General features: G+C 45.1%; 2 protein-coding genes across 2 annotated transcripts; one reads left to right on the top strand and one right to left on the bottom strand.

Moving 5' to 3' along the window:
• Window positions 1-33,368: 33,368 nt before the first annotated feature.
• LOC128709181 (uncharacterized) lies at window positions 33,369-35,610 on the top strand. The gene is made up of 3 exons (XM_053804165.1): window positions 33,369-33,468; window positions 34,708-35,101; window positions 35,355-35,610. Exons 1-3 carry the CDS (start codon window positions 33,369-33,371, stop codon window positions 35,608-35,610), a joined length of 750 nt encoding a protein of 249 aa, XP_053660140.1.
• A 3,475-nt stretch (window positions 35,611-39,085) lies between these two features.
• Window positions 39,086-83,955, bottom strand: LOC128709180 (uncharacterized). The gene is made up of 11 exons (XM_053804164.1): window positions 82,288-83,955; window positions 81,604-81,928; window positions 81,200-81,507; window positions 81,002-81,124; window positions 71,715-71,754; window positions 53,223-53,356; window positions 45,392-45,440; window positions 40,383-40,673; window positions 40,112-40,290; window positions 39,835-40,038; window positions 39,086-39,766 (listed from the first exon to the last, which is right to left on the bottom strand). Exons 1-11 carry the CDS (start codon window positions 83,953-83,955, stop codon window positions 39,086-39,088), a joined length of 4,002 nt encoding a protein of 1,333 aa, XP_053660139.1.
• Between the last annotated feature and the right edge of the window lie 24,361 nt (window positions 83,956-108,316).

Genomic DNA, 108,316 nt, shown 5'->3' with positions numbered 1-108,316 from the left:
TGATAATCGCGGACCGTAAAAAAACCAAAATCCTAGTTCAACACTCACACACACACACGCATACATTCACCTGTGGTTGTTTGCTGCTGTAGGCATATCCGCACAAATGCATTCTCAGGGGAAAACACAAAATGGCAGCAGATTTTAAAAGTGTGGAGGGTTTTCAAAATAAAACTCACCGCCAGAGTAGATCCAAAAGTGTGTGAAAAGAGCAGTTGTCGAGCGAATTCGTGGAAAGATGATACCTAGAAGGTATGGAAAGTGTGGGTTCATTCGTGAAAGCAGCATCTGAACCGTTGGACACGGATGCACAGTGAAGATTGACTTCCGTTGTGTCTCGTTCGTCTTGCTGTGATACCGCACTGGAAATGTTTCACAAACAAACAAACGAAAAAAAAAAAAATACTCCGACGGTTCGTGTACGGTTTATTGCAACTAATGGCATCGTTCGTCGCGAGAAAAGGCACGCGCGTCCGACTACCGACCGAGTGATGAAAAGTGAAATGTGAAACTCCTACACTCACACGCAGAGCGAAATCTACGAGTTAACGAGTTAATGTAACCTGTCATCATGTCACCGTGCTTCGTACCGGGCTCGGCGCGTCATCACGATGGCTTCATCTTCCAGAATCGTCCTTTAGACGCACAGTCATCTCCATTTCGCGTCACCGGAAATGGATGTGTGTAATGCCATGTAAGTAGATAATGTAGTCGTTTTGAAAAATGCTTTTAAATTTCTCCGTGACACGCACACACACACGCACATCTTGCGTCGCAGATTGTTCTAATGCGCGCGCTTTCTCATTAATGTGCTACGCGGAGAGATGATTAATGTTCAAAAGGATTTATCACCAGATAGGATGATGTACCGCTCTTTTCACACTTCTTTCGGGAAGAGTTTGCTAAAAACATACACGAACATAAATTAATGGATTCTTCTTTTTATTTTAGTTGCTGACTATCAGAAATGCAACTTTTGCCGCTAGTCCTCGCTAGACGGTTGTTTGGAGAAGGTATAATGAAATGACGATTTTCGCCGCAACATTCTCCCCAACACTCGGAATCGAACACGAAATTAATGGGATGTGACCTAAACATTCGATTGCGATCGGTTCGAAGCGAAGCAACCGTTGCTTCTATTATGCACAAGGACAAGAGTGTGGCTATCGTTCGCTTGTTCATCGCTTCAATCCGTTTCCGTTTGGCCGTTGCGGTTTCGATGGCGGTCACGCTATTTTGTGCCACGAGAACCAGTAATCCAATAAGGGAGAATCCATTCCATTTTGTTTGGCACCGGACGCGAACACTCGCCCGCCCTCACCGGCGAAAGGGCACGTTTCATCGGTTCCCATTATGAAATGTCCACGATACGCTGCGGAAAACGATTCTCGCGTCTGTTCTTTCCGCCTCGGCGGACAAGGACCTATCGATAGTGAAAGTAACGGCGGGAGGGCGTGTGGCGCGTGTGTGCGTCTCACGAACGCACGGTCATTTCAGATATCCCTGGAGGTCTTCGGTAGATGATGAGCTGACGAGAATTAGGTTAGGGAGTTTGGAATAACCAATTCGATCGGTTATGGGATGAACTGTACGGTTGGCCACCGGCTCGGCCGGGGTACGAGATCATCGCCAGAAATAGCGTACGCTAGCATGCGTGAGTGCAGAAACGAGGAAGAAACGTAATCAGCCTCTCGTTCGTTGCGAACCGTGGTGGCGTAGGCCCGGACCCGCGTTCCTAATTCCCATCACACATCTTCGCAAATGGTATTTCGTATAAATCGAACCCTCTCCCCTCCTCTCCTGTTAGACCTCCTTTCCTTCAGCATCCGCAACAACGCGCAAAGGAAGCGATAAAACATTCATTTGGGGGCTTGGCGTATCGTGTGCGTGCTAAAGCCTACTATTGATGGCCCAAACTGAAAGGACGCACTACATCTCGGATACCCATGAAATTGTTGGAGATGCTTTGAAAAGGGAGAGTAAGCAAACGATAAAAACTCATGTCCATTCGTTCATCTGTCGTTGTGGCAATACGTCTAGGCTGGCTCTATGGCGCTAGTCGCTTGCAGACACCGAAGGATGGTTGGATGATGAACCCCGAAGTTGACGGTATCATGTCCTGCACGATTAGCTCGCGTCCATCCCTCGAACACTGCGTACACCGCACGGTTGAGGCGGTGTTTCTGCGTCGAGTAACTTAATTTGCTATTGACACCAGTGTTTGTCTCTGGCCGCTTTCCACGGATCCTTTCCATTCCCAGCAATTCTACCGCACCCGGAATATTTGTGACGAGATAATTTTTTATCATCTTCCCATTCGCTTTTCTGGGAACCGGTGCAATGATTCGCATTGCATTCCAGCTGGACGTTCATTGAGTGCCTGAAACCCCCACGGTTGAAACACAGCGCACACTAGACAAACGTCCCGGGTTGTGTCAATTATTTCTCATTTTGCACGCCTCTACATCTACATGGAGACAGCACTCGCTGTACAGTCGCAGCGCTTGGAAGATGTTAGCGTCGGTCGCTTCCGGCAACAGCTAAAACCAACGATCGTCAACAAGCTCCGACGCCAGCACAGTCGGTTGCTCCGGGTGCTGCGTCGCTTCTGTTGATTGGTCGCCACTAAATGGTCGTCTGCTATCACTATAAAGCTTACATGCAGGTCTGGGCGCCGGTGTTTTGGGAGCGACTGGGGACGCGCCGTAGATAGAAATAAAACCACACAGCAGACATAAAACCATAAATTCATTAATTTAACTACCCGCCCGCTATTGAGCGCGCACCAGCTTGGGGAAGTACGCACACCATCCAGGGTTCCGTTTTGATGGATGCCGTATTAGAGAAACGATCCGGGACACTCGGCAGGCAGATGAATTAATTCGCAGCGTGCGAGCGCGCGACGTGTTGCGCACGTATTGTGTTCTTGCGCAATTCTAGTCAAGTAATGCAATAGAACTGCTTTACGTCAATTTATATTCAAGTATTTCCCGGAACACAACCCCGCTTTCGTTAGGGCATTTAATAGTCGTGCGACCTCTTGAGCAGGGGATGGCGGTGGAAGTATTGTCGCATCAGCGTTAATTGCAAGCGGTTCATGTTATGATAATCATTCGACGTCCATCGTTGTTGATTGCAAACGGCGAATCCAAGATGTCCATAAAGGTGTGAGACATGGCAGTAGAGCGTCGTTTGCGTTTTACTTGAGAACAAGTGTAAGTTTTGAGTGTTTTTTTTGTTGTTGTTAGTTGACAAAGTTAGAGCAAATACTTTGATTTGAAAATCAGCACACGAACGCCTTTTGAAGACTTGTGCACATATTTGCACTGCACTGAAGGAAAAGATCAATTAGATGTGCAACTACGTGAGAATACCATGGAATTGCAATGTAGTACGAATACGAATCTTCGATACAACTCCATGTCGTGACAAGCTCACTGGAGTTGGTTTCGAAGAAATCAGCGATTGTCTATTAAATATTATTCGAGAGCTGCCGCCCAATGGGTGAGTGATGTCCTATTTACGTCCAGTTTCCTCAGATTTCCGCTTGCGAGTGTGATAAGACCCTCCTTAGAATTTGGACCGATAGAAAACGCTTTTTCGTAGTGCAAAATTATAAGAGCTTCAGGGAGTTTTGAGAGTCCTCCGCAAACCTTTAGCTGACATGATAATGTATGGTGCCCTAGTACACCGTGGGTTAAAAGGAGTTCATTTTTTCGTAGAACTTTCATTTAGGTATGCTCTTATCAAATGGGCATTACGAATCAAATTCTTATTATTATATTTTTTTTATTTACCAAAAACGGTCAAGTCGTATTACTGACAACTAAAGGTAGCTTAGTCCAAGACACAATTCACATTCACAAACAGTTCCTTCTCCAAACAGTGAAAGGACACCTTATCCCGGGTGTACTCGGCTGTGTTGCTGCGTAATATTCCGTCATCCAATAGAGCTGACATCCCTTGGAGCCGACCTGTCCTATATGCTGGAGATGTGCGCCCAATGCGCAATGGTTAGACCTGTTCCTAGACATCATTCGAATGAACGTTCGGATCACCAGAGATGCCAGAGAACCAAGGCGTCAAGGAAACACAAGGAGTGATGGAATACAAAATATGAGAAGGCAGCCAAACAAATGGCATACGAAAAGATTTTTCAAACAACGAGCTTAAAACTTTCAATAATTCTTTCACAAAATAGTCTGAGCTCTTCATAGCCTTCACGCGGACTTCAACGCTCTAAAATTCTTATTGTGTCATTAATAAATCTGTGTGGGACATATCAAACATCACTGTTTCCCCCTCCACGTATCGAAGCTTGCCTGGATACTCGGTGAAATTCTCTTTTATAAGAAGTTTCTGGAGTTCGATGTGTGTTCTACGTGGAGAAGAGTTGATCTAGGTTCGAATTAACAATCAAACCTACCACAATGAGAAGCGCATGATGATGTTGCTGAAACTGAACTGAAACAGAAACAGAGTCTAATCAACTACTCGCCAAAAAGCTTGCTAACCGGGATTCCTTTGTTAGTCCTGGTTTGACTAACGTACCAAGAAGTGGAGCATGGAAATAACGAAACCATTATTGGAATGGCTTAATCTGTGTTTCGTTTCGTAATGCCCTGGAATTGTTATTAATAACTTGATCGTCTTGCATTTGCATTGATTGGATGTCCCCATCAGCACAGGTTGTTTGCCTTTTTTGGGTTCGGAACACACTGCAGCTTCATGTAGCGTGGCCCGTCATAATACCTCCCTCCAACGATGCTATGCGATCGTTTGCTGTTGTAATGTAATACAATTTTAATTTCATTAAAAGCAAAAACCATCATTCTAGCGCTATACCCCCTTTTGTCGTATACGAAAATCGCTTCGATGCATCAACACGTTCTCGCTCTCTCTCTATCTTTCTTTCTTGTTGGTGCCTTACAACCCGCGGGTTCGCGCGCAGTAAAAGCTCACAATCGGCGATGACATTATTTGCATAATTTATTCCGATATATAAATTTCTTCGATGTGTTCTGCTGATTTCGCTTTTGATGGCACGAATCACTTATACCGGCGGGGCGCAATCGTACGACCCGGTCCAACCTCGGTGACCATCTCGCTTGGAATCAATCATTTTGGGTGTGTGTGTGTGATACTCTTCCGCTGTCCCAAGGACCACCCCTGGAGTGATGGGGTTTTTATGGATCTTCCAAATATCTGTGCTCTCCGTCAGATGTTCAATGGCCACTCATTAACTACTGGCATCGTTTACCGCACGCGGCGGGTTCGGAGTTGCGCTGTTGTCTGTCGTGGTTTGCAAATGAGCATAAATAAATCGTCCTGAACTAGGATAGATGGGTGAGCAACAAATCGAATGGCCGAGTGATGGAATGTGGGTCGGAGTCGCCACTCCGATTGTGGACATTACCTTGTCCGGGCTAATACGGCATGACCTTCCCAAGGCCCTTCCCGTCAGGGCAGGTCGGAAGAGACGGGGCTCCATAAAAGTCACTCATTTCCATTTCCTCAATTACTTCATCCACGGGGCGGGCGGGACATGTGGGAAACGGTGTTCGGGGTTTATTGACGATCAACCGGACCGACGCCGGTAACATATGGTCGCGGGGGAATATCGGACTGACAGTCCGAAGCGAAACCGATCTCGATTGGCGTTTCGGCGTGTGTTGGCATTTTCCGATCTTCCCCGGGGTTCGTGCGTTGGTGGTCGCACCGCCTCGAACTTAGCTATGGGCTGTGACAGATGGATGGATCTTGTCAGCCAACGGAAAAAGGTTGCTTTTTTTTCGTTTTGTTCAGGACCAAACCCATCATTACGGGCTAGTGAACATGTGTGCACCGTATGGGAGAACCGGGCGCATTAGTTTTGTTGACCGGCAAAAAAAAAAACCCCCCGAGGGTTGGAAATTCCGTACCGTAGTAGAGGTTCTACCAAACGAACCGTGTCAAATCATGTGCTGAGGGATTATGTGGCCGAGCTAAATAAACTTTGCCATTCATCCCAGCCCAGCCCATATGGACATGCGAGTCCTGGACGAATCATTTGTTTATGCGAGATCCTTTGCTCGGAAATTAATGCTCTTCGTTCGTCAAACCAACAAAACAATATTGTAGATGCTCAACTTTCGACATGAACCAAACCCGATGTGTGTGTGCAGCCAACCGTGTAAGCGTATCGGGCTCGTAAAAGTCAACATCAAAAGCTTCCAAACGGAGCTGGCCCTTTGCTGCACAACTTCCTTGGGTGATGAGTTCGTGTTGTATCGAAAACATTCTACTCGGTCGTTACCCCGTGGTGAAATTAGGTGAAAATCACTATGTCCAAGACGTGCAATGGAGGACCCGATGTGTTCGTCCCTAAAATCGAATATGATGACGATTCGGTCACCCCGTTTTGGTGTTCCGTCGGGCGTTGTGCTTCCGTTCATGGTTCATGCCGATGTCCTTTCTGTTGTTTTTTCGTTTTTCGCTTCTCTTAACAGCTTTCTTTTTTCCCCCCCCCCCCCAGCCTCCCATCGGACATCCATCCACACCACACCTCCCGAAAACCACCCGGAAATGCTCGCTCTGTATCGCAGCCACGGCGGATCGAAGCATCGCTGTTTCTTCCTCTTTATTAGATCGATCCACCCTTGGGTTGGTGGTGTATATATAGTGCTTTGTCCCGGTGGTGTGGCACACGTCTGTCGCGGCACCGGCATCGGCACGAAAACGACGAGATAACGATTCCGGAATGGCCATCATCGTAATGTCATTATCGGTTTTATGCTAGCAATTAGTGAAATTGGAAGAAAGGGATGAGATGAGCTGGGAAGTTGCATGCGGAATTGAAACGAATTGGATTCGAACCGGAGCACACACACACACACCAGCGAGAGTGCCACTGGTCGCTATGCTCGCGTGGTTCTTGGTGGCCGTTATTCGAACCTATAAAACCAGCCCAACCGTGGAAGAAAGAAAAAACGCTCACACACGGAGCCACCACGTCGTGTTTGGTTTTGGAACTGCGGTGGATCATCGTGTAAGCGGTCATGTTCCGCATATGGAAATGGGATTTTTGTTGTCACAATCGCATCGTGTGTGTGTGTGTGTGTAGAGCCCGCGATTCTTCGTTCTTCAATTTCCAGCACGTGGTGGTTACGTGTCACTCGCGACATAAACGTTGCAATCAGCGCGAATAACATTATTTTTTACGGATAATTTCTTCGCGTGTGTTTCATGGTTTTATGTGACCCCGGCATTGCTTCTTTTTTTGTTTTGTTTTGGCAGGCCCTTTTTTCTTGCCTCTCCTTCTGGTGCATAATATTTGGGGTTCTGGTTGCGGGTTGCATGAAATAGTAAAATGATTGAATATTGTGTATGTGTGCAATAGTAAAATGTGTCATATTATTACGGCTGTAACTTTGAACGATCGTCAAATCGGCGATGGCGGTGTGCCTCCTTCTTGTTGCACTATGGCGCCGGTAGTTGTGCAACGCCATTTTGTCATCAATGCCAACAAAAAAAATGGCCCGGTGTGCGATGGAAATATTTCTTTGTGTTTCCTGCACTTCAGAAAGGTAGATACTCCGAGAAACTTTGAGAATTATTACCACCGTCCCATTCACGGTGGCAATGGAAATGCTTTTATGTGTCGGCTGTATTGGTGGTGAATCACGATCATGATAATATTGCCCAAGGGATGACAATAATTCGGTCTAGCATCATTGCACCTTTTTTCTTTTTGTTGGCCATCTTTTATTATTATTATGGTGAGATTTGTCCAATGCTCTTCCTACTGTAAGTGTACAGTGTGCCCAGCATGATTTTTCACACGAATGGAGGTAGGAAAAATGGACGATTTTCAAAGCTCCAATTAATTGTTTATTATCTGTTTCTTACCTTTTAAATTGAAATATTTTACATTATTAAAGTTTGTGAAATATTTTTAAAGTAAATACCCCGTAAAAACCGATGTTTTTTTAAAAGGGAAAAAGGGTTATTATGTTCTATATATGTGATTAAAATAATGAAAGTTTAAAAAAAAACATTGCAGATGAAGCTGAAAATGATACAAAGAGCTTGTTCTGGACATTTGTTTACATAATTTAACGGAAGAATTCGATTGAGTTTAAACTCAATTCTAAAATAATGAAAGTCCTTCTTTCTTCGAAGGAACATTGCTCCTGGAAGGACTGGCATTAATAGTACATTTCAATCTAAAATATACAATTTTTTAACAAAAAGTAAATCTTCATTTTCTTCTTCTTTATTGACACAACAACCGCAAGAGTTCTAGAACTGCCATTACTGGCTATCTTTGACTTTATTTACCCGTTGCGGGATAATCCGTCCGACGTACATGGGGTTTGGTGGGGATGGGATTTTGGACCGATCCTGTCGTGTGAAAACCGGTGTCGCTACCAATAAACCGCTTCGCAAAAATAAATACACCTGTCAAATTGAAATGTACCCAACAGTCACATGGCTGGTTGTACATGTTCCTGTTGAACACACTGTTACGGTTCAATCCCCCATGTCACGTCTGAGCCGGCTGCTAGTAATATGCGTGCTGACCGAAGTCACACGGAGAAGACAACATGGGCCGCCGGCTATTGCTGTACTTATGGGCGGTTGTTCGCTTAAATTAGATTTCCCCAGTCAGCGGCAAAAGCTACTAACGGCACCGGGGTTGCTGGCGTTCCTGTTTAACGGCTCATCTCTTCCGGCTCTACCGAAGGACAACGCGTCACAGACGGGAAGGAAGGCTCTGTTATGGCTGTACATAGCGATTGCTTTGGACGTCCGACTATAACGGTGATCTTTACACCGCTGGTAGTAAGCAAAGCTCTGACCTCTGATTAGTGACCATCGTTAATTCTTTGAGAGTCCAATTCCTTTCCACACGACACAAGGCTACAAGGATAAAACCATTTCCAGCGAGATCGGACGTGTAGGCGCTGGCAGTAATGTAAGGTTATACCATCCAGCCGGTGCTTTCCGGAACCCTACGTGGCCAAAACCGCCATCAACATTGGCGGCGTTGCTTGAAGATTTCACGACGTTCCTGGAAGCTGTGGCGACGTCTAATGGCCGTTGAGGGACAAAGTTTACCGGCACGCATCCTAGATCATCCTTTATCGGGTCTATGGTCTTTCTTCGAAGGATGTGGCCGCTGTATTTTCTTAATAACCAATTCCATGTCCCAACTGATGACATTTATGCTTGAAACGCGTGAGCGCTACGAGGCTGGGCCCACGTACCAATAGCTGCGGGCGGCTAAAGCCCTTCAAATATTGGAGAGCGACAACATGTCGGTCTTTGTTTGTTTTGGGTCTCGAAAATAAATATACAGCGACTCGATTAAGCTGCATGGGCCGATACGGTTGCATGCGTGTCTTTGTTTTGCGAATTTTTCACGAGACCGTTGTATAAATGTGAAAGAAGATAAATCTAGAATAGATGGGGCCGTTTTTCTTTCATCTCTTCTCCAGCTGTGTTTGCAAAAGGACAACCCGAAGATGAAGATCCCCAAGGAGATCCCCTGGTTGGTCGATTTACCACGAACCGGTCTTATTGTCATTAGCGTTTAAAAAACGTAAGATGCACACGCTCTGTATTGTGTTCCAAGTTCCATGAATAGGTCTCAAGTGCTGTGTCAACATCACCCAGCGCGTGCCCCCCCCCCCCCCCCCCCCCCCCCCAAAACTGGCGATTGTTGTTGTCTTCTGAAAAATTGTGCCTCCATTGTTGATGATGATAACAGTCGTACCCGCGCCGTAATAAGTGGCTGTTGGTTATTCGTTTCCTGGAGGGTGTCCTAACTCCAAAAGTCACTCTTTCCCCGGGTTGCCCTCCCCTCCAAAACATTGCCACCATTACCGTGTTGCGACTTTCGCATTTTTGCTGGCCAAGGAACCTGGTAAACAATGTGATTATTAAAGCGGAGGTGGATGGAGCAAAAACAAGAAAAAAAGCCTCACAGCAAAGCGTGGAAACCCGAACGGCAAATTTAGTCGATGAACGTTTTGGTCGACCTGCAAATGGGGAAGACCTAGGGGAAGAACGGTGGATTACGAGGGAAAGGATGTATGTCTGCACGTGTCAGAATCGTAAACTTTTCCCCAAACGAAACGTGTCCTGTGTTATCCAAGAGGAAAGATGGAGCTTCAAGTGGAGCAAACTCTACCTCCTATCGAGCCAGCTGCCATGTCGCCAAGCCTTCCTTGGGCGCCGTCTTCGAACCGAACTCCGGCGAAAGAAGCGTTCGGAATGGGAAGCTAGTCACCTGATTTTTCGCGCACTTTCGCAAGTTCCCGGCTCGTTCCCCAACTAGATGGGCCTGTTTATGCAGGAAGGGTCGGTGGGGGGTGCCAGGTCGAAAGCAACTCCGAACCTTCAGTTCCAATTCCCCAAAAGCAAAAGAGTCACGATGAGTGAAGGCATGAAAATGAAGCAAAAGAAGAAAACCCCCTTGGACGGATGAAACGCGACACCGAATCCAACTGCTAGGCGAATAGCAAATTCTTCCCAAAAGCTCTGCTCTGCACCTGCTTTCAAACGGCGTGTGCAGTGCATTATCTAATGGAAACATGGTAGTGCCTAGGCCTTAGGTTTTCGACACATCACGGCAACCCCTCACCGGTCCGGGGACAAACACTCCAAACACGCCGAGGGCGGGGAAACCCGCGCTAGTGGCGGAAGAATTTTATCGGATCAAAAACATTCCACGCGCCATCGTCGTCACCGTCGTCGGTGCTCTGGCCTGTGCTGTTGTGGTGCGGGATCCACCGGAAGTTCGTTGTCTTGCGCGAGTTATTTCATCACCTGCTAAACCAATAAGTATGATAAGGGAACATGCAGCCCTACGGGAATTGTTTCTAGCGGGAAACTTTCGTTTCATAATTTATGCTCTCGGGGCCTCCTTTCCCTGCTGCCGTGCCGTGTGGTCGATGTTGATTTTGGGGAATGTATATGTTTTTGCCTTGCTCGCGCCAAACATGAGTAATCGGCAGGCCGGCAAGGGGGCAGGATTTTTAGCGTAATGTTGCATAGTTGTTGCTCCGGATGGAATGTTTTGTTGGGCGTAAAATAAACTTAATTAATATGTACCTTTTTGCGCTCGTCGTTGCGCCCCCTCCAGCAAGCGGATCCAGCTCAACAATTACACACACCCAATGCGAGGTGGTTCGTCCGCCATGAAGAAGCCGGACTTTTAGAAGTTAACATAAATTTTCCAAAAGGGGTCCAAAATCAAAAATTCCACTGCCCGTATGCGTTCCACCCTACTACCGAGAAGATCCGTGGATTAAAAAAAAAGGGACCACTTATCAAACATACCCATACCGGGTCCAAGATCCTCCGCGCTACCCTCGGAATGCGAGTAGTAGTAAAAGGACTAGCAAATATGTATAGAGAGAGAGAAAGAGGTGAAAAGTTGACCGGTTGATTAAAACATTCAAACCCTTTTTTTCTCCGCTCGTCCGCTTGCCAACTAACTCTTGGGGCCATGCCATGTTGCCCAGAGGACACACAAAGCGGCTGTGCCCTTATCACACACATAAATGTCTTCAGTTCAGTACGAAAATGGGACAAAAAGTAAAGTACGGGTGAGGCAGAACAAGAAAAGTAGGCGCTGGAAACTTTTTGAACCGTTAAACTTTTCACGAATGGAAAAATGCGGACCGGGTTACGATTTTTTTTTTTTCGTTGGTCTCTTCATTTCCAGTTAGTTGCATCAATTTCAGCACGTTTTTTCATTCTTAAATCTGTGAAAAAGTGTGTTTTTTTGTTTGTTGGTAGAAGGTACACGTTTGTCGCTGTCTCAAAATGGCAAGCCATATCCGTTGGAATTGTTGTGCGTCTGGATTTTGGATAAAGTTATTCAACGGCTTTTTTTTCGATTTCTGTTGTACTGTCGTTTTACGCGTGCATATATTTGTACAAACACAGGGGTACTTTCCAATGTTTTCCTCTCTGCACGCTGGTCTAAATACTTCCCTTTTAGCTTCACCGTATGTTCTAGAACGGTTTACCCCTTCAACGAAAAACTCCTTTTTTTAGTATTTTATATACAAAAAAGAACAGAAAATAGCAGATGCATTAAGTAGATATTTTTCCCCTAGTGCGTCTCGCTACCGCTTCACCGGGGGTTCGTTTAAGCAAAGAACGCACTTCAAGCAGAAGTCGACCCAGCATGTGTGGGTTTAGAAAACATGGCGGTTCTGGGAGCTAATTTCATTAGAATATATTTTAATTTCATCTCATTTATTCATTTCTGCTTCTTTTTTTGTTGTTGTTGTATTTGTAGGGCGCAACATCTTGAGGGCCGTCCGATGTGCATCGACCGAGATTTTAAAAGCGAACGAACAGCACGAAAGGCACAAGTCTTTTCAGACACGTCAGACCAATAAGAGTGTGCACCACCCATGTTCCAAGAACGTCACACCGGTTGTACACGGACGATATGAGCGACGGGTCCTCTGGCCTATGACCTCGTTTACGTTTTCGAGCGCTATGTATGCGGTGAGCGCAATCAAGCCTAGCATGCAGGAAGCACACACACACACAATGTTTGCCGTGTGACTGGAACCGAACGGCTAAGCAGGACGAAGGTGAGAGGAGGGCTTTTTTTCACCATTTCTGTGCTGCTGCACAGGAACTGATGTTGTGCAACGGGTTGCAACCATCACGTACCCAACCCCTCCCGTACGTTGTGGTCGCTTTCTTCAGTGATTAGTGTCCTACGGCGGGAAGGACCTCCGACGAGGTGCGGGCTCCATCTGTACAACCCCGGCAGGATAAAGCTGACGCCGCGTACAGGAATGAGTCGCTCTCGAGAGCTGAATGCATCGTACAATGTAAAACAAAAAACACCAAGGAAGCTTTTTCCCCATCAAAGCGCAAGGAGCCGACAAATGCGTCTCGGTGCCGGGTCATGACGGCGCACCCCCCCGGGGAGGGGGGTTGGTAGCAGACGAACGAAGACTTCTTGATGCTGTGGATAGTGTGGTTTCGGGGGTGAGTACACACTTGCTGTAAAGGCTCACGGTCGCGTTGTACACACACATACACGCACGGCCTGTCTGCCGGGTTGTTTCCTTTGATTTAACCTCGGAAGAATGTAATTTCACACCAACGAAAGTGTACTGCTTCGGTACCGAATAGGACGGGGCGAGAGAGGAATGTGCGCCCTCAGAGCTGCCCGGTGACTTTTGCCACTGGAGTGTTATGTTTTCCTCCGCCTGCTTCTCGACTGTGATGTGTATTGTACGACGCAGCAGAAGGACCCGGTCATTTTAACACGTACTCGGGTGGTGCAATAACTGCACGGGAATGGATGGGGCTGATCTAATCAGTTCAGTCAACAAAAGGAACCGGATTGGGGAGCACGAGAAAAAGAGTGCATAAAAGCTTTTGCTTAAGTGTTTTATAGGACTCGCGTGAAGCGTTGAAACATTTACTGCTGGTAGTATAACAATGTTCGTTATGTCTGGTAACCAACTTACATTTTTGATGTGCAAAACCTATACTCGTACAACCTAAATATCGCTGGAGAAAATCGTTACCATTAAAGCATTCTTCTTTCGTATGTTTCTTAGACGGTTTTTGTTGTGTGGTGAAATGCTTTCAATGCAACATTTTCCTTCCAATCCGTGCCCTCCTGCATGCGCTGCATGCATTCATTTCCAGTTCATTCTTCTCCAGTTCACTGCATCCGCTAGCTTCTTAGCAGCTTTTGATCTCTTTGAAACCCCACCAAGTTTTCCCGCTCGTGTGGTGAAGGACGGAGAAAAATCTCGAGCACGTATTCGGTGCTTTTCTCCCTTCGGGTTTTATAGAACGGGAAAAGGCAAACCATTGCCCAACACCAACCACCACCCTCCCGTTGCCTCCCCTTTCTTCTGGTTCATCGTTTTTTTTTTTAGGGGTTTCACCGGCGCCATGCACCATGTTGCAGTGTTCGTGCCACAGCGGTTTAGTCGTCCCCGGGGTGGTGGCCTAAACCATCGATCGGAAATCGATCGGTTGGAAGGCACAAGATGAAACTGCACAAACGCGCGCGCGCTCGAACCTCGAAACGGTAACGTGGAACCAGTTTTGGTACACGATGGGAACACACTCACCAGATGGGTGTTTAATTTGCTGTTTTTGGAGCACCACTTCTAACACACCACACCGGTCACCGTCGTTGGGCAAACGTTTGCTGGAACGGGACAGCCATAAATTTGCCTACAAAATTTCCCTTTTTCCCGGTGCTTTTGTACATCTTTTCCCCGCGGCGAAGTGGCGGTAGTTCCCAGCACACTGCATCTTGTGCGCGAGTGGTACACAAGGATTATGCGAGCTTTTCTTAAAATTTCCAATCCATGTACGGTTTCTTCTACCATCCAGCAACGATTGCATTCGGGTAGCATCATTTGCGGTTTCTACTTATGGCCCCATATAGACGGATGGGGGCTTCCTAACACCTTGCCAGTGAAAGTGCGAAATGTAAAGGAAATTGAGCTGCTGGTTCCCGCACACGTAGTAATCACCCTATTTATGTACACCAATAAACGGGTCGTGTGCTATTCCGAACCGAATCTTGCTGAAAACTATCGGGTGTGGGGAAGGTGAATAATGGAGTACGAAATTCACTAGTTAGCTCCCAAGGAAAAACCACCCCACACATAGTGTCAATGGTTGAAAATTGTTGTGTGCTTCCTAGGCGACATCTAGTGGATCCTTGCGCATCGGCCCTCGATGTCTCCGAATTTTGGCACCGGAAATGGCGCGAATAATGGCAGAGGGATGCTGCTAATTGAATGAAAGCCTATTTAATTCACCAACCCCTCCCATGCCTCTATCAACTTTCAACTTCCGCTCTTCACGCACACAGCACCCCCCGTTCAGCTCGAGCGGGTGCGATAAACAAGCGTTAGGGAGGCGCGTTACCGTGGTTCCTTGGCTTTGTTGTCGCACAGTTGTGGAGAATTTGTGGCGATGATGAAAGGTTGTTTGTAACGTCTTGCCCGCAGAGGTAAAGGTAAACCGAGTGCTGCTGCTGTGGCGGACGGGCGTTGTGCAATTATTTCGATCATCACTGATACTGTTCGTTATTGGCTTCGGCGCGTGGTGGCCAGCTTAAGGACGATGGAAATGCTTGCTTTCACACCCCTCAACAATAGCCCCACGGATGATGGTGTGATTTGTGCGCCCATTGGGAAATGCTTTTGTGTAGCGTATCGAATTTACCCGTGTTCATCGGCATCCGGGCGGTCCGGGAGTAAGTTGATTTAGAGCCATTGAACCTCGGCGCGCGTCATCGACTACGATGAAAGTTTGGTTATTAACCCCCAAGTGCCATGGGCTAAAAAGAAGTAATTTGAATGCATAATTCGTTTGAATGTTGATGGGCAATTTTCGAACTTGATGTGATGAGTTTGTGATCGGTCAGTTGGTGACGAAAGTTGCGCACTGTTTAATGTGTTTCTACGAAGCTATTTTATTAAATTATTAGAGCGTTTTAAAATTGGTTGCATAAACATGTGTTTAAGGATCTTTCAGGCATGGTTTATTTGATATTTATTTGTGCCTAATGGGATACACCTTTTATTGGAACAGTAGATAATGTTAGTAACGTATTGTACTACTCAAAACATTATAATCGATCGCTTTGATCGTTTGTCTATTCAGTGTTGAACTACTGATGTTGATTTTCTGCCAAACGATGGTTCTACACAAACGCTTATGATCACAACATTTTGAAGGAATTATTGACCACCAGATGTAACATAGTTGCCTACTTTCAGGCGTTTTTCTGCTTATGAATTGTACTAGTAAAAGCTTCCGAAAACCAATTTCCCGTTGTTTATAGTTTATTTTACTATGTTTCGTTCGGTGGAAGAATGTAGATGAGTTTTCTCGATTATGCAGTTCCCTTCGGCACTATTTTGCAGCGCAATAGGTAGCGTAAGCCTCTAGTAATAGCATGATGAAAACACACGCCCAACAGTACATCAAACCGCGTACTTGCAACGGATGGCAATATGTGCAGTTTATTCATCCAGTGAGCACCACTAAAATGATAGTTCGCGAAAATGGAATTCAATTTTGATGAGTTCACTGTTTATGCAAAACGATAAACGAACGCGATCTGTTAGTGGGGCCAGGGAGGGAGGGACCCATATCATCGGGGAGTTTAGTTTTATTTGCGAGAAAACTCATATCTTTGTGCGGCAGTGTAACACTGGCCAAAACAGAACTGCTACCTATCTGTCTGTCTCATCCATCTGTACCGAAAGTTATGTCCCCTCGTAAACTACACTAAATTATGCACCTTTCATCAAACCAGGGGGAAAACTCCACAAATTTCCACTCGCATTCATTCTCGAAATCGAACAGAGCGCCCTGTGGGTCTTGTCGGTCGGTTTAGTATTTAGTGGCCTTTAGGTTGGGCAGAAAACTATAAAATCGTCCACTTTACGCGAATACCCTTCATACAACGTTTGCCAAGTAACCTGGTGGATAAGGGGGGATGTAGTAGCGCTGGGCTGGAAAGTGCACCCGATGCATTCGCGGCCGGGTTGGGAATCCAAAGCCATCCTATCTACATCCCGCCCCGGGGATAGTGAAGAACCCCTGTCAAATTCTGCACACAAGGGTTTTGCTCCAATGAAACGAGCGCTAGTGCTAGCGAGGATGCCGAATCATCGTTCCTTTGGAAATGTGTCGGTAATATCGGTGGAAAGCCACCAAAATGTCCTAACGATATTCAATTCGCCAGCAGCATTCCATTCCCCAGCCATGATCGACGGTTAATCGCAGCGTTTCCCAGCGGTTCTATCCCTCCGAAGGATACAGACACATGCGGGACATGGTTATCCACGAATCCGTGCGGCATTTGTTTGCCAAATTTTAATTGCCCTGCCCTGGGCCACTCGCGAACCCCACCGGTTTTAGCTATATTTTAATGGGCGCACTTTTCGTACCGTGCGGGAAAGCCGTGCGGGACATTTAGAACCCCGAACCCGAAGTCACCGGTTGGATCACTTTCTTGTTTTGTTGGGGCTCAGCTGGGGAAGGTTGTGAACGTTTTCAATTAAACGATATTCGGCACATGCTGCGTAACGGGAGGTGCTGGTGTGGCTGCAACGGTGGCGAAGGAAAATACTGCTGCTGGAACATAAATTAATTTGAAAATTTTCCTCGCTGCCTCCGGCTCTCGGTACCAGCGTCGCACAAGCTAAAAGTTTAGTTACCGCCGCGCGCGTCCACAGTAGTCACGCAGAACACGTTTGAAAATGGATAACAAAATTCGTGTCCCAGCTTCGTGCTGCCAGTTGTGGACCGCAAACGTTTTGCTTCGCAATCGCGATCCGGTCGTTTCGCCACGAGTCGGAAATGGATGGGCATATTTCCGCGAGATCAATATGTAAATTACGACACAAGGCGCGCGGGTGTCGTTTTCCTCCTGTCCAACCGTTGTTTGGGAGCAGCGGACAGTATAGCGCGCGAGGTGCGTGGGGTCAATGGGGTGTGGGTCCATCGATAATGAAGTGTCAATAAAATTGTATTATAAATGTTTGATCAAGTCACTTCGCGGTTTTAACGGGAGGGGGGTGGTGCGTGTTCGAGGAAGGATGCAAAAAAGCGATTAATAACTACACATTTTGCACGTTCCTGCTTTAATTTAATCGTACATCAGCCAAGTGAGTGGCGAGCGAAAAGGGAATAAGAGCTGCACAAACAAATTGATAAATTCTGGCCCGTTCGTTTAAAAAATGGCCGACCAACCGGGATGGTACAAAATGAAGGACGGTGAACAATGCTTTATCCAGTCTAGGCAGATGATCGGCCCGTATGATCCAATTTCGCTTAAGAACTCGTAAAAGTTTAAAAGCCTAGACCGGTGGTCGCAGCTTGACACAAATTTGTTTACGGGTGTGTATTCCCGCTTAAAAAGAAATATAAATTTGTTATAACAATAAACCTTCCCCATTTTTGTTGCCAACTTGAAATGGCTGGCGGACAAATGCCACCACCCACCGTCCACCCCCTGGGAGGATGATCTGCTGTTGTGGGGGTTGTGTTTTGTGCGTCTACGATGTCGACGATGAAGCATTCTTTGTCTGCTCCGTAATTTATGCATTCGTAAACAGATCGTAAAACCTTTACTCTCGTATCCGGCTTGTGGGGTGGTGGTGGTGGCGGGCTTTCCTTTTTTTTAAGGGTCCCCTTGTTTTCGGAGTTGAGGGAGTTAGGGATATCTTTTTCCTTTTCCCTCCAACTTGCGTGCGTTGCCATTCCAAGCCGGTGACTGTGTTTTGCGCGCAATTTTGAATTGAAAGCATCAGAAACTGCTCCACTTTGTCCCAAATTGGCACATGGCTCTGTGTGGATCACTGAACCTTCTAATGATAGGGCGTGTGATGTGCCTCACCACCCGAACCCTGTCCACCCCGTCGTAGATATGCAAATAATGTGCCCTTCCTTCTTCGAGAGTGCTTCAATTGGATTTGGATCGTTTCTTTTGCACACTCGTACGGGATTTGCCGTAAGAATAACCCGCCCGATCAGCTTGTGAAGGTGAAGAACAGTCAGGTAAATTGGGGTTTCAAAGTTCACCTGGGGTGGCGGTAGAGATCGATCTGTGGATGTGTGGGCACGTGTGTTTTCCGATGATTACCGTAATCAGTTGTGGAAAGTGGGGCACTTCAGGTGACATTCCGAACGTCGTCGTGCCCGGGAAGTTAAGTAATCATTTTTTTCCATTCTTTTCCTTCATCTTCATCCGTGGTGAGTACGCTGTCTTTGGCCTCTTATCCTTGCAGTATTGGAGGAAATCTTAAGATACGATTGATTGGGTTTTCATTCGTTTCGAGGACAACAATGTCTTGTTGTTGTCATGGCAGAGTGCCAGAGCAATATGTTTCATCAAGTAATTGAAGAAACATTAAATGTTGTCTTAACTTTAAGAACTTCCTCTCTTAAACGTTCATCAAACAGCTGTTGGTCTATTGTTTTTCACTTCTTCATTCGTTGCTGGTTGAACCAAAACTTTCAAAAGATGCCCTTTTTACTTAAACATTATCAACGCTGTGTGAATAATTCTCATATTTTTAAAACAAATCGCTCCTTTTCTTTCTTTCTTTAGCTTCCCACGCACGATTGTTATGATCGCTACAGTTGAGGGGCGATGAAACACGCATATCTCATATCCTATCAATCGAAAAGTGCTTTAATCAATCCAATTGGTTTTGCAGTGTTGCGAGGAAAGTGATATATTTTCGGATCGGAACCCTCGGAGCCGTCGGTTCGTTTGATCACGCGCGGCCGGCCGACGACTTCCTGTCGGCAAACCCCGGAGGCCAGCAAATGAATTGCTACGAAGATTTGTAAACACAATCAAAAGATCCCAGAAAAAGGGCCCATCAAGAATATGCTCCCGGATGGATCGAGAAGAGTTGTGTGCGGGTCAGAGGGGCCTCTCTCGCGCTCTCCCCAACTGTTTTCGAATCGGACATAAGATACGACCCCAAAGGGTCTCGGACGTTATTGAGCTGTAAATCTTCGTTTTGTCATGTGCACGTCCAAACCAAACATTGCAGAACGGATGGGTCCTTTTATCGATTGGGCCGGGGTTCGCACTAAGCCCATATACGCACCGTCGTCCGTGTGTGCTATAATACCCTTTTTTCTTTTTTGGAGCGCAACCAGTCGAGTAAACCGAGAATTACAAGGCTGAACGATGCTTTGCCTCGATGAACTTGGCACCTTTCGCCTTTGATGGTGCGCCCACCGTAGGCATGGGAAAGCTGGGCACAATAGTACTGCTGCTCCTAGCGCTTCCGCTACTGTTGGTTGTTGCCACGGTCGATCCTTGGTTGGGATCGTGGAGGAAAAGTGGCAAAATACCGAGAACCACCGGAAGGCTGTCGCATTGTATCGTCACTCACGCGAAACCTGCTCTTCAACGTGCACACGTATCCTATCGTACGCTCTCGTTTCCGTTTGTATTCCCGTTGCCCGTTGCCCCAAAAAACCTCTGGATGAACTTCGACGTGTACTCTACATCCTGTCGCTGTATACGCTACAGGTCATTCGGTGATTTGGGTTTCCGTACGGATCAAACTTCACCCTCAAAGTGCACCGAGTGAAGCTTCCTGTCCCTGGTCGACTTTTGCTCCTACCTCCGCTGGTTTGCAGTACGCGTCGAGGGTAAAATGAGAAGAAGGACATGCGCTATTTATTCGATGCCGCCCTCGGGATGATACCGTTGACAACGGGACAAATGTATGACCGGGACCGGCCGGCAGACCCCACCCCCACTACGGTATACACTGGTTGACAGCTTGCGAATTTGAGATGCCTGCAGCCATTGTAACACGTCGTTTGAACGGTGGCCGCCTTTGCAAGTTTTGCCGGGTGCTGCTAGGTCGAAGGTTTACGACGTGTTTGGATGCGGGTACGACGGAATATCAGGCTTTCGTGCATTGAGCAATGACTTTACAGTAGTGTGCTAAACGCACCGTCGACTCGAATCAAATTGCAGTAACACTTAGGCGACGTTCAACTGTGTCGTAAAGTTGCTAGTTTACAGTGATTTTGTAGCGATCTTTTTAACGCATCGTGAATGCATACTTTTAGGCGTAAGGCAACCCAGAGCAATCAATTATATTTTCATCCAACCTTTTTGACGGGTGTTATGAACATAGAAGGAGAGTTAATAAGGCAAAATGTAGTAGAAAGGTGTTCGTAGATTGATTGATCCCCTTGGGAACAGTATTCCGTTTTACAATTAGTATACGCTTTGCAACAACAGATGGCGCTGCTGCTAGACATATCATCCTGTTGTATTTCTTTCGGTTAATTAAACAGGCTGCTGAGTTTTTTTTTGCTATTTATTTATTCGAATAGGAAACTATTCTTAGTTTATCTGTCATCTGTTATCCTAAACGTGAAACCTAGTCAGCTTAATATAACCATTCTTCTAACGTAATAATTTATAAGATTCAGTATCCCCGGTCAGTAAATTCCATGATATCCCTGCCGCCTCATAGGATGCTTATCATAATAGCAAAAGTTCGTTTATGTTACGGTAACTAACAGCTTCCAAAACTATGCCTCAAAGGTGGAAGTTCTAGCACATTCCTTTACATCATATTCCCACCACCCAATTCTTTGTAGGGGGTGGTGTGATGTCGCATCGTTTACCAGCTGCATGTGTGCGCTGTAGGCCTAATCGAGCACCATCATCAGCATCATCATTCACTCACCTCTAGCCATCGGTTCCTTTCAACCAGCTCCCATGACCTTAGGACATTCGTCGGGTCTGTGTGGGTGGTACGATAACGTGCGGTGATTGCAAGCGTTGGTTTCGTTGTAAAATTTGGCTTGAAAGACTTTCTCTGTTCTGAATGAATGCTGTCGTTCGCAGCACACTCTCTCCAAACCCGGAAGGCTAATTCCAGCAGCAGCACGGTGAGAGGTGTGCCATTTTCGTGTGGATGTTAGCTGTGTGTGTTCTGCTGTGACATTTCGACTTGATGTAATGCCTGGGTGTAGTTTGTTTGCTACCACTTCCTGGTTTTGTTGTTTTTCAGCACTGAAGAAAGAAAGAAGACGGCGAGAGGTGATGGGAAGGAATGGAAGGGCAAATGTCAAAGAGTTTTTGAAAAAACAAAATGCGTATACCACGTACGCACACAGCAGCCACATTAGAAGTTTATCTTTTCGCAGACTCCATTCGAAGGAAATGGCTGGCATGGTACGATCTCCAACTCCTAGCAAGCGACCATCCCATCGTCACCGTCAATGCATTCATACATTTTGATGCTAACATTCCGTGTCTCATATCGCTCTGCAAACATCGGGCTTTGCAGTTCTCTGCTCCCGACAAGAAGCGGCAGAACCGTTGGTGACCTTATTCTTCATTTTCTAGCATAATCATTCCAACGCATCAGAAACCATCAGCCGCTGACGGTCGTCTATTTGGCGTCTGGGGAGCGTGCGGTAGTGTGCGAGAGCGCCGATGCTGCACAAAGCCCTCGCGGCTCGCTCGGTAGAATGGAAGTCATTATACGCGGAGATGGAGAATACATCCCGACGTCGAAATTTGTCTTGTCGCAGCGAGATATGTGCGCGAAATCATCCGGTTGATCCGGTGAGGCGTTGTAAGCTGGGTAGATGAAATGTGAAATTCGGGCATGCATAAGTAGCCTACATCAGCGACATTTTCCGTATGACGATGGAGGTTTGCTCTCGTATGCACACACCAACCAGACACGCTCAAAACATATCATCAAGGGCCCGGGCGATGGCTCCTTTAGTTTAAATTCCATTCTAAATGGATGTCCTTTTCGGCGACGGTGGGAGTTGATGCTTCGGTTGAACTTTCGGTTAAATCTACTGAATATGCAATACCCGCAATGGTAGCAGATGGTGGGGCATTATAGATCGTGGGAAGGATGCGACAGAGATTGGAGGTAGCTGCCCAGCCGTCTGGAGGATGGATTTCAATGCCTGACTGAACTGTTCTCCCGGCGAAGTAACAAATGTAGCAACGAGAGAGGGAAAAAAACCCCCACTGATATGAGCAGATTTGTAGCGATGGTGGTAAGCTGTGGCGGGAAATGTAAATGGCTTTCCCTGCTAATTAGAATGGTTAATTAATGAGAGCGCTTTTTAATCGCAACGATAGGCCGGGAACAAGAAGAAACAGGGGTAAGAGTTCATGTGCGAAATACCACCCGGGCCGTGCTAGCAATTATGATTCCGGTGCGGAACGGCGATTCGTCCTTTAACGGACGATTTAACGTTGAATTGTAGCTTAGGCTTCGCGGAGAGTACCGTGGGCGAATTCTGATTGTACCACGCGGTATCAATTGAGTGGAAAATATAAGCTTTAATTGTTTGCTGCTGCCATGCTGGATGCAATCACAGTGTGTAATATTGTGTACAATTACAGCCATTTTTTTTGCTTTACGTTTAAAAACCACAGCTTAATTGTTGTTCGGTTCGCTTCGTACGCGGGGTCAATCGATTAAAGTTTGTAATGAAAAGTGGTTGCCTTTATTTAAAAAAAAGTGTCACACTGTGGCAAACATTTGTCCACATCGCACGAGAATGTCAACAGTAACACTCACTCATCCAGTTAACATTAATATTAAAAGAGCACAGTGGCTGACAATTATTTCAACATAGTGAAAGGCCCTTTTAGATCCCTAGTTTATGTTTATTTGATTCAAAACTCTATTTTGTAGTGTAAAAACTTCGTATAAAATCCAATTTCAACTAGCAATTCCCTTTTGAATATCGTTTCGCGTTATGTCAATTGCATACTTTCTGGCGTATTTTGCCAAAATTCGTATTAACTCTTGCTTATTGGTCATTAAAACCGCTTGGTGGTCCTGGTTTACTGCAAAAGTCCTCAACATGAACATGCCCCTTTTGTGCTTACAACACTTTTTGTACAACAATTACGGACATTAGTGTTATTTAAACCCCGCTGTTTGAAAAACGCCTAAATGTATGCAATTACATACGCGAAACACAATGGAGCGTTATTTGCGGTTCAAAAGTTGATACACATTCATATTTGAGCGTGGCTTTTGCTGGATGCGGTGATGTAATACTACCAGAGACCTCAATCTAACCCCAAACCGTGGTCGACCATCATCAATACTACTAAGCTAGCGAAGCGCACCAGATTGCAAGCGCGGAAGCTGTTGGCAATCGGAATCGGAATCGAACAGAGAATTGAGCCGCTAACTTGATTATCATCGTACAAAAACTCCTCACCCTGAGCGAGTGTCATTTTGTGGAGCAAACAATGAAAAAATAATCCTGTCGGTTGGAAAACGATTAAAATTACGCTCTATCAGGGCGGTGGGACGGTGGCCAGGGGGATGGATTACGTTGGTAATGAACAATTGTTCACTTGACTAGTCGTAACCCACTCCCCCCCCCGGGTGTGGTGTGGATACACAATTATGTTGCATTACATGATCCGGACAGTTCTGTGTTGATACCGTCGTAGGAACGTTGAAGCTATTGTTTGATAATGCACGCAGCGGTAAAACAGATTCACAGCACTGTAATGAAAACAATCGAACGCAATTGATGATTATTAACAGTAAATTGGTACAGTTCACGTTATATGGTGATGGGTGTTAATCGTCGTGGGTGAACATTTCCTTCCTTTCCGGATGAGATTATGGATGATTCATCTGTGCTCCGCTGGCCCAATAAGCCACGAATTAGCCACTGTGCTAGCGCACACTTCGGACACTCCTGTTTGCTTCACTATTTACGAAGTGCCTCTGTTAATGGTAGTGCCTTGTGGGCCGAAAAGGATAGCACCACACAGGGTGGAACCAACCCATCGTATCGCAGATCACAAACCGTGCAAATATTATTCCTTTCCATTCCATTGCCAGATTGCAGCGTACAGCGTAGTTTGGATACACATTTCTTCTCTCTAATCTGCCCGGACGTATTCGTGTCACGTTCTCTCCACTCGGTGATGTACGTTTGGCGAGGTTCAACATGTGAGCTGAGCTTGTGAGTGTGGAACTAAACTAAAACTTGATGTTGATGGTTCCACATATTGTACGATGGTTTGATACGTACTAAAAGCACTTTCCTTTTGCATTACTTACTTTGCGCTGCTGCATGCACGGGTAAAACCACACAAGGAATAAATTTTCCAACTCATCCATCTTCCGTGTGAGCTTTTTGCTTCACACAGGTTCATGGGGTCGAAACTCGTCCATGTGTGAGTGTGTGTGTGGTTGTATCGTTATTTTCTTCACCGACATTTCCGGCCCGTGGTTCGAAAGTTTGCCCCTTTTTAAACGCTAGCAGCCGCAACCGCTTTGCGGACTTTGGGTTTATGTTATTTATTTTTTTTTTCTAAATCCGGCATGTGTGAAATTGGTTTGTGGGGAGCAGCAGTGGGGAGATAACACAGAAATTTTGCAAAAAAAAATTAGGAATGTTTCGAATGGTTGTGGTGCGGAGGAATGTGTATGTTCCCATTTTCCTTCCTCTCAAACTCATTTGGCTTTTGAAGCCAAGCAATTCTTTGGTGTTTGGTGGTAATGCTACAATCGCCATGATAAAATTGTATCATAAACCCTTGCTGCAGGGTTTATCAAGTGTCGTTTGGTGCGCAGCAAGCACAATAGCTTATATCAAACTACTTAACCGTCACATGCTTTTTTCCCCAAATACTGTCGCAATTCTTAATGATCTGCCATTAAACCTTCAGCTGAACGCATCCTTTCCATCGCTCTATTTCAATTTTGAGCAAACCCTTCTCTTTTCTAGAACTTCTCCAATTTAAAAAGATCTCATCGTGATGACATGACTTATGACATGACGCCATGACGGGGGATCTCTCACTGCGTCGTTTAGAGAGTTCTATAAAGGTCTGACAAGAGGATCATTAAAAAATGACACAGTTCCCTGAGCTTGCTCTACACGACTTGCCAGTACCCGCTGTTATTCGTCATATTATTAAGATTATTAGTATCGCCACATTTTATTAACATATTCTACTTTTCTTTCCTCTTTCACATTGCAGAACATCCCGTCACTTCTCAAACGAGCACAGTCCGTGGTAGCAAGGAATAAACTATTAAGCGCACCACCGTTCTACAACACAGTCCTGCTTAATGCTCTGATAAAGCTCTCTTCGACAACAAACCCAATCCAGACGACAAACACAAAGAGAGAGTAAGAGAACGATCGCCCGCATAATACGCAACGCATGGTGTACAGTTTTAGTTGATAAGCCTCTAGCGTGGTAGTACATCTACGCGCAACATATAGGACATGTGAATAGGCCAGGCAGCCTTCTATCCAGGTTAGGGTTTCTTTCACACACACACACACATCTCTCTTCACTTGTATTTAAGTTTCTCCGATTTAAAGTTAAAATTTACAATTTGTTTTGTATATTATTATAATCCCCAAAATCCCGGATGTCATTGTGTGGAGGAGGACGATCGACTATCACAAAGAATGATGATTTTTTTTTGTTTTTTGTGGAAAAGTATCGAACAGTGAAGAAAGTGTTGTCCCCCGCAACGCAGTAGCAGCCAGCTAGAGGGAATTAGCGTACCAAAGATTAAAGACGTGAGCTTTTGCACTTGTTTTGCACATCCTGTCGTTGAGGGGGAAGATTTTTACGTTGTATGGCACATATATGCATATTATGTGTTACTTCCGTACAAAAGCAGTGTGTCATTGTTTTTTTTTTTATAAGTGAAGCACGCAACCCGGGGGGTGCCAGAGGAAAGTATAGTCAGGAAAAAAAGAAACAAAACATTACTAAAGCGAGAGAGACGGACCCATACGGATGCGCATCCACCGTTGTTGTAGATGAGATCTCGATGCGCGTGCATATTTGTTTGGGCGTTTTTTTTTAAAGCACAGCTTGCAAAGCTGATAACGATTTAGCAGTGTTTAGTTTTAAACTTTGTTTATATAGTGTTTTTTTTTGTTTGTTGTGGATCCTCAAACCTTTCGCGAGGGCTGTCATATTTTACACCACAGATGCACACCGTGTTGTGCTACCGTAACAGAAGGGTTCAACGGAGGAATTTTCACTGGTAAGGGTTAAAGTGGGGAAGCGTATGCGGGAGAGGGGGGAGGGGGAAACAGCATTGAACTAATGCAATATACAATTTCATAAAACCATAGTGCAATAGAGATATGATAGGCACAGATAACAGAAGCCCCAAGCACAGCAACACAGCAAAATTGTGTTACACCTCAAGTAAATAGTGGTATAAAAAAAAAGATTACACAAACCCCTCACACACACACACACATACAGTAATACAACAAAATCATATCAAAATGAAATAGAACGATAGGAGAGTAAAAACACATGCATGACAAGTAGCGCAAAGAGGGGGAAGCGAACGTAACAAACCGAGAGAGCAACAATTAAATATGCCTGAAACAGTTGAAACTACCAACCATAAAAATTAATCGTTTAAAGGGCAAAAGAAGATTTTAGAAAGTTTGCGTTTGGTGATATGGTTTTCCCCTTATAAATTGCATTTTTTCACACTCTTTTTTTCAGTTTGTAGAAGAAATTTTAACGAAAAATCACAATTTCACAATGAAGCTTACCCTATTAAAGAATTGCGAGTGAGTGTGTGAAGGAGCACACAAGGAAGCATACAAATTCCCACCGGTTTGAAATGGAACGAACGGAATAGCAAAACTGTAAGCGCAACCGCCAGCAAAAAAAAAAACCCGTGGGTTTGTCTTTATCGTGCCGTTTTTATATCACGGTTGTCCATCACACAATCCATCGAAAGCACACCGAGAGCCACACGCTAAATCAACTTCACCCGTAACAGTTACTTCCCTTTTGTTTTATTTTTTTTTTTATTGCGATTCATCCCTTTCCCTATCACACTGGAAGTAAGAGTAAAGCTACACGACAGACATATGCACCACCAATAACACCAGCCCCGGCCAGAGAACACATCGAACTTTGTGAATGAGGTTAATTTCGTTATGCTTCGTGTGCGCGCACCCGGGTGGGATGGATCTTCGGATCCCTTGTCTCTAGAAGGGACGGATTTGTTCCGGGTTAACAGAGGCAGTAGACAGGCATTAAAACCAATCCTCACAAGATCGTTAGAGAGACAGAGAGAGAGAGAAAGCTTTAGGGTCACCACCGGCCGTGGCTTTGTTTTGATGAACGGTGGATGAGAGCAAAATTATAACAATTTATCGTTTGCGATACACTTCGATAAAAACGGACTGAAAAAAAGGATAAAGCCGCCCGGGTCCGGGAAGGAAAGGGGAAAAGGGCCGGATATGGTGGTGAATGGCAGGATGCATCCATTTATTATTTGATTGCTTGTAGGGAAGAAACGTTCGTGTGATTCGCTAATTTTCGCCATAAATTTGCCGCTCCTCGGTAAACCCCTAAGCAACCGCGATGAGAAATGTTAATCCCAGCCGTTGAGCGGGCGGACGGCCCCTTTATGCGGGGGAGGGGTGGGGGGTGATCCTTTTTTGTGCGAGAAAAAGGCAGTAAATTCAAAATAGAGCGAGAGCTTTATGCGCGAAATGGGAAACCCCCCCCTCACACACAGCATGCGGTTGCCAAGGGTACAAAGGATATAACGCACCTGTTTTTTTTTTCGCAGAAGAATCGCAGTTGGCGAGCTTATTTGATTGTTTGGGAGAAGCTTTTCAAAGGTTTTGTTTATTCATTCGCTCGTTGTACAGTTTGTTTGCACCTTGTTTTATACAAAATTGTTTCTAAAATACGCAAACACGCAAAAAACTTGTGGGCAAATTTTCATAGTGTACACAAACAACAATTCTCTTTGAAACGAACAGACTTCCAACAACACCCGGTATAACCCGTGTGTGTTAGCAGTTATTCTGTAAAAATAGATTAAAAGCGAAAAGTAACAACAAATGGATACAATTAAACCAAAAACAACAACAACCAAGCAGGTACGCGCCCCCCATCTCGTTCATTTCCGCTTCTTATAGACCATCCTCCCCTCCCACCCCATTTGTATGTAGCGTTACTTGTAATGGATAAGCGCAAAAAGTGATTAAAAAAGTAGTAAATGCGTAGCAGAAGCCGCATTTTTTAGGTTGTAAGCGATAAGGATACATTTCAGGTTGAGGAACACAGGCCATTTGTACAGAACGCGGAAGGCATTTTGTTAGGCATTAGGAAAGTGCAGTTGGGAATGTAAAGGTGAACGGAGCGCGAGGGGGACACAAAAACGGAAACAACACGTAAAACACCCAACACACATAGACACGCCACGTTGTAAACGCGCGACACGAGGTGCGCGCATAACACAAAGATTATATTACGATATAAACAGAATAAAATCTTACCGAACCGAGTGAGGTGCATTTAAAAAGGGAGTTGTATTTTTTCGTTTTGTTAAAAATGAATTAAAATAAAAAAAAAGCTCAATCTTTATGATGACAAACCACTGTGCGACGAAAGTGGCTGCGTAGCACGTACGCAGCCGTTGCCGTTTTTATGGTACGCTATGGCTGCGTGCGTAACTTCAACGCGCTGGGATGAGTTGGATTGTTGCCTCCAGATTTGGATGCTCTCCTGTTACTGCGACTGGCTTTTTAAGCCTGTTGATAATTTCGTTTCGGGTGCTGCCCGGTAATCGATCAGTGTGTGCCTCCATTTTGCATGCTCTCCCGTTACCCGTGCAGGCTAATGCATCGCATTTCTCAGGTCCAGTTAGTGCGGTGACTTTTTTTCTCGGTTGTCGGTCCGTTTCGCTTTCTTTTCTTTCCGCACACGATCAAGATGGTGGATTTCGTTTTGAAGTTTTGTTTTTCCCATGGGTTGTCAAGGGGAATTTGTCATAGGGTTTTGAGTAATTTTGCAGGGATTACAAACAGTTTTTCTCCGGATTTTGGTAACTTTTTACAGGGGTTTTAAGCCCATTTTTCCTACAGGGGTTCCAACACAGAATTCTTTATTGTTAATGGCGGATTTTCTTACTGTTTTTCAACGGATTTATGGACAGTTGCGAAGACGTTTTAACAGGGAAATTTTCTATGAGCTTTAAAACGTATTTTTCGGAGTTTATCAGTCATTTCTCAAACAGATTTACCTTTTTTTAGGTGTTTTTTTTTTTAGATTTCTTATTAGTGGTCCTTGCTACGGGGCAAATTTCCACGCATTCCTAGGTAGTTTTAACGTGATTTTAAGGCAATTTTCCAGTTTTTTTCCAGTAGCTGACTACCATGAGGGGGTCACAAGTCCGTGAGTATTTGGAATAGTTATTGTCTGGTTCTTCGGATCTTTTGGTTCCGCAAGGGGGGTTTTTCAACATTTTTTCTTATAATTTTATGTGGGTTTTTTTAGAAGGATTTCCTCTCCGGAAGATGTAATCATTTATTTGTGGGTTTTCCAGAAGATGGTTTCGAACACAGCTAATAAATGCCCCTTATTTATTTCACCAAAACCATGTATTACTTTTCCATCAATTCCACTACAATTTTACATAATGCCAGGAAACATTTTCTTCCATCTACCGCATACGCGCGTGCGTGTGTGTACTGCAGCTGCCAATGGGCCGATTTTCCGATTCACTACTCAGATCTACCTGGTGGTGCAACGAAACCAACTGGCTGACTTACTGACTTACTTCATTTTCGGTGCGTACGGGACAGGGAAAGTGAGTTTTTCCGCCGTAAACACACGCGAACCAGTTTTTCTCCCCTGACGTAACATCACGGCTTATCTTCCGGCTAATGCGAACCAACCAGCCACCAGCCACAGCTTCCAGCTTACTTTCGCACTAGTAGCCCACATTTTGCCGAGCGGAACTGGTTTTTTCTGTCGATAAGGAAGTAACAGGACGGCGCGTCCGGATGATAAATGAGCCGGTTTGATTGATTGGCGCAGAAAACGAAACCGGTGCGGGAGAAGATGGCAGGAGATTAGTGCTAAATAGATACAATAAAAACCAGACTGCCATTACTGCCGATCGTTACTCGATCGTACTTATTATCGGTGCGTTCCGGTACAATGGCACATACAGCAATGCGGTTTCAAACCCCATTTCCCGGCAAGTGACATAACTGGCGCCACCCGGTGGGTTGCGCAATTCCACGAGGAAGAGTGGCAATGAAAACACAAAGAGCTATGATTGCATGTTAAACCAATGTTCTCATTATTCGATCATCGCGTTTATTTAAGGGGCAGTTCAGGGAAATGTACCGATCCGGGGATGTTTTTTTTTTTTTTTATTGTGCTTCTTCGCCTTGTTTCGCTCGACTTCTTTTTTTGTTCCCAAGTCCAAGTGCAAGTGAACTGAAGCGAACTGAACTGAACTGAAGCGAAACATTATGATGGGGATTCGCTGCTTAAAGCACCCTCCGCCCCTTTCACTATCAGCCGACGGATAGCTGTTATTATCGAACGAGGTAATAAGATGGAAGACGTTTTCATACCAATAGGAGTAAACGGTTACTTTAGGACTGTACATTATTAAGACACCACGTCGAATTACAATGTTTGTTGCACGTTGAATTGTGTCTCCACAGGTTAGGATATCCGCTTAGCGGTTGATACCACTTGTTCTCGATCCTTTTCAGCTTGAAGTGGAGCATGTAGAGAGCCTAAAAGATATAATCTTTTGCACCTTTCATAAGCATTGCACAGATGAAAACGGTTATGCCTTCCGACACGATGGATGTCAGTCAGGTGTAGCGTTATGATTAATGAATCTTTTGCAAGCCGTCATTCGTTTGACTCTTTCGCGGGGATTCGTTCAAATCATGAGTGGCTTTCCACTGTTCCACTGTTCCAAATTTCCAATAAATATTCTTCTACGTATCACTATTTCTTTAAGATCAATGAATTAATGAATCTACGATGATTTGAGGATGCATGAGGCTGAATCATACTCATCCAAGTAGTCCAACTAGTCAGTAGAGAGAAAGCACCGAATATAATCGATTTTATCAGTGTTGTGCTTAATGAATATTTTGAGAACAGTCATTCATATGAATCTTTAGTGAGGAGTCATTCGAATCATGGCTCACGAATGCTCAGAGCAGTGGCGGATCATGGCCCTTGCAGGACCCTTAACCGGAATGGTATATGGGACCCATTTTTAGACAACTGATCCGACTGGTCATAGGTAGAGGCCATTTTACAAGGGTGATGATTCTTTGCAATTTTCATTCGATTCACCCGACACTAGATTTTATCTTTGAAAAGCTGCAGGATGGTGGAAAAATTATCTTGGCTACCTCGATGCTATCCACTATAATTTCAACAGGATCTAACTCCTACTTGATCATTCGACAACTCTAGACAAGAGAAGAAGAGCTTTTTACTTAACACTTCCAGGATAACATTTTGTTTTCTCTCTGTTTTGGCTGTCTGATAACAAAACTGCCAATCATTCAACTAATTGATAGTTTAAAATGGATCCAACATAATGGTGGGATCAACACAGAGGTTGTGTACTGTGATCTGTCAAGTGTGGTAGCCCCAACAGTACGCACGAAAACAACACTAATCTCTACCTTTACTAACCTAATTCTCTTACTTGTGCTGTACGAAAAAAAAAACCCCTGAAGATAAACTCAATAGTTTGTCGTTTTTCTTCGCCATAAATTTTTACACATCTTCATACACACTCATCGCATGTAGCGTATGTAAACGCGCAGCAAAACACGTGCAATATCACGTGCCATGATGTACAACAACCGCTAGCAAGCGCATCCGAAGGCAGCAAAGGGAGTGTCGTTACCGCCTCTCTCTCTCTGTATGCGACAGGAAAGGCGCATTGCAACGCGGGACGATGTGCGAGACAGGAAGGTGGTTAATTGTAAACAGCAAATTATGCATCCGAATGAGCCAGCGGGTAGCGAGAGGCAGGTGAAGGATAGGTGGCGTTTACCACTGTTTACCATTAGGAAATCCTAATTACCACCACCCTACACACCACACACACACCCGCTGGTTGAAAAACGGGAAATGGTTTTGGTATGGTTCGCGGAAATCGGAAAAAAACCAACCAAACCCCACACGATCGTTGCCCGATAAGACGGTCGGCGGTTTGTAATCGGTTGGGGAAGTGGTTCGCCTTTTTTTTTTGTTGCTATTAAAAAAGCACCCAACAGCCCTTTTTTCCCCCCTTCGTTGAAACACCCTGCTACAAATGAAACCTGCGGTGGCATTCCATAAATGAGTGCCATTCTTCTCATTTCATCGACACACACACATTCGGTTTTCTTTCCACCCCAAGTCCACCGACCACACAAATGGCACCTGCTGCGGTGGAGTGCATATTTGTGGCAGGAAACGCATTGGCACGGGCGGCAGTTTTGCAGTTGGCCCGTGGTGGAATCCTTCCGTGCCCTATCGTGTGCGCACGTTACGTAAGCTGTAGTCACGGACTGCAATCGAACTTCCCTTTCGGTGCGGGCACGCAATGTGCACGCAGGAAGTGTCCTCTCGTCCTATTCTGCCGCTTGTGTCTGTCGGTCCGAATATGCTGGTACGCTCGAGCCGAACTTCCACGTGTTCTCCACCGACCGACCGGGCGAATGGAACGAATCGGGCGTGGAACGATCGGTCGTGACGATCTCCACCGCGCGTTTTTAGGGTGGGGGAGATAGGCGAGTGAGCAACATAATGCTCACACCACTACACGCGCTCATATATAGCGTCCGGTGCTGGACGGTTAAGTTCGTACTCAGTCAGCGAACGTCGATCGGCTAACAACAGGCAGATCGTCCAAGCAAGTGTTCGAAGCGAACGTTCCGAAAGATTCCTACGGCGAGAGAAGTTTAAGTGCTGTTAGTGAGGTGATAAAAGTTGATCGCTTTGACGTGGTACCTGCATTCAAATAATGGCCAAAAGTACGACCATTTTGCTCCAGTGTTGTCTGGTGTTGCTGCTACCATCCTATTACAGTGCGCTTGCCAAAAAGGAGGATAACAAACCCGAAGGTCAGTGCCGCCGGTGTGCTGTTGTGTGCGATCTGCAACAAAATGTTACAAAAGTTTACGTTATTGTACTGCAGTTCTTTTTTTTTTATAAGAGTAAAAGATTGTCCATCGTTTTTAAGTTCCCATTTTCCCGGCGGATGACTCACGGTTGCGGTTGAAACACACGCAACGTCAGCGCGTAACGGGTTCTCTCTCTCGCTGCACGTCATCAGTGTGGTGGAACGTCTTCAGCTTTGTGTACGCACAGGCACCGCGCTTGGGGACCCCGTCTTGTCCGTCCGGTTGTTGGTTGGTTACACCGGTGTGCGAGATGAAGAAGAGAATCATCCACCTGGAACCGGTTATACACGATTCACTTTCTCGCATGTGTTGGTGCTCGGTGTGTATTGCGATCTTAGCAGTGGCGCTGTGCATTCGGTGGTGCTGTAAAATCGATCCGCCGCCCGGGGGTTTTTGGGGAAATGTTTATGAAGATCAAAAAAGTAGCTCAGTTCAGGTGGGATCTTTTGTACTGAAATACACAAAGATGGATTTGTGATGGAATATTCGTGTGGCTTCTAAACTTTTATCCTGTTCTAACAAAACGATCCACAACTAAAGGTGACGAGACGCCAAGTTTACGATCACTTTTGCTTTCCACACTTGAAATCCAAGTGCGATAACCAACACCATCTCATACAAACGAACAATAATCTTGAAAGTGTAAGAAGTTCTAGCACTATTTGGTATTTCGTTTGGGCCTCATCTGTCCCAAACTGACTTCGAAGCACTTCGAGCTATTCTCTCTCTCAGACAGGCGATGGACCATGTAATCGATCAAGTATAAAAGTCATGATCTCACGACAGACAATTCTTCACTCTTCGGACATCCACATATCGTAGAATATCTAGCATAACAGTAGACCACTATCGACTTCCTTCGTATACCTGTTGCAGTATCTGATCTTCACACCTTCATTGTCAGTATTCTTCAGATTTTTAGCTGTAGCGTTAGTAAAAGATTTCACTAGCAAAACTGTGGAACAATTCTTTAGATATGTGTCTTTTGATCATTCTCTTTTTACCGATCCTTGATGATCCAACATAATTCTCAAGTCTAATGCGATCTCTACGGCGATCTTCTTTTTCACATTCACTCCAACGAAAGCTCGTCGATCATTCTTGGCTTCAAGAGCACCTTCTGTACTGATCTTACTCTTCCTCTAACAAACTTTACCATCATTTCCTTCCATTTTGCAGAGAGCCTTTTCGAGCAGGATTTGGGTGATCAGTTCAAGATAGACGCTTCCACGCAGGGCCTGCAGAAGGTGAACCTACGGTGCGGTGCCGACTCGATGCGCATCGAGCTGAAGACGGAGGAAGACTTCCAGGGCGTGATGTACACGCGGGGCAGCTACTACAAGCAAACGCAACCGTGCTTCGTGAAACCGGAACGGGCCGGCCGCACGCTGGAGATGAAGTTCAATCTCGACCAGTGCCAAACGGTCAACAACGGTGAGGTGTACTCGAACATCGTGGTCGTCCAGCACGATCCGGACATTGTTACGCCCGGTGATGCCGCGTTCGCGGTGGAATGTGACTTCCGCAAGCCGCGCGGTGTGACGGTCAGCTCGGAGATCCAGGCACGGGATAGGTAATTATGGGGAGGGGGATGGAGGCCGCTTAGACGGCAGACTGCAACGAGAGAAGCGGAGAGAAGGGTGGTACAGTTGTGAGGGTTTAGAAGCTAGACGCACGTTAAGACCGTAGCTGCTACGTTACATTACGGCCAATTCGTTACAACATACCCATTTTGTTTTCTGTTCCACTTTTCCAACCCACATGAACACTCCACACACGCATGCACGCAAAAACTACACGGTTAACTACACGGGTACACACCGAAGCGAGGATGCGACACCGACACCATCGTCACGCATTACACTCACCAGTCCGGATCCGTCGGCAAACACGCAAACACCGAACGAACACAACTCGGTGCACAGTGCATCCGGCACGGTCACGTTTGTGCCGGCCCGTTTCCGCAATGGGTCCTCCCAGCTACCGGAACAACGGGTCCGTGGGACGGTCGAAACGGTCGAAATGCCACGGCACACAACACAACAACACCACGAAGAGGACAATAATCACGATGAGTTGTGATGGGAAGGACGGGGGAGAGAGAATCCGATCCGAGATTAATTTATTGCATTTAATTTCATCTTTCATGCCAACACTGCTAACCATCCGTAGGAGCTAGAGGGGATCCATACTAACCTGTACATTGTCGATTTCCCTTTTACCCGCAGCCTTGAAACGGCGAAAGCTAACGCAACCGCATCCTATCCACCCACCGATTGAAGACCCCAATCGGATCTCCGCCCTACTAACACGGCTTCCTGTACTACCGTAATAAGTTCCTTCTACGTTCCAACGACCCCTATAACCACGCATCCTTACCCGTGAAAGGGAGACCCCCCATCAAATCACCCGTAGGAGATTGAGAGAAGACGATTGTTTACACCCGACCGTTACCACTTCCAGGCGTCACTGTTCTAAGTGACCGATAGGTATTTGGAAGGTGTTTTCAATGGAAGACAAATAAAATGTTATAAAAGAATCGTTATACTACACAGAAAGGTTTCGCTTTATTTGATGAAAGAAAGAAAACCATTCAAAAGAGTCGTGCTGATTCAGGATCATTGATCGGAATGAATCTTTAAGGTGATTGAATTGGATTAATTGTTCAGATAAGAGAACATTCCTAGATTCCTTCTGAAGATTTCTTCTACCATTGAAAAGCCCTCAAAGATTCATTATAATTGAAAGAATCTTCGAGCCCATCAAAGATTTATAAATCTCAAAAAAATACATAACTTTAAACATTTGTGTTTTGTATATTACTCCTTACAGGTAGCATTCAACAGTGAAGCCCTGAAGCTTTAAAAATTCATGAACCTCACTGAAGATGTAAACGAAACACGCTTCCCAAATGAATCACTAAGCGCAACACGAATAAAATTCATGCAAACCACCACCACCACCACAAAAACGTCACACAACAAGTATTAAATAACGATCGATTAACTTACCACACGCGATCGCTTGCTTCATCCATCCTTCATCATGATCATGTTACGGGAGGTTTTATCATCATGTTCAAATTCGATACCGATACACACTATGCATTTACATGAGCTATCGTGTTTTTTTTTAAATGTTTTATCGCGATTTAACGTTCCGATTAGGTTTTAGTTATCTTAGCGAAACAACGTAACTTTCTGTTCTGTGTGTGTGTGTGTGGGGGTTTTTTTTTGTTAGTATGCGCTATACACATTTTTCCTTGTTCACTTCATAATAGGTTCTCTCCTGTCCCGTCGTCTTTTGCGGGGAGTTTTCCTCATCTTCACAAACATTTCTACCTCGATCCGAGTTCACCAAACACAGCGAGATAACATCGGCGGGTGCGCCACCCGCATTTGCTTCTTCCTTTTCATCCACTATTATTTAATGCGGGGAGGAAAAAATTGGTTTCTCCCCTACGCACACTGGAAAACAAGCGCTTGAAGGTACACGAGCAGAGCGGATTGCAATTCTTATCCTTATCGGTTCCCGATGGAGTGAAGAAGCATTACTGAAGAAACGATGGGAACGTTTTCTTTGCAAAACCCTTCATATCACCCAAATGTGGCCAAAACGTTTCGCACGAATTTACCAGACCATTTGATCGTCTAACACGATCACGCCTGAGTGTGTGTGTGATTTTTTGCTTCCTCTCTGTAAATAGAGCCGAAATAAGATCGGTAGAGTAATAAAACAAAAAAAAAGAAACAACGAAACAAAACTCTACATATTCGAAAACGCATTCGCTCCTGCAGTTCATTGCAATCGGTTTTCTGTTCGCCTTCGAAAGCTAACATTTCCCCCTAAACGGATCCAACCGATCATTATTTGCCTGTGTATTGCATCAGTTCCATCATTCCATCTCATTGCTGTGTAGTGCGCGCGTTTTGTATCAACTGTTCTTGTATATATAAGCTAGCTTCTCTATAGTTTTTTTTTCATCTTCATTACTCTCTTTTCTCTTTCCTAGGTAAACCTATCTATACACAATTTTTGTGGTTGTAGTTTTTGTTTTTCTTATCTCTTTCCATTCTTACTATCATCCATCTCTTTTATCCTTTTTTTTAAACTCTGTTGCAATCCTTTCCCTTACTCAGCATAGTTTACTTGCTCTATATACTACAATTTTTTAAATTATTATCAAATAAGTTTGGTTATCGCATTCTATAACGTTTCGCTTGTTTCGTTCCTGCGTTCTTAACACTCGCTCTCTTCGCACGCATGTGAACGCGACGAGAACGCCAGTTACTGCTACACACTACACTCCAGAGTACATTAAGTCACGCATAGTGTTTGAAGCCAAGTCGCGTTTCCCTTTCCATAACATTACGAGGGGGAGAGTGTTTACGGGTCGGTACCAATTAGGCAACATAGAACTGAACTCCCTTACAACCTGAACATTCGCCAAACCTGTGGGAATGGAACGCGAAGGCGAAGGTGGCGACCGACACCTACAACTCACTGCACAATCATGATTCCTTCTGAATTTGGTTCTATTACTGTAACACACTTCCCCATTGCACATTTTATCTTTCCTTTCAATCGTTGGATTTGTAAAATGTATGAAACTATTCCCTTTTTTTTTTAATAAAGCCAAAAACAGATCAACAAAAACACATCCCAACCCTAAGGAAGGATGACTAACTTTTCGGTGTGGGCTTGTGTGAAAAGAACAACTGTTTATGAACTGTAATGAGATAATCGGTAGCTAGTGCGGCGTGTTTGCTGCTTACACCGCCGGTACGTTTCTTGCTCGATTAGTTATTCTACTATGCTTCAATCGTGTGCTCTCTCTGTCTCTCTCCCTCTCTCTACTGGATAGGAGAATATTGGTAAGGAAAAAAGTACTATAGCACATGACACCACCTCTCACTCTCTACTACAGCCGAAGCGAATGTTTGGTTTGTTTTTTGTTTGTCTGGCGTTGCAAAAATGTCAATAGTTGAATAGTGGTGGTTGCAGATTTGCTTGTTTTTAAGTTCTGCCAAAACGTATTTCTACGCATGCTTTCTAATGCTTTTTTGCGCTCACTTTCTCTACCGCACACAGCTGAAGCTTTTTTTTTTTTGATTGGGATTTGTTTGCTATTTGTTTGTACTTACAGCTATATCTTTACAACGATTTATCGTACCATCGTACAGTCTCTCTCCCGTCCTAACTAATCCGCCGACGACCAGCTTCTCACTAGTGTATCCGACCATCTTGTTTTTTCTTTCAATTTGTCCTTCGCCACCATTTCTTACGTCGGTGTCGCGCACCGGTTTTCCACTATAATTGGAAACACGCGGGGCGACCCGATATCACACACATGCAGGAAAAAAAAGGAGAAGATATAGGTAGCAAAACAAGCACGCAACTACTCCGTTTTCCGTAAAACGGAAAGCGAGAAGGGAATCCGTTCGATCCACTACTTCCGCCTTTCCCGTGTCTCAAAAAGTAAAACACACTCTCAATGGAACGTCTTCGAACGTGCGTGTGGTTGTGGTTGCACCGCACCCCGGGTGTTGCTGCCTGCTTACTCACTAACTAATCCCACCTCCCGCTGGACGGACTGCAGCGGTACGTCGGTGGCGAGCATTTCCTGCGCAACGGGAGAATCATTGGCACTGCTGCGATCGACCGGCGTCGATGCCGTATCGTCTTCCTTCGCCTCCTCCGCCAACTCTTCTGCCGCCAGCTCCGGGACGGAATCGTCACGCCGTTCCAAAGCTGCCTGCTGTTCCACCGTTTCGTCCTTTTCCGCGCTCTCGTCCGGTGGCGTGACGGTTTCAGTCTTGTGGGCAGCGTCCTCCGCTACGGCCGCATCCTCCTCGGTGGTTTCTTTCTCCTCCTCGATGCTTTCGTTGCTGCTGTCGCGTTTCGTCGCGTGCAGTTTGCCGCTGCTGCCCGGTGAGGCCGGTTTCATCAGCTTCGGATCGGTCGCACGGAGCGACTCCGAGTCGCCAATACCGTCACCGCTCGGGCGCAGCACCAGGTAGAGCAGAATGTCGGACAGTGAGATGATACCGATCACCTTCTTCAGCTCGTCCACCACCACCAACCGATGCACTTCGACGCGCACGATACGCTCCATAATGGTGTAGAGCGTCTCGTCCAACGAGCAGTGATGCACACCCTCGAACCACGCGTTTCGATGTTCGTTCGCCTTCTTCAGGGACACATCTAGATCGTTGTACGTTTTTTCCGCAGCCAAGTTCTAAAAAAACGGTGCGGTTATTAACGATTGGTTGTTCCTCACGGAGTCACACAGTAAAAACAACTCACAATGACATCAAACTTGGCGTAAATGTCCGTCAAGCGTCCCTCGGAGTCCACCATCGGCAGGGCGGATACGCGCCTATCCACGAACTTGTGCAACGCCGTTATGATGCTGGTATCTTCCGTGGCCGTTTCGATGTTATTGTAACTGCCAATGCGTATCTCTCGGAGCGTTTTCTGCATGTACGATGGCTTTGGTAGTTCGTTAATCTGCAACGAAAAACGTACCGTACAGTGTTATGTTGCATAGCCTTGGAAGCCGCTGGCAATGCACGCTACTTACATATAAAAATAGGAATCTAAGTATCCGCTTGTGAGTCAATATGTACAGCACGTTGCCGGTGACCGGATCAATCACAGGCAGCCGATGGATGCGGTTGTGCACCAGCATCTTGATGGCATCGTACAGCGACGCATCTGGACCGATGCTAACGAGCTTCTTCACGTCCTCCAGTAGCACTTCTGCAATTAGAACGCGCGAAAGCGATATGCGCAGTTAGATCATTGTGTTAAGCAGATTCAGCGATCGTACGCCGATCGCACCCGGTACGTACTTCGCCAAGTGTCCAGCTTGTGCTCCTCGAGCTCGTCCATCGATGCGTTCGGGGATTTGTAATACATTTTTAGAATCTTGATGAAATCGGTGATCGTTAGCATGCCGACAAACTCTTGGCGCTTCGAGTCCCACAACGGTGCCGCCCGGACGCCGTTGTAGACGAGCGCGTAGAACGCCTTCTTCACCAGCAGCTGCGTGTCGAACACGACCAGCTTGGCCGAGGTCGGTACCAGATCGTAGCACTTATGAAATCGGAAGAACTTGACAAATATCTGTGACTCATCTTCCTCTGCGAAGTAAAACGTAAAGCAAAATGGGGAGCAATAATTAGTACCATTGGAAAACGTTAATGCTTGATGCGAAGATATATTGACACGGGAAATGGTATGAAATACAAGGAAAATCCCCCCTTCTTATTGTCACACTCCGCGGCAAACCTTTCTTAAGCAGCTCCGCCAGATGCTGCTTCCAGGCGCTTGAGATTGCCTCAAACTCCTTTATGCTTTCCAGCGGGTACGTTTCGGTGTTGAAGAAATCGTGATAGCCGGCACCGAGAACCAGCCGGCCGGCATAGTTCGAGTAGAAATGCAACGTGGGCCATGGCTCCCGGCCGGCAAACCAGCGCCGCCTGCAGCCATAGTTGGAGCGTTTCTTATGGTTACTAATTTTCTTAAAGTTTGGATTCACATAACACACTGTAGGCACGGTCCACACGGTGGCAAAACAGGGTAGATAAAGACCAGGGTAGAGACATTAGACCAAACAGATCGCAGACTCACCGAGCAGGGTAGACGATGCTTTACTTATTGGTGTTGTGTTCGATTCGTGTGTGCAGATGGCAAGGTGAGCAGAATCAGTTCGTCACTTCCGTGTGTAAACTGCGATGAAGCAAATGCCACATATACATGCATTAGGGTGAGGAACACGCACAACAAACACACGACACAACAGTAACGGGGGGCACAGAGTTCGTGACGGTATGCGCGCGAATCATGGGCGAGGTAAAGCTCTGGGTGGTGTGTTTGTGTGTGTGTGGTGCTGAGTGTGCATAATGTGTAGATACTTTCAGATTTTGCTTCTCAAGCCTCCACCACTGTTGCCGTCCGGTTCGGAGCAGGACCCCAGACAGCAGCTGCTGTCCTGGCTGAGGCTACTCGCACTGGAGCAGGCGGAACTGGTGAGCATGGACGCATTGCTGATATTGTGCTGGCTTTGCTCGCCATCCGACAAGCTGATGCCGCTTCCAAAGCGGCTGAGACTGTTCCAGGTCCCAATGCCGGGATCCATCGCACAGGCAGTTACCAGCTGGGTTACAGATTAGTACGCACACCACCACTACTACCACTACTAGAGAAGAAGGAATTAGCCGAAACATGTGCACTGGACTGGGGCTCTGAACACGCGACACAGCGCGCAATGAGTATGTATGTACACGGTGTCTATTAGATTGTATGATCGGAAAATATCGGAACTCTAAATTGCCATTTTAGTACGCGACCAAACACTTCGATGCTCCGCTACGATGGGCACCAAACGGACACAATAGTTTGCATGCTGCTGACGGCCGTCTACCAGCCGCTAACACTGACAACAAGTTTATTTTCTGCCCACCACTACACCACAATCTGATCCACTACTGTAATGGTAGTCGGTCCTGGTGTTTGTTTCGTACAGAGCGGACGCTAATTGATGCCGTCTAATGAATGTCGGGACTCGTTTTCAATTTACCGCCACCGCCACACACATCGTGTCGCCGGTGCCAAGAAAGGAAAATGTCACAACATTTTACAACTTCTCGTGTTCCTGAGTAATGTTTGACCAGTACGTTGACAGCGGAACGGTTGGCATTTTAGCTTCCACGGACATAATAGTACCCGGTGGTCCCATCTTTAGCACAGATAATCAGCCAAGCGTTATCGAATGCTGCTTTGCGTACGAGTTGAGATCTTACGGCACTGCCTTGGCTGAGCTCGTCTAATAAGGCATGTCTCTTCTTGGGGAATTACCTCTGGGGAACTCTCCTAAAAGTACATCTCTATAAAGCGGCAGCTTCAGATCGGTACATTCAATGCTCTAAAATAAGAGCAACGACCTGCTGCCATTAAGATCGTCCTCGTAAATCACCATGAAGGTTTTTTGTTTCGGAAAGTTTCTTTCCCATTGGCCACTGTTGTACTAACCTTTCCCCCCCGCTCTACCTAAAACACATTTCCTTGATACGTATGAAAACACAGCAGAGTGTCGCACGACAATCGAATAATTAGCAATGGGCATCCACCCTAACACCCTCTCCTGCTCCAACATATGCCACAATGGCCTTGCGCCTTTTAAAAGCTGTCCGCTCATCACGAACAGCGTCTAGACAAACCCCTTTGGCCGGGTTGGGGGATGGATGGATCGACGCCACCACTTGTGGATTAAAAATATCATTCACCGTAAGGCGCCGTCGTGTGTGCTTCTCATTCTGATGCACCCGCCCGCGCGCGCCACTTTCATTAACTGGCAGCCAGCAAATCAGCTGGTAGGGACACCACCCGTTTTGCTGTTTGCGCGGACACGGAACGCTTTGTGATAATACGCAGGGGAGCGAAAATAAAACCGGATGATGCACGGGCCACACGCGGACACACAACAATACATGCCGCGATGCGTCGATTTAATTGAACGTTGATTTATCACAACGGGGTGCAGCTAACGTCTTTTGACCACCGTCCTGCTGTTAACAACGCAGCGTCCTTGCCAACCTGTCAACGGTGACGAACGTACCCTCACGAGCAAGGACGTGCCCCTTCTTTCACTGTTCGACCATATGTTTCTAGTGCGAATACTCCACGTGTGCGACCAGGGGGAGAAGAATAAAATTCGGTATGCGCCGCTTTTACTGACGCATTGCCAGCAAGCACATGACGTCATAAAAAGGTAACAAAACGATTTTAAAAAAATCGATCCTATAAACACTCGAAAACACTATCCACTATCGACGTTCCGACGGTGAAAATTGCTAATGTGTTTCGATTCCCCCATCCTGCCGTCGGATTAGCTATTGTGTTTTCTTCTATGCACTGTCCTACACAACCGCACCCACCTGACAGTGAGGCGCGCGTGTGTAGAGTGCATGATTTCCAACATTTTCGCACTATGTTATTTTTAACATCAATCCATGTGTCGTACAGAACACCGAACAAAACAAAAAAACAAAAAAGTAACCACGAAATAAGCAACAGCAAAAAGAATCCTTTCCCAATATTTGTTGTCACGTTAGCGCTAGAGACGAACGGCTGATTGAACGATTGGTACTGTGAGTGATGCAGTGTTAGAAGGTGCCGAGGAGCTACAGAACGTTGTTAGTCGCACTATTCTACAACACTGCTAGCACACCAACCAACGTTTGGATGCGGATTTGTGTAGGACCAGACCAGGGACACCACGAGTGCGTCCCTGTTTGATTTGGGGGGGGATAATATTTACACGAACGATCACCACAAATTACGCAAAAAAAACCCGAAAGAGTCTCTCGTCCAAGCCCTATATAAAGGGGAAGACACTCGCCCTTCCCCCACACCCACACGCTCGGCGCTAATTAGATTCTATATTTCCGATTGTATGAGATCACGAGCTCAACAGAGCTTTTTCTTCGATTATTGTCGAACACTACACCGACGGCGAGCGGAAACGCATTCCAGCGATGGAAGGAGATCGAATCCCGCAGATCCCGATCGCGGAAGCAGACTGGCCCCTACGGCACATACAACGGCGCCTGTTTCTTTTTTTTCTGCCGTTTTATTTCTGCTTCTTTGCTGTTCTGATTTGCGTCCACACGGCGGTACAAGCGCACCCAGCATTCACCGAACAACTGATCCGCGCACAACGGTTCCGTCCCGGCCAGCTTCAGTGTCAGCGCTTCCGCGGACAACGAGACAAACAAACGAGAGACGTGGTCGATGCTTAACTGCTTTGCCCCTTGGCCGGTGGTGGTGCGGCACCAGCCACACAACAGCATGCGCAAACAATCCTTTGCCTTGGAGCGAAATGCGTTCTGCGCAACAGACACGCGGCAGGGCGAGGAAGGGAGAAGATCGGGCTGGTGGTGGTCGATCTTGCCCCGATCTTGACCGATCTTGACCGAGAATGGTTCGTGTGGCCCGAAATTGCAAACATTCAAGGTAGGTTGGCCCGCTGTAGTAATCTACCTCCCCACCTCCTCGCCTCCCCCCTCCAACGTACGGTGCACGGATGGTTAATTGCGCATGTCTGGTGAGCTTCGGGAAATGGCTTCGCAGGGTCAAACAGTTTGGTTTGCAAAGAGAAACCGCGAAGAGCCGAAAGATGTCCGCTGATGCTACTGACGGCCTGGCGACCAGAGTCTTGGTAGAATATCTTCCCCGACGCACGCATGCTCACGGTTGCTTACGGTTGACGCTCAGTTAGGGCCGTTTGCCGAATGTTTCAGAAGGTTTGATGACGACGTCAGAAATGAATGACGTCTATGGGAGGGACATAAATCAAGCTTAATTCTACAGAATCGTCACACGACGCGCTCCCACAGCCAAGGGGAGCGAGGGCCAAAGAAGTTCGAAAACGTTCAATTAAATTCTTCCGAATCTTGCATTAAGCTCCCCACCATTTTGTCGAACGCAACTCAGCTGCGCACGTAGCCGCATCAGGCCTTGCTCGCTAATAAATCTCTCAACTGTCACACACAATTTGACATTTATGTAGGGAAGACCAATGCGAGCAATATGCGAGCAATGTTCACCAACGTTCGGCCGCTGAATGGGTTGATGTTTTGGCATCCGATCAAACTTTGCAGTGAACAAACAACATACGGTCTCCGTACGGTCGCAAACGGAATTTCTATCATTCGCGGGGAAGAAGCGCTGACTGCTGGCAAAATATCGATCACGTAAGACTTATAAATACATGCGCCCTCCGCCCCTTCAACGAGCAGCGAAGGATGTGATTTGGATGTCGATTCGGGCGATGTCGTACACACATCGGAACACTCACCTAGATCCGACAGTGGAACCTTCTCCAGGAATGGGTCGGCCACGGGCAGCTAAAATGAGACAGAAAGTGGAAAGAAAAAAAAAACCGGATTATTAATCACATCTCAAGGATCACGGAGCAAATCTCGGAGGAACGCAGAAGATCTGCGTAACGTAATGGACTTATAGAGAATGCGTTTACAAGTCAAGCCGCAAAAGGGACATTACGTGTTGACTGTTGTGTGCGCTGGTGGAACGGCGCAGAACGTTCTTGCGCAGCGAATGACTAAACCGCGAGTACCACGTCGGCGAGGTGTAGTAGTACTTGATGCTGGTCGGCATCGACGAGGACAGCGGACAGTCCCCGAACTGGCTGGGTGACACCGGACTGCTTATCGACCGACCGGCGCTGTATCGGACGCGTGCCGCACCGGCCCCCGACTGGACGTGCCCGTTCGTTGCGGCCGCACCCACCGGGACATTGTTAACCGTGGCCCGATTCGGGCCCTGATTGTAGATGGAGTCGAACAGCTGCTGCTGCAGTACGCTAGCCGTGCTGACCGGTGCCGAACCACCGATCGACGCGTGGCGATGGTAGGCCGGCGAAGATGACAGCAGTTTAATGCCAACCGGCGGCGGTGCGACGGCCGTCGCCGACGATACCGAACCCACGGAACTCGGCGAATGTCCCGGGGTGCGGTGCAAATGGTGCAGCTCCCCGGTGCTGGACCCGTCGCGCAACAGTGGATGCGGCGCCCGGTTACCATTGATGGCGAGCGCATCACCCCCAACACTGTCACCCGTGCCGGATCCGGCGATGTTGATCGGATCGGTACGGGGTGGCGAACGGAACTCGGGCACCACCGCGATGTTCGGAGTCGCACAGGAGGACGAGTTTGAATGGTGCAGCTTTGGCACGGGTGGTGGTTTCGGGCGCGAAACGGACACCGTGCTGGACGGTGGGGCCGCATCGAACAGGGAAAAGCGTCGGAACATATTCACCGCTCTCTATATGGCAGTCCCCACTTAGGCGATCATTTGCGTAATGGTTTAGGGCGAGGGGGGGTTTATGGCACAACGGATCACCTCAAATCACACTGGGTAAACACACACACACACGCACGCACGCACTGGGAGAAGAGGAAGAGATTGGCCTTTGTAGCTGATTTGTATTACAATTTAAACAAACGTTAAAATCACACTACATACACGTGGACGAACGACGAGGTCATGTCGGAAAAGAAAAGGGAAAATACACACACACACACGCCGGGTATTATTGACGGACGGAGAGTTGCACTCCACCCGCTGGAGGATCGATTCACGAACGTTCCGGTTCAACACATATAACGTGCAGCCGTCACTTCGCTTTTCGAACTAGATCACAGAGACGGTCACACCGCCCGCCAGAGGACCAAAGTGTTCCGTTGGTAACACACACACACACGGCAGTTGGGTACGATCAATCAGGCACATCATCGCCGGGGTTCTTCTCGGGTGCGCGCGTTTGCTTTGCCACTAACCTTTGCTATTTGTTTACGGAATTTGCGGACACTAGCGAATGAAAAAATGCTACATCCACCACCCCCGGTGTGTTGGAGATTGCGGGTGTGTGTGTGTGTGTGGATCCGAAAGGATGGCCCCCTCGTGGTGCTGTCGATTTTTCCGACAAACTACAACGATGCCAAAACGCTCAATCCATCAACGAAACGCCATCACTTTTTAGCACCATTTTGTCATCTCCGGAAGGGGGAAGATGGGGGGAGAGAGGGAGGGAGGGGGGCTTAATAAAATGGGGAAGCATGGTGGGTGATGATTTGCCCTACCTCACCCTATCTAAAGAGTCGCATAGTGAGCTGATTTGTAAACACTCTACTTAGCGGAAGTGCTAGAGCACCATTACGATTCCTTTCCTTCGGTGCAGTTTAACCTACTGCCAGTGGCCAGATTACGTCGCGCGTTCAAACGGCAAACGCGCAAAGCACACCAATGTCAACAACAATTTGTGGATGGTGTTTTTTTTTTTGCCTTTTTAAATTGAAATAAATGGATTATTTTTATGCCCGGCGCTCGGTACCGCTCACGGCATAATACTCCTTGTGTAACGTGATCGGATCTATTTTCGGGGTGCACCCGGCAGGCACGTTTTAGCAATATAGCAATTAGACGACCTTTCTCACATTTACCATTTACAAATCTGTCGGGAAGTCATAGTTTTAAAAGGAATTCTTTGTGTGCTGGATGAATCTAATTCCGAATCGGGAATGTGTCTAAATCTTGCTGAAGTGGTCGAATGAATCTCACTATCTGTGATGAAGATTAATGAATCCTTAAAGATTCATAAATTCCCAACACAATCATGAATGTTCCACAATTGAAGAAACTTTAAGGTATCCAAGGTAAGAAATTTTTTACAGACTAAACCAGAGTCTTTGTGCGAGTTATTCATCGACCTTTGGAATTCGCAAGCTTTCAGAATTCACGAACCTTTGAAGATTCTTTCTAAGGATTGAGTCGATTCCCGATTGGAGTGACTCCTCGTTGAAGATTTATATGAACGACTGACGCTTATCAAAAGAGTCATCAGGTGCAACACCAACAAAAAAAAACCCCCCACTCAAGCCTTCAATCAAGTTCCAATAAAAACGGCGGCATCAAAGCCTCCCAAAAGGCACTAGCCCCCAAACTTCCTACCGTAATCAACTCGTACTCAACTGCGCCCTGATAAGATATGGTCCGCGTGTGGTGGCACAATGAGCAAGCGAAAACAAAAAATGCAAATTATCAAAATCCTGCGACGGACCGCACAGAGTACCGGCGCACTGAAGCACACGGATCCCAGTTAGCGTGGGCTGATACGGATATCAACGCACCGCTACAGGTGCCTGGCTGTTCGAAGGCTTTTGAACGTGGCAAAAGAATTACCAAAAGCGTTGTGAGCGAGATCGACAGCCCCCCCCCCCCAAAAAAAAAAAACCATTTCATACCCTAGCAACGCAGACGGAGCTCGTTCGGTTCGTCTCGCTTTTTTTTTTTTGTGAAATTGCACGGTAAATATTTGGTCAACGCTCATTATCACCACCGCGGGTTTCTACGGGGTGTAGCCCCATCGACCCCTTGTTGAAAGGGGAGGGGTTGAGTGTCTCCCCCTCAGTAAGGATTCCTCCCCCCTCTGTGGGAGCAATGGAGATAACCACGACCGTGCAGCGTGCTATGAACCCCGCAACGCGGGTCAAAACCGAAAAAATCCAACTCCTTAACCGCGCGGCGCCACTACATCCGTGTACCGAACCGTGTTCGTACAACTGCGCCCCACAGCCGCACAGCTGACGTTGAGATGACGCGCAACCGTATCAATCACAGCTTTTCGGTTAACTGTGCGCCCGCACAACCAAACACACATCGATGCCCGTTTGTTGGCGTTAGAATTTCGCACCACGAACACGATCCGCTTGGGGCCTGGGGGAATTGCTGGTGCTCTGGTGCAACACACCACGCCACAAAGGCACGTTTCCCGGTTTTATTGGCTATTGGGACAAGTGCCGGTGTACGGGTGACACAAATTGTAAATCGACTTAAAGCGCAGTTAAACTGGATGCAACTGGAGAGGGCAACTCCACGTTAATTGATGCAGGATTAGTAACACTCAACGCCTTGTGTTTGTCACCTATTGCATCAACAATCTCAAGTGTGGAATCGAAAAACAAGAGCAATAAATCTTTATCGATCTAGCTTCTTCCAGCAAGAGTGCTTCTTTTGCTAGCTTAAAAGAGCTGGACACATTCAACGTTTTGCCATGAGAGTGTCCGTGTCCACAATGAGATTCAATGCACGTCCTTCGAAGTATTAGACCGAACCCCAGCGAGACACTCCAACGGCAGTCCAGGGGACAATACTTTTCCGAAACATTGAAAAACCTTGAACAACCAAGCCGCATTCGATCGGCAAACGATCCCACCTGGGTCAACAAACGACACGTTGTTTCACATTCCTGGCGGAGGCGCAACCGACTTCGGAGTCGGCCTAGGTCAACAACAGTTTAAATCGGGTACAGTTGGTAAATACCAAAATGGCACTCGCCGGCACGGAACGGGAGGGGGAGGGGAGGGAGTAAGACTCAGCAGCCTCATTTCATGAACTGGTTCTGACCAATTTCAAGGACCCTTTCAAAAACTTCAACACAAAACAGCGTCCCAGTGCTGCGGGAGTTTGCTCTGCGTGAGCGCTATTTGCCCTTTTGCTTAAACCGATCCACGAGCGATCAGCGATCAGTAAAAGGTAAAAGGCTTCCTCCTTGGAAGAAGTCGTTAGGTTTTTGCCGATCGCCGATCAAATACAACCACCGATTCGGGGGCAGCCGATTCAATAACATCCTGATTGTATTGAACTTCCTGGATAGAGTTCGAAACGCCGCGCGGCACCTTCCATCTCCCCCTTCCTGCTGGTAATCCATCCCCACGGAGCCCCATTAAACACCCCGTTAACTTCTTTCCCCCCAATAACCGGATCATCTATCGGTGTATACACGCAACAAGCAATGGCAACCGAAGAGAATCGGGTTAGTTGTTGATCGGGCTCTTTTCGCTTTTTGGTTGTAACTATTTTTATCTTCAAGCGCCAAACAACATTGCACGTACACACACCGCTCGTTCACGGTGCTGCGTTCACAAACGGTTTGGGTACAAATCGCGTCGCGCCAACTTCTTGTTGGGCGCACACACACACACACACACACACACACGCGACATCGGTTGTCGTTTCTTCTATTGCGACGAACTTTAAATTCGATTGCTCCTCAACGCAACGCACGCACACAGACCCAGGGGGCAGGGGGAGGGAGGAGGGGGGGAGGGTAGAGCACACCTAGTTTAATACAACGCACAAGGAGTGATGGTAAGAATGTGCACACGTGCAGAAGAAGATGCACGCCGTTGTGTCTTGTTATCGCGCACAGGTCTTCGCCCTAAGGGTGCAAAAATGCAATCCTCGTGATCTTCCTTTACCATCCTTTCTCACACAAGCACAAGCTTCCCCCATTAAATGGGCCGTTCACGCACTTAAATTTAATATACAGCTCAACGTGTATTTATCACGCACAAATCGATTAACAGTTTCCTGTTGTGTGGTGCTACCGCAATAACAAAAACGATCGCTCCCATTAACCCTCTGTGTACAACACGCGTAAATGATCCCGTTTTCCGGAGCTGGCAATATTAGGGAAATCCTTCCCGGTACACGCAGTACCAACACGGCGAACTCGTCTTACAAATTTGCAACACCACACACAAACCAGACTGTGTCACGCGCGTTATGTGTCTGTGTGTGTGTGTGTGTACTTGTTTGCTCTTGTTGGTTCGCGGATCACGGATCGCGTCTGGTTTCGCGAGCGTACGAACTCAAACTGCGCGCCGCCCGGTAGATGTTTTTCGAGGCCATAATACACACAACTCGTGCCACACATATACGTGCAGTCGTCTCCGCGGCCGCATCGTTCCTCCCGCTCACTATCAATCGCATAATACACATTCTGCTCTGCTGTGTTGTGTCCTCATATCCCCTAGCCCTTGCGTACATGGACGATCTGCCTAGCGAGACAGAGCTCGATCTAACTGCTTCTTTTGAGATGGTGCCCACTGATGGTTGCATTTGCTAACCTTCTCCCCCCTCCTCTGGCATGCCGTTACGGTGCGTCGAGACAATGTAGAACGCACCGGACAAAGCACCCGGCGTGTGACGTCATGCACACCAGCACGATTTTAATTGCACCGGGTGGCAATGCCTTACGAACCAATCAATCGGGCCACCGCTAGGGGGCGAGTGTGTATGCGAACCGCACGTACAAATGCCACCAGCAAACAGTGCGTTCTAATCGCGGAGAAGGTGGCGGCTGCTGACTTAAAAAAATGCTTGTTCATACTCTACGCACACACACACACACACATAGCGAACAGCGCAAATTGTTTCCTTATCAGCTGCCCATCATCACCCCCCGGGAACGTCGCCGCGAATAGCTTTGCGAATACCGCGGACCTGGGTTTAACAATTACGTGTGCGTGTGCAGACACACACGCACTCTCACCCTATCGCTCACATGAGACGGGTTAATGATTAGCCGGATAGCAGCGATAAGAACCAGCTTTATCTCCGCTGCTCACCAATCACAGCTCTAGCCGGTGCGATTGTGTTCACGCTTCTATCTATTGCGTATCGCAGCGTAGTGCCCTGCGTACAGGTGGTTTGATGAGGCAGAATAGACTGTCTTTGCGGAGATGTGTGTGGTTTGTATCGTTGAGTTTGTACTGCAATCGAACATCAGAACCACAGCAAGAAGAGCTCACATTTCGCTCAGTGTTATTTTTCGGCAATACCTCTTCGATAATAACCTAAAAGCAGACGGAAGAAAAGTTGAATGATTAAGTGATCTTAATCTTGTTCTCCTTCTTGTGCGAGCAACAAGTAAACAGTAAACAACCGAGATTGTTGCCTCGAGTGTAAAAGATGGTGTGGTGATGATGGTGAATATACGAAAACAAGCCTCCAACGGGGCACAAACCCCCCTAACCCCGTGTACTTGTGTTGCCGGCCATTGCGCAATGCACTCTTGTGTTTGCGGTGGAAGCAGAGAACACTTTTATTGCCAATTAGTCATCGCACGCTGGTTTCTTCGCCGGCTCAATTAAAAGATGGACCGGGGTGAATGACGGGAAGCTATTGGGAATTGCGTTACCGGCGCTACGACGAATGCTTATCAACAATACTTTTCGGTTTATTAATAGCGTGATAGACAAGCAGACGCCATACAACAATTGGAACTTTGAGCGAGATGTCTTCAAGCGTTAAGTGAAATTATTAAACACACCAAGCACACGGCCCCCGAACCACCGACTGCGCTGCAAATCGGAATATTCAATCGAGCGTGCAGTCATGTCTTTAATTTTATTGTTTCATTAGCGGGTTGAATATTACGATCAATTTTGCAACCGTTGTCATTGATCTACGGAACCTACGGGCAACCTTCCAATAATCGTAGCCAGGCTCATCGCCACACTGACACCGACCAGTGCGCAGCAATCAAACACGCAGGTTATTGTGCAGCAAAAGCAATTATCGGAGGCCTTGCCGTCCCTCGTCACTTTGCGGACACCGCGAATGGCGCCAGTCGTGACGCTGTAACCCAGACCGATCTTCCGAATGTAAATGTTTCGCTCGGGATGGAGAAAAAAGGAAAAAACGACAGCAATAGTCCATCCATTTCGAGTTAGATCTTTCTTTGTCCGGGAGCGCAGCGATTGCATCGATTGACATCGTGGGGTGGAAGCTTGCGCTACTGGTACGGCTTGGAATTTAAAAACAGGGTGCTAATTTGATACAATTCACGTGTCAACTGTGACAGGTCCGCATCACCGAGAATACGGGGAAGCACAAATGTGCCGATGATGGAAGCAGTGTATCGATCATTGTCACCAAGACGGTACGTACCAGATGGAGGCGAAATAAAGGTAACCGATATTGTGAGAACCGTCCCTATATCTGTACCTAAAACAAGCATCCTCAATAATACAAATGTGCACGAACATATAAATAAACGCCAATTGGCAAATTGGAACCGCAAACAATGACTAAATATTATCTCATTACGAACACAACGGAAATCATCTCTCGCAGCAGCACGCCAACGGTCGAGATTTGCTCGACGCTCAACCACGTGCTCGCTCCCTCTCGGGTTTGCGCCTAATGGGTATGCAATCTGCACATCGCCATGCGGAAACGTTTTTGCTCGATTCGAATCAATCGATCTACGGATTATTATGTGCTCGCCTCCGTCTTAGATATGTTTTATTCATTGAACTTACCCCTCTTGAGTCACGGAACAGGATCGCAGCATGATACGGATCGAGCGTACCGTCCGCTCGTAGTCCTCGCGTTGCTCCTAGCGATGCTCGCCGTCGTTCAGCCAGTTCGGCTGAAGCCCTCCGCATATGGGCGGCTGTTAGAAGGAAAGGTGTAAGCAACAAAACTTGTTAGAACGCTATTGCTTAAGAATTGTTTCTATTACTAAGTGGTACTACAGAATATCCGTTAAATGCATTTCACTGTGTGATTTCATCATACTCCACACCTTTGACAACTCATCGCGATGAAAAATGCTTTCAGATGACCTTTAGCAATAGCGTAAAGGGCGCCACATGACCTGTTGGACACATCCTCAACAAACAGACAACAGTGCGGGAAGCGCTTTGAGGAAGTGAGTAACTGATTCGTCCACAGACAACAAAAACAACGAAAAATACAACCCCATTCCGATAATTGATGCGTCACGCGTCCATTACGCGCTCCTGCAAAACTGTCCTGACCGCGCGACGTGGCACATTCCATGTATCGCAACGGTTCCAAACAGCGTTGAACGTTCTCGAGGGAACATGGTCATGGATATGCAAAAAAAAAAAGATCGCGTTTGATTTGCAAATTCGCGCCGCTATCGGGAGGAGGTCGGCAATGACCGGACAATGTTTTTGCTCGAAGGTCGACTTTGACCGGTCTAGGCTGTGGATGAGAGTGTTCCAGACGGCGTTAATAGCTTAAACAGCGGGCATTCGTTTTGCATTCATTCGAACTTGCAAGCAACTGGAGCACCTCTCAATATTGGAAACTTGAGAAGGTTGGGTTAGTTGGCGAGTTCCGATTTGCTACAAAACGGGGAACTCCTTCAGGGTTTGCTATGGTTGTTCACTCGGACGTCACATACTGGAACTTGATGGGGCAGGTCAGTGAGATGTCGTGTGGTGGTGCGCAATTTACACACGATTATCGGGAAAAAGTCGCCCTTAGAAAGGGATCCTTCCCTTCAGCCATGTGCTGGCGCTTACTTACAGAGGTATTCGCTCGTTAAGATCATATCTTCCGTAGGCGGATGAATAAATTAATCCAATTACGGTAGTATATTGATTTCGATACGGCACCACCGAGCCCAAACCCAACCCAGCAATTATTTATCGCCATACCGATGGGAAAAGAGACAACATCGACACAAGAACGTAAAAAACTACGACGTTTTTCCGTTCGATCAACTTCCAACCTACACAAAACCGGACAGAATGGACACTACTAAACGACCCCCGATTTGCATACAGCGAGCCGTACGTAGTTGCGAATGAAGCTGCTATTGCGCGATCACCATACGCCGTCGAGGCGAATGCGGAGCTTAACATAGAGCTGCTATGTGTACAACAACAACAACAAAAAAAAAACGCAGCTACTCCTAGCGAAATTTGCATAATAGCATACTCCGCTGACGCCATCATCAAGAACGCGGGCTTGTGCTGGACGTGCCTCCACTTCGTAAACAAAATCGCCGGTTCTGTTCTCCAGCGCGCCACTTCGTCCGGGGTACGCTCCAGTTGTTTGTGTTGTTTATCGATTTCAAACCGGCCACTTCCACAGGCAACTGCTCCTATCTCTATTTAACTACCTCGATCGTCATTCCTTATCCCACATTCACGCCGCATGCAGCCCGGTTTCGAATGCAGCAAAACATGTTTTTCATAGCTTTTTTGTATTGCATGTCGAATCACACGCTTCACACGTTGCTCGATCTGCAGTGGAACTGGAAGCAGCATGACTGCCCCCCAAAATAATTCTTCAGCGCTTTAAAATGTCACTACGAACTGGATGTACTATTCAGAATAGTCTCACCGACTTCATCTGCAACGCCACACGAAAGAAGACTTTATCTCCATCACTCTTGACAAAACAAACATAAGCTCTGTTGAAAGTGCTTTTGTTTGCAGAATCAGACATTCTTTACTTTGTCTCTGGTTGACAGAGCACGCTACCACAAATAGTCAGACCGCTGTCAAACATGCCAATTCAATAGTAAATAAATTCCTCATCCCAGCTTCCATTATCTCATTGCGGTCGTGCAATACACGGCACATTTCACCTACACGTCGTCGGTCCTTCACTTAAATTATCAAAAGTGCACCAGTGGATTGTGCGGTTTCGTGTAGCCGGCAAGTTCCGTCTGTTTACAAACTGATGTAAACAACACCCCGGTACCGGGCTCTTTGGGCGTTTCAAACGAAAACCCCACCACGCGATGCAAGAAGCGAACGAAAACATTGCGCGGTTTGCGATTGGAAGACGGCAGTTTACACACCAAAAGTGACTGGCCACACGCCAACGCGTCGCACAAAGGAGGGACACAGCACACGCTTACGTAAGCTCGCCGCTTGGGAAGCCAAACCAACACCGAAAAGTGGTTGCGGTGGACAAAACACACCGCTTATTTATATACATCCACCAATAAATCCGGAAATGGGGCAAAAGGGAAACCAAGACGCAGCTGATGCGTCTTGTAGTAGCCGGGAGATCAACAAAGGCACCGGAGATAATTGGCAGCTCGTTGCTGTGGCCTAGCACTCCTTTATAACTCGATTACACTTTATGATCGTGATGTATAATGTCTCATAATAGTCCCGAGTAATTGGTGCGCAATGCTATCTACACATTATGGCCACCTTGAATCTGACGATTCTTTGGAGGGGGAAGTAACCGACTTTTGATCGTGAACAGTTTGAACACTGCCCACCATACCATAATGGTACATGGTGACCCATCCGTAACAGGAGTCCAAACAGTGTTCTCCACCCCTGCACAAAACTCCTACTCTATTTGCAGCAAATGAATTCGTTTGGCACTCGTCTTACCGGTAGCGGTTTTACCTTCACGCAGTATTTTGTTATAGATTTTGTACGTCGATTCACAGTCGTCCAAAATTCGGCGCGTCTGATCAACATCGAGCGAGCGCGATCGCGTCCGAAAGTCTTCCTTTGGTGGAGCAATCACACCATCACCATCAACGCCGCTGCGTCGTTCGTCCGTGTGGTGATCTTCACTGATCGACGAATGGCGCGTGCGTCCACCCGGCCAAATGTGTGCCTTCTTGCCGAGGTGTTTGATCATCTCCGTGATCGAATGGTGATGATGGTGACTGCCATGGCTGTTGCCACCACCCTTTTCGCGGTTACGCTTTTCCTGGCTGCTGTTGTTGTTCGAGGATTTCGACGTCGACGAATGGCCACTATCGATGCTGCTCTGGGAGATGCTTTGTGTGAGCTTGCGGGCGAAACTACTGTTATCGAACCGGTGCCGATAGCCCAGCAGCCGGTTGTTCGAGCTGTTCGAACTGGACACACCGGACGAGGCGTACTCGTCCAGCGACTGGAAGCCATGGTTGCGCTGGAACAGCAGATTGCGCTGATGGTCGGAGGTTAACGGGTACGCCGGATGCTGATAGGCACCGGTGTGCGTGAAATACTGATGATCCGTCTTGTACTCATATATATCGTCCAGATCGTGCGGGAAGTAGCCGGCAGTGTTGTAATGATGTGTCGGCGGTGAACACGCACTCTCCAACGATCCTCGCCGTGCATTCTGTGGGGTAGTGGAGAGATTTGGGATAAGATCTAGTCCAGTTGCAACACCAACCGTTAGTCGTGTAAAGAGCCTTACCGGATTGTAAGCATTGGTTCGCGGATCCGGCGTACGCTTTGACATGCGCTTTATTCCGTTCGCTCCACCAGCACTCATATCGGAACACTGGCTACCGCGACTCTCCGGAGATTTACGGCCGCGCGGTATCGAGACGCCAAGGTTGTAATACTCCTGCGGTGACGTTGGAGAGCGTACTGACCCACCGGCCATAATGTGACGCGGACTCGACGCCAGCCGATAGTCTGTGTTGTGGTGTAAAACGAGTTAAGTATGACAAAGACCCCTCCTCTTCAGAGAACGATGCCTTTTAGCATGCACGCGTGTGTATCGGAACGGACAAAACAAAAAGCTTTCGGGATTGATTGAATTGCTGGGCTTTTAGAATTTATACACAAAGAATCTCACCGCATGTTAAGTGGCAGACGTACGCGGGTGAAAATAAAACACTCACGAATTGTTAATCTTTGTGAAATTGCCACCGGTTTCGCGTTGGCTACTAATTGCCTATTCACGGCAAAACGTTTTCAACCGAAAATAGCAAACAATTTTTGTTGATGCTGTTAGCACCGAAACACTTCTTATGAATGAAGTGTAAATTTACTAAAGCGCCACTCGTGCAACGAATTTTATGAGAGCGTTTAACCTTCTCTAGAATATTCGTTTTTTTTTTCTTCTTTCAGCTGCACGTTCAATGTTTTGAGAGTCTTCTGAATTCCATACACACACGCAAGCCAGGCATCGTCGTAGTTTTGTTCACAGCGGTTGTTCTAAAACCAATGAACCTACCTTCACCTGCCAGCGACACCTGCGACTCGTCGATGCTTTGCGATCGTTCGTTCGGTGGCCGTTGATGGCTGCCGGAGGACATCGACGACATTGTCGACGTAGAACCCTGCAGTACCTGGTTCGACGAGTTGGCCGAATGCCAACTGTCCGCGCTCGCCTGCTTCTCGAGCGCATGCTGCCGAAAGAGATGCTGAATACCGTGCATGGTGCTCCGATTATGAATCTCCTCTCTCCACTCGGATCAAATGCGATGTGCTCGCGTTGGCTGAGGAAAAGTTTGAAGTGCACTGTTCACACACGTTTAGAAATAACACCGCGATTAATCTCACTTTCACATGAACACACACTGGTTGGTTTGGTTGAAGCTTTCTGCAGCTGGAGATTTCTTGCTTTGTAACACACTTTTAACGCGCACTTCAGTCACATTCTGTGGATTGCTTGTATGCAAACGCAATATGAAAGCACCACACATTAACGCACTTCTTCGCCGTTAGATACGCACTAGGCCGCACTTAAAGATCTCCGGACACCGTGGACACGGAAACTTCATCCTTGTACCAAGATAAGAACAAAAGTGTGGAAAATTATTTAAACGTTCAGCGAAACCACCGGCAGCGTATCTTATCACACTGCCACTTGCGTAAACATATCCATCCCCGAGCCCTTTTCCCAGGTTTTTTTTTTAAAATAGTTTTCGTGCCGTAAACCGGGCTCTTATCAAGATGCGCATTACACGACACGGCGTCAAATCAAGCACAATGCACCTTCCACGTCATTTGCGTTCAACCAACGATCAACGACTGGACTGCTGCGTTCCTGTTGTACTGACTGAACCGCACCGGACCAGCAGTTCCCCCCTTTTGTTGCCATCACCTCCCACCGCCCCCCCCCCCCCCCCCGCCCCAAATGTCTCCTCCCGGGATGTTAATGTGAAACGTGAAGCGTCGCAAAACCAGCTGTTGCTGCAGAATCGTGTCAACGACGGGAGGTGGTGTTAGTGGCCGTGTTGGTAGCTTTTTTTTACGTTTTCCACCATAACTCCTTTTCTACCATCTACCACCATTCGAGAAAAAAAGGGCACACCTTCACACCACACCTCCTGCCGGGCTAATTTATGGAGAAATCATGTCGGCTTCACACTAACTCTGCTGCTGCACCAGAACTAACCATGATTGTGGCATGTAATTTTTTTTTCGCCAAAAAGCAAAAAAAAAACCGCTTCAAGGAAACACTTTCGTACGAGGATAACGCAATCGGGGAAACAAGGAATTTCGAAGTTAAATAAAATGTGCGATACCGTACAAGCGGTGGAAGGGTTGGCAAGCAGCAGGCACTCGACCCTCGACTCGACCGTTACACGATACGATGTCCATTCCATTGTTGCCATCTGTCTTTCTCCTATCGTTTCACATTACAAGATGGACACCAAAACAATTGCCGCTGCGTCTAACATCCTGATCGGGACGGTGTATGCCAACGAAACGCAGGATCCAAAGGGAGTCGTGTGCTATGAGCTGTTGCTGGACAAAACATAATTGGAATATCACAACAATGTGAAGAGTTTTGCTCGTTATCAGACACATTCCCAAGCGAAGACACATGATGAAAACGGGGAACACGATGGGCAAAAAAACAAGATTTGTTGGGGATTATTATCGCGCATAATTAAACGGCGGGTGTTCGAGCATGATAACTCCAATTGTTATCAGAATCTACCTACCTAAACCAATCCTATGCCCCAACCATACGGAAGCTATTTTTATGGACTGCCAACTGGAATTTGAGTAATTTGTACCATTCGGCATGCACCCAACTGGCATCGATGGTCTAAAACACGACATAGGTTTTCTTTAAAAAACGCATTAAAACAACCGATCGATCCCGGTCACGAATTTCGGCAACCAAAACAAACCACCGCCCGAATGTCAAGGTCTAAATGGCGGGTGGTGGTTCCTGCCAATGTATTTAAAGGCACACATTTTACGGTTCCACATACAGGAAAAAAAAAGAACAACTAAATCAATATTCAACGAGACAGCGGTTGCACCATATTGCGGGAGCTTTTGGTATCATTATGCATCGATTCCAAAACATTCTGCGGTCAAACGAAGCTACCGGAATGGGTAACAGTTGCCAAAAAGATTTAAAACCCATCCTGCCCTGCAATAAAAGTAGAGAAATAAAAGGAAGAACCAATTACCATTCGCTTATTGATTAGGAGTTCTTCCGCGCAAACCCTTTCCCCGGGGGGCGACATGCAAAAAAGAGAATCGTTTCCCCCGGGGTTTCCTGATTGTTTCACAAGCCCTGCTGGTGTGTATTTGACGAACGGTATCCGTAGAATGGTTCCCCGTAAAGTTTACACACTGGGCGGTAAGAAGCGAATAAGCACGCACACACACACACACCCGTCGTTCGATTGATCGGTTGGGTTTGGGTAAATTAATTCAATCATATCTAATTAAACACACCAAGGCTATGAGGAACCTTCGGGTGGTCAGATAAGAGATGGGGAACTAGCAACGAAACTTACTAACTGAGCTAAGGTTAGTATCTCAAATGGAATCGTGTGGAAAAGGTTTCACAAAGGCTAAGGGAATGCCTCCAATATACACACTACACACTCACGCCAATTGCACGTTAGCGCAGGAACGGTAAGGAAAAATGATTTTGATCGAATCAAAAGGTTGTTTATCCAACATAATTGGACGTTGGCTTTGGTTAGCACCTTTACCAGCAAATTGATAAGAACGTCCGCATGAAGCTCGCTTTCTTTTCTTATTGGGTTTTTTAGATGACAGCCTATCACAACAAGCGCAGCACATGCCATTTCAATGGCCTTAGAAGACACCACAATCGCAGCAGCCATACTTCAATGCAAGCACATGATATCACAATGGCAGCACACCTTACCACAACACCAGTAGGACGGTATTAACCTAGTACGATCCGACCAGTATAAACGCGCCATAAGAAAGGTTTTTGACAACCAAACGATGTTTGTTTTGATGCGAAGAAGTATTTACTGCATTTATAGAATTAAATACGCTTTATTTTATGAAAAGTACAGTAAATGTTACTGACAACCATCGTGTGGCTGTGTAAATTAATCCTAGAACACGTTTATACTTCTCGGATCGTACTTCACTTCTACCGTCGTACTGATGTTGTGGTAAGGTGCGCTGCCATTATGATATCATGTGCTGCGTTTATTATGATAAGCGGTTGAATTGTTTTCTCATCTAAAATAAACCCCTGCATTGTAGTAATATAAGAATTTCGATATAACTTGTTATCGTTTTATTAACATTTCAAGAAATATCAAACATATCCGAAAGGCTGGAAGGAAACCGAGGCAAAACCGAGCAGCAATTTAAGGCAGCCTTGCAGAACTCGACACCCAACTTCCTCTGTCGATTCTACTAAACATGTGTGCACACACTCGCAACACAAAGCCAACCCTTGTACAGGAACATTGCAAGTGGAAGCAATTGGAAGTGATGAAAAAAAAATCATGAAGGAATTCCTTTTCTCCACACTCAAATGACGATTGACGGTCATGTTGCAATTGCATTCGTTGGCAAAATCCATCCACGAACGCAAAGCCAAGATCAGTTGACAGTCGCTACAGGAAACGGTTGGCGGAACGGAGTGGTATATGTTTTGGGTTATTTTTTTCTGTCTTCTCTCATTTTGGTTTTATTTCGTTTCATTTTCTGAAACCCATTTAACTTCCCTTCACTCCCGAAATGCCGTGTACCATTGTTGGGCGAATTGTACACGAAGGAGTGGAACAGAGAAGCAGTGTCATAAAAAATAGCCAAGAATGCACTTAAAACTGCACTCCCCAACTGGAGTGTAAAACGATTAAAACGAAATTAAATCCCACAAGGCTAGGGCCAGACAATTGGACGCTTGCCCACACGGTATACGCATGTGGGGACAGATGATACCGGTAAAGGAAAATAAAAAAGGCGAAACGAATTTGCAGCAAAACCTCGGGATATTCGAGAACGGAACATTGAAGTTGGTTTGAAATTGTACAGGGTTTTCCAAAGGTCCCAAGTGCTAAAGATTGTTCACTGCTTTCCTTATTAACAACCTGTCTTAGGAACCTGTCCGCAGAGCTATTATTGGCATGGCCACATGAGCTTATAGTTGCAGCATTACGATTTAATGCTGGGTTAGTGCCAGACTCCACACAACAGCAACGGTATCAAATCTCATCCCGGCGCTCAACCGGCACCTCTACCAATACTCCATTGGACGGCCGCCCCCCGATCCTCCATAACCTCAACTTGATTCTCCAGCTCACGGATAAATAAATGACGAGGAATGTCAGAAGTTTCCAACTCTCAAGAAACGCTGAGATTACACTGACACTTCAGTGTCTTATGTGTTATTTTTTCCCAAACTAACTCTCCTAACGCCCGATAGGTAAAAGAATGTCTTATAAGCTTCGTTTATCACTTTTTTATTGTAGTATCTCAACGATGTTAGATCACCCCATAACAGCCTAGACCCACCCGGGAAGTTCATGACAAGGATGGAGAAATCAATAATGTCTCCACAATCCAAAAAAGCAAGCAAAAAAAATGTTTGTCACCAATCGTTAGTAACCGCAACAAGGCGCGTGACCGAACGCAAGAAATGTTTCTGTTAAGCAAAAATGGTATCCGCTAAGGATAAAGGGGATAAACTATCCGGCATCATAAAATGTTTATGAACTTCGCGCCGCTGTGATGAATAATGGAGTGTAATTAAATCTTGCTTTCCATGCGAAATGGAGTTCTTGGTTTGAGAAGAACTGAGCCGAAGACAACAATGTGTTCGTTCCATTTTCCTCTATTGAAATATTCACTAGCTAATCAATAGCACTGTACAGTCTACTGCATTTTGGTACAACATTTAATAGAACAAGATGACAATTATAATAAAACCATGGCGAAACTTTTCGCGCATCATCCAAAACATTATCCGCAACTGAGCAACAATCTCATCCCTCGATGAAATAGCCCAAGCAAATGGGACGAGACACCGGAGACCGGCTCCAAAGAAGCACCCAACAAGATTGCGACGAGAAAATCGATACCAGCATTCGCCGTTTTGGCGTGACCCAACATCCCAACCGTGGAGCGCTGGCCGGGGGGTTAAAGATGCGCCCCGTTTGGACGCTGATGGAGTGCCCACTTTCGGCGGCAAATGTACTTGACGACGAAAATCAGGCAGCCACCAGCCCAGGACGAATCGCTCTTTTGAAGCGGTGTGGAGCAAATTTATCCCTTGCCCCAACAACGTCCTGGTGCGTTTCGCATCCCGGCACCGATGACAGTTGTGAGAGTGAGAATGAGACATCTCACACGGTAAGCTATCGGTGGGGGATGATTCTCATCCTTCCGTACTTCATGCAGCTGAACACGAACATTCGACAGCTTAGTACACGGTTCTGTAACAACTTAAATGAAAAGTTTATGCCAGCTTCTTCATACAAGATTGTTTCACCCGGTTTTTTTCACAAGCGCAACCAGTGAGTTGTTTATCTCACCGGTGTTATCAGGCGGTGTGCCATGTTGAAACGTCAAAAACAGTAGAACGAAACGTCTAGCTAAATTAACAGAATGATGCTATTAAGATAAAGCGAAAACCTCACTGTGATAAGCGCTCAGATATCGTAAGAATTTTCCGATGTGCGCGGTGAGTGGAAGACAATTTCACCCCCCCGGTACCAATCACATGGTCACTCTGTGTGTAGTTGCGTGTTGTATGTTGGTATGAGTGCGTTTATTTCCCCATTTTCCACCAAAATATTTAGGTCAATGCGGCAAGGAAAAGGGGGGTGGGGAGAGGTTTTGGACGCCCTTTCACACGTGTGTCACAATTTCCTTCATATCTCCGATTGGGAATTCTCACAAAATTCTAACTAAACACTCTTCAAAAACATTTTAAAATCACATTACAATAAACACCAGACCAGGGGCACAGGCATACAGGGCGGAAGGACAAGAGTTTTTTTGGCTACGCGCTTATATAATAGCGTTTGTTTATTTTCGCCAAAACGCAAATATCCCCTTGCAGTGCTCCCTCTATTCCGCACCGTTCCACCATCACTGCACGTGCTACACACACACACACGGTTTTGTTTCCACAGGACGTTATCAACCTTCTTTCTCTCTTCCGTCTCGTGCGACCCCCGTGGTGATGGCGTGGCTCTGCCGAGTTGTGTCCGACTCGCGCGAGTTTTCAAAGCGTATTGACAAGCGTAGGGCAAGATTTTCCACGGTGGGTGTGCACTCAGCTCAGAACACCGTAGCACTCTCATCGCCATCACCAGTGCACGATAGCTGAGCACCCGACGATGAGCACGCTACCAAGTGGAACGAAGGTGAAGGCAATGGCCCCAACACCGCCCACTATCTACACTACCGAAGAGTCACGAGACTTGCGTGAAATCAGCGCTAGTGTTGTGCCGTTTTCGGCAACCAACTTTAAAGTGTCGTAGGACGCCCAAATAATATCTTCAACCCTTAAAAAAAAAAAAAAAACAATAAACTTTTTTTTTCATTTCCGCTAGACATTATACGGTGGCGTGCCACCAAAAACCTTCCGTTGGGTGTTCACTTTCAGTTGCTCAAGGTATCGTAACGGGCCTGTCGCCCTCTGGGAGGCCCTTTACTGAATGAAAATAGTAAACAACTGCCCGGCACGGAGTGTGTTGTAACTTTACGACGCAAATACTACAAGCCAACACACACGAAGGGGCCACGAAATTGGAACACGTGCAGCGAATGGATAAGCCAGCGGCGATAGGGATAGCCGTGGTGTAATGAAACAATCGGTATGAATGGTTTGTTAGCTCCTGTATATTAATTTCTATTAATTCTCTGTACAATTACTTTGTCTAAAAACACGCAAAAAAATTATCGTCAAGAGTAAGAGTGCAATAGAGATTTGGGAATACGCTACGGTCAATCACGGCTAATCCAGATCAAGCGCAAAAGCTTTTTAAATCCCTTTTACACGTAAAAGAGCAGTTCACATTTTGATTGTTATCGAATAATTCAAGCAAGAAAACCAAGCGAAACCAAACCATTACCCTTACCAGCAGCGAGATTTTGAGAGCATTTTTCCCCTTGGCTGGTTCTATTTGGGGGCGAAACAAAAGGTTTAGAAAGTGAACCTTAAATAATGGTGGAAAGAAGTACAAAATGATCTTCTTCTACGGCGGAGTGTCCTGCTGTCATTTCCGCACAGCTTTCCATTTACACGGAGATAAAAGCTCCTTGATATTGAAAACGCTTTAAAACTCGCCGTATTCGCAAGCAGAAACGACGCAAAACATCATACCGTAGGGTGGCGTACGTGACATTCAGCCGTATACACCACCATTCCGTATCCACCGGAAAAGCACTGGAGAAGCGAGAAAATGCCAAGCGCGGGAAAACACCTCACAGAAAGCGGTGAGAACCGGCGCGCAGACGCCCCAGCGAAGCGTTCCGAAACCGAGCGAGTACGGGGGCAACCAGGACAGAAAGAGCACGAAACAAGCGTATGCCATTTTGGTTGAGTAACGAACAGAACGACGGGCGGCAACAGCAGAAGAAAAAAATACTTCAAGGAATGTAAACATCGGCTCGGGTTGGGACATTCTTGCACCAAGCATTTCACCGTGAGCGTCTGGGGTGAGCATCGTCATCGTGAGAAAATGAGTTCCAGCACCAAGGTGTGCACCAGTGGTCCGAGGGGAAATCGAGCACCAATATTCGATGATGTTTCGGGAAATTAAAAGCGAGAGTGAAAAGCATCCAACTGTCCTTGAGTGAGGAAACGCACACGGACGGGCGACTTGGCGTCTCCATGCGGGTAGTCGGGTGAGCAAGGGGGAAAAGGCTGACAATTTTCCCTCGCTTTCCTTTATGGGTTTTCTTTTTTCGAACGCCGTCGAACATGTTATCGGATCGGATCGGAGTAAGTAACGTTTCTGAGGTAATTTTCACTGAAAAATGTTTCCCATTTCCCTGAGGTGAATGAAAAACGGAAAAAATCAACTTTATGTATTACACGCGTCCATCCCCCGCAGGGGACTCTTTAGTCAACGAATATTATACGGCTGTGGGAATATTGTACAACAGATACACAATACATTCTCATTTGTTTATACCTTTACCCTACCAACCGGGTGAAAGGTTCCATCGGCACAATCCTGCTTGTTGCATTTGTTTTGACCTTCGTAATTTGTGTGCTGTTTCCGACACCCGTTCGCTGACAATATCTCCGGGTAGTCGCATTGTGCTGTCACATTATGCATAGAAACCTATTGTACTTCCTCTTTTGCTGCTCAGCAGAATTATCATTGAAGGTGGTTTTTTTCCCAGCTACATCCACACTTTTTCCTCACGACTTCTCGACAAGGCCGTGTGTTTGTGTTTGGCAGAAAAAGAATAACGTACAGGCAGGTCTTAGCGAGTTTATGCAAAGAATAGAGGAAGAGCACCAACAAAAAAAAACATATCCTCTGCTACCAAGAAGTATCCGACCATAGACAAGCATGAAAGACACGTGCCCAACGGTGCAGCACTAAACTTCTTCCGGAGGGTTCTTTTTTTCTTGTCGCACGCCGGATGTTCTTCTGTTCCTTTGGTAGGCATTAAGCCAAGGATCTACACAAATTACTCTTGTCAAATTACGGTATATGGGCAACTTTATGCTGGCAACGATTAGAGAACGGTGTGGACACATGTTCGGAGTACTCTCTCTAGAGCCCGGGTGTTATATTATATGAAGTTCCTGGAATTAGTGTCCTTTTTCGGGGGGGAAGGATTACATCGTGTAGGATGCAAAACAGTCGTTTGTAGGGGAAGTGGAATGTTTTTTGGCACAAAGTTTACTCACAGTTGGGGACATTTTTCCCAGAAGGTATAACATAAATAAATTTGTACAACAATCTCATGAACCGTTTTTTGTTGTGCAAAAATAAACTAAACACATGGAGATCTGTTGGAATATTCCTACGACTTTTCCATGCCACCAAGCAAACGTTAATAAAATGAAATAATTCATTCTAGATGCTGTACAGTCTTCTCACAACCCCAAACGGCTCGCTAGCAACTACATTCGGTGACATTAAGACTGAATTACCGGGGTGGGTTGTCCGGAGTCTGGAGTCTGGTTTCATCTGGTTCGGGATAATGCATCAATCAAATGGCGAGAGAAACCTAATTAATTTCCCATTAGGATGATCGATCGGCTTGTTTTTGTTCCATGCGCGCTTTACTAAGGTGATATAAATGAGAAGTAAACATTTCCATTGCACGTTCCAAGGCGAATCATCAACTGGAATGTACATCTGTATGGACGTTCTTATGGTGTGTTGTTTATATGATGTTTATAAACTGTGGCCAAAGTTATCTAAGCCCGCAACTAACTGGAAGATATCGGAAAAGGATGATCGAACAAAGCGTGAGCTAGGTGAAGAAGGGGCAGAGAGATGCTAGCAAGATGCTAGCTTCACACGAACGGACCGGACCAATCCCCCGTACGCACGACTGACTATCCAGCTACGGATAAATAAAATCACAGAAAGCCATAAATGGCAGGCCTTTTAGAGACCTCTTGAGGTTGTTGTGCCGATAGTAAAGAATGTCTAAAATAATGGTTGAGCAATTGCTGGAAAGAAAAACGTTAGCACAATAACAAGACGGTACGACAAAGTTTTTCAAACAAAACTAATGATTAGAAAAAAAACAAGACAAAGAACCTTCAAAGGCACAAACGGTTCGAGAAGAAATTGAACGAAAATGCTGGATGAAATATTGCTTTTACATTTATTTTGACACAAAATGAAACCTTCTGGGCTAATAGAAACTACTAGAATACAGAGCTAATGAAGCCGCGGACACAAAACAAAAGGAAGCAAAGGATGTAAATTTACTTTTGAACTCTCTTTCCCGTGGGAAGGATCATACTTCCGGTCCAAGCGGAAGCAATCAAATTAGGTTGTCGTTGCGTTCAATTTTGTTCGTTTGCCAGCTAGCTGAGACAACGAAATGGACCTTCACCTTCATGGAAAAGGAAATAAGCAGCAATAAGAAACGGAAAATAAAATCCTCGAGCATGAAAACTACCGCAGAACCAGGGTGTAGCGGGAAAGTTATTTTTGTCCCCATCAACATCACGAGAGACGTGTCCAAATCGTGCAATCGTCTGACACGCGTGCGGTTTTATGTGTCACCATGATCTTCAATGCTGGTATCCGTTTCCATTAGCACTGTACATGGCTCACACTCAACCACGCACTGAACGCACCGCTCTGACGCTTGCGGTCCCGAGGGACGGCAGTATAATTGATCGGTTGGCCAACGGCGTCAATTCGGACAATTAAAATTAATAGAAGGTGAAATTGATTGCACAATAAACACCACAAACAAATACGCGTACGTGTGCAAACACAGCAGGCTAGAAAAATCTGGTGTGACATGCGCGGGGAACTGATCGGAGTGTAACCAAATCCAACTCCGTAGAAACAGCTTCCTGCGTACGTGTGCGTAAAGGGCAACATTCAGCAAATGCACAGCAGTAAGCGAGTGATCACGATCATGCGTCAAAGCGAAGACCCGCGAGGATCGTGGATTGATTGTGATCGAGAGCAAAAGAGAGACGCACGGCAGCGCTATAAATGCAGCTCAGTTTAGGGGGTCACACACCCTGCTGCTCGATCGCTGAGTAAACAACACGGTTGCGTAGAAGTATAGTATGGCAGCATGCGTATTGGTGGTGCTCCACTCAACTGGAGGTTACACACTGGGCCCCCGGTAGCGGAGCGTTTGAAAGTCACGTAGACACACCGCACAGCGGCTGGGTTCGGGGAACGGGGCAGATATTAGGGGTATTACACCGAAGGCTTCTAAGAGAGCGGGGTTTCATAGTGTTAGATGGAATTTTCCCAAAAAATAAAACAACACTACAAACAATAGGAACCGCAATGCACGCACACAGCTATCGCTTCTCACGTTCGTAAAAGTGTCTTGAGTAGATTTGACAGCGGCATTGGATGGAGTTCTTCGGTTAAGAATAAAATGGAACCACTTGTGTTCGGAACACTATCACTATGCATTATCTTTTCGCCATACCATGCACCATGAATGGGTGTGGAACACTCAGCGTTTTTGAGTTGATTTTTTTAACAGTGAAACACCAAAGCACACAATTCGAACTGGAACTATATTGCAAACGTCACTACGCAACGATACAAATCGAGTAAATTCGAGCTTCGTCTTTCACTTTCATTCGCTTCAAATACCAATGAGCAAATGGGTGAGACGGGGACCCGTTCGAACAAACTAACCCTAACGTCAATGCACTATGGGCGAAATATGGGAAATCAATCGCTAAATATTAAAAGTTTCATAGTTTCATTTATTCGTATAAATTTTGAGTGTTCTTTTTGGAACAAATGAGCCTATATTAAATGACAAATGAGAAAGAATGTTACGTGGATACGAATGGTCTTAAGCGCCTCAAGCGTTCATTAGTTGCCATCTGAAGGAAAGGAAATCTTTTATTATTTCGACAGAATTATTTAAATAACATTATAAAACATAAATTTATAGCAGTCATTCCTAAAGTAACCAAATAAAACAATAAAATTTATACGAACGATAAACACAATCACTACAAAAAATAACAGAAATAAAACATTTATCCTTATTACTTTCCAAAAAAACTATTCCCATAGTGGTAGAAATAAGTTGTAAAAGGGAACGAACAGATTCCATCACGCACACTGTCACAGCACACGATTCACACGCAGTTCATTGGATTAAATAATACACCATATGGATGTGTGTGTGTGTGTGCGAGTTACATGCAGTAATAAAAAAATCACACACACACGCAAACAAATGCCGATCGAGTGCGGCGTTAAAGGAAAACAAACCATTTTTTCACCTTCTCACCTTCGATTCCTTTGCTTGGAGCACATGGCCAAAAATGCAGTTTATGTTAAAAAAAATTGAACTGTTCTTGTGAGGCTGTATCAAAAGGTGTGTTACCTTTTATAGACATTTCGCCACTTCAACACAAAAATGCATCCAAACACAATGGAAAACCGGCATTTAGCCATGCGCTACCAACACCATCTCCAACCGCGCTTCTACATGTGCAAAAGCTGCGCAATAAGGACCCACACATCACACAGCGGCAGTTCCTCCTTCTTGTCCCGTTTTTGGGTTCTTGTTTTCTCGAACAAATTTGATCACCCTTCCGCAATAAACCGGTTATTCGTTCGATGTTGTTTTCGAATCGAAATTGAACCATCTAGATGTAACTCGGCCGGTGTGTTAGTGTGTCATACAAAGGGTTAGATAATATTTAACGGCATACCCAGGAAAAGAGATGTTTTCGACCCTGAAAATGGAGGAAATAATACACGTGGCAAAGGGATGAAACAAACAAACAAGATAACCAGTTTTCACCGGCTCGTTAAAAATAGCGGAACAATGATGTAGGTGTCCGGGAGCGGGTGTGACTTGAGGTTTTCAATTTGGCTTTTGTTTACAAAACGTCTCCTCAGGCCGTTCCACCGCTCCACGGTACGATCAATCAAACTTGCGAGGGAAGGTTGCTGTACCTTTTCTACATCGATATTTGACGTTTATTTTATCATTTGACCACACCGTAAGCAGTGAATCATACTGATAAACACACTCGACTACGTTACGACCTTCGGTTGCTTTAAAAATGAAGTAAACAATACCGATGGCAGTTGTGTGTGTGTGCTTTTTTCCGGTACAAAATTACATTCGATTTTAACAAAACTCTAGCGGCCTGTTTTATATGCAACTGCTGCAGTATTAAGTTTCAATAACAGGAAATTCTGAGCAAGAAGCAACACAAAAAAAAACGCAAAGGAAGGTGTAACCAAGAGCCACGGCGCGAGAACACACACACCCGAGGAAAGTAAGACGCAATCGGCAAGAAAACAAAACAAATCTCACACTACTACACATACACACCCCTCCGCTACGGTAAAACCGTTTCAAGGTTACTCTAAACCACAACAAGTTCCTCCAATGGATATTCTTCCTCTCCTCTTCTTGGAATTGTGTTTTTTTTTTCGCTCACACCTTACCAACCGGCGGAATTTTTTACTCCGCTTCCCATTGCCATTTTACGCTTTACACGCAAATTTATCGCATTTTTGCTTTGCATTCAATATCGCTGCCTTTTTTGTCGGTTTTAACACCAACCCGTGGGGCGTTGTGTTTCCCAGCAGTAAACAGTGAGGTAAACGCATATTACGATGAAAACAACAAAAGAAATAAAAAAACACTTCCAAACACACGGACACTACCAAAGGCAGGAGGCTCGTTGGATAATACCAACGCAACAGCCACTGCGGATGTGTGCGTGCAATGTTTGGTAGTAGCGTCACACAGCCGGTTGAACAGCAAAACCAAAACAAACGCGTAATCAACCCTTCTGAACGGATGACGGAGACACGGCGATCGGTTGGCGCCCGTTTATCCGGGTTGATGGTTTTATGGCGGTTGATTTTTCTCTTCACTTCTGCCAGTTTGTTTTCGCACAACGTGAATGTTTGTGTGTGAATAAAGAAGCATTTTGTAGAATAAACTTTTAATTATCACCTTATACAAAAATTTTCCAATAAATTCTTCAAAACTTGTAATGGGTAAATAATAATTGACAGCAAAAAAATACGCGACAATTTTGCGTAAATGATGACGTGTGATCGATGGGATAAATTATTAGACAAGTGTACTTCACTGCAAAATGCAATCCAAGCACGAATAACGACAAATTGCACGTACAGGAAGCACCCAATTGTGTGCAACTGGCCGGTTATGCGCTAGACACCAGACAGATGTGCATCGTTCACATTTAGTTTGACGGAAGGGTGGAGATAAGTAAACAGATGCTTCACGTCACTTGTATTTCTTCGATGACACTTAACGCTTGACAAGGAAATGCATTTAACGAATCGTAGAGTTTCTGACTGATCGATAATACGGGTATGAAAACAAACAGTAATCAAATACGTCTTTACTTACATTGGACGGCTAGTTGTTGCTGATGTTGTGCGGCAGCTTTCTGTAGAATGAAACAAACAGAGGAATGGAAGAACATTAAATGCTTGTCGATCAAATACGTACACCTGTTGCTTACAAAAGAAAGAATCTTGATGTGGTACATTGGTTAAGCTTGAATTTAACATCTCATACTATAGTGTATTACTATCCGTGAACTTTCGCTACCATCTTATGTATGACGTTTGTACGCCTATGGGTATGCTATTTGTTGACGCCAAACGTCAAATGTTTGATGAAAATGTAGTAATCCTAGACTAGGGAGACTCTGGGTTGGTTTTATAGATATTAAGAGTATTACATCCAATCAACTGCTGTCTACTACATTGTGTCTTTGTTTCTACGCCTGTAGGTATGCAAAGTGCAACGAACACTAGAACGATTTATTTTATTTTATTTATTACGGTCTATGTCGTACTGTAGAGCCAAGTCTCGACTGAGGTTTATAAACCTGCAACACCAGAACTACTAAGCGTTTTTTTATTAGTTTACAATGATACTTTACAATTTCAAAGAGCTGAATGTTGCTTTAATACATTTTTCACAATTCTCACTGTAGAATAGGTATATGTTTTATAGAATAGAACTGTGTTTTTCTCTAAACTTCTTATGAAAAAATTAAACCTTCACGACAAAAAGACCTAATTGGTAATACTAGTGTTCAAACTCGTACCTATAAGAAAGTGATTCTGATAAAGATACTGTTGGCAAACTGTTGGATATTTCGCATTTATTAGATGCAATAAAACGATTTTCTTACAATCATTAACGCCTGCACACCGGACCTCTGGAGGGCTTCCACGTCCAACGAGCGGCTACGATGTTGTCGGCCGGGAAGTTCCATACCACCCGATTGCCGCCGGAGCAGCTTATTTTTCAGGTAGGTCGACATCTTTCGACCCGATTCTGTTAGCTACTTTTCCCTCCACTGTTTCGAGTGATTCTATCACAGACCAACGCACAGTCTGGAGAATTTCACAAACACATACACACACATACGACGTTTGCTCGAAATGTCCGAAACACCTTTATGAACATAGACAAAAATGAATCGCCGTTTGTAATAAGTAACTTGCCGAATAAATTTACTCCAGACAAATGTAGCTCTTATCGCTCTGTACTCTTCCTTTGCTATCTTGTCCTTAATTCTGTGCGTCTGTCCAAAACTCACGTGTCTTTTCAAGCAGACATTTTTGATGAGAATGCACAGATAAACCATTCCATCAGTACACAACACGCGTAAGCTGCTGGCGATAACAGAAAACATTGCCGGAACACCAACATTTTCCGCCATCGATTACAAACCAAACCAGGCGAACGGGTTCGATCGGTGTCTTATCAGCAATTTTGCCTCTGTTATTGCCATGCATAATTGTACTACTTATCTGCGTTCAGTTTCAAGATGCTGTTATTGTTTATTTCCTGTAGATAAACCTGTAAGGTGTTCTTACAGAATGCATTTTGTGGTATTCCTGAACAGCCCACCAGTGGACTACAACCTTCCAAGAGGAATGAGTTGAAGTTGGGTGAAGTGTTGGGTGAATTTGATTTAGTATCATTAGTCTGAATGAATCTGTCTCCGTATTCCAAGGATTTCTTGGAGATTCGTTAATCCTTCAGATTTATTATCCTCAAGATTTAAGTATTGTTATGTTTTCGGAAGAGATCTTATTAATCTTGAGAATTTAGGAATCTAAGAGGCTTCATGCACCTTCAGGAATTTTCCGAAAGTCAATAATCTTGAGAATTCTGAGGATCTTGTGGATTTATGAATCTTTAGGGATAGAGTAAGAATGTTGAATCTTTCGGAATTCATTCCTGAGGATTTGTGATTCTTCAGGATTGGTGGATTGTGATACGCATACCTGATTCTTGAGGATTTATGAATCTCTTGAGAGTCGACTCCAGATTTGAATGTTTTTCTTCATATAAATTAATCTTACCCAAAAGATAAAGTAAGCACAAAGCTAGACAAACACATTGCGAATAGTTGTGGAACACAGAGGATGGTGCCTTCGTAAGCTTTATGCTAAAGAATGAGTATACGCAACATTTAAGCCACTTTTTTCTGATCTTTTAGACAAGATTTCAGCGTGCTCATCGTAAAGCTAATACACTACGCCATGACACCCTAGTAACAGCTACTACATGAGGTTCACATGAGAAATAAATCTATACAATTAATGTTAACAACCACAAAGCTACAACCATCGTTCATATTTCATTCCATCCATTATTGCAATGCTTGACATGGGTGAAATTAGACACCAGCACAAAATCGGCTTAAATCTACCACACCGGCACACAACCATCGCATCGCTCTGCGCAACTCTCGCTACTCTTCGACGGAGATCACCTATAGCGACTTTAATTACGTGTTAAGGGCAGCGCACGGCAAATCACGAAGGGTAACTTCTAATCGATGTCACCATCCTATCGCACACCGACCCGTCCAAAGACATTTTGTTCCGCACGAGCGCGAACAAAACCTAATCCGTCGCAGATCGTCTGAAATTACATCGCCCGCACGCTGACGGATGTCAGTGAACAATTCTACCGAAGCACGTCGGGATGCTATCAGCACAATAGCAACAACACCAAGAACAACAAAAAACACCCAGAGACATCCAGCTACAAGTGTTCCGCAATTATAAAGCGCATGCCACCACCTGACGCTGACCAAACCCTCTCGCCGAATGGTGCATATATTAGATCAACTTGTCGACGTTTCGTTTCGTTCTGTGTTACGTATCGTCCCGTTCGTACGTTCCTCATATATCTGGGGTTTGGTTCGGATGGTGACCGCGAACGCCACGTCGAAAGTGCATCTCTCCACCGGCAAAGCCACACAGGCACGTGTTTTAGGTTGTCGCCGGTTAGTATTGTTGCTACTTCCCTCGGGAGCAGATACGCATGCACATGTCATGTAACGTATGCAAATGGAAATAATTGGCAACACTGGAATGGCTGAAGGTCTTTTGGGGAAACAGTTTAGTAGACGACGATCTCGTCAAATGGCTCATCGGTTATTTTAATACTTTAATACCAAACTTTTACGCAACTCTCGAATGTCTACTAGGGCTCTAGGGGTAGATATGTTCAAGTATGGAAAGATTGAATCATTCAACAAACCGTCTGATAAGGCAGTAAATCTACTCTACACGTGATAACACATAATCTTCCATCCACTCCATCAACAGTACACACCAACGATGGGCATTCTCTGCTTTGAACTTCGCAGCTTGATTGCTTTGCAAGAAATTCTTTGCCGTACGCAAAATAAATAACGACTTTCGTCACAAAAATAAATCGTTCGCCAAGGAAAGCATCAAGAAATAAATATTTACTCTGTACTTCTCAGCGTATATTAACCCACAGCGGGTTTGGTTGGTCCACCTCGCGGACCGCGTTATTATTGTTGGGTGTTTTGGATCTTTGGAGTAGAAAAAAAGCCCCCCCAAGCACGCTAAGTGAATGAAGCTACTGTGCCGGAGAAGGTGCTAATCGGGTGAAGAAGTTAACGATCTGCTGCACTTCTCCGACCGGCCGGTACTGGCTGTTAACTAATAGAGCAGTGTAGCGCTTTGGCGAACACACTTGACCCTAAGCTGCCTCCTAAACAAGGTGTCAATTGAATGTGGAGCTCTCGGCAAACTCAGCCCGCTGATGCGACGAACCGATGCATCGAAACAATGCGCAGCGTTCGATTAAGGGTAGCGAACACCGGTTGCTTCAAATAGCACCTGTTGCATAAGCACCATACACCCGAACGTCATCATTGGCGTGCCGGAAGCAGCAATTATAACCCACTTCCGCCAGGGGCGGGTGTATTACGCCCCGGTAGCCAACCAATCTGTAGCGGCAAAGCCGTTACAAGTGAACCAGCAGTGTATCGCGCCTGTGCCAGTGTACTTCTGGGGCCGTTTTTTTTCTTTTATTTATCAGTAAACAAACAAAATCCTTCTTCAGACCACGGACAGAGTCATTCGCCCATATCAGCTTTTAAGAGAATTGGAAGTGAAGAAACGTCTAGTGCAAACACGTGATATCGAGACAAATATTAGCGTTGTGTACCACAGAATCAATATTATTTCGCACAATTTTGTCCACAACAAAGCGAGTTGAGTGCAATTCTGGCCAGGTTACTGGAGCTGTTATTTTATAACGTCGCTCTCAAGGATTCGGGGGAACTTTGTGTTGTGACGGGAAGTAAAAGGCCATTACCCAATGTAAGCATGAACCTGAGACGAATGTTTCACTGTTTGCTAATGAAATTAAATGGTGGAAGATTTTACGACCCTCGGTGTCCAGCATCTGGTTGTGTTTCTGTGAGCTTTTGGGGCTTTAAAATGTTGACCTGGTAATGGCACTAGATCACTCTACTCTTATTGCTTCCAAACAGTCTGATCAGACAGAGTCTAATCGATAGATCGATAGAATGGCAAATAAATGTGCAATCCCATCTACTGATAACCGTTCACATCAGGATGTTACGAAACAATCCACAATTAAACAGCAATCAAGCAGAATATACACTTCTTCGTCGAAGCGCCGCCACACGTTCATCCGGGAGCGCAATCGAAAGGAACGGAAAACATGTTGAAGTGATTTTGCGATACCCTTCGGACGATTGGCTTTTGATTTGCCCTGTTCCTTTCCACCGCAAGCGACGACCACCATCGCCACCATCGCTTTTAGTCCTGCTCGCATTTGTCCAGGTTGTCCCACAGCTGCCAGCCGGAGCCGGAGGTGTTGAAGAGCGATAAGCCTCTGTGTTACTGTTTACTCCTCGCAGGGCGATAATGCACCGCAGCACACGATGAGTTCGGTGCGCATGCAGACTACTGCGAAGTGCATTTCGGGAAACCAACTCACTCCCGCTAAGCGAATGGGACTAGCAGGGGTAAACACACTCGACGCTGTATCAGCTCACGGAAGGCTCTGATGGATAAATGGATGCTCCCGGTGCGGTATAATCCTGGCAATCGTAACATTAGACACACTTATCACCAAATGACTCAACGAGTTGACGTTGTTTGGTTAAATGTCAATTATGACGTTTAAAAATTTTGAAGAGCCATAGACATCCACAGTTAAAAATAGTGCTTTGCCCGCTGTGGTAGCTTCGAGTGCTTTCAAATGCAGCTTTATCGGTACTGAGGCACACATACGTCCCCATGGTCGATCGCGTCGGTGCATATATTATACAGGGATGGACATGTTTTATTTTTCCTTTTCTTTTTATTTCACCCTTTAATAACAGCTGATAACCGTGTGCTGGAAGCATCGGTGAAAGAATAATACTGTCGATTCATTCTGCCAGTAAATATCGTTCTGTTTCGCACTCACGACATTATATAAATGTTCAAATGTGTAAATTTGAACACGATGTTGAACAAAGGAATATCGTTGGATGATTCTAATGTTGTGTTTAATGAATCTTTCGTGAAGAGCCGTTCACATATGAAACTTTAGTAAGGAGCCATTCTTATTAAGCTTTAGTGAGGAATCATTTATATGAATCTTTTGAGAAGTGTTATTTACATATGAAGCTTTACTGAGAAGCCTTTTAAACGAATCTTTCATGAGGAGTCATTTATATGAATCTTTTGAGAAGAGTCATTCATATGAAGCTTTTGAGAAGAGTCATTCACATATGAATCTTTGGCTAGGAGTCATTCATAGGAATGTTTGGTGAAGAGTCATTCATATGAATCTTTAATGAAGAATCATACATATGAATCTTTAGTGGAGAGTCATTCAAATCAGGATTCCACTTTCAAAAGATTCATTTCCAGGCAGAGCAGGGAGAGATGAGGAAGGGGGGTACTAGTGGACAAGCTCTATGGACGTCATAATCTTATAAAATTCATGAATCTTTAGAATAGAGATTCAGATTCATTCAGTCAGCTCAAAGATTTAACCAATGCTCTAAAAAAACCCAATTTATATTATTAACATTAGACAGTTTCATTCTGCTTTCTAGAACTAAATACTAAACAGCACATTAAACTGAGCGCAATCCATTACACAGTGCTTCGGATACTTAAGAAGATCACGTTTATCTACACAGCCACCCCGTACATACGCCCTTCGCACTTCTTTGTTAAAAACCGGAAGTTTCATAAACGTATCCACTACCCCCCACCCGGTACGATTCTGATTGAGCAATTGGTCTCGCGATCAAAAGTCCACGCCCGAACCCGCTGCGCAAACGCACCGTCTAAGCGCAGGGTTCATCTTTCGCTGGTTGGCCACAAACATTTCACATTCGATGGCCGTTGTACGTCACTTCGCTTTGGGCTTCTTCGCGTTGGAAGCCACGCCGCACAGCGGTTTCACTTTCCCATCCCATACGCGCACAAAAGCAAAAACACCACCGACTGACCCTGCACTCAGCAAATGCCAACCAACTGCAACGGATCGGTTGCTGCATTAGACGGTCGATCACATCCACAAAGCCACCAGTGGCGAGCGAGCGATGACAGCCACCAGTGCCGGAGATCGATCATTGGACGGTGGGGGCAAAGCTACACAACAATATTGAACCACATGACCGAACCCTTGGCCAATGCTCGATGCAACGATCCCGTTTCCATACGTGCACACCCGTACACACACACACACGGACACATGTTTACGCGTAAGCGCGTGCCTATCCGTCACTTGATCTTGTTTTGTGACGATGGCGGAGACTGTGCCTCCGGTGGTCGTGCACGGTCGGCCTTAGATAAGTGCATTCACACTGCACACACTGCCAGTGGTCGGCCCGGGGAAGGGAGGCTTCAAGAACGAACTGGGTCACAACCGTGGCCTTCCTTGTTCCGAAACCAGGCGGCGATGGTATAAAACACACGTGGACATGTGGTTTTTTCCTCCCCCCCCCGGAGAACCGAACTCATCTGCCCAGTGGGAACAGCTACAGCAAACTAACTAACATCATACAAATCGTAACGTTCAATACGCGTTAAATATTCACCAAAAATTCAAACACCCTTGTGTGCGTACAACTCAACGCGACCTATTCAGACGAAAGGTACAACGAGACTAAAGACGGTGCCCGAACACCTAACGTCGCGACATCCGTACGCGCTCGTAAGAGTGTCGTGTACCCGGCAAACGTCATCACCTTCCAGAACGTGCACATTCACTCGAAATGAACCACGCGCTGGTCTCTGTGCACGGTGCGATATCGGTCAAACAGCGCACAGCGACGACGTCATGCATCACGGTACGGGTACGGGCCGCTACTAACAGGCCCCACTAGTTGGCAAAGCAGAAAGAGACGGAGAGAGAAAAAGCGCTCCGGTAGTGTAATCGATACGATCTTTCACTATCAGGTGCGGTACAAAAGCACACAAAAGCACACACTAACCCACACAGTTTCACATCGCGTCCCGGCGAATCTGCCATTTCGCACCCTTTTACGAGAAGGACATAACGATCCACCCCGTCTCGACGTGCGCAATGCACGCAGTGACACTTGGTGGTGATGCCCCCGGCCAGTCTCAATAGTTCGCACACAATTGCACACACGGCTCAAGATCGCGACGGGTCCCTCCACCTGGCGGGGCACTGGTGGTGAAGTAATCGGAATCGGATGCTGCCCGCCAGCGACTGATCGATCGATCGTTGGTGGTTGGTGTTACAAAAAGTCGCAACCCGTCCGGGTAACGTACGTACGTCAAACAAGCCACCGTTTGACCTTGCGCCGTACACGGTTGAGATGCTGTGAGTGGTGTGGAGACCATTTGTGTTGCGATCCACCTGCGATGTAAAGGGGTCGGCTCTAGAGTCTGGCAAACAAATTAATTGAACACCACCAACAAACACAACCACAAAAAAAAGATGCTGTTTGAAGACTATCCCAAACAAAAGCCTACGCAAAAGCAAATGCCGCATTCAACCATCGATGCTCTTTGTGCCGCTCTTATTCTGACGTAATTATCAGCGCCGTACGGTGGTGCTTTAGTTGGCCCACCGTGTACTTCCATTCGCTGCTCGATCGCTGTGTACAGATAATTGCGTATCGATTGCTTATCTACTAGCGTGTTTATGGAGTAGTAATAGCTGATAATTCAACACCTTCGATTAAAAATGGAACCTGTTGTCGTGTGTCGGACGGTTTTTGCTTCCCAACCATTTGTTTGCTTGTTGTTTTTTTTTTGTTTAGTTTGGTTTAGTTTACTCAACCAAGCGATCTTTGACCGGTGTAACAAACACACATGATTGCGTAATGTGCAAATATTGGAAGAATTAACCACCCTCGACGATGCAAATGGTTACGTGTTGTTTAAAGTAATATTCGCGTTGTTTGCCACACACCACAATGCTAATAGTAATAAATTGGAAATCTTCTCTCTTAGTGAAGGAAAACAGCTCGTAAGAAATACGAACTGGAAGGGGAAAAGGTTCTTCCTACTATAATCCTACTCAAAAGATCGATAATTTTAAGTTAGTTTACTTCCATTGCGCGGTAACATATTCAGAACACATTGTTTATTGCGCGACGGTGTAATTTAATTTCTCCAAATAGTACGTGCTTTGAGATTGGCACACAGAAAAAGTGTAAGTGCATTCTTACACGTAAGCTTGCAAATCGTGTATACAATACAGTGCAAAACACCACGTGAGATTAAAAGATAATCAACCTTTTTAAGAAAATTAAACATTAACATTTCACATCTGTTTTTAACACATTTATAACACGTTACATTTTTTTTGAATGCTATACTAACTAAGTTTACAGTGTATTATTGTTTACTGATGGTAATATATACTGTCGATATTTTTAAAAAATGTATGAATTTATTTGAGAAATAATTCTTTAACTCGTTCCACTTGAGCAGAATACAAAACCCTATACAACAACCCAGCAATAGGTGCTGACGCTAGCGCCATCTAGATGTCAGATTATTTCGAGCAGTATTCAGCATTTCGTGCAGATTTTTGCCGATTTCTTTATCGTATTTTAGTTTTTGGATTTGGTTTAATAAACTATTAGCATATTTGAGTAAACTTCTTCTAAAATAGTGTGTAACAACTATTCGTTAATCAGTAAGCCACATATGCTGACAGTTGTGTGCTACCCCTTACGAACAGAGCAACGTAAAGTTACTACAATTCTTCTACATGAAATTGAATAATTTGAACAGATATTTTCTTTATATTCCCTTCAAATGAACACCTAACCACATCAAGATTCATTTGTCCCTTGTCTAGTAATAGAAAAAATGACAAAACATTCTTACCGCTTTGCGTTTATCCGCTTCGGAAACGGCCGAGTTGGAACGGTGCCTAAACAAATCCATCACCTTCGTCATCGGAGACTTGCCGACGTCGGCTCGGCGCACAGCCGTTACCGTGTGGTAGTACTAAAAGGAAGCGAATCGAACACTTTGTGTCAGAGATGGCATGTCTGTTGGAAATTCACAACTGTTCTATCCTACCTGTGCATCACTGCCCGCATGCGGATGTGCCGAACCGTCGCGCACCTTCGTCCCAGCGGCACCGGCCGCAGTTCCTCCCTGAGGGGACGGCTGTTGATGCTGGTGGCTGTGCCGTCCGCCGACGTGTAGGGCCGCCTTCATACTGTTCATTATGCCCCCGGAGGTACTGATGGGGCCACTGCCCATCCCGGTACTATCCTTGTCCGAACCAGATTTGCTACCGTCGTCTTTCTTTTTCTTCGAATCGGAACCCTTCCGTGGCCGGAACACATCGAATATTGTCGGTCTCCGATTCGGGCTGGCAATACCTAAAACAAAGGTTATAAAACAAACACACAAAAAAAAACAAAGCTCATTAACGACCCGAGGTTCAGCGAGAAATAATCGCTCGCAACGCGCATTACCGTGCACGGTCGATTGGTTCAGTACGGGCGCTTCTTCTCCGCTGCGGCGCCGCTCCAACGACCCAGACCGTCCGCCCGATCCAACCCGCTCCGAGCTGCGCGATATGCTTTCGTGCTTGCGATTGAGCTTTTCCTGCTTGAGCATTTCCTTCTCGAGCCGGCGCGCCTCCTCAATCCTCTTTTTAATTACTTGACTCTCCTTCTTCTTCGCTTCCTTCTCGCTTTTCTTCTGCTTTTTGGAGGCACGCGTTGACGACTCGCCGGAAGTGCCCGGGGCGGTCGAAGGACGCTGAAAGTTTCCAGCACTGGCACCATCGACTCCATCCTGGGAGAAAATAGAGCAGAAAATTAATAGAATTCACACATTGTTAGCGCAGAAAGGAATATCCCATAGACGTATTACAGTACTGCGTTATCAACCCGCCTTTGTTCGTTCGTTGTTATCTTTTTAGGTTGCTTCACGCTACTACTATCGCACGGCAAGGACATCAGTCCTAACGAAATTAAGTACTTTGTACCATGGCGATTCGTTTTTGTTACATTTTCTGCACATTCGACACGCGAGTGGCAACGTTACTGATGGATCACTTTCCTCTATCTTATACAAACATTTAATTTCTACTTCAAAGGCTTTAAAAACGATCAATTAAATCACCCATCGACTCCAAACAAAACAAAACTTACAATCACTGCCTTCGTGGGCGACTTCTGTTTCTCGGGACTGCCGGCAAAGGCTGCGTAGTTGGGTTTCGCATTCGCCGGTAAGGTTGCAGCACGACCACCCACCGTCGACGCATCTGCTTTGGACGTTGAGGCGGTGGCCACCGGATCCGGGCGCTTTACCCACACCTCGTCCAACTCGAACGGAATGTTGCTCTTGGATGGTTGTGGTTCTCCAGCCACCGACGATTGTAGTTGCTCCCTGGACAATGCGTTGGTAGTGGTACCGGATTCATAACCGTTCGTGTCAGCTCCCGTTGCCGATGATAGCGAGCCTCTGCTTTGGGTTAGTGGACGGATTTCTACCAGTGATGTGTCGAAGAACCGCCGATCAAGATGGGGCGTATTGAGGTGGGGTGCGGCATCAGGTGAAAAGACGGAACGCACAGAGGTGCGCTGGTTTGTGCCATACTGTTGGCTGCCGCTGCCACTGCACGGAAAGTGAATCGTCTGCGAGTTGAGTGACGCTGACACCGGCAGCAGCGCGATCGTTTCTGGCCGAAGCCGCACACCCGGGCTCGGCAGGTCCGGTTGTTTGTGCTGTTCCTGCTGCTGTTGCTCCTCCGTCTTCGTAACCATGAACCGCGATTTACGTGGCACGGTCGCTTCGTGCTCGTCATCCTGCGTTGGTTTGCCTGCGGCAGACGGTTCCGCCTCATCACTGGGGCCGGTACCGATAACGATCGAGGGTATTGGACCAGCTGATCGGAGCGCAGCCGATGGTGGGGAATGTGATGACAGCTGCTGCTTCTCGTCCTCTTCGTCCTCTTCGCGACACTCGGACAACCGGCGACGGACGTGGAAGGGAAGGATTATGGGCAACGAGGAAGGTCCGAACAACACGTTACTATCCGACCGCCTGCCCGGGCTCATCGGGGGTACTAGCATTCGGAACGGTGCACCGGACACTTCCATCGACGATGGAAGGGCTACCGGCGAGTGGTCCGCCGTAGTGCGACTCTTCAACATTCCCTCCTGCTGCTGCTCATGATCCACTTCCTCTTCCACATCGCTCACCGTACTACTGCCATCGCTCCAGGACGAGGCAGACGGGTGTCCACCAACATTGACCCCAGCACCGCCACTGCTACCACCGCCGGTGGCCGGTCTGCGCAGTGCTCTGGCATCACGACGATGGCCCACTTCGGCAACACGCTGCGGCGGTAGACCATGATCGTCCCCAAAGTCCGAGTCCGAATCTGACCGAATTTCCTCAAGGCCCTGCATACGGCTATCGATCAGCTGCTCGAAATCTTCATCCGTCACCGGACTACCCACGTACACTGGCGTACCGTCACTGCCCCAGGACATCGTACTAGTCATCCTTATCGGTTTATGCGGTGTTGCTTTCGCGTTAGACTGCAATCGAAAAGCGACCACATCGGGCGCCTTCAAAAAGTCATCCCTTCGCGGTAGGTGCTCCTGCATGAATTCGACCCGCTTCTTCATGCGTCGCTTCGCCTCTTCCATCTCCAGCGCCAGTCGACGTTCGTTTTGCTGTTCGTCCGGTGCGGCAGTACCGTTGTTGTTCTTCGGCGAGGGTGCCATCGATGCGGCAAGTGGCTGCTTTTGCTGCTCCAGCATCAGCAGCCCAGCGGTAGTCGTTATGCCGCCGTTAGATGAACCGTCCATTTAATTAATCTAAATTTGCTTTCGCTGTGCACTGTGGCAAACGGCGTACCGTGATGCTTTGGGGGGTTACTTCGCTTCCCGGTGCGATTAATTAGGGTTAATTTATTTGTCCACTTCTTGCTTCGGGGCTGGGAGGCAGTCTCTTCCCGTTTCGATTTCTTATCGTTACTTTCTGCTCTGAAGGATATTTTGGTTTTCCGTTTCAATCCGGGCGCTGCAGTACAATGTTCCGATGCAACACGCGCACCGGAATGCACTGTGGCACTGTGTTGCAGAGCTACCAACAATGTGTTCTTTCTACGCTAATTGCAGCTGTGTGGTTTGCTGCTCTGCGCAGCTGGAAATTGGATACGTGTCACCTTCTTTCATCTTCGAAACAATCAACCGTAACTGTTCGTTGCCTAGCGGAGAATGAAGCAAGGAAGGGTACAAATCATGAGCTGATAATCGAAATGTAAAATATAATCAACATCTACACGTTCTGTTCCAATCCGATACATAACCGAGACGGCAAAGGCGTGGCGTGAGTAGACTACAGGCATGAAACTTCATATTGATTGGAATTCCAAGAACTCTGTCAAAAATTTCAATAGCTCAAATTGGAATTCGAAGAACTATCTCAAAAATTTCAAAAGCTCAAATTGGAATTCCATTAACTCTTTCAAATTTCAAATTTCAATAGCTAAATTTGGAATTCCAAGAACTTGCTCTAAAATTTCGCTAGCTCCAATTATATCTCTATATAACCATATATATTATACAACCATCACCAATCAGCTGCAATATCAATTTTAATGAAGGTCTAAAAAAGAACCCTTCACGGCTAGCACAGTTTATGGGCTGTGTCAAAGTCGAGGAGTTCTGGAAAAAGAATTGGAATTCCAAGAACTCTCTCCAAAATTTCAATAGCTCCAATTATATCTTCAAAAACAATCACCAATAGCAAAATCAATTTTAACGAAGAGCTCAATAAACAACCCTTCAAGGCTAGCACAGTTAATGGACTGTGTCAAAATCGAGGAGTTCCTGCAAAAGAATTAGAATTCCAAGAACTCTCTCACTAATTTCAAAAGCTTAAATTGGAATTCTAAGAACTTTCTCATAAATTTCAAAAGCTCAAGTTGGAAATCTAAGAACTCGCTTGAAAATTTCAATAGCACCAACTGTATCTTTAAAAAACAATCACCAATCAATTGCAATATTACATTTTTAACGAAGATCTCATGAAATAATCCTTCGCGGCTAGCACACGTTGTGGACTGTGTCAAAGTGGACCATTTCTAGCAATAGACAAACCAGAACCTGGACGCAAACAAACACCATTTAATGTCAGAACTTACGATGGCAAATACGCTGATAAGAAAATATGACGAGCAGATTATGTCCAAGAAGAAAAGCCCCTACAAAGTTGAGTTTGAGCAACAGCTGTCTGTAGCTGCAACTGGTTCGCCAGCAAATAGGGCTAAGAGATGATAACGTTTTGCGTATTCCTTTCTCTCACTTTCCCCATCTTAACAGCCACCGTATCACATCGCTTGCCAATGTTGACTGTGTTGACGATAAATGGAGCCATCAACGCTAACGGGCTGTTTGTTCGCTAACTATTTCACAACCATTATCCCAACAACATTCCAAAGAAAATCTACCACGGCTGATAACGGAGGGCGATGCGCAGAATACATTCCAACTGTAGACTGTACGCAGTTTTGGATCGTTTCAAGATGTGTACAATATTTTGTAATGGAAAAGCATTATTTATACTTAACTGCACCGAACCATGCGCGGACGACAGACTCAAATTGGTTGTTATGACACAAAAGAATTCAGTGCATCGAATCTCAGACGCTTCGCTCTTAACAACCGCACACAACCAAACTACCAAGCAGCCCACTTTAGCTGGCCCTGTCTACTTAAAAGGGCACACGTGTACCCCTCGGCCGAGGTGGGGTGTGCTACCAAACACCACGCCAGTCCCGGAAATTGTACGCCCGACCGAACCGGCAGAAAGCCCTTCCGTACAGGGCGAAAGGCCCATATGTGTGTATTAGAATGGCAAATACGGCGGTGTGCGGTCCGTCCGTTGGGCGACGTTCGGGCATTGATGTGCAAACACGGGCCGGGATGGCAGTATGTTTGCTCACCGATAACCGAGCAAAGTAAAGCACACATACACGCCAACGCGGAACTGGAATGGTGGATACTTTGGGGGGTATTGAAATTTTCCACCCCACGATACCCTTTGCACGAGGCGATGTCCAATGAAGGTGACAAATAATCACCCCAAAACCATCACGTAAACAAACACCATCACTGTACAGCACGTTCCCTCATATAGAACAGTCAGTCAGTCAGTCAGTCAATGTGTCCGACATAAGGCTCAAGCCGTTGCCATTTTGTCTGTGAACTCTTGGTGTACAATATATCAACGTGTAACACTGCTCCAGACAATTCTAGAAAAAGACCCCACAGAGGAAGAACACCACATCCCAGGCATATAGTGTACAAGCGTTCAGCTTCAACCAAGCTGACGAGAGAAAGTCAATTAGTATGCGCGTTCAACCATGCTAGAGCGAAGGGTTGGAAAGCAGAATAGGTCACGAACGAACGACTCGTCTCACCGCCAAACAGCTGAAGTTGGCGAAGTTCATTGAACTGGACGCTTTGTGTTGTCCAACACCGCCCGGTCAAAGGTTTTGTTATTCATTCGGCAGTATGCAAACAGCCACTCCAGAGGTTGTATCGTGCGGGGGTTTGATTGATCAGAAAGAACTAGGATGGTCTCTACTTTACTACCACCTCTATCCACTGTTTTTGACATTAAGAATTGACAGTTGAATTTCTTAATTGCACAACGTAGTCCCCGGCGTAAGATGTCGTCTCAATATCAATACATCAGTAAGTATACATAGTAAGCATAGTTTTAATTCGGTAAGTAATTTTTCGCCATTTTTCGCCTGAAGTGCGAATCAATTGACTAGTATTGAGTGAATCATGAATCATAATGAATCTTTGAACTGAATGAATGAATCTGAATCTGTATTTCAAAGAATCATGAATCCTCCAAGCTTCATGAAACATCCAAGATTCATGACCTCCAGGCGAATCTAATTCTGATTCATGAATTTAAATGAATCGAAATCTGTATTCTAAAGAATCATGAATACTCTAAGATTCATGAATCATCCCAGATTTATGATCTTCGCTCAAACACCCTACGAGAAGGGGTATGAACAACCAAATGTACTAACGATTCAAGAATCTTTACAGAATCGATTCTTGATTTGAATGACTCCTCAATAAAGATTCATATGAATGACTCTTTTTTAAAGATTCATTAAACACAGTACTATAATTGACGTCATATTTTGCCTCAAGTAGGTAAGAGTAACAGAACAGTTAATTATAGTTGAGATCGAACTACAAATTGTAATGGATAAGAGTAACTTTTATTCTAAAATATCATCTCGATGCCTGTGAGCATCTTCTCGAATCACCTTTGAAATGCGGCCGAACAGACCATACCTTTAGTAATGAAGTGGCTCCACGCGGTAAGTGTGTTTGCCGTAAAACTTGTAATTGCCCTCGCGGCACTTTTGCAAAAACGTGATCAGCTGATCACGAACACGGTGTATCGATACAACTCGTATCTCCACAGCAAAACGGTACTGTACGTAATGCTAAAATCGTATCCCAAACTGTAAAACGCACCCAAAACAGCACATTCAAATGCAAGGGTGCACATGTACTGGGAGTGTCGTTGACAATTGTGTGCGTACGTGCAGTTGCAACACCAATAACTCACAATGTTTCGATTGTGTGCTATAAACAAAACAACAAAAAAAAATGGTACCGTCAAGAATCAGATACAAACATTTACCCATCGTTAGCCGCATTTCATTTGCATTCGTTTCAGTGTCGAAGCTGTTGCAGCAAACAAACCCATCAACTGATATGTGTGGTCGGAATACATAATGCCATACCCCGTCTCCATAATGACATCTTATAGTCCCCACTAAAGCAACACGTACAATCCAATGGCCGTAAGTTTCAATACTTCCTTAAAACACACACACAAACACACCCAACCCATTGAAACTTGGGCGACTCGGTGAAGGAGGCGCAAGAATTCGACGCAATCTTGACGCAAACAAACACAAGGTGATAAGACAACGGAGTGGCATCCAAACATTGCTGTCCATCGGGTGTGGACGATGTACTTTTGGTTGAAGTTTGGGATGTTACAGCTAGAACCGTGATGAGTTTTAAGCAAAACCCCATTTGGGAGACCTTGACATGAGCTGGGCCCACTACCCAACGATGTATTCTCGAAGAATTGCTATCTAAGCGAGCTATTCTTCATCGTAGATAAGTGCGGTTTAAATTTAAAACTCCTACCCAGAGCGCAAATAAATCATCACCATGTGTTTTTTGTTTGCACAAACCAATGCAAAGAACAAAGCGGCATGTTAGCGCTTCGTTGGATGGAGTTTTTTGATTGGAACGCTTGGTAAAAATAAAGCAATAAACCAACGCGTCGTCTAAGGGAAAAGAGAGCACAGTCTCACACTAGAACATCATCTATTTCGGTGTCATTGCATTATGCACGGTGATTCGTATTTATTTTGCGCTATGCAACGACATGTGGAGACGATTTTTGGGCTAACAAATTGGGATCGCCACATCACCGCAAAAAAAAAAAACGGGAAGACAGCGACACGAGGTAAACATAAACAACACATTCCGACAGATTTATGCGTTTTTCGCCACACCGAAAGGAATGATTAATGAATAATTATTAGCTCTCGGTGTATCTAAGCAGCGTGATGAGCTTTGCTTCCTGTTACATCCAAAATGTTCTTTTTTCTTCAAAAAGATAAACTACTACAGTCAAGTCTCTCTCTCAAAGATAGCAAGTCTCCCTAAGATGAACATTTCTGACAGTCCCTTCATGGTCAATACAGTTTATGTCTCTCCAAGCGGCAAAGTCTCCCTATCATCATTTTCTCTAAGCTGCACACGATGTTAAGTGCACCAATGACTCTCTAAAGGTAGCCGGACACGCTAGCTACAAGTAGCCAGCTACATTTGACGTCTATAGCTTTCCATTGTTCTCTCGTCACCGGCTTGTATCCCAGATAGGCGGGATACGAGCCAGCGACGCTGCTGACAGCTCAGCGACCGCAAAGGTTATACTAGTCGGGTTAACGAGTTGATGCATGTTCGGTGAGAAGATAATTCGCGGATTTGAATTTCCGCCGTTGTAACCGGCGTTTTGAAACCGAACATTGTTATGATTTTCCAATTGTTATGATTTAAAGGAGCATTACGGCGAGTATTATTGAATGTATGTCATTTGTTAAACACAGTATACACACAAACGCTGCCGATGCATTTCAAGGCCACACTACAGTTTACCTTCCAATTCTTGCACGTGTTATATGGGAAATTATTGCGTGGAAGTAATTTCGTAAATAATACACTTGGTTAGCGCATAGCCTTTACCTTTGAACATTGAAAGAAATTACGTGTAAAGAATTTCCCCGTTAATTGTATTTCTAATGGTAAAATCGCTAGATGAAACAAAATATAACATATTAACATAATCGCGTACTGCGCAAACTTGTATACTCATCAGATAACTGTGTTCGTCTAAACAAGAATGTTTTCTTCAAAATTTAATAGATTCGAGAGTAAATAGTAATTACAACTTGTATAACTAAGTGTTAATAGTTTGTTAACATGAAGAATTCGTGATTATTGAAGACGTCATCGGATCCATCAACTTTTACGACATAAACACACCGACATGTCGCTTGACCGACGATTGACAGCCACAGCAGCAGCGACCGCAGAAGGCCCGAAAACGTTAGCTACTTGTAGCTGTCCCTACGTCAATGAACCCCGTTGAAGAACAAAGGAAAATCGCTGGCTGTCAAATGTAGCTGGCTACTTGTAGCTAGCGTGTCCGGCTACCTTAAGGATGCCATGTTTTGGGGTTTGCAAATGACAGTTCGTGAAGGCTGCGTTTACAGTGTGTGGTTGAAGTCTTTTGCCATACGAAAATGGTATACCTTTCGAAGGGTGTTTCTTTCCCAAAGCTGCAAGTCTCATTAAGATAGCGGTCCCTTCAGCTTGCAGGTTAGAGAGCCTTGACTGTATTTGTTATAAATAACCATAAGTAGTAAGAGCAGTTCTGTCGGGAGGCAACAAGGCTATCCAAACTTCAATGAAGTGGGTTCCAACAACACCTCGATCTATTGGATTACTTTTTCTTAAGTTGGTAGTCTTAACATTAACTGAATAAATACATTTCTTGAGTGCTGAATTCTACATGATAAAGGAAAGGTTTAGTGAGCGGTCATGACTAGGAGTTTAATTTACTCTTCTAGACAAATTTGAGGATCTTCTCCTTCTACTCCTCCTTAATGGAGTTCCTCCTTATTTCTACAAGATGGAGCATCTTCTTCTTTGTCGGCACAACAACCTAAGAGAGGTCTAGACCTGTCATTTCTGGCGTTCTTTGACTTTATTTACCCGTAGCCAGATATTCAGTCCTGCGTACGCAGGGTAATGGTGTGGATGCGATTTTGGACCGGGCCTGTCGTGTGGAGACCGGCACCGCAACCAATACACCACCGAGCCGCCCCTGTAGTTTGGACGTTAATGTCCAATAGAATTATTCTACGTGTATACTACAGTATACTAAGAATACTACTCAAATTTATTCTCATAAGTAAGCATGCAAGTTATACTAGGTTTAGCCGTAAGACAGATCTTGAAGCACATGAAAAAATCTTAAGTTACTAACCAATCTCGGAGTAAAACAATCTTATGCATTGTTTAAACTAAGAACTGCTTTCCAATAGGTTACGAATGACGTCATTTTATGATCGACAGTGATCATCGATATCCGAAGAATAAAGATTGTCGATTATGCGAATTTACTGTCTCAAGGATGGACGAGATAACGCGACATTGTAATTGGCTTACAGTAATCGCACAACTGAAAGGTCCGCGCAGTTGCTGCTGCTGATGGAAATCACACTTTACTCGCACCCGCCCGCACAAGTGCGGCCCCCGGTGACAGTTTATTGCACATATTTTCGTCCACGTTGTCGACACCATGATACAACGATTTAAATGTTAATCAAATCCCACACAGAAACGGGCAGGAGAAGGTGTGACGTGATTGCACACAGGCAAACGTTATGCCTTTGGAAACGGGTCAAGGTAATAGAAGTGGTAAGAAAGAGAGAGAAAGAAGAAAAAAAACGCTGCAAATATGCAAAACAAATCGAAAATGAATAATAATGCGGTGAATTTCAGCAGCACGATCAGTTCAGCAGAAATCAAACACATTTCCAGCATACATCATTTCGAGGGAGGAGGCAAATAAATCCAATCGATGCATTTCTTCGGCTGTCCAACCTTGAAAGCAAATCACATTCCGCGCGTAAGTTTTTCAATGTCGGCCAAGGCATTACCGTATCGATGCGACCAATTAGCATGTGATGAAATGCAACTGCAGCAACAAACTGCAGCGACAGAACGAACGGTTGAGACCAAAGGCAGCAAACACTTATCTCACTGCCAACAGTGCAGTGCTTTGTGGTGGCAGCAGTGCCGCCCGCGTTACGGTGGCGTGCAAATTTCTCGACCCATTCGTTAATATTCCCCCCCCCCCTCCCCCTCCCCACTCCCCTCGGTGTGGCAGTGGTATGTTGCATTCCGCTACCACAGCTGTTTTCAATTAGAATGTCACCAACTGGTCTCCGCAGTCCGCAAAGATCAATTGCTCCAAACGAGCGAGGGAATTAAATTGAAGTTAATGGTTTATGTAAAACACACAAGTCGAGCGCCGACCAGTGCGTGTTTGTCGCAAAAGCTCGATCATATACGAAAGCATCATTCGTTGTGACAGTTAACCTGATGAACGGGCAAAAACGAGATAAACTTATAGAAAACTTGATTTCATTTTTTGAAATTCATTTTCATAAAAACATCATAAAATTTTGAATATTGTTTTTTAACTTAAACGAAATATGAAATATTCCCAAGAATTCCTCAATTCCTCGATTCTAGCGTCAAATAGATAGTTCGAATATTTTATTATTGTTATAATCGAAATTACACATTTAAATTTTAAAACAAAAACCCATATCAAGATATATTTCAAACATCAACAAATATTGATCCCTTTTTCCCCTAATTAACTATAATTACTCTAGAATTTTATAATTATTGTGTTCCCCTTTTCAAACGATTGTGTGTACTGTCGAGGTGGCGTGATGAGTTAAGCACACAATACAGAAAAAACGCAACTGAGGACGGTAGATCATTACCGCTCCGAAGGGGCTCGAAAGACCACTGAGCAATCATTTGAAGTGAAGGTGCGACTGCGTTTTTCCTGCTCACCATGGGTAAACACCTGAACATCGCATCAAACCTTGCCATCCTTCAATTGGCTTGCCAATTGGGACAGGGGTCCCCAGGGGATCTGCAAAGAATGGCACGAATTCTGAAGCATGTCTTATCTTTGTTTGCGTACAACGTAAATAATAGATGCATCTTACAAAATGAGGTTATAAGTAATTCAAAATTGATAAAAAAGAATTATCAACTTTCATAAACAAAACACCTTGTGATGAGCCGAAGAACCCTGTACAGGAGAACCAACACGCAGCACAAAACGGTGGCATGACAAATGTACACCTCCCGGGTAAGCACCTGCGAGGATTAGAACATCGATAAGCCGGCTGCCTGATGGACGTATCACCCCCGTACCGGGTACGTAATGATACGATCGCTAAAACCCAAAACAGCTTGCGTGAGAGGGTTAATTTATTTCGCGTGCGACCTCTTCGGTGTGTGCCGCGGTGGTAGTTTAAGGCCAGCCGCCGGGTAAAATACACCCATAACGATGGTCGGTTGGTTTGGTTTACCGGCGGTCTCCTTCCCGACCTTTGCACAACTTAAAACCGATCCGATCGAAGGAGAGTTTCCCGCACCGGTGCCCTAACGGCCCGGAATGCTCACTTTCGCTGAGCGATTAAGTGGAAATATTGATGTGTTCGATAAAATCACAGCACAACCGTGGGGAGGGGGGGTCCAGCAGTATTTAGCTTCAGACGCGATCTAGCTAGGGGAAGCACGCGAATGCCGGTGGAGCAACATGCACCAATCACTGTAAAAGCAGCCGATTGTCGTATGATAAATGGCTCCGCCGCTCCGATGGTCGGCTGCAACGGACCGGCGACTGATTTACGAGAAGCACAATCGATAGCCAGCGGATGGTAATAAATTAAGCGTAACGTGGGACCTTTTACCGGGTGATTTGCAATTTTTCATGCATTGAACAAGCATGTTCTTTGTTTGTTTTGATAAGATTTACACACATCGATAAATGAAGCACCTAGCAAGGGAAAATCAAATGGTAAAAATTGTACTTGTAGATAAATTTAAAACATTTTACAGCGTTCGCGACTCATAGTAGAAATACCATTGGCCGGAATCATACACTAAGCCAGTTTTTTTTTTTGTATGACGTTTTGACGTTTCCAGGCTTATCCGCTTACAGCTCGCCATACAAATAACAAGCCAAGTTGAGCCTAGGAAGCAAGGATTAGATTGGTTTCCCAATGAACGTAGCTAACCCAAGCTCGACAAATGTCAAAACAAAGAACTTTGCTAGCTGGTCTAAGTCAGGTTAGGCCATGTTTCCCGTGTGCGAAAAATGTAAACAATTTTTTTTTACGAAAACAACTGAAAAAGGATTATTTTAATATTCAGATTTGTATATTAATTCATTGCATTGAAATTAAAATTAAATTACTAAACTCAAATCGATTTTCCTCAATTTGTAGTTTACAAAAATGATCCCTGGTGTCATTCTTTATGTCAAAATGATATGTCCTTTACGAATCTGTACAGAATGATACAGCCCGGTTCCTGGAGTATTGGACAGATACAGACTTAAAGCATAAGCTTTCTAACTTATAGTATGATCTGCCCCATTATTGGTCCCACCGCACTACACTCCTTCATTGTTTTTCTAACAATTCTTTACATAAAATATACAACAAAAAAACACCTTTTTCTAAGTGGATATCTTACAAAAACAAATCCAAACCCATCAACTTTAAGGGTATTCACGTCAAACCTATTTATCCAAAAGCATAAATTACTAACCAAACATATGATTCACAATAGATTTACCACCGTCTACCCTACGCCGCACGTTTGAGTTCCGGCCAAGCTCTTGTTACACACACTTTCCACCATTGTTCCAACCAAATTGTGCGTTAAGCGTATCATTTTCACCGAGTGATACGATACGTGCTAACCAAACCGGGCCGGGTGCCCATGCGTCTGTAATTTAATCTTTAATCCAATTTAATCGTATCCCCCCCACCCACCGAGCGATAAAGCATTCCGACGCACCCTGTCCGGTGATTCATATGTCGCCTTTGCCCCGGCGGGTGCGAAAGTCCCATGCGGTCAAAGTCATCGCAAGTCACCGAAAAGTGCACAGGAGGGGGCAAAAAAAACGCGCAATGAAAACATTCAATCTGCCCAACATTTCGTGCCTGTTTCGTGGCGTTGCTGGCGGCAAGCGAAAGAAAGTGGAAGAAAGTAGAATGAAGCTTGTGGTTTAAATATAGCACACGAAAATGAATAATAAAAAGCGATTGACGGCCTTTAATTGGCCATATTGGTTGTCACTTTTTGATGGGTTGCTCAACGTCCAACGTCAAGCCATCCTGCCACACGGGCCCGTTCACACGTTTTCTTATTTATAAACATCGACAATCGTTGTTTTCGACATTGAAGTTATGTGCGAGCGAAAAACCTTCGAGCGTAAACAAATTCTTGCCCGTTGCGGATACAAGCCGGTAATACTGTATTAATTAATTCACATTAATTCTTCAACTAGCAGTCAATCGCATGTTTGGTGATTCAGAACATGCACGGCGCAGCCACTATTCTCTGTCTATCGTTTGTAAATAATCGATCTTATCGCTGCAAATGAAACAAACATGATTATAAAGGAAGTCAATCGCTCAGCTCAAAACAGCTGAGCACCGACCAGCATCACAATTTTCGATCATTCATCGAGCACACAGCCCCAATTTAATCAACACAACATTTCAAAGCTGCAAACAGTTGGCGATCGTATACGCAGGCACGATTAGCGTCATTGCTGTGCCATCGTACCGCTCACAACAATCGACACGATCCCATCAATAATGACGCCCTTATCGGACGCATGAGTGTGTTTTTATGAAGGGGGCTCCTCTTCTGTCTTTGGCCCCCAGCATCCCGGCCCGTGCTGCAACAAGAACACTTTGTGACGATGGCCGTGAAATTTGTGTAAAGGAAGCCTCGCAAAAAAAAAAAACACGTCACCGGTAGAATATTAATGAGCGCGGTGCGGAATTGATAAGCGCACTCTGTTAAACTGTCAGATTTGTGCGTCTTTTTTTTCAGCTTCAATGCGTGACTCTGTGGTCGGGACCTTATCCGCTCGAAAACAATAATGGTGTGGAATTTGAAATGAAGCTGAGTGAGAGAGAGAGAGAGAGAGAGAGAGAGAGAGAGAGAGAGAGAGAGAGAGAGAGAGAGAGAGAGGTTAAAAACAATCTGCCGGCAACACAATCGCACACAGCAAAAGGTGAATTGATTTCGCTCGACATTGATAAAAGCAGGCAAATATTTGACTGAGAAACAGATTTAAATCCATTTAAAATGAATTTGCGACTGAACAGTAACAATGGCAATTTTGGTGTGGAATTTGAAATAGAATAAATTATTAAAAAAAAAATACAACGCCACTTAAGAAGTCTTCCTCAGCTCTTTTTCTTTAACAGGGCTCATTTTGTGCGGGAGAATTGCATAATCAGTAAAACACGGCTAGCAATACGTGTGGGCATTAGGTTGAGATCGCAACCGCACTGAACCAGCAAAACAAATAATAGCCCATAAGGCTATCTACGTTTTTATGCACCTATCTGCAGCAGAACGGCTTTTTATTTACAATCAGTATCACATATTGAACTCTTCTGAGAAAACATTATCGTTTGTAACACTGTTACGCTGTTCGTGGCTTAACTAACAACCAACCAACCATTCTCATATTGACAAAGCCACGTATTAAGTCGACGACTTAGTACTGACTCAGTTTCTTTTTTGAGAATGGACCAGAAAGTACGAATGATTCCAGATCTATTTCGGATTAGTCTAATATCTTTCGAATTTCTCTCGAGATTTACAAACTGAATGTTTAGAAATTTTCACTATATGTTCTTACAATTTAGTAGTACTTTGTTTCCTTTGATTTAGTAATAATACTTTGTTTTGCTAGTGTATGTTTGTTTTGTTCGTGTTTGTTTTGTTTCCCAGTCACGTAAATGATAAATTTTTCAAAGCGTAATCAAATTTTATCGTGCGTCATTATGTCTTAAGATTTGAGATCTAAGTACATTCATTTCACGAGTTACACGACACTCGAGTTACTCGAATTCGAAATACTCGAACCTCAAAATGATGACAATTCGTGTAATTTTTTATGTGGAATTGAATTTTTTATTCGTCAATTTTCAATTTTTTTCAAAAATACGTTACATGTTTGGTAAAAATTTACACTAATTGTGGAAATAAACGTAAAAAATATCAATTATTAATGTGCTTCGTAACGTGAAGAGAAGAAATCGATCACTGAATACTAAATATCAACTAAGTTATAAAGGTAATTCGAGTAACGCAAATTTCTCCGGAACGCATTATTACGCACTGCGAACTGGCCGAATGCCGGTTAATCGAATTCCACGGATAACAGACTCTTCAGATAACAGACTGTGCAATAATTCAAGATAAAGCTGACAGGTCAAAGCTAAAAGCATTCTTATGCTTTTAATAATAAAAGCTATTGTTTATTAACAATATGGCATAGTTTCCAGAGAGTTTAACTTAATAAACTTTTGATATAAAATGTCTCAAGCTCCTCTCGGGTCAAACGAATAGTTAAAACTATTCTACTAGCTGTCATTTTTTTTGTCCACGTATAATCCGTTCGCCGACTAATCAGGCCCCGGATAATCGTCGTTCTACTGTACTACTTTTACGAGTCTTTTTACAACATATTCCTCTGATGATTTTAGACGAAACCCCAGTCAGTACTGCAAACCCTTTTTTTACCACGCTCCGCAGAAAATTCTGCATAAAGTCCATTCAGTTATCGTATTTTTGGAGTTATGTATGTAAAAAAATACTCATTCTATTTATGACCAAGATTTTCTTTTTAAAACAGACCCCTTGTTTTCGAACATACGAATGATCAGTTTCGCAATGACTGCTGATCCTGAATGTTCAGCTTGCTAATGATATAAAGCTGAAGATGTTCAAGTCAAGTAAGAAAGATGTTCTGCAGTAGCAATTGAATTGTATGCAGAATCAATAAACCCTACTGTAAAGTTTTCGACACCACGACAGCGGTTAGAAAACATCCCCGTGTGCGTTATTGAGGGATTGCATTACTTCCTAGAAGGAATAAACCCATCAAATATGCCCTTCCACCGTTCTCTGCCCACAGGATGACTCAAACCTTGACAGCCCGCGACGCGTGATGCTGCACGCAGATGGCGGATTTTGCACTCGGTTCTGTGTGCCGGCGTGCCGAGACAGGGTCATAAATTGGTGCTTTCTTTAGATGTCAGTTTTTTGTGCAGAAGACACGTTTGCATCATCGAACGCCGCGTGTGGTGTACGACAATCCCCGGGCACGCGTGAGTGTGTTTGTTGGTTTGGCCCATGCCAATGCACTTACTCACGGCTAGCAAAACCACCAATCGACAAAAGGGATTGTCTTGACGCTTCCCTTACTGCTAGCACGCGCAGGGCGGCATAAGATGATACTTTTGTCTGGGATGCCGTCCGCTTTGTAGCATCGGGCCCGTCCCGTGGCACACACGGAGCAGCTGCAATGGGACGAGACTTCCCGCTGACGACAGAACAATCACAAACGCATCGAACGAGGTTCGAGATATTGATGCGAGAGTTGGCTGGAGAGATCGTTTGAAAAAAAAAAAAAACATAAATTAAACGCTCGTCCCCCCCGCCAATGTTACGCCGAATAATCGCACGTCGTCGGTGCACACACCGTACTACGGGTGCATTCAATGCATATGGCAGTGCATAGCATATGATTGGTCGAAACCCATCGGTCGATCATTACTTGCTGAGATCATCGCAATTAAGTGCGGGGCGCGGTAATTTTTAAGCGGGTAATTGAGCGAGTGAACGAACAATTAAACTAGATGAATGACAGATTTTATCAGCACATGGAGCACAGATAAATAATTGCGATTGTTTTTCAGGCATCCGGCCGGGTTTTCTATTGATTTTATCAGCTAAGATCTGTGTCAATAATTTCCAGGGCATGCCTGTTACGAGCGTAACGCACATGAAACGGCAAAAAGATGCTTCGAGTGCTAAGATTTCTCGTTTTCGATACATTTTGAGTACATTTGGGTGCATAAAATGAAAGGAATAATGGGATACAACATCTTCCATGAAACTTCCCTGCTAATTGAGTAGAGATTCTTCTTGTAATACATCTTCACGACTCGTCCATCATGACAGGATCAGGACAGGAGGTCGTTCATTAGCACATGGTACATGCAAGACGGTTCTAAGTCCAAAAATAGATAGCCATTCACGACGAGCCACCAATTTCAAACTCGTCAATATGCGACATGGTTGCGATCGAGTTGATTTTATTTACAATTTAATAAAGCACGGATTTGATTCTACGAATATTGGTGTACAACTTCGATGCTGGGAAATTTTCACGATCAGTAATTGGTACTGAGCAACTCAGAACGTTCCAAACATCCTTCCAATGGCGCAAACATAATTTCCACCGGGAGCAGCAGGCAACATCCGACAGACCACCGACCATGATTGGAGTCAAACATTACAAACAAACAACCAGCTAGTCTCGGTAAACAGGGTAGCCTGCTTTGTCTTTTAGAATCCGATGGTTGTTGCCGTATGTCTAATAATGCCCCAGCTTAATGCGCAGCTACTTCAAAGCTATTGCGTCACGAGAACAGTTATGCTCACTTTCTAAGCAACAAAACAACGAAGTCGTACGGGAATTGCGGGCAATTTTAGCTCAGCAGATCAATCGAACGGGGGGATGATCATTATGCTTATGCTAGCACCCGGTAAACAAACAAGAAAAAAAACCGGTTACTTCGACCATGCTTATTATCACATAGAACCGGTTGGAGCGTTTTTCGAACAACGTTCCGGGCAGACATGTTAAATGTTGGCGATCCATGGGGGTTTGTTTTGCACGGTAATAAGAAATGGACACCCTTACGCAGTTCCCTTGGAAATCCCCGCCCTGCAACCCGCACCATCAGCAACGCGGTTTGTCTACTCAAGCTGCTTGTCCTTTGCCCGATCGTATCGGCATCAGATCAGTGGAATCGGATGATGTACAACTTCATCATCACCCGTGTGGGGATTGTGTAAATTGTCGTTGTTTGTTTTTCCTTACATGACCGGGCGGCTTTTTTTTCTGTGCCGTTTCACATCCACGGAAAATGATTCACTATCGTTTCGGACGAAAACAGCAAACCGGAACAGATTGATGTGTGCGCGGAGCAGCGGCTCAGTCACTGCGGTGAGATGATTTTGCAATGATACAACAACAAATTCGCGATCAGCTGAACATCATTCTCTCTCGCTCAATTCGCAGTAGCATGAAGTACGCATTCACCTGTTTTTTTTATTATTTTACACTCTCTATTGGCACAAATTCTTCACCGCGCACGTAAATCAGCTGATTTTGCACAATACACACACACAAACACACTAGCGAACAGATCCGGTTTGGGCACGGATTTGGTTTCATCTATCTCCCTTCTGTTTTGCCTTGACCGACCGATTAGCTTTCTCTCTCCGTTCGCCACCAACACCGCCGCTCACAGGTGACTGGGATCGATTAGAAAAAGCGTGCGTCTCACTTTCACCCGCTGCACAAGCCTGCTTTCGGCTCACTAGTTTTTTTTGCAATGAGCCGCGTGCGAAACACACGCGTTCAAATACACACCCACACACACATGCACTGCTATGGAGCAATGGAAAATTGTGGGACACACTTTTGTGCCACGGCGAATGACGTCACGCGCTGCCCAAAAACCGGACAGACTGGTTAATCCACTTAGCCACAAACACACACACACACACACGTACGCGAGTGTTTTCCTTCACGATACCACCATGGAAATTTGTGGCCACCCAACAACACTCCAGCGCACTCGTGGCTTTTCTTCACACTATGCGTTACACACTGCTACACACACCTTCCTGTACATCTACACAACGACACTACACACTGGGGGACGAATTTCTGCGTCGATCGATACGATCGCGTAAATGCACATGCCCTTTGCCTATTGCACTGCCTGCGTATTCGTTACGCTTCACTTCTCACCCAGTGCCACCCCTGGTGATTGGGTTTGCATTGGTGACGCATTCACAACCTTTGCCTTTGCATATTGTTCCATCCATCCATGGAACTGCAGAGCACGAGCTGCATATCATAGATTTTTTGCACTCCAAAACTCGACAAATCGCCCACGCAACAAATGACTATCGACGCGAAACACAATACAGCTGACACGAGTCACTGCTCATTTGCCGTTTTGTCACACAAACACACACACGCACACGAACGCTAAAAGCACCTTCAGTGAATACAATATTAATATCAAAAGCACACAGTAGGCTTTGCACAATAGGCAACAACAGCGCAAACAATACTTCTTCGCCACAGTAAAAACGCGGCCTGCTTAGATTTTCCTCCCTGCGGGTCGCCAAGCACTGGAATGAGTGATGAGGTACGAACGACAGCGCGCCTATCATGTGTGTAATCCGCAGCTTTCTTTGTCGCCAATACCGAACCCACGAACACATTCGCGGCTCCCCGGCCCGGTTGCACACGCATACACAAGTTGTGCCGCACGGAACAAAGCTGCCACAGTATCGGGCAAAACATTCGCAGCTGTTTTTTTACTATTGCTTTTAATTGTGAAGCAAACTGGATAAAGTTTGTTTGGTACAATGCAAAAAAACTTGTGGGTTTCTTTTGCGAATTTTTATGTTACATTTAATGGAACTTTATTTAATCATAAATTAATAAGGAAAACCCATAATTAGTGGGGTTACCTTCACGACTTTAATCTTTAAACGCCTTCATCTGGATTGAAAATCTCGATTTGATTATGCCCCTTATGTCGCGAGGACAGACCATTAAGTTATGAACAATTTAAGCATACACACAGCAATTAAAAAGGACATATTTAAAACAAAATATTTACTTGAAAGCCAAAAAAATGCTCGTTTAATGTTGAGCATAAATTGAATGAAAAATATACAAATCAGAAAGTATCGACATACCAGAGTATGTTAAAAATATAGTGGAAAGTTTAGAACGAAAAGCAGAAATTTTAAGAACTCTCTTGTGCATGTAAAACAAAGAGAAATCAATTTGAAATTTATAAAAAATCCAATCCAATTTGAACCAATTCAGTTCAAATTAATCGGTCAATGGGTCTATGAGAAATTTTGAGTAACTTTCTAATGGCGACTATAGAGTTTTTAGACTGTAAGCTCATTATTTATCGGTGCATTGTTACCAGGCCAATACCACATATTGTACAAATTTGAGGCTTTGGGAAAATTCACTAGTTTTATTCTTCTGGATATGTTAACTGTATAGCCCAATAATCGCCAATACAGCAACATCAGTCATTACTGATTCCTCGTATATATATTCCCCGTATATATATGTATATATTCCTCGTATAACTATTCGATCAAAGTTCTTCAATAAGCTCTTGCATTCATAATCGGAAACTCATAGGTGAAAAGTAGAAGCGTGGTCCGGGTGGGTCAATTTTTACACGCGGGAACACCAACTTTCAACACAGCATACGGAATGCGTATATTTTGTTTGGTACTGTACATCTTAAAAACAGGCAAGAAACAGTCAGAACCAGTTTAGTAATAAAAAAAACTATTATTCTAATCCACACACGTGATAAAGTATCATTCTAAAGCATATTCTTGTGAGCTTGCCATAAAATATAGTACATATAACCTTACGCAACCAATTTCAAATAAAAATTATAGATAATTTAACACAACTACTGTGAAATACGAAACGCCTTTTATACGAAAACCAAATTTCAACTTTTGTTGCCAATGCCAATGACACAACAACAAAATGCACCCGTGCTAGAGGGAACAAAAATAGCACCGGGAAGTAAACAAACGATCCAATTGAAGGCTACTTTCGGCCAGCTGATGCAAGAGAGCATTTTCCTAGCGCCGTTAGACGCACCGTACCGCGACGAGGTGCGTAATCCGTATGCAAAAGAGGGGTGGGAGGGTGAAAGTATACAACAAAACAGCCGATATCGTTTTTCTGTGATTGAAAGCGAATCGAATGTACACACACTCTCGTACACATACACCAACAGGCACGCACACACAGGCACCCATTTCTATCTTTCTTTTTCGCTCTATTTCACTTGTGCAGCTGATTCCGAAGAATGGCAAAGTAGGCCACGCACGACCCGTTTGGTTTTGCTGTGTTTTGTTGTTGTTGTTGTTGCGATGGACCTTTAATCGGCACGCTCCTAGAGACCCCTACAGGTTTTCTTTGCTGTTGCTAGGACTGTGTGCAGTTGAACGTGCATGTGTGTGTGTACATGCTGTGTGATTCACTATTATCTCACGCACATGGAAAGTTGCATCTGACTGGGTGTTACGGAAAAATGGATTACTCGATCGGAAACTAACAGGAAACTTATATCCACATACTGCGCGTGACACTTCACCATTTGCGGATAAAGAGAAGAAAACCCTTTACGCAAAACACACAACAAACGATCGCAATAACATACGAAGAGACAAAAACAAAAACACGCGTCCGCGGAGTAGCAAGCCACCAAGCCCCTTGCAGGTAACAGACTCGAATGTGGTGATGTGCGTGATGGGGTTGAATGTTTACCACCCCTATGCGTCGTTGACGCAGCGGAGCCCTTTGTGGCGTGTTTACTACCGTGGGTTGACTTCTTTATGGAGGTGGTTCCAACAGACTACAGAATTTGCTGGGAAGTTCAGTTTTATGTGATCAGTAACTTTAGTTGCCATATTTACAACAATATACAAACAGCCAATCAATTTATGAACGTAAAATATATTATTTTAATTTCATTAGAAATTCTTCATAAAAAAAAGGTTGTAAAACATGCGTAAGACACAAAAAACTAGGTGTTTCAATAAGTAACGATCGTTTTTCGATAGATGTAAAGAAATTGTGAACTGGTCACTGTATAAGATAGTTGTTTTTATGTAAATTTATATTACATATTTGTTATTCTCAATTTAATAAATCGCAGACGAGCTCCAGAGGAAGTTCATTTTGTTATTATGATATAACTCATAGTGTAGATCACTGCCTTGATTGATTCGACAAATGATTGTTTTACGTTACAGAGTTTCCATCCATAAGATTTATTTTAAAGAATCAAAGAATGAACAAACCATTGTACATGATTACTACAGAAACAATTAGTATAATAGATCTAGGAACAGTTTACAATTTGAAAATAATTATTTATTTTCCATATATTTGTATATTTAAAACCGTAGTGAATGGCCCACAGGCGGCCATGTCACTTATAGAATTAACTTAAAAGTCTAGGTGAAACAGAACAGAGGCATGTATATCGCAGCACAAATTACTTAATTCAGCACCCAGAGTCCCAGTCGAAGCAGTCATATTTCGAATAGTCATAAAAATATTATTTTCATAATACATTTTTTACACCCGAAAAAGATTCAACGAACGAACAACGAAGTGTAAAAATAAAACCCCCTAGTATAATGTTTAGTTTCTTATACTTACGGACTTATCATCATCAAAATCCCAGTCGGGCGAACCCTGCCTTGGTGCGACCGTTGTTGTGATAATGGGCGGTGTGCTGGCTGAAGCACCCGGCGAGTTTTGTGGCTCCTCCGGTATGACGGAGAACCGACCGCGCTGGAGAAATGGAGAGGTCGGTCCGTAATTCCCTACGCAATCGGTAATGAAACAATAAAAAAAATAATTATACATGATACGGCAAAAATGGACTCACAAATAAAGATAATGACATGGGACATCATAGATGCACCCCCGACAGATGTACCAACATGCAACTTACCAGTTTGCGGTATCAAACGGAACCGACCTACGGTGGTTTCTGGAGGGCCCGTTGATGGTGCCGACACACGGAACCGGCCGCGTCTCGTGGTCGCACCATCGTCATAACTTCCGGTCGCACCTTCATCGCTTACATCTGAAGATGTTGGGAAGAGTAAGCAAAGGAAAATGTTAAGTAAAAGAACAGATAAGGAAGGAAGGATGTGGAAGGAACAGAAAATGATCATGATTCCTCAAAGATTTATGAATCACTATCTGCTTAAATCTACTAATTATAAAACAGGATATTTGCCAGTCAAACAAATTATATCGGTCTGCGGGACAAATCCTCGGTCCGATAGTAAATTTTGGACAAACCTCTTAAACAACACAAGATCTTTTCACCACGACACTAACAATGTATCTTAATCATCAACGTCGGCCAAAAGTGTCCTTGAGGATACAATATACAGGATTTATGACCTCCAAAAGATTCATTATACACAACACTAGTTGTTTATATCATCTATTGCATGTATCTAATACCTCTAATGGCCGTGAAAGGTCTGCCAATCCGTGGTCTAACCAATCGAATGCTACTAGTACTTGGATTATTTATCACTCCGAAATGCTTATTTCAGAAGCTAAAAACATAAAGTGCATAGCAAACCTCGAGGACTCACGAATCTTCGGGGATTTGTGAATCTTTAAGTAGGGGAGGGATTAGGTACTGACTGATTCGTGAATCTTTGCACAAGTCCGTGATGAATATTTTGCGAGTCGACTCATGAGAGTTGAATGACAACGATAAAATATGCTTTATCTTCCACTGATAATTACACAAAAATAGTTGGGTGAAGTTCAATAAGAAACAGAGCCTCATAGACGGTTCTATTTAAAACCATAACTGGGTCACCAAAGCAGTAGCCAACAATGCATAGATATTGCTTCCTGTACATGCTGTACAAATTGCTCCCTAGTTCAAAGTCTAGCGAATGTTTCCTGCAAAACAAACCGAATCTGTTCGGTTGATAAGCAGCGATATGTTTGGACGTCAGCATACCTTCCTGGGACACCTTGCTGCTTGCTCGCCAACCGCTGCCGGATGCCGTTTTGGAAGCTATGATGACTAACGCTTATCGATTACACGAAACGAAACCGACCCGTGGTGATAATGTCACCTTACGACACACAACACACGCTTGCAACACCCACAAACGCGTGGAAGGTGCGGATGCTAAGCCTAAAAATACTATTTATCACTATTTTTCGTTGTCGATAGCCCCACGGCCACTGCAATTGCACACACTGTAATCGTCGCAGCTGGCACAGATTCGCAACAACATAATATATTTCAGATTTGTAGTTATGCTGTAGAATGTGTGGGACAAATTATTTAGAGATAAATAAATGTTTCAACTAATCTATAGCGACTAACGAAGGCCAAATTGGTTCAATCAAACATCTGCAAAGGAAGGTAAATAAATTAATATTAGTATACACGTTTGCACAAGCATCGCAATTGTTTAAACAATTAATTTCGTTTCATCGTGAACTGCTTTTTGTCTTTAAAAATCAGCACGGTTAGTGAACTCAGCGCAAATTTTAATTCCCACCGAACCGACTGACGTCCGCAACGCGCCGGCTGTGCTTTACGGGGTCAACAAACAGCTGTTTCCTTTCGGCAAATGCTTGCACACTGTGAAGGGGACACGTTCACTAATTTTTCTTTTGTTCCCACAAAGAACACAACAACGCACCGGTACGGGGGAGAATCACGTTAGCAACTCGGCCCGAACGTGTCACATTTACTGTGGTCGGTAGAAACCTCCTTTTTCCCTCCCCCAAACGAATATTCCACATGCAACACGCCCCAACCCCCCGCACTAGGTAGAAGGGAAGTTGAAGTGTTGCCAACAATAACAACAACAAAAATCACTTCACGTTTTTTTTTGAGTTACGCATTGCTCATCGCATCTTTTGCCGCTTCATTCACCCACCATCCACTTTCGTTAGCGAACACGTGCGCGAGAGCGCTCCATTTGAACGGTGCGTTACGGCGGGCGTTACGGGCGCGTTATTTGCGGCACTCGATCGATGTATGCGCTTACGAACGAAACGCCAAACGGGTTGCTGGGGATACGCTCAGGGTTTTTGTTTCCCACGCAGCTGCCAACAGGGCCCTGTAATTGGAGCGGAAAAAAGATATCAGATGAGTACAGTGAAGATATGTAAGAAGCAAACAATTGAGAAATTAAAAATTCATCAACATTTTTACTTTTCATAAGACAATTTTTAAATGTTCTAAAACATACGATACTTTTTAATAAAAAAAAGATATTTTTGTAAAATTTAATTCGAATTGCTATAATAAATATAGGATAACTAATTTTGAATGTACTTAGTTAAATTTAAAAAAAATACTATTTTTGTAAAAGTGAAAAATAAACTTAAAATAACATAAATTCCTGAATTCTACGAATTTTCCTCGCGATTTTTTGTTTTGAAATAACTATTAACTACTCTACAAAATAACTCTGCATTAAATGTTAATAATAAATAAGTTTTGCTGTGGATGCACTGCCAAACATTATGACACACTGTATGGACAGGCAGGCAGCATGTGCAGAAATTATTGCAGCATAACGCAGCATTACACACAAAAAGATATAGACCGCGACACAGGGACAGGATATGAATGTTTAGCATCAATCTAATGAGTGTCCGTTCACCAGGTCTCGTTCAGCTAGCGCGGCCAAATGTGATAAACTGCGAACGAAATGTTTGCCCGCAGGATGATGTCGATTGACAAAATAACACCGCCTACTGTGTCGGTGCTTCATTATGTCATGCACAAAGTAATGGATTCTATTCTGGTGAGCTGCATTAATTGCATGCAGCAAAAGTGGTCGGCCATGGAGAATGTGTCATATTCATTTCATGCAAATTTGCATCAAGCGCCGATGAAAGCATCTTCCGAACTGGCCATTCCGAGGGGGGGGGTGCTTCAATGCTTTATGATTTGTTTAGCCACTTAACAAAAACCTAAACGCCATTCGATGCCATCCCCGGAACAGCACACTTCAGCAAACAATCGTAACTCGTTCGAAACGTCCTGCTGGGCACATAAAAATGTCGCCATAATTTGAACGGACCAAGCGGACATCATTGTTTGCACCGTTCGCAACCCACAATTGGACCACTTGGGAAGCCGTTGTCGTTGAACCAGACAACGAATTAACCTTCTCGTGTGGTCCATTTCTTCGTCGTTTTGAGGCTCCCCGAAAAACAAACAGTCACACCGTCACCGTGGTAAGTATCAGGACCCACGCCCTGCCGGATCGTCAGCCGGTTCTCATTCCGTTTTGCAGTTTCGTTGGTGTTTGGTGCTGCTTTCGAACACTTTTATGTCGACGTTATCGTGAGCGGTTCCGATGAGGGTGCCGCAACTATAACGGCAGCAAATCGATATCCTGCGTCGCCAAGACACGCGACATAACGAAGTGTTGCCACGGTGAGCAGAGCGTTTTAACCTCTCTAACACGTTCAGGTGCTGCTCACCTCACCAACGTTTGCCATTTTTGTGTTTCGTTTTGTGCTCGATTCTTTTCTTTTTTTTATTGCTACCGTTTGGAAAATGGCTTGCTTTTTGAGACCCCACAATTAGGACACGTTGTTGGGCACGTTATTTTTTTTTTTGGTTTTGTTTTAGGAACACAGCTCGGGGTGTGCCATGTGACACGCAAATAATGCAAAAGCTCGGGCGCCGCTGTTGGGCGAGGCATTGGGAAATTGGCTACCATACACTGCAGCCCCGCTTTTGCAAACCCATACACACGGCACACCGGCTTCTTTGGAAGGGGGTCGGTAGTGTTTAATTATTCACCAGGCCTGGGTTCACGGCATGGCGACCGAGGAGGGGAATGAAAAATTTGCCACATGTAAAGTATACGTTATGGGTCATTGCACACCATGCAGGCAGCGATTCTACGAGATCCAGATTCACGCAAGAGCCACATCCAATCGATGAACACTTCAATTATGTATGCTTCCTTGTGACGTGTGCCTAGCAGAACACATAAGAATGTATTTTTGCCACGG

This window comes from Anopheles marshallii, chromosome 2 (assembly GCF_943734725.1).
Source record: "Anopheles marshallii chromosome 2, idAnoMarsDA_429_01, whole genome shotgun sequence".
In the NCBI taxonomy this organism is placed as follows: Eukaryota; Metazoa; Arthropoda; class Insecta; order Diptera; family Culicidae; genus Anopheles; species Anopheles marshallii.
Note: the sequence above shows the minus strand (reverse complement) of the source record. Positions and strands in the feature narration are given on the sequence as shown.

What these genes read in the sequence shown, in the direction of transcription:
- LOC128709180 (XM_053804164.1), bottom strand. Translation starts at nt 83,955, where the DNA reads ATGGACGGTTCATCTAACGGCGGCATAACGACTACCGCTGGGCTGCTG. An exon ending in AAGCGGATAAACGCAAAGCG is followed by an intron (nt 71,755 to 81,001) that starts GTAAGAATGTTT and finishes TTCATTCTACAG; the next exon opens with AAAGCTGCCGCACAACATCA. An exon ending in ACGCCAAGTTTGATGTCATT is followed by an intron (nt 39,767 to 39,834) that starts GTGAGTTGTTTT and finishes CCGTTTTTTTAG; the next exon opens with AACTTGGCTGCGGAAAAAAC.
- LOC128709181 (XM_053804165.1), top strand. Translation starts at nt 33,369, where the DNA reads ATGGCCAAAAGTACGACCATTTTGCTCCAGTGTTGTCTGGTGTTGCTG. An exon ending in GGAGGATAACAAACCCGAAG is followed by an intron (nt 33,469 to 34,707) that starts GTCAGTGCCGCC and finishes TCCATTTTGCAG; the next exon opens with AGAGCCTTTTCGAGCAGGAT. An exon ending in GAGATCCAGGCACGGGATAG is followed by an intron (nt 35,102 to 35,354) that starts GTAATTATGGGG and finishes TACACACCGAAG; the next exon opens with CGAGGATGCGACACCGACAC.